The sequence below is a fragment of the Fundulus heteroclitus genome, chromosome 22 (assembly GCF_011125445.2).
Source record: "Fundulus heteroclitus isolate FHET01 chromosome 22, MU-UCD_Fhet_4.1, whole genome shotgun sequence".
NCBI classification, from domain to species: Eukaryota; Metazoa; Chordata; class Actinopteri; order Cyprinodontiformes; family Fundulidae; genus Fundulus; species Fundulus heteroclitus.
The window spans coordinates 3,550,424-3,672,319 of record NC_046382.1 but is presented as its reverse complement, the minus strand read 5'-3'; the positions used below and the strand labels follow the sequence as shown (position 1 = coordinate 3,672,319).

Genomic DNA, 121,896 nt, shown 5'->3' with positions numbered 1-121,896 from the left:
CTGATTTACACAATTATACCTAAAAAGCATCAGAGATTTTTTTTTTTTTTTAAGTTGAAAACAAAACATAACTTCCTGGTTCCGTCGGACCCACAAACTTGTGTTAAACCTAAAGACTTATTGTTAAAACGCCGGATTAACTCGGGTCTTTCTCTGGAGGAAAACGGGTCGCAGCTCTTTTGGTTTTATGTGGTAAAAATTTATGTTTTTGAAAATTCCTCCCTTTTATCAGTGGCCTGTTGCCCCATGTGGCAGACAGAACCGGTACCGGTACCGGCCCTGTGTGGCAGACGGGAGCGTAACAGAACCGGTACCGGCCCTGTGTGGCAGACGGGAGCGTAACAGAACCGGTACCGGTCCTGTGTGGCAGACAGAGCCGGTACCGGCCCTGTCTGCCACACAGGACCGGTACCGGTTCCGGCCCTGTCGTGTTACTGATTCGCCGATGGCGGGAGAATCTGGTGACCTTCTGTCAGCAGAGAGGCGTTAGCGTGATCAGGGCGAAGCCAGAGCGTCTGACCCAACATTAATGGTGGATCAGTATAAAACCGGAAGATTTGACATCATCCAGTGTTATATAATAAAAAAGGAGCTGAGATCCGATTGTGGAGTGTTTCTGAGAAGGTGAAGTTGGAGCGGTCCAAAGTTCTGTGGTTTTCCCCGTCGTATTTCTGACTGCAGTCCTGAAATGATCCGAGTCTTAGCAGACGTCACAGGTTGACAACCCAGACGTTGTCCCCAGAGAGCCGGCCCCCCCTAAGAGGGCGGGGTGAGGGGGGGCAGGCCCTCGTCGCTGGGCGTGGCCGTGTCGTCGCTGGTCTCCAGGCTGTCCTTCAGGCTCACCGTGCTGTCTGAGGCCGGCGGCGTGGACTCGGACAGAGGGGGGGTCAGCTCAGACGGCGGAGGGACTACGTCTGCGGCCGGAGGCGGCTCCTGGGTACCGGCGGACACTTCAGGGGCAGCGGCGGTTCCTGCCGGAGGAGACGGGGCGGCGACCGGGGCGACGAGCGGGTCGGCTCTGCGGGGGCCGGACTTTGAGACGATGCCGTCGGTGAGGGACAGGGAGGACTTCTTGACCAAACGCCACTGCATGATGCTGGTGTCCTTCCCCCCCGTGGAGATCAGGTGGCTGTCGCTATACAGGAAGCTGACGTTGGTCACATGACTGCTGTGGGCACTGTACTTATGGCTGGGAGCCTGCGGGACACAAACGGGTCAACGGGAACACGTTCTGACATGGTTCTGGTGACAACAAAGCGGACCGGAACCCACCTTGAATCTGGAGCACGGGTAGGCGAACAGGTGAACCTTACAGAAGTCGTCAGCCAGCGCAATCACCTTCCTGTTGTGGGATCTCATCAGCGCGTTGATGTCGGTGCCGTCAGAACCTTCGGGCCAAACACCTGAGACACACCAGGTACCGTTAGAACCCTCAGAACCAGGGTGGGTAATCCAGGGTGGGTCAGTAAAAAGCTGCAGCCTTCTCTCTAACCCAGGGTCTCCTGTCCTGCAGCCTTTAGCTGCATATCTGCTGCACCATCAGCTCACTGCGGAGCCGCACTGCATGCTGGGAGCTAGTCTACCGTCTGGTTCAGGGGTGGAGGACAACTAGAAGCTGCAGGACACCAGACCTGAGACCACTGGTAAAGAGCCGAGGCACTGACCGAAGACGTGGTAGCCCAGGACGCAGGTGTAGGTGGCCCAGTCGATGTCCTTACACTCTGAGCGGTTCCGGATCAGCTGGCAGCCGTTCTGAATGTCCCCTGAAAGTACACGGCCGTTACCGTTGGGTACTTCAGCGGTACTGACCCAGTGTCACATTGTACGGCCGCCGCGGTACCGCTGTGGGCCTCACAGCACTCACAGTAGAGGATCTCGTAGTCTCCGGAGTTGGACATGATGAACTTGTTGTCAGGTGACCAGTCCAGGTGTGTGATGTAGCTGGAATGTCCCTGCAGAGAGACCATGGGAGAGACGAGCACACCTGGTCACCACGGAGCCGCCGTCTGGGTTATGACCCCCCCCCCCGCCCCCCCAGGGCTGTTAATCAAGCCATACACGTCTACGTTACATGAACGGACATGACAGAGGGAAGAATAATAATGTAAATAAATAAAAGGGGTTATCCCGTGACATTAAACAGGCAGAACTATTAAACTATTAAAAGCTCCAGCAGCGTGTAAAACATCCTCCACCCATACGGTGTCCCGGAGGAAAATGCCCAGAACATGGCAGGTGGTCCCAGCATGCACTGGGGTTACAGTAAGTCTCTGCAAGCCTTGCTTTAATGAGGCACTCTGCAGCAGAGCGCACAGGAAGGCAGAGAATCAGAGTTGAAGCCAATAAGGAGAAAAAAGATAACTTGCTGCAAAGATCTGAGGCCTGTTTCACCAAAGCTGACTTTAGACACGCAGGATAAGCTTCAATGTGTCCCGGCTTTGTCCACTCAACAGAACCCATCGCCAGGTCCAGCCAGGCGCAGTAACCCAGCTACATGTCCCCGGCTGTCCACCACAGTCCAGGAGGTCGATCCCAGAGTCACTGATGGAGGAGCTGCAGACCAAAGCAGCAGCATCTGCTGCTGAGGACGTGACGGTCATCAGCCTCCAGACAGGAAACTGCTGCTGTAATAAAGGAGACGCGTCTGTCTGGAGCTGCTGACCAGCCACATTAAAGCCATTATGGAAAAAATTAAGTCAGGCTGAATTCTGAACATTTAACCGGAGGACAACTCTAAAGAGGTTTGTGAGAAAAGGATTTTCACACTTTCAGAGACAGCCTCTCTGCAGGGTGTAATCAGTGCAAAAGCTTGCTCCCACAGGACAAACCCCCAGTCTTGCAGTTTTCCCCACGGTCACAGAGGATCTGCCTCTCAGCAGGGGTTCCCTGCTGCTGTAAAACCAAACCACTCCCCCACAGACAATGGGTCAGAGCACTCCTGACCAGACAGGCTTCCACTTCTGACCAGACTTGGAGACGACCAGTTCTCCAGGACAAAGCTACCAGCCGCCACCATTCCTTCCTCCCTGGGAGGACAGAGGGGCTGGCTTGAGAAAGCTAGCACCATGGGGATGGAGGCCTACAAAGCCCCCCAGCAGCACGGAGAGCGCTGCTAAACTCATCTGCCTGCTTCGATGGAGTGACCAGGGGAAAGAGGGGGATTGTTCTCCTCTGCGGAGTGGAGGACCTCCCTGGCATCGAGGGAAACTGACACCCAGCCTTCACCTTCTTCCTGCCTGGGCCATAGGAGGGGGGAGATGGATGCACCATTCAGCGCCTGGGAGAGATTCCTCGTCACCGGGGGAATATCACCGGGTAAATCAGAGTCTGCTGTCTTAACCTCAGCGTCAGGAGCAGGAGGAAGAAATCCTGCCACGCCAAAACCAGCTTTGTTTATTTTTCTCAGCCTTTACAGGGAAGCGAGCCCCAGAAGGAGCTGAAAAGTCGACAGGAGGACCCACTTTGTAAGCTGAGAGAAAGAGGAAGCTGACATAGAGACTGCGTGGACCGTCGGTGGAGGCCTTGCTTCCCGACCACATGCTGCCGCAGAGCTAAGCCACTAGCCGCTGCTGAACAGAACAACGGTTTCCCTTTCAGCGCTCCTTCCTTGGATGACCAAAGTGGACTGGACTCACGCGAGGCATCGACAGGTTGGGCAGAGGGACCCAAAGACAGAGGTTAAAATGGTTTATTGGGAAATGTTTTGTAAATCGTTACACATGGTTGCTTTAAAACAAAGGGCTAACGGAGGTAGCTCATGCTAGCCTTCGGTTTCATGGTATTGCTAATATTTGAGTGTGTTTTATGGTTATAACAAAGGTCATCTCCTCAAGGGTTTCATACATTGATAGGACATTAATGTTTACATTGTCCGTCCACTCATTATGACTAAAAATAAAGCTAAAGTCTTTAAAGTTAGTGCCGAAAACAAGCTAGCCAAAATGCTATTAGCTTCTGTTAACATCCGGTTCCAGACATTCAAAACAGAGCTTGTTTTAAAGCATAACGCTTGATCGTTTCGCTCTGCCATCATTTGATAGAGCTATGTGCCTTATTTCCACATTAATATTGAATATTAATGTCGATTTTAAGGCATTTTGGTAACTTTAAAGTAACTGATTTTAGCGACCGATCGCTGCAGCGCCCCCTAGCTTTCGGAGGTATCACTGCATCGATAAATTCAAGCGCTCCTAAGGTAATCATTTCACTGAGCAAATCATTCCTCAAAATGTTATTTCCTCAAATAATGTTTTGTGTAACTCAGGATTTGCATTGTGAATGGGTTGAAACACATGCCAAATGTTCTGAATTAGTCAAGCTAATTTAACCTCAATTCACATTCTTTAACTTTAAAGAACTTTGGTTCTTTAACTTAAACAAAATATTATTTCATCAAATAATGTTTTGTGTAACTCAGAATTCGCATTGTGAATGGGTTATAAACATGCCAAATGTTTTTCTAAATTAGTTAAGCTAATTTAACTCCATTCCATGCTTTTTGAATCAGATCTGCAGTGAACCAGGATTCACTGAATTTTTCTGCTTATGATCAACCACTTTTGTTTTGTCTATTGTTTGTTTTTGCATGTAAATAGTTCCTTAGCTTAGCTTCTTTTTAGCTTAATTTTGCTTAGTAGTTTCACTAGCCTAGTAGAGAGGATTTGTTTATTTGAAATATTGTGTTAATTCAGATAAACAGCATTACATAGTGATGTTCTCTGGATGTTCATTTTATTTCTGTTATTAAATTCTTGAACTTGAAAAGAAGTTGTCACTCCTTTATTCCATGTGTGAGCAGGTTTTGCTGTTAAAAGATCGCTAGTGCTCGAATTCATCCCTTTCAACTATTGTCTTAATATCAGCTTAACAGCTGATCATCACCAGACAATACTTAACAGACAGAGAGTTGTTTAATAAACATTAAATAACTTAAAACAGTGTATAATTCATCAACAGGACGGAACCGCTGATCCAAACGGGTCAGAGGACAGAACTTCTGGATAACGAGGAACTAATGGGGACAGACGGTAGCTGATCTGTTTGACAGCACAGAACCAAAGACATTTCTGCAAATAAACTGGATCAGCCTGTTTTGTAAAGCGTCTGGAGACAACATCTCAGGTGAACTCAGGCTCACCTGTTCATCCTTTGACCAATCAGAAGGCAGAAACAGAACACCTGACTCACCGTGCACTTCCCGTACCGGCTGTACTTCCGTCCTCGCTCCGACACGTTGTAGAGGTAAATAAAGTTATCGTGGGAGCCTACAGCCAGCATGCTGCCATCTGCCGATGAAACAGAGTGGAATGATGGGAAATGTAGTCCCAGACATTGCTAACAGGACTACAAACTCCACTCACCGACTGAGAAACGCATCACTGACAGCTGCTCGTTCCCGTCTGTGTGGATCCCCACCAGATCCGAGGTCTCAGCATCCAGAACAAACCACCTGGAAGGAAAGAAAGCAGGTTAGACCCTAAGGTTCTGGTCAGAACTCGGCCAGGTAGGTACCAGAACCAGGTAGGCACCAGAACCAGACAGCAGGAACGTGGTCACTGACTTTCCTGAGTGGGTTCCAATGACCACCACCGATCCACTGGGGTGAAACTCTGCACAGTGTCCGTGTTCCTGCAAGACCAACACAGCCGTCAGTGGACCAATCAACCGCTCTCTCACCTGTCACAAGCCCCGCCCCCTCACCTCCAGAGTACGGCTCCACTGCAGGCTGTGGTCCAGGGAGTTCCAGACGCAGACCAGCTGGTCCTGGGCGCACGTCAGGAACACTTCTCTGGATGGATGGGTGGCCAGTCCCCACAGCTCGTCCGTGTGTCCCTGAACGCACCACGACAGATCATCAACGCAAGGCAGAGACCCTGAACGCACCGCGACTGGTCCTCAATGCAACGCAGAGACCCTGAACGCACCGCGACTGGTCCTCAATGCAAGGCAGAGACCCTGAACGCACCGCGACTGGTCCTCAATGCAAGGCAGAGACCCTGAACGCACCGCAACAGATCCTCAATGCAAGGCAGAGACCATGAACGCACCGCGACTGGTCCTCAATGCAACGCAGAGACCCTGAACGCACCGCGACTGGTCCTCAATGCAAGGCAGAGACCCTGAACGCACCGCGACTGGTCCTCAATGCAACGCAAAGACCCTGAACGCACCGCGACAGATCATCAACGCAAGGCAGAGACCCTGAACGCACCGCGACTGGTCCTCAATGCAAGGCAGAGACCCTGAACGCACCGCAACAGATCATCAATGCAACGCAAAGACCCTGAACGCACCGCGACAGATCATCAATGCAACGCAGAGACCATGAACGCACCGCGACTGGTCCTCAATGCAAGGCAGAGACCATGAACGCACCGCGACTGGTCCTCAATGCAAGGCAGAGACCCTGAACTCACCACGACAGATCATCAATGCAACGCAGAGACCCTCACGTCCTCAATGCAAGGAGCCAGAGACCATAGACGCACGCGAATGCAATGCAAGGCAGAGACCCTGAACTCACCACGACAGATCATCAATGCAACGCAGAGACCCTAAACACACCACGACAGATCATCAATGCAACGCAGAGACCCTAAACTCACCACGACAGATCATCAATGCAACGCAGAGACCCTAAACACACCACGACAGATCATCAATGCAACGCAGAGACCCTGAACGCACCACGACAGATCATCAATGCAACGCAGAGACCCTGAACGCACCACGACAGATCATCAATGCAACTCAGAGACCCTGAACGCACCGCAACAGATCATCAATGCAACGCAGAGACCCTGAACGCACCGCAACAGATCATCAATGCAACGCAAAGACCCTGAACGCACCACGACAGATCATCAATGCAACGCAGAGACCCTAAACACACCACGACAGATCATCAATGCAACGCAGAGACCCTGAACGCACCACGACAGATCATCAATGCAACGCAGAGACCCTGAATGCATCGCGACAGATTCAGCGATTTAGTTAGAGTATATAACCTATACAGATAATTTTGTTGTGATCAGAAGTTCTCGTCCTGGCTGATGAAAAGCTCTATAGATCAGTTCCTCCTCCCGCGGTCCCCGCGCTGCCCAGGCAGATAGAAGCTATAAACTTATATTGTATTTATTACTACCAACAGAACCGAGAGGTGCCTGGCGAAAACAAACACGCTGGAAAAGGCGCTAAGGAGGCGTAACACCGTCGGTTGTGCGTCGTCCTCCTGTTTCTCCGGAGGAGGCAGCTTGACTAGGAAGCTCTTTGCGTCTGTCTGACCTGTGCTGTCTTCTTGCTGCCACCTGCTGGACCGGAGTGGTACTGCATTTTACCTCTTAACATAAACAGCCCCTAAAGTTTACCCCGCGAACCAAAGTGTGGGGCTTTTATTATGTTCTTCTGTCCATTGACGGTTCTGCTCAGATAAAAACCCAGAACACTGGAGTTGGTAGCAACTAAAATGTATTTTTCAAGGCTGAAGATCAAAGCAGACGGTGAGTTCTGCACCAATGAGAACTTCCATAAATGACACCGTCCTCACAGAACCACTGTAGACGTGGATTAGAGTTCTGCTGGGTCAGGACCAAACCTATGGTGGAGGTTCTGACTGGTCCACTGTCAGAACCGGCTAGTAACGGGGACCCAGACGGATCAGCGCAGGAACGTGTCGCCTCACCTGGACCTCCACCTGGAAGCCGTCGTTGAAGGTTCCCCTCAGGACGAAGTTGCGGGTCGTCCCGACCAGGAACTCCTCGCCTTTTCCCTCGGCCAGCGCCCTGATGTTCCCGTACTGATCCGGGACCTGCGGACAGAGGCGGTCATGTGACAGCGGTCAGCGGGCCGACGGGCGGTGGCTGTGGGCGGCGGCTGTGGGCGTGCGTGAGACCTCGATCTCTCGGTCCTGGTGCAGCTCGTGGTCCCACAGGACGACCCGGCGGTCCTTCCCGCCGCCGGTCAGCAGCGTGCCGCTCCTCATGTCGCACATGCAGAACACGCCTTTCTCGTGGGCCTCCATGGGTCTCGTGTCCGTCCTCATCTGAAAGGCTAGAGACAGAGCGGTGAATCGACACCGGACCCGTCTGATGGAGCAGCGGCTCAGAGAACCAGAACCAGAATCAGAACCAGAACCTGGGCCACCAGCTCAGCAAACACCTGAGCAGGTGTTCTCACACCGTCTTTACTAACATATGAATAACGATGAGAAACTATGACTGAGGATGTGGTGGAGCGGAGGAAGGAGCCGGGCTCCTCCATGGAGGGAGGAGTCTGAGAGCGTGGCAGGAGGCGCCAGCAGGAGGCGCCAGCAGGAGGCGCCAGCAGGAGGCGCCAGGGGAGGAGGATGCTTCAGACCCAGCGGCCATGGCTGAAACATGGGTGACCACCCCCCCAGAGCTCCGTGGTAGAGGAGTCCAGGTTCCTGCAGGAGCTAGGAGGAGCATCCTGACCCCACAGTTTGGTCCACACCGACCTCCACAGAGGAAACACTGGCTTCAGATCAGGAGTGTCTGATTCTCAGTGATAAACTGGACTTTGGTTCAGTTCTTCTGACGACGTTTGGACACCTGTCCAGGACTCTTCTACCCCGTTTACACGACCCTTTATTAACTGAGCCGAGACCGGTCCGAGCTCGGTAACCGAGATAACTCTGGAGTGTAAACGGTCAGCAGACTGAACCAATCCAGACACAACCGGACCGCGCTAACTGCAGCCCAGTTCCAGGTGTGGGCTCGGCCCGGTTGTTCTGGCCCAGTTATCTGATAATGAAGAGCGCATGTGCAGACCGTACGGTCAGCTGACATTAGCTTCCTTACCGTGCCACACGGTTTCCAGAGATGATTCTGCTTAGCAGTGTGATGAACCTCAGCGTCTGTCGTTGTTTCCTGCGTCTCTAAATCCTTATTGTAAAATAACTTGTATAGCGCTTTAACTGGTCTTGATGACCTCCAAAGCGCTTTACACTACAGTTCAGTCATTCATCCATTCACACCCTGACGGTGGTGAGCTATGTTAGCAGCCACAGCTGCCCTGGGGCAGACTGACAGAGGCCAGGCTGGCATAGACCGGCGCCACCGGGCGCTCTGACCACCGCCAGCAGGCAATGTGGGTGAAGGACACAATGACAGAGACAGTCAGAGCAGGGAATCGAACCGGCAACCCGCCAATTGCAAGATGAACTCCCTAACCTCTGCACCACCATCGCCCCGTTATTAGACGTTCGTTGTCTCATCCACTTCCCAAAGCAGACTCAGTCAAGTAAATCCACCAAAAGTTGCCGTCTTCGCCTGACCCTAATCCCAGAGAGCAGTAGTACCGCAGATCGCCACTAGGAGGCGAGGAAACCAAGGAACTGAGATAGGAAACCGTAACCGTAGTGATGTGTAAACGGTCGTCAGAATGAGGCTCGGCTTGGTTAACTGATCCAAACTCAGAGGGTAGTGGAAACGGGGCTAATGTCAGTTCTGGAGGTTCTGATCAACCTGCAGGTGGAGCGCTGCTGGTTCTGAGCACATGGAAGTCCATCCTCCCAGAACCAGTCCAGGTCAGAACCAGTGACCCACCATCTCTGTCCTGGTGGTTAGAAGCTGCTGCTTGGTGTGAGAGGAGGACTTGGTCTCCTGAACCATGATGAGATGCTGATGTAATCTCTCTGGAACGTGTTGGAGAACTTTGTTAAATGAATCAGAGGTGAATGTAACTCACAATGCAGCTGAATCGAGCCGAAGCCCGTACTGACACAGCAGCTAACACCGACCCCATCAGGGGCCTTTGACTAGGCCACTGGCCCGTTAGCTAACAGCTACAGCCCATCAGGGGCCTTTGACTAGGCCACTCGCCTGTTAGCTAACAGCTACAGCTCATCAGGGGCCTTTGACTAGGCCACTGGCCTGTTAGCTAACAGCTACAGCCCATCAGGGGCCTTTGACTAGGCCACTCGCCTGTTAGCTAACAGCTACAGCCCATCAGGGGCCTTTGACTAGGCCACTGGCCCGTTAGCTAACAGCTACAGCCCATCAGGGGCCTTTGACTAGGCCACTCGCCTGTTAGCTAACAGCTACAGCCCATCAGGGGCCTTTGACTAGGCCACTGGCCCGTTAGCTAACAGCTACAGCCCATCAGGGGCCTTTGACTAGGCCACTCGCCCGTTAGCTAACAGCTACAGCCCATCAGGGGCCTTTGACTAGGCCACTCACCCATCAGCTAACAGCTACAGCCCATCAGGGGCCTTTGACTAGGCCACTCGCCTGTTAGCTAACAGCTACAGCCCATCAGGGGCCTTTGACTAGGCCACTCACCCATCAGCTAACAGCTACAGCCCATCAGGGGCCTTTGACTAGGCTACTGGCCTGTTAGCTAACAGCTACAGCCCATCAGGGGCCTTTGTCTAGGCCACTCGCCTGTTAGCTAACAGCTACAGCCCATCAGGGGCCTTTGACTAGGCCACTCTACCGCTGACTGTGTTTTAAAGGTTTTCTTCCCTGCAATACTGCATACCGCCGCTCCCTTCCCCCCTGGAAGCAGCTTAACATCTGGCTGCAGTCCAGGGAAAACCTGCTGAGCCAGGACAGGGATGCACCCGCAGGCGGTGTTTTCCTCAGAACCCAACTGATCCTGGCTCAGCAGGAAATCATTAAAGGGGAGTGGCAGCCGAAGGCTTTGCAGGAACCTGTCCTCCAGGAGGAATGCGATCAACGGCTGCACGACTAAACACATCAACGACTCGGCTTTAAGTTTCCCAACTGTGTCGGCAGGTCCTCACCTTGAGGTCCCTTTCCAGAAGGCGCCTCGGCGGAGTTCCTGGTCCAGACCAGCAGCTGTCCTGCAGAGTCTCCGGTCACGATGTCTCCGTTGCTCCGGAAGGTCAGACACTGGATGAACTTTGGCCTGTCATGATTCTGACCACAGAAGAAGAAAAGGTCAGAGAGGGAGGCATGTTTGACCGCGTACCTCCTAGTTTTACGTTATGAGCTGCTGATCTACTCAGACCCGGCTGGGACTGGCCAGGAAGCAGTGACCTTAAAGGGGACACGCTTTAGAACACCGGGCTATTTCGGCTGGACTAAAACTGATCTAAGGTCTGTGACGGTTTCCAAACGTTCTCCTTTTGGATATCTGGGCTTCATGTTCCTCTCATCTGCATTGGCCCATTGGATCTTGGTTCTGTTTGTCTGGCCGTGTTCGCTGGCGTAAAAAGAACAGCAGACTGCGATCCAAAGGCTCGGGTTCAGGTTCTAAAGAAGTTTCCTTTCATGGGAATCCACTTCAGTGAGTGACAGAAATAAGAAGCAGATCGGATCACTGGTTCTGTTGGCTTGGTAAAATACGGAAGAACCGGGTGAAGCAGAGATTCCGATTCTCAACCAGAATCCCTTTATTGTTCCACAGGGACAGGATCCAGCAGACGAACTCACTGGTTTCAAAGAGAAGAATAAAAACTAAAGAAAACCTGGTTCTGTAAAGGAAACCTGGTTCTGTAAAGGAAACCTGGTTCTGTAAAGAAAACCTGGTTCTGTAAAAGGAAACCTGGTTCTGTAAAGGAAACCGGGTTCTGTAAAGGAAACCGGGTTCTGTAAAGAAAACCTGGTTCTGTAAAAGAAAACCTGGTTCTGTAAAAGAAAACCGGGTTCAGTAAAGGAAACCTGGTTCAGTAAAGAAAACCTGGTTCTGTAAAAGAAAACCTGGTTCTGTAAAAGAAAACCTGGTTTTGTAAAGGAAACCGGGTTCTGTAAAGAAAACCTGGTTCTGTAAAAGAAAACCGGGTTCAGTAAAAGAAAACCGGGTTCAGTAAAAGAAAACCGGGTTCAGTAAAAGAAAACCGGGTTCTGTAAAGAAAAACTGGTTCTGTAAAGGAAACCTGGTTCAGTAAAAGAACCGGGTTCTGTAAAAGAAAACCTGGTTCTGTAAAAGGAAACCTGGTTCTGTAAAAGAAAACCTGGTTCTGTAAAAGAAAACCGGGTTCTGTAAAAGAAAACCTGGTTCTATAAAAGAAAACCGGGTTCAGTAAAAGAAAACCGGGTTCAGTAAAAGAAAACCGGGTTCTGTAAAGAAAAACTGGTTCTGTAAAGGAAACCTGGTTCAGTAAAAGAACCGGGTTCTGTAAAAGAAAACCTGGTTCTGTAAAAGGAAACCTGGTTCTGTAAAAGAAAACCGGGTTCAGTAAAAGAAAACCGGGTTCAGTAAAAGAAAACCGGGTTCTGTAAAGAAAAACTGGTTCTGTAAAGGAAACCTGGTTCAGTAAAAGAAAACCGGGTTCTGTAAAGGAAACCTGGTTCTGTAAAAGAAAACCTGGTTCTGTAAAAGAAAACCGGGTTCTGTAAAGGAAACCTGGTTCTGTAAAGAAAAACTGGTTCTGTAAAGGAAACCTGGTTCAGTAAAAGAAAACCGGGTTCTGTAAAGGAAACCTGGTTCTGTAAAAGAAAATCTGGTTCTGTAAAGGAAACCTGGTTCTGTAAAAGAACCGGGTTCTGTAAAAGAAAACCTGGTTCTGTAAAGGAAACTGGGTTCTGTAAAAGAAAACCTGGTTCTGTAAAGGAAACCTGGTTCTGTAAAGGAAACCTGGTTCTGTAAAAGAAAACCTGGTTCTGTAGAGGAAAACCTGGTTCTGTAAAGGAAACTGGGTTCTGTAAAAGAAAACCTGGTTCTGTAAAGGAAACCTGGTTCTGTAAAGGAAACCGGGTTCTGTAAAAGAAAACCGGGTTCTGTAAAGGAAACCTGGTTCTGTAAAAGAAAACCTGGTTCTGTAAAGAAAACCGGGTTCTGTAAAGAAAACCTGGTTCTGTAAAAGAAAGCCGGGTTCTGTAAAGAAAACCGTGTTTTGTAAAGAAAACCTGGTTCTGTAAAAGAACCGGGCTTTTAAACGTCTCTTGTAGTGATGATTTGGTCCTCCTGGGTTTCTGTGACGGTTCTATGGAGGCTCTAGAACCGCCTCCATCATTTCTGCCAGCTAAGGCTTAGCTGAATAAAAAGTTCAATAGAATAATGGCATTCTGGCCCTGTTATATATATTACATCATTACATCCTCCCAACCAATCACAACGCAGACTCAGGAGCCAAGCTCCGCCCCCTTCATAGAGTCCAGAGAGCACACGTTCTTTTTTCTTTTTAAAAACTTGCAGTTGTGGTAAAAAGTTGAATAAAGGGTTGAGTTTGAATTCAGCGTGTGTGTCTGTATCTAAAAGTAGGTTGCTAAGCAACAGCATAAAATGGCCAGGGCTGCATTTAAAATAAACCTTTTAAATTTGTTGATGATTATCGATCAATACCATTTCTATTTTATCGACGTGTTTGTTATTCTAAATCATCCAGCCGTACTCCCAGCAGCTCCTAAGTTTCTAAGCCTGGAACAACCAGAGGTTCTGGTTCTGCTCGGTGCCGGGTTAGAGGTTCTGGTTCTGCTTGGTGCCGGATTAGAGGTTCTGGCCGTGCAGAACCACAGAGAAAGCACCGGCCCTCGCTTCAGAGCAGCAAGAACCTTCAGGACATGGTTCTGGAGCCGAGGAGCCAACAGGGGAACCGGCCAGAACCAGCTGTGGAGGAAATCTGATGAAGGACAGAGAAAAACCCACTGGTACCAGAACCGTTCTACTCACCCCAAAGAGTCCCTGTTTGCGCAGCAGCGAGCTCCCGTTCCAGGTCCAGAAGAAGATGTGGAACTTGCCACACGTGACGATGGTGTTTGGATCAGTGGGGTGGAACTCAACAGCCAGAACCACGTCAGTAGTGGTCTGTCAGGAGACACAGACAGCTTAGAACCCGTCAGAACCAGGAGCCCAGTGAGCAGAAGCTTTGAGGGCTCACCTTGATCTCCGCGACCTTTGACTTCTTGTGCCAGTCCCAAACCGTCAACATGTGATCGTTACAGTCGTCAATGACGCCCAGGTGCTGACCCGAGTCCTGCGAATCAGACGACCGGTCAGAAGGTTCTACTGGACCACGAGGTCCAAGATCAGAGACACTCACAGCTTTGGAGAACGCCAGAGATCCAACGCCCCGCTCAAAGGTTCCCAGACCGATGACCTGCAGGGTGGACAGGCTGACGCTGTCCCAGACCCGTACGTGAGGCTGCAGCGCCTGGAACGGACCACACAGAACCAGAACGTTACTGGGCACAAGCTCAGCACGTGACCCAACTGGACCCCACGGTCAGAACCCAGCAGCTGCTGCTGGATGTGGGGCCTTGACCGGACCCGTTAACATGGTTAACAGAACCTTTTCTATCATGGTGCTGACCCAAACCAGCAGAACCTAAGTTCCTCCTCCTCACACAGAGAACCGGACGTTCTGCTCACCCGGCCGTCTTTGTCCACTCCGGCGATCTGCCCGGTCGCAATTCGGATCTTATCCGGATGGATGGCCAGACTGCCGGACACAGAGATGATGTCACCGATACGAAGCAGCCAATAGGAGGGCAGGAAATGACCCGAGCGGTCCTCACCATTTGATGCAGTCGGTGTGTCCGAGGTAATGCCTCTGGGTGCGTTCCTCGTAGTTAAACAGAACCGCCACGGATGCAATGAAGTAAACGATCTCTCCGGTGGGAAGCAGGTAGACGTTGGCCCGGCAGTCCCTGCCGCGGTACCCGTACCTGGACCCAGTCAAGGAAACACCGGGGGTTCTGTCAGGCTCCTACACACGCTCCACTGGGCTTCCAACAAGGTTCTGCTGAGAGGTTCTGACCACATTCTGTCCAGGTTCTGCTCCTGGGTAGGGATGGGTACCTTCCACATCACAACCAATATGGTACCTGGGAACCGGTACCTGGGAACCGGTACTCAGCGGTACTTATTCTTGGTACTTTTGTGTGTTTAATAAATAATTAATAATGTAATAAATGTTAATTAGTTTAGTAATAAATGCTCAATATTTCTCTAGGGCTGGACGATAATTTAATAACAATATATATCGATCGATAGACGTGAGGCACGATAGGAAAAACAGGGTAGATAAAACTTTGACATAGAAACAGTTTTCCTTCCTTGCTTTCAGCCTATCATATTTGTTGATGCTACAGTCACTACTTCCTCTCGACCAATCGTAATGGAGGACCCAGGCACGCCGTCACTAAGCCCCGCCCCCTCAAACAACAACACAGAGCATGTGAATGTGTCGCAGCAAGGAGCGGCGGAGGAAACGGTCCCAAAACGGGGATTTACTAGTTCTCCAGTCTGACAGAAATAAACCAGTGATTTGTAATATTTGCAGGGAACCGGTAAAAACAAAGTCTGCTAACGTAACAAACTTGTTTCATCACGTAAGCCGTTTACACACGAAGCAGAGCGAGCTGTGCCGCCCCGCGCTGCTGCGGGGACATGCTGCTGTTGTCTGCAGATGAAAAACCTGCCTTCAAATAATTACTCGCCACTCTTGATCCTGATATAAAGTTTTTCTCTAACAGCGCTCCCTAAATGGTGCAACTAGTGCAGAGAATCAGTGAAAAATGAGCTGCAGTCTGTTCCCACGCCACGACCTCTGACCTCAGCCCTGCGTCAGCCTCTCAATTATATAACCTGAGAAGTAACTAGTGTACTATTCCCACCTAAATAGGCTAGTTTACTTATTTATTTGGTATATTTATTTTGGTCATTTTACTGGTCACTTTAGTTTATTCTTTGTCATTATTAATAACATAACTCAGGTCTCTTAAGTTATTTTTCTTTAACAAAATTCTGTTATGTTTAAAAAAGTTGGTTAAATAAAGATTTAATTGGAATTCTGTGTTGGTGTTCTTTATTAAAATTAAATCATTTAGCAATATCATAAAATGTCCAGGCAGAGCTGCACATAAAATATGGTTTTAAATATTTTCAATAATTATCGATATCGATCAATTTCCTTTTTTATATCAATAAGCTTCTTTTCTATATCGTCCAGCCCTATATCTGTCAATATAACATTTAATATATAAACCTGGTTTGATCTACAAATGAACTTATAATTTGTGAATTTTAATACTTTGAGTAAATCCACAACTTAAAACTAATTTTCACCTTAAGACCAGTCATCAGGGGTGAACCAGGTGATGTGATTGGTTGAAGCTGTGTGTGAATAAAATTCAGGGAATTGTTCTAGTGCAGCAGAGGAAAAAAAAGACTATTAAAAACGTTTGATTTTATCTGGCTTTGTAAATCAGGAGGGGAAAGATGTGATGTGAGAACGGAGCGGCTCTCCTCTCTGCTCTGACTGCAGGTGGTTTCAGGACGAGGCAGCAGCTGCCTGTGAGACGGCGCTCAGGGAAGCAGGCATTAGCTCACCGCAGCATCGCCCCAAGACAATACCTGCAGAACGTTTGGTCATCACAGCACTCGTCACTTTGTAAAAAAGGTCTGGATGGGTCTGAAAAGTCGTTAAATATAGGGAGAAACTGTCTATCTACAAGTAGTGGAGCCATGCTGGCCTTGCTGGACCAGCGGCTGCTGATGTCATTACGCTCTTCAACGTCGTTCCACACCCTCAGTGTCACAGCGATGCATTCAGGTAGGGAACCATGGTACCGTTTGATTCTACGTGAATCAGTAGCCGGTAGTACCGACAAGATTGGGTCGTACCCATAAAGGTACCGAACTCACGGGTGGTTCTATTCAGGGCCCGGTAGAGAACGGCTAGGAACCCAGTTTAGATCAGCTGATGAAGAAACAGGCCTTTGTGGACGTGCTGAGGATGGGTTCTTTAGAACGTGGCCATTTTAAAGGATACACCCATTCCAGCTTGAGTCGTTCTGGAGGAAGTTCTGTGCGAACGTCGTCGTAGTTCTCCACATCTGAAGGGATGAACATGGTGATTGGTCGACCACGCATGAACATCTTGATGGCGTTTCCCTCTGGAACAAACAGAACAAACATGCAGATGAAGCCCATTTCACCTTTAATTAGATCCTGCATCAGACGCCAGCAAATAACTTTTTATTTCAGAACTGCATGAATTAAACTATCAGAACAGAAGCTCATTAAAGACAGAAAACCCAAACTGAGACGTCAAAGCTTCTGATTTAAAGAACCAAAGATGGCGAGGAACGCACGTCCGTCACCAACTCTAGATCCAGAGCAGCTGAGAAGCAGACACACGTCTGGCAACGTGGCAGACAGGCACTGCAGAAAGGACTAATGCAAGTAAAACTCTCTTGAAATTAGGACATTTGTCCTTGATTTGAGAAGGTAAATAAGATGATCTGCCAATGGAAAGAGTATTTTTACCCCTAACATAAGATAATTAAAGATAATGGAGATCAATTGTTTCCATTTTAAATGGAAAATCTTATTCCATTGTTTGAACGCTCAAATCAAGGACAATACACTAATTGAAGAAAATAAAACCTAGTTCCCATTTTGCAGTGTGAGGGACAGGTGAGGATGGGGGCGCTGTGCATGTCTCCAGCTAGAACAGTCAGCTGTCCTAAAGGTCGTCTCAACATCCACCAACTCATGTGCAAGGCTCATCTCCTCCAAGGTCTCCTCGTCTACCACCAGTTTGACATTAACGGACCGAACCGCGGTTCGTTTAAATCGGCCAGCCTCAAGAGACGGCGGCCGTCTCACCATTGTCCTCTGTGAGACGTGGAAGGTGCTGTGAGAAATATGAACCACCACCTCAGCCCTTCGACTCAGACTGGAGGAGCTTTCTAAGACCGCCCCGGGACACGGCGCCTCCCGGGTCCTACCAAGCTTTCCTCCTGGTTCACATCGCTCTTTCCCTCTGTCTGCTACAGAAGGGAACATCCGCTGTCCTCTTAGTGGCCAGAACGGACCAACTTTTCCTCAAACTGGAACCAAAGCTGAGTACGGTCTGCTTTCTGGGCCACGATGAAGCAAGCTGCCACCACAGAAACAAGCTGCCACTACAGAAGCAAGCTGCCGCTACAGAAACAAGCTGCCGCTACAGAAGCAAGCTGCCGCTACAGAAACATGCTGCCGCTACAGAAACATGCTGCCACTACAGAAACATGCTGCCACTACAGAAGCAAGCTGCCGGTAAAAAAAACAAGCTGCCGCTACAGAAGCAAGCTGCCGCTACAGAAACAAGCTGCCACTACAGAAGCAAGCTGCCGCTACAGAAACATGCTGCCGCTACAGAAACATGCTGCCGCTACAGAAACATGCTGCCACTACAGAAGCAAGCAGCCGGTACAAAAACAAGCTGCCGCTACAGAAGCAAGCTGCCGCTACAGAAGCAAGCTGCCACTACAGAAGCAAGCTGCCGGTACAAAAAACAAGCTGCCACTACAGAAGCAAGCTGCCACTACAGAAACAAGCTGCCGGTACAAAAAACAAGCTGCCACTACAGAAGCAAGCTGCCGCTACAGAAACTAGCTGCCGCTACAGAAACTAGCTGCCGCTACAGAAACAAGCTGCCACTACAGAAACAAGCTGCCGGTACAAAAAACAAGCTGCCGCTACAGAAACAAGCTGCCGCTACAGAAACAAGCTGCCACTACAGAAACATGCTGCCACTACAGAAACATGCTGCCGCTACAGAAGCAAGCTGCCGCTACAGAAACAAGCTGCCACTACAGAAACAAGCTGCCACTACAGAAACATGCTGCCACTACAGAAGCAAGCTGCCACTACAGAAACATGCTGCCACTACAGAAACAAGCTGCCACTACAGAAACATGCTGCCACTACAGAAACAAGCTGCCTGGGATCTCTCAGCTTTTGCAGGTGAACCGTAAGGAGTCGCTTTCTCCTTTCCCAGAGCCCTTCCCAGGCGAGCACCGTTGCTGCGCCACATCCAGATGATGCAGAAACTCTGGAGTGGCCACAAAGGAGAGCAGCCCTTCTGGCTGCCAGCCAAGTCATCATCATCACTAGAAGTCACCCCACTAGGGCACATCAAGGTGTAACTCACCCCAACGTAAAGGCATAACCCCCAAAAAGTAAAAAAATGCCACCACAGTGGGTCGTTCCAAGACACAGCCAGTGTGGGGGGACTCAGGGCTGCAGTCAGGACAAGGGACCAGGGCGAGGTCTGGTAGTTTGGCTACAGATCTGTCTTTAAATCTGGAGGAAGTTTCACCCCCCCACATCACCAGAGGATGAGCTTCATCAGTCTGAGCCGCTGGCTGAAGGCCCTGACTCAGAGATGCCAGAAGACGGCGGAGGACCGGATAGGTTTCTGAGCGCTAACGTGATGTTAGCAACATCGTTTATTTAACACTGGGGGTGGGGGGGGTGTCAGTTACAGTTGTTAAACTGTAACTGATTACTTCATGATATAATATATAGTAAATATTTATACATATATCCGAATCCACACCTAATTTTAGCAAAAACATGGTCTGTGAGGCACACATTGAACAAGGTGAAGAAGTGAATCAAACTGTGTGGTAATCAGGGAATTTATTCAGAGAAACAAAAATGGACTAGATTAAAAACTATAATTACATTATATTCATATCTCCCTATCATCTGGAATCATCTGCAGCTTTGTGTTATACATTTGCAATGTGAAAATGGAGCAGATCTCCCCTCGGCTGCCTGTGCCTGTGAGACAGCGCTGAGGGAATAAGGCAGAAACTTACAGCAGCTACCTGTGCCTGTGAGACAGCGCTGAGGGGAGCAGGAAGTCATGCAGCTACCTGTGAGACAGCGCTGAGGGAATAAGGCAGGAACTCACAGCAGCTGCTTGTGCCTGTGAGACAGCACTGAGGGAATAAGGCAGGAACTCACAGCAGCTACCTGTGCCTGTGAGACAGCGCTGAGGGAATAAGGCAAAACTCACAGCAGCTACCTGTGCCTGTGAGACAGCGCTGAGGGAATAAGGCAGGAACTCACAGCAGCTACCTGTGCCTGTGAGACAGCGCTGAGGGAATAAGGCAGAACTCACAGCAGCTACCTGAGCCTGTGAGACAGCGCTGAGGTAACAAGGCAGGAACTCACAGCAGCTACCTGTGCCTGTGAGACAGCGCTGAGAGAATAAGACAGGAACTCACAGCAGCTACCTGTGCCTGTGAGACAGCGCTGAGGGAACAGGCGACATGAGTAGGTAACAATAGCCAGATTGGTAAAAAGCCAAAAACGGAGAGAAAAGTCAGTGGATTTGTTTCTGATCCCTTTTTTCTAAACGTAGCTGGAGGCATCAGAAATATTAGCCCCGTGAGACCATCCTGATCTCGCGAGCTTTCAAGGTTTCACTCGCAGATCAGTCTGGCTACCCTCCGTTAAAGAAAATTTGGAGCCGTTCACCAAACGAACGTCCAATCAGCGTTGGCTTGTGGTTGTGTTTTCGTCGTCGCTTGTAACAGAGCGACGACGAAGCATGTTGACGAGTACGTCATATGCTTCGTCGATCTGATTGGTTCATTTGGCCCGTCTATCACCAACATAGGCCAATCAGCTAACCAGTATTTTCACGGAAGGTTTCCAGATATGCGGAGCAAATCCATCTGGGGGAGTCAGGTTACAGAAAAGTGCCCAGATGGAGTTTCCTTCATTATTATGGAGTGGCCTCCACCACTGTGATAACATCTCATGATATTTAGAGTGATTTTAAAATGATTCTGTTTAGAATAAGTGTGCAAATCTACAGTATGCTATATCACCAGCTTTAAATTGGTTTAATATTTATTTTATTAATTCTGAAGGTGTGCCGTCTTTATTTTTGCTGTGGCGGAGCGCCACGATGTAGCGGAAACCACGGTTTTAACTTTAACTGCAGCGATGCGCGTTTGTGAAAATTAATAATTTAGTTATTGTTGAATACGTTAAAGAGAAACATGTTGATGCTCTCAGTCCTGGTTTTAGCTGCTCAGTGGTAACAGAAAAGAGGCGTGGCATCAGACAGAACAGAGACAGCAGGTGGATGAGTGAGGCAGACACAGAAAGAGACGTGATTGGTTCAGAAACAGGAAGTGTGAAAAGCTGCTAGCTGAACTTACCGGCCAGGCTGTTTTTCTCTCGGGTCGACATTTTGGCTGGTGTGAGACAGAGACACGGTCACTCAACAACAAGCACAACACCAACACATCAATATGGCCTCTGACACAAGCTAGGCAACCACAGTAATGTTTGGACAAGCCTCTGATTCCTATTGGCCGTCAGACATGAGGAGGACATGAGGAGGATGATGATGATGATGATGATGTGGAGACGAAGAGTATTTACCTTGGCTGACTACCGGATCTTTGTGTCTGAAAAAGAAGAAAACATTGATGATTCTCCTCGTAGCGGACGCTACGCCACACACGGCTGGGTTCACCAGACTCTACAGAAAAGTTGCTGCTTCTGTGGAGCTTCAGTAAATGTTAGCTAACGAGTTACGTACCTGAACAGGTAATATAAACATGGTGAACAGGTGATTTAAGCATCTTAAAGGTGACGCCTTTAAGATGCAACATCAAAGGTTTTCAGCATCAAAGGTTTTCAGAGGTGGTGAGGTCTAACTTGGCCTTTGGTCAGAAGCTGCACAGGTTCCAGAACCATCTGGGATCTCCACAGGTTCCAGAACCATCTGATCTCTACAGGTTCCAGAACCATCTGATCTCCACAGGTTCCAGAACCATCTGGGATCTCCACAGGTTCCAGAACCACCTGTGATCTCCACAGGTTCCAGAACCATCTGGGATCTCTACAGGTTCCAGAACCATCTGGGATCTCCACAGGTTCCAGAACCATCTGATCTCTACAGGTTCCAGAACCATCTGATCTCCACAGGTTCCAGAACCATCTGATCTCCACAGGTTCCAGAACCATCTGGGATCTCCACAGGTTCCAGAACCATCTGATCTCCACAGGTTCCAGAACCATCTGATCTCTACAGGTTCCAGAACCATCTGATCTGTACAGGTTCCAGAACCATCTGGGATCTCCACAGGTTCCAGAACCATCTGGGATCTCCACAGGTTCCAGAACCATCTGTGATCTCCACAGGTTCCAGAACCACCAGGGATCTCTACAGGTTCCAGAACCACCAGGGATCTCCACAGGTTCCAGAACCACCAGGGATCTCCACAGGTTCCAGAACCACCAGGGATCTCCACAGGTTCCAGAACCACCAGGGATCTCCACAGGTTCCAGAACCACCAGGGATCTCCACAGGTTCCAGAACCACCAGGGATCTCCACAGGTTCCAGAACCACCTGTGATCTCCACAGGTTCCAGAACCACCTGTGATCTCCACAGGTTCCAGAACCACCAGGGATCTCTACAGGTTCCAGAACCACCTGTGATCTCTACAGGTTCCAGAACCATCTGGGATCTCCACAGGTTCCAGAACCATCTGATCTCTACAGGTTCCAGAACCATCTGATCTCTACAGGTTCCAGAACCATCTGATCTCCACAGGTTCCAGAACCATCTGATCTCCACGGGTTCCAGAACCATCTGGGATCTCCACAGGTTCCAGAACCATCTGGGATCTCCACAGGTTCCAGAACCATCTGGGATCTCCACAGGTTCCAGAACCATCTGGGATCTCCACAGGTTCCAGAACCATCTGGGATCTCCACAGGTTCCAGAACCATCTGTGATCTCCACAGGTTCCAGAACCACCAGGGATCTCCACAGGTTCCAGAACCACCTGTGATCTCCACAGGTTCCAGAACCACCTGTGATCTCCACAGGTTCCAGAACCACCTGTGATCTCCACAGGTTCCAGAACCACCTGTGATCTCCACAGGTTCCAGAACCACCAGGGATCTCTACAGGTTCCAGAACCACCTGTGATCTCTACAGGTTCCAGAACCATCTGGGATCTCCACAGGTTCCAGAACCATCTGATCTCTACAGGTTCCAGAACCATCTGATCTCTACAGGTTCCAGAACCATCTGATCTCCACAGGTTCCAGAACCATCTGATCTCCACGGGTTCCAGAACCATCTGGGATCTCCACAGGTTCCAGAACCATCTGGGATCTCCACAGGTTCCAGAACCATCTGGGATCTCCACAGGTTCCAGAACCATCTGGGATCTCCACAGGTTCCAGAACCATCTGGGATCTCCACAGGTTCCAGAACCATCTGTGATCTCCACAGGTTCCAGAACCACCAGGGATCTCCACAGGTTCCAGAACCACCTGTGATCTCCACAGGTTCCAGAACCACCTGTGATCTCCACAGGTTCCAGAACCACCAGGGATCTCTACAGGTTCCAGAACCACCTGTGATCTCTACAGGTTCCAGAACCATCTGGGATCTCTACAGGTTCCAGAACCATCTGGGATCTCTACAGGTTCCAGAACCATCTGGGATCTCTACAGGTTCCAGAACCATCTGGGATCTCTACAGGTTCCAGAACCATCTGGGATCTCCACAGGTTCCAGAACCATCTGTGATCTCCACAGGTTCCAGAACCATCTGTGATCTCCACAGGTTCCAGAACCATCTGTGATCTCCACAGGTTCCAGAACCATCTGTGATCTCCACAGGTTCCAGAACCACCAGGGATCTCCACAGGTTCCAGAACCACCAGGGATCTCCACAGGTTCCAGAACCACCAGGGATCTCCACAGGTTCCAGAACCACCAGGGATCTCCACAGGTTCCAGAACCACCAGGGATCTCCACAGGTTCCAGAACCACCTGTGATCTCCACAGGTTCCAGAACCACCTGTGATCTCTACAGGTTCCAGAACCACCAGGGATCTCTACAGGTTCCAGAACCACCAGGGATCTCTACAGGTTCCAGAACCACCAGGGATCTCCACAGGTTCCAGAACCACCAGGGATCTCCACAGGTTCCAGAACCACCAGGGATCTCCACAGGTTCCAGAACCACCAGGGATCTCCACAGGTTCCAGAACCACCTGTGATCTCCACAGGTTCCAGAACCACCTGTGATCTCCACAGGTTCCAGAACCACCTGTGATCTCTACAGGTTCCAGAACCACCTGTGATCTCTACAGGTTCCAGAACCACCTGTGATCTCTACAGGTTCCAGAACCACCTGTGATCTCCACAGGTTCCAGAACCACCAGGGATCTCCACAGGTTCCAGAACCACCAGGGATCTCCACAGGTTCCAGAACCACCTGTGATCTCCACAGGTTCCAGAACCACCTGTGATCTCCACAGGTTCCAGAACCACCAGGGATCTCTACAGGTTCCAGAACCACCTGTGATCTCTACAGGTTCCAGAACCATCTGGGATCTCCACAGGTTCCAGAACCATCTGATCTCTACAGGTTCCAGAACCATCTGATCTCTACAGGTTCCAGAACCATCTGATCTGTACAGGTTCCAGAACCATCTGATCTCTACAGGTTCCAGAACCATCTGATCTGTACAGGTTCCAGAACCATCTGATCTGTACAGGTTCCAGAACCATCTGTGATCTCTACAGGTTCCAGAACCATCTGTGATCTCCACAGGTTCCAGAACCATCTGGGATCTCCACAGGTTCCAGAACCATCTGGGATCTCCACAGGTTCCAGAACCATCTGGGATCTCTACAGGTTCCAGAACCATCTGTGATCTCTACGGGTTCCAGAACCATCTGATCTCCACGGGTTCCAGAACCATCTGGGATCTCCACAGGTTCCAGAACCATCTGGGATCTCCACAGGTTCCAGAACCATCTGGGATCTCTACAGGTTCCAGAACCATCTGGGATCTCCACAGGTTCCAGAACCATCTGGGATCTCTACAGGTTCCAGAACCATCTGGGATCTCTACAGGTTCCAGAACCATCTGGGATCTCTACAGGTTCCAGAACCATCTGGGATCTCCACAGGTTCCAGAACCATCTGGGATCTCCACAGGTTCCAGAACCATCTGTGATCTCCACAGGTTCCAGAACCACCAGGGATCTCCACAGGTTCCAGAACCACCAGGGATCTCCACAGGTTCCAGAACCACCTGTGATCTCTACAGGTTCCAGAACCACCTGTGATCTCCACAGGTTCCAGAACCACCAGGGATCTCTACAGGTTCCAGAACCACCTGTGATCTCTACAGGTTCCAGAACCATCTGGGATCTCTACAGGTTCCAGAACCATCTGGGATCTCTACAGGTTCCAGAACCATCTGGGATCTCTACAGGTTCCAGAACCATCTGGGATCTCTACAGGTTCCAGAACCATCTGGGATCTCCACAGGTTCCAGAACCATCTGGGATCTCCACAGGTTCCAGAACCATCTGTGATCTCCACAGGTTCCAGAACCACCAGGGATCTCCACAGGTTCCAGAACCACCAGGGATCTCCACAGGTTCCAGAACCATCTGATCTCTACAGGTTCCAGAACCATCTGGGATCTCCACAGGTTCCAGAACCACCAGGGATCTCCACAGGTTCCAGAACCACCAGGGATCTCCAGAGTGGATGTCTACTCGTGTCAGCGTGTGGGGTACCTGTCGGCGTTCTTGCCCGCTTTAGCCAGCAGCTTGGAGGTGGAGGCCGCCTTCACCAGCTTGTTCCTGTTTTTCTCTGCAGAGTCCCAGGTGCTGCTCTGAGATCGCTCCATGCCTGCAGACCGCTTCACGCTGGGCCCCCTGAACAAACACAGCGCTGTGAGCAGGAGGCGGGAGGAGCAGGAGTCCCTGAGCTGTGTCTGGTCCAGTTTCTGCTCCGTTTGTTCTCTGCAACGCCAGACGTTACTCAGGCCTTTATTTTGAAAGGCAATCACAGGCTTTTACTCAGACACAGCCCAGAGACTTCCTGCCTCACAGAGACCAAAATCTACCATGAGACAAAGGCCAGAAACCAGACCAGGCTCCAGGAGGTCTGGTGGAGGAGCAGGAGGAGGCGCCACAGCAACAGAGTTAGAGGGAGGAGGACCCACAGGAGGAGTCGGCATAAGGAGGTCAGCAGGAGGACTTTTAGTAACTTTGAGACTGAAACAGCTTCAGGGAGGAAGAATCAAAGCAGGAGGAGGAGCCACAGCAACAGAGTTAGAGGGAGGAGGACCCACAGGAGGAGTCGGCATAAGGAGGTCAGCAGGAGGACTTTTAGTAACTTTGAGACTGAAACAGCTTCAGGGAGGAAGAATCAAAGCAGGAGGAGGAGCCACAGCAACAGAGTTAGAGGGAGGAGGACCCACAGGAGGAGTCGGCATAAGGAGGTCAGCAGGAGGACTTTTAGTAACTTTGAGACTGAAACAGCTTCAGGGAGGAAGAATCAAAGCAGGAGGAGGAGCCACAGCAACAGAGTTAGAGGGAGGAGGACCCAGGAGGTCCAAAGAGCTTCAAGGAGGTCTGAGGAGGCCAGAGCTGTCCTCACCGAAGGCGGAGCCTGTTGTCATGACAACTGTTGTCACGGCAACATCCCACTGGTAGTTAGTGGGTTAGATTAACTGAACTGGGTCAGTGGGTAGGTTAGTGGGTTAGATTAACTGAACTGGGTCAGTGGGTAGGTGGGTGGGTTAAATTAACTGAACTGGGTCAGTGGGTAGGTGGGTGGGTTAAATTAACTGAACTGGGTCAGTGGGTAGGTGGGTGGGTTAGATTAACTGAACTGGGTCAGTGGGTAGGTTGGTGGGTTAGATTAACTGAACTGGGTCAGTGGGTAGGTTAGTGGGTTAGATTAACTGAACTGGGTCAGTGGGTAGGTTAGTGGGTTAGATTAACTGAACTGGGTCAGTGGGTAGGTTAGTGGGTTAGATTAACTGAACTGGGTCAGTGGGTAGGTTAGTGGGTTAGATTAACTGAACTGGGTCAGTGGGTAGGTGGGTGGGTTAAATTAATTGAACTGGGTCAGTGGGTAGGTGGGTGGGTTAGATTAACTGAACTGGGTCAGTGGGTAGGTCAGTGGGTTAGATTAACTGAACTGGGTCAGTGGGTAGGTTAGTGGGTTAGATTAACTGAACTGGGTCAGCGGGTAGGTCGGTGGGTTTAATTAACTGAACTGGGTCAGCGGGTAGGTTAGTGGGTTAGATTAACTGAACTGCGTCAGCGGGTAGGTTAGTGGGTTATATTAACTGAACTGGGTCAGTGGGTAGGTTGGTGGGTTAAATTAACTGAACGGGGTCAGTGGGTAGCTTAGTGGGTTAGATTAACTGAACTGGGTCAGCGGGTAGGTTAGTGGGTTAGATTAACTGAACTGGGTCAGTGGGTAGGTTGGTGGGTTTAATTAACTGGACTGGGTCAGCGGGTAGGTTATTGGGATACTCAGCAGGTTAGATTAACTTAACTTGGTCAGGAGGTATGTTATTGGGATAGTTAGCAGGTTGGATTAACAAAATTGAATTAGCAGGGGAGTTAAGGGATTAGTTAGCAGATTGGAATAAATTAACTGGGTCAGAAGGCAGGTTGGTGGGTTAGTTAGCAGGTTGAATTAACATAATTTAAACTGAGTAAGATGATAGGTTAGTTAGTGGCTTGGACTAACCAAACTGGGCCCGTGGGTCACTTGGAATAACTGGATCAGCAGGTAGGTGAAGGGGTTAGTTAGCAGGTTAGAATAACTCATTAAGTCATGAACACAGTCTGAATAATTGACAAACAGATCAGAAGGTTTAAAGATCATTCCTCCCACTCTTCTCACACCTGATTGGTTGATGTCGCCTTCAGCCAATCAGGTGTGAGAAGAGCAGAAAAAGCCCTTAGGGGCGGGGCTAATAAAGTGATGTCAGAGCAGCGTCAGCAGGAAGCCAAGTCAGATGCAGCTGACAGATCATAAACTGGAACCTTTTAGGAAGAACGTGGCCTTTGCTGCCCTCAGAGGATGGGGTCGATCTCTGGGGGGACGGTACGGGGGACGAGTGATTGGGAGACGGCTCCTTTTGGGGAGGAGCTTCTTCATGCTCCTGGATCTCCTCCATGTGGGAGCGCTGAGTGCTAACCTCCTTCTTCTTCTCTGTGCCGCTGTGAACAGAACCAGGACCATGAAAGACCAAGAACACAGGATTCTGCTCAGAGTCTGCGATGGTTCTGATGTGGTGGTTTCACCCCGTCTACTCTGGATCTACAGCGGTCCAGCACCATCATTCTGCTCTATTCTATCCACCTATACGGTTCTGGTTGTGTATTTTTCTACCTGGATTATTGAGATGCAGCCACTTAATTTTTTATAAAGCGCCGATAACTCAACAAATATCAGAAGACACCTTAAAACAAAACAGACTTAGACAACTTTGTCATTTTGTATGCACAGAGTGCGTACCGAACGACATTTCGTTGCATACAGCTTGTAGATTGCAGTAAAAAGATGCAGATTAGACACAGAAAAAGATCAAATCATCTCCATCACACAGATTTAATGCCCAGGTCAGGTTCTGCTTATCCAACACTGCTCACGTCAAAATTGGCCTGAAGAAACCCAGCAGACTGGGCAGCACATTCGCAGCAATCCCTCATAAAGGTCATGCATGAAGCAACAGTGGAGAGGAAAACTCCCCTTTAACAGGAAGAAACATCCAGCAGAACCAGAACCAGAACCAGGCTCAGAGTGAACGACCCACTGTGGGTTAGGAAAGGCAGAGCAGCACTGACCCAGGAGTCCTTTCTATGTGAGTTAAAGGGTGATGGCAGCAGCAGCTCCCCAGTGGCTTCATCTAGAGAGAAACAGGTGAGTTCTGGGCCAGGGTGTCCTTTCTATGGGCTGAAGAGAACATGGATGCAGCATCTGATCCTTCACTCAATCCTCATGGAGACAGGAAATGTCAACCTGAGTCCTCCAACCTGGCAGCAATAGCTCAGCAATACACCGTTCTGTTTCTAACGTGGCTCTGGTCTGGTTCTACGTGGTTCTGAACTGGTTCCACTAAGGTTATCTCCCAGATTTACCACCTCTAAAGCTTCTGCTTCCCCCCTGACGGTCCTGGGTTTGATTCCCACTTGCCAGGCGTTTACCTCTTGGCGGCAGACGACACCGTCTCCTTCCTGGTGACGGAGGTGGAGTCTCTCTTGCGTGCAGGCGTGCCGCCGTTGGAGATGCAGGACGTGGAGTAGGCCTCGCGCATGGCGGCTCCGCCTGCAGGGGGCAGCAGAGGGCTGTTGCCTACGTCTGCGTAGGTGGCATGACAACGGGTCAACGAGCCTTACCCTTTCCTCCGTGCTGCTTCCTACTCGCCGCAGCGTCCTCGGACGCGGCCAGGCGGCGGAGCACGTCGGCGAGCGCGGCCTTCATCACCATCAGCTCGTCTTCCTGCTGCTGGACGCGCAGCTCCAGCGCCGAAAGCCGGTCGTTGACGTCCGACACGCTCGCCGCCGACATGCTGTCGTCTGCAGAGACACCAGGCCTCCGTTCAGGATACCAGGCCCGTCAGACGCCCCCCCCCGCGGCAACCCTCCCCACGGCAACCAGCCCCCCCCCCCCCACCACACGGCAACCACCCACCCAGCCCAACGGTGGACGGTCAACCTAAGCTGATCAATGAACACACACACCTGGCTTCTGATTGGTGGAGAGCTGCAGCAGGACCTGGCTTCTGATTGGTGGAGAGCTGCAGCAGAACCTGGCTTCTGATTGGTGGAGAGCTGCAGCAGGACCTGGCTTCTGATTGGTCCGGGTGTGAAACACCTGATCTGGTGTCTTTAACTGGAAAGTCTCAGAAAACTGAGCTTACCTTATTAAATCTTTAATAAAAACCTAAACTGGTCAGACCAGAGCGGATCACGACACACAGTCCAGCAGGACCAGATCAGAACCTACCGGTACCGGATCAGTCCACCAATAGAAGCCGTGTTTCCCGTCAGGGTCAGGAATCACTTCCTGCTTCTTTGTTCTGATGGCAGGGTTAGGGAACCCGGGACTCTGCAGGGAACCCTAATGGACCCGGTCCAATCAGGTTCTACCGGGACTCTGCAGGGAACCCTAATGGACCCGGTCCAATCAGGTTCTACCGGGACTCTGCAGGGAACCCTAATGGACCCGGTCCAATCAGGTTCTACCGGGACTCTGCAGGGAACCCTAATGGACCCGGTCCAGGCAGGTTCTACCGGGACTCTGCAGGGAACCCTAATGGACCCGGTCCAATCAGGTTCTACCGGGACTCTGCAGGGAACCCTAATGGACCCGGTCCAGGCAAGTTCTACCAGGACTCTGCAAGGAACCCTAATGGACCCGGTCCAATCAGGTTCTACCGGGACTCTGCAGGGAACCCTAATGGACCCGGTCCAGGCAAGTTCTACCAGGACTCTGCAAGGAACCCTAATGGACCCGGTCCAATCAGGTTCTACCGGGACTCTGCAGGGAACCCTAATGGACCCGGTCCAGGCAAGTTCTACCAGGACTCTGCAGGGAACCCTAATGGACCCGGTCCAATCAGGTTCTACCGGGACTCTGCAGGGAACCCTAATGGACCCCATCCAATCAGGTTCTACCGGGACTCTGCAGGGAACCCTAATGGACCCGGTCCAATCAGGTTCTACCGGGACTCTGCAGGGAACCCTAATGGACCCCATCCAATCAGGTTCTACCGGGACTCTGCAGGGAACCCGGTCCAATCAGGTTCTACCGGGACTCTGCAGGGAACCCGGTCCAGGCAGGTTCTACCGGGACTCTGCAGGGAACCCGGTCCAATGAGGTTCTACCGGGACTCTGCAGGGAACCCGGTCCAATGAGGTTCTACCGGGAGTCTGCAGGGAACCCGGTCCAATGAGGTTCTACCGGGACTCTGCAGGGAACCCGGTCCAATCAGGTTCTAGCGGGACCCTGCAGGGAACCCTAATGGACCCGGTCCAATCAGGTTCTACCGGGACTCTGCAGAGAACCCTAATGGACCCGGTCCAGGCAGGTTCTACCGGGACTCTGCAGGGAACCCTAATGGACCCGGTCCAGGCAGGTTCTACCGGGACTCTGCAGGGAACCCGGTCCAGGCAGGTTCTACCGGGACTCTGCAGGGAACCCGGTCCAATGAGGTTCTACCGGGAGTCTGCAGGGAACCCGGTCCAATGAGGTTCTACCGGGACTCTGCAGGGAACCCGGTCCAATCAGGTTCTAGCGGGACTCTGCACAGCGGCTGCGGGCAGAGGTGTTGGTTTTGTGGCTCTGCAGCGGCCAGAGGGGCGGTGCAGGCTCTTCCTGAAACAAACAGCAGTGACACGTGTAAAGCTGCCAGAGGCGCGTGCGGCCTTCACTTTCTACCGCTGCGCGCGCAGGTCCGGTCCGGTTCTGGAGGCGCGCGGGTCTCCTACTCACCCAAGCTGCCGGTGAATCCGTCCATTTTCCAGCAGAAACACGGGAGTCCGGGCCGAAGGCCTGCGGGAGGAGGAGCGCACACCGCGGGCCTCCGTCCGGGGCTTTCCACCGCGGAGGGGCAGAGGGGGGGAGCCTGCTGCGCTGAGCGCCGCGTCCGGCCGTCCCGGAGGCCGAGGATCCGCCGCTGGCCTGCGGGCTGGAGGGCGAGCCGCTCCGGGGGAGAGCAAAGCGAAGAGAAGCCTCGGAACCGCGACGCTGCTGCGCGTTTCCGACTCTGCCTGCTGTGGAGAGCCGAGGAGAGCCGAGACCAGCCGCACCGGGGAGGGGAGGAGCCGAGGAGAGCCGAGGAGAGCCGAGCGGGGAGGGGAGGAGCCGAGGAGAGCCGAGCGGGGAGGGGAGGAGGCGAGGAGAGCCGAGGAGAGCCGAGCGGGGAGGGGAGGAGCCGAGGAGAGCCGAGCGGGGAGGGGAGGAGCCGAGGAGAGCCGAGGAGAGCCGAGCGGGGAGGGGAGGAGACGAGGAGAGCCGAGGAGAGCCGAGCGGGGAGGGGAGGAGCCGAGGAGAGCCGAGCGGGGAGGGGAGGAGGGGAAGAGCCGAGGAGAGCCGAGACCAGCCGCACCGGGGAGGGGAGGAGCCGAGGAGAGCCGAGGAGAGCCGAGACCAGCCGCACCGGGGAGGGGAGGAGCCGAGGAGAGCCGAGCGGGGAGGGGAGGAGGCGAGGAGAGCCGAGGAGAGCCGAGCGGGGAGGGGAGGAGCCGAGGAGAGCCGAGGAGAGCCGAGCGGGGAGGAAGAAGAGCCCGCAGGGCCCTGCAGCGCCCCCCGGTGGTCACTGTTCATGTGGTCCACAGAACCGAGCAGACCTGCCGGTTAAAACTAAAGGTTTAAATGTTTTAAACTGCCGGTTAAAACTAAAGGTTTAAATGTTTTAAACTGCCGGTTAAAACTAAAGCATCTAATGGTTTAAAAGGTTTAAACTGCAGGTTAAAACTAAAGGTTTAAATGTTTTAAACTGCCGGTTAAAACTAAAGGTTTAAATGTTTTAAACTGCCGGTTAAAACTAAAGGTTTAAATGTTTTAAAATGCCGGTTAAAACTAAAGGTTTAAATGTTTTAAAATGCCGGTTAAAACTAAAGCATCTAATGGTTTAAAAGGTTTAAACTGCAGGTTAAAACTAAAGGTTAAAATGTTTTAAACTGTGGATTAAAACTAAATGTTTAAACTGCAGGTTAAAACTAAAGGTTTGAAAGGCATAAACTGCAGGTTATTCAAAGGTTTAGTTTAAACTGCGGGTTAAAACTAAAGGTTTAAATGGTTTAAAAGGTTTAAACTGCGGGTTAAAACTAAAGGTTTAAAAGGTTTAAACTGCGGGTTATTCAAAGGTTTAGTTTAAACTGTGGGTTAAAACTAAATGTTTAAAAGGTTTAAAAGGTTTAAACTGCCGGGTAAAACTAAAGGTTTAAATGTTTTAAACTGTAGGTTAAAACTAAAGTGTCTAAAGGTTTAAATTCTTTAAATGACAGATATACTTCAGTTTGTTCTAAAATCTGCTACCAGTAACTGATCACACTTACTGGAGTCTTGATCAATAAAACAATACGAGACTCGGTGAGAGGAAAAGTCATTTAATTACACTGAATATAAAAAAGGTAAAAATTCACTTTGTAAAAAAATCATTTCCTTAAAGTAAAGGTCCCAGCAGAGGCTGGATCAGTAATGATCAATCGTTTCTCCGGTCGCAGCACGAATATTCAAACCAAACTTTATTCGCACCGTCTTCCAGTGTCAATAAGGCTATTCACATTCATTTAAACAGGTCATGTGACCCGGATCAATTTACAGGACCTTCCACCTGCTGTCAGGATGCAGGAACCAGAACCGGCCCCTGACCCGATCCAGGATCGATCCAGAACCACAAAGTCCAAACCGGAACCAGTGAGATGGTTTCTGTATCCGGACACAGGTGGAGGAAGTAAGCCCATGTTTCTAAAGGCGTTGGGCGGGTCAGACATGATGATGATGATGATGATGATGATGATGATGACGGGCTCCCACAGGATCAATCTGAGCTGAAAGGCCTCTGAGGTGAAGCAGGAGTGAAGGCATTCAGGTGCACAGCAGTCCATCACTAACTAACAGGTTATTATAATTAACGTTCAGTCATTTTCAGTAACCATAGCAAACAGGCCACCAGAGGAAGATGATGAAGGCACATGGGACTGCAGAAACCTGGCCAGATACACCTGGTTTAGGCTCCGCCCCCGCAGGTGGAGGCCTCAGTGTTTGAACTTTTCAATGTCGGAGATCAGCGTTCGTGCCAGGTAGATCCCCACCATCTGACACCAGAGAGACAGAGACAGGTAAGGTCAGGTAAACTCTGGTAAGGTCAGGTATGGTCAGGTAAACTCAGGTATGGTCAGGTAAGCTCAGGTAAGGTCAGGTAAACTCAGGTAAGGTCAGGTAAACTCAGGTAAGCTCAGGTAAACTCTGGTAAGGTCAGGTAAACTCAAGTAAGCTCAGGTAAGGTCAGGTAAGCTCAGGTAAGGTCAGGTAAACTCAGGTAAGCTCATGTAAGCTCAGGTATGCTCAGGTAAGGTCAGGTATGGTCAGGTAAGCTCAGGTATGGTCAGGTAAACTCATGTAAGCTCAGGTATGGTCAGGTAAGCCCAGGTAAACTCAGGTATGGTCAGGTAAACTCAGGTATGGTCAGGTAAACTCAGGTATGGTCAGGTAAACTCAGGTAAGCTCAGGTAAACTCAGGTAAGCTCAGGTAAACTCAGGTAAGCTCAGGTAAACTCAGGTATGGTCAGGTCAGCTCAGGTATGGTCAGGTAAGCTCAGGTAAACTCAGGTATGGTCAGGTAAGCTCAGGTAAACTCATGTAAGCTCAGGTAAAGTCAGGTAAGCTCAGGTAAGCTCAGGTATGGTCAGGTAAACTCAGGTAAGGTCAGGTAAACTCAGGTAAGGTCATGTAAGCTCAGGTAAACTCATGTAAGCTCAGGTATGCTCAGGTAAACTCAGGTATGGTCAGGTATGGTCAGGTAAACTCAGGTAAGCTCTGGGTAAACTCAGGTAAACTCATGTAAGCTCAGGTAAACTCATGCAAGCTCGGGTAAACTCATGCAAGCTCAGGTAAACTCATGTAAGCTCAGGTAAGCTCATGTATGGTCAGGTAAGCTCAGGTATGGTCAGGTAAACTCAGGTAAGCTCAGGTATGGTCAGGTAAGGTCAGGTAAGCTCAGGTAAACTCATGTAAGCTCAGGTATGGTCAGGTAAGCTCAGGTAAACTCAGGTATGGTCAGGTAAGCTCAGGTATGGTCAGGTAAGCTCAGGTATGGTCAGGTATGGTCAGGTAAGCCCAGGTAAACTCAGGTATGGTCAGGTAAACTCAGGTATGGTCAGGTAAACTCAGGTATGGTCAGGTAAACTCAGGTAAGCTCAGGTAAACTCAGGTAAGCTCAGGTAAGCTCAGGTAAGCTCAGGTAAACTCAGGTAAGCTCAGGTCAGCTCAGGTATGGTCAGGTAAGCTCAGGTAAACTCAGGTATGGTCAGGTAAGCTCAGGTAAACTCATGTAAGCTCAGGTAAACTCAGGTAAGGTCAGGTAAGCTCAGGTAAGCTCAGGTATGGTCAGGTAAACTCAGGTAAGGTCAGGTAAGGTCATGTAAGCTCAGGTAAACTCATGTAAGCTCAGGTATGCTCAGGTAAACTCAGGTATGGTCAGGTATGGTCAGGTAAACTCAGGTAAGCTCTGGGTAAACTCAGGTAAACTCATGTAAGCTCAGGTAAACTCATGCAAGCTCAGGTAAACTCATGTAAGCTCAGGTAAACTCATGTAAGCTCAGGTAAGCTCATGTATGGTCAGGTAAGCTCAGGTATGGTCAGGTAAACTCAGGTAAGCTCAGGTATGGTCAGGTAAGGTCAGGTAAGCTCAGGTAAACTCATGTAAGCTCAGGTATGGTCAGGTAAGCTCAGGTAAACTCAGGTATGGTCAGGTAAGCTCAGGTATGGTCAGGTAAACTCATGTAAGCTCAGGTATGGTCAGGTAAGCTCAGGTATGGTCAGGTAAGCTCAGGTATGGTCAGGTATGGTCAGGTAAGCTCAGGTATGGTCAGGTAAGCTCAGGTAAGCTCAGGTAAACTCAGGTAAGGTCAGGTAAGATCAGGTAAGCTCAGGTAAGCTCAGGTAAACTCAGGTAAGGTCAGGTAAGCTCAGGTAAACTCAGGTAAGCTCAGGTAAGCTCATGTAAGCTCAGGTAAACTCAGGTAAGGTCAGGTAAGGTCAGGTAAGCTCAGGTATGGACAGGTAAACACAGGTATGGTCAGGTAAACTCAGGTAAGTTCGGGTAAACTCAGGGAAGGTCATGTGAAATCAGGTAAACGGCTGGATCAGAACCAGATACGGTCGCTTTAGCTCAGTCCAGATTAACAGGTAAATAGCACCTGTGAAAACTTTGTAAATCTAACGGTTCTGATCCAAACTGGACTCAAAATGCAGCTTTCATCTGGGATCCAACGGAAGATGGAAAGTTCTGAGTAGACCCGAAGTTCTGGAGCCCAGTAAGAGGCAGACAAGTCTAACGAGGAAAGTAATTAGCTTTACTCAGCTGCTCCGGTTCAGTAAACTCATGTAAGCTCAGGTAAACTCAGGTAAACTCATGTAAGCTCAGGTAAACTCATGTAAGCTCAGGTAAACTCATGTAAGCTCAGTAAACTCAGGTAAGCTCAGGTAAACTCAGGTAAACTCATGTAAGCTCAGGTAAACTCAGGTAAGGTCAGGTATGGTCAGGTAAACTCAGGTAAGATCATGTAAGCTCAGGTAAACTCATGTAAGCTCAGTAAACTCAGGTAAGATCAGGTAAACTCAGGTAAGCTCATGTACGCTCAGGTAAACTCAGGTAAACTCATGTAAGCTCAGGTAAACTCAGGTAAGGTCAGGTATGGTCAGGTAAACTCAGGTAAGATCATGTAAGCTCAGGTAAACTCATGTAAGCTCAGTAAACTCAGGTAAGATCAGGTAAACTCAGGTAAGCTCATGTACGCTCAGGTAAACTCATGTAAGCTCAGTAAACTCAGGTAAATGCAGGTAAGCTCAGGTAAGCTCAGGTATGGTCAGGTAAACTCAGGTATGGTCAGGTATGGTCAGGTAAGGTCAGGTAAACTCAGGTAAGCTCAGGTAAGGTCAGGTAAACTCAGGTAAGGTCAGGTAAACTCAGGTAAGCTCAGGTATGGTCAGGTAAACTCAGGTAAGCTCAGGTAAACTCAGGTAAGCTCAGGTAAACTCAGGTAAACTCAGGTATGGTCAGGTAAGCTCAGGTAAGGTCAGGTAAACTCATGTAAGCTCAGGTAAACTCAGGTATGCTCAGGTAAGGTCAGGTATGGTCAGGTATGGTCAGGTAAGCTCAGGTATGGTCAGGTAAACTCATGTAAGCTCAGGTATGGTCAGGTAAGCCCAGGTAAACTCAGGTATGGTCAGGTAAACTCAGGTATGGTCAGGTAAACTCAGGTATGGTCAGGTAAACTCAGGTAAGCTCAGGTAAACTCAGGTAAGCTCAGGTAAACTCAGGTATGGTCAGGTATGGTCAGGTCAGCTCAGGTATGGTCAGGTAAGCTCAGGTAAACTCAGGTATGGTCAGGTAAGGTCAGGTAAGGTCATGTAAGCTCAGGTAAACTCATGTAAGCTCAGGTATGCTCAGGTAAACTCAGGTATGGTCAGGTAAACTCAGGTATGGTCAGGTAAACTCAGGTAAGCTCTGGGTAAACTCAGGTAAACTCATGTAAGCTCAGGTAAACTCATGCAAGCTCGGGTAAACTCATGTAAGCTCAGGTAAACTCATGTAAGCTCAGGTAAGCTCATGTATGGTCAGGTAAGGTCAGGTAAGCTCAGGTAAACTCATGTAAGCTCAGGTATGGTCAGGTAAGCTCAGGTAAACTCAGGTATGGTCAGGTAAGCTCAGGTATGGTCAGGTATGGTCAGGTAAGCCCAGGTAAACTCAGGTATGGTCAGGTAAACTCAGGTATGGTCAGGTAAACTCAGGTATGGTCAGGTAAACTCAGGTAAGCTCAGGTAAACTCAGGTAAGCTCAGGTAAACTCAGGTAAGCTCAGGTAAACTCAGGTATGGTCAGGTATGGTCAGGTCAGCTCAGGTATGGTCAGGTAAGCTCAGGTAAACTCAGGTATGGTCAGGTAAGCTCAGGTAAACTCATGTAAGCTCAGGTAAACTCAGGTAAGGTCAGGTAAGGTCAGGTAAGCTCAGGTATGGTCAGGTAAACTCAGGTAAGGTCAGGTAAGGTCAGGTAAGGTCATGTAAGCTCAGGTAAACTCATGTAAGCTCAGGTATGCTCAGGTAAACTCAGGTATGGTCAGGTATGGTCAGGTAAACTCAGGTAAGCTCTGGGTAAACTCAGGTAAACTCATGTAAGCTCAGGTAAACTCATGCAAGCTCAGGTAAACTCATGTAAGCTCAGGTAAACTCATGTAAGCTCAGGTAAGCTCATGTATGGTCAGGTAAGCTCAGGTATGGTCAGGTAAACTCAGGTAAGCTCAGGTATGGTCAGGTAAGCTCAGGTAAACTCATGTAAGCTCAGGTATGGTCAGGTAAGCTCAGGTAAACTCAGGTATGGTCAGGTAAGCTCAGGTATGGTCAGGTAAGCTCAGGTATGGTCAGGTAAACTCATGTAAGCTCAGGTATGGTCAGGTAAGCTCAGGTATGGTCAGGTATGGTCAGGTAAGCTCAGGTATGGTCAGGTAAGCTCAGGTAAGCTCAGGTAAACTCAGGTAAGGTCAGGTAAGATCAGGTAAGCTCAGGTAAACTCAGGTAAACTCAGGTAAGGTCAGGTAAGATCAGGTATGGTCAGGTAAGCTCAGGTAAACTCAGGTAAACTCAGGTAAGCTCAGGTAAACTCAGGTAAGGTCAGGTAAGCTCAGGTAAGGTCAGGTAAGCTCAGGTAAGGTCAGGTAAGCTCAGGTAAGGTCAGGTAAACACAGGTATGGTCAGGTAAACTCAGGTAAGTTCGGGTAAACTCAGGGAAGGTCATGTGAAATCAGGTAAACGGCTGGATCAGAACCAGATACGGTCGCTTTAGCTCAGTCCAGATTAACAGGTAAATAGCACCTGTGAAAACTTTGTAAATCTAACGGTTCTGATCCAAACTGGACTCAAAATGCAGCTTTCATCTGGGATCCAACGGAAGATGGAAAGTTCTGAGTAGACCCGAAGTTCTGGAGCCCAGTAAGAGGCAGACAAGTCTAACGAGGAAAGTAATTAGCTTTACTCAGCTGCTCCGGTTCTGTTCTGTTACCTGAACCTCTGCGGTTCTGCCAGGGAGGTTCTGTTACCTGCAGCAGAGAGATGACGATGAACACGATGGCCACGGTGTACAGGTTTCTGGGTAACCAGTCCTCCAGCGCCGTGATGCAACCTTTCACGAAGATCTGTTGTTCCCACTCGCCCTGTTAAACACACAGAACCTTCAGAACCTCCACGGTCCAGCTGGAACAGAACCTTCAGAACCTCCACGGTCCAGCTGGAACAGAACCTTCAGAACCTCCACGGTCCAGCTGGAACAGAACCTTCAGAACCTCCACGGTCCAGCTGGAACACATAGAACCGTTCAGAACCTCCACGGTCCAGCTGGAACAGAACCTCCACGGTCCAGCTGGAACAGAACCTTCAGAACCTCCACGGTCCAGCTGGAACACACAGAACCGTTCAGAACCTCCACAGTCCAGCTGGGACACACAGAACCTTCAGAACCTCCACGGTCCAGCTGGAACAGAACCTTCAGAACCCCCACGGTCCAGCTGGAACACAGCCGTTCAGAACCTCCACGGTCCAGCTGGAACACAGAACCGTTCAGAACCTCCACGGTCCAGCTGGAACACACAGAACCTTCAGAACCACCACGGTCCAGCTGGAACACACAGAACCTTCAGAACCTCCACGGTCCAGCTGGAACAGAACCTTCAGAACCCCCACGGTCCAGCTGGAACACAGAGCCGTTCAGAACCTCCACAGTCCAGCTGGAACACAGAACCGTTCAGAACCTCCATGGTCCAGCTGGAACACAGAACCGTTCAGAACCTCCACGGTCCAGCTGGAACACAGAACCGTTCAGAACCTCCACGGTCCAGCTGGAACACACAGAACCTTCAGAACCACCACGGTCCAGCTGGAACACAGAACCTTCAGAACCTTCACGGTCCAGCTGGAACACAGAACCGTTCAGAACCTCCACGGTCCAGCTGGGACACACAGAACCTTCAGGGTCCAGCTGGGACACACAGAACCTTCAGAACCTCCACGGTCCAGCTGGAACACAGAACCTTCACGGTCCAGCTGGAACACAGAACCTTCAGAACCTCCACGGTCCAGCTGGAACACACAGAACCGTTCAGAACCTCCACGGTCCAGCTGGAACACAGAACCTTCAGAACCTCCACGGTCCAGCTGGAACACAGAACCTTCAGAACCTCCACGGTCCAGCTGGAACACAGAGCCGTTCAGAACCTCCACGGTCCAGCTGGAACACAGAACCTTCAGAACCTCCACAGTCCAGCTGGGACACACAGAACCTTCAGAACCTCCAGGGTCCAGCTGGAACACACAGAACCGTTCAGAACCTCCATGGTCCAGCTGGGACACACAGAACCGTTCAGAACCTCCACAGTCCAGCTGGGACACACAGAACCTTCAGAACCTCCAGGGTCCAGCTGGAACACACAGAACCGTTCAGAACCTCCATGGTCCAGCTGGGACACACAGAACCGTTCAGAACCTCCACAGTCCAGCTGGGACACACAGAACCTTCAGAACCTCCAGGGTCCAGCTGGAACACAGAACCCTCAGAACCTCCACGGTCCAGCTGGAACACACAGAACCTTCAGAACCTCCAGGGTCCAGCTGGAACACAGAACCTTCAGAACCTCCACGGTCCAGCTGGAACACAGAACCTCCACGGTCCAGCTGGAACACAGAACCTTCAGAACCTCCACGGTCCAGCTGGAACAGAACCTTCAGAACCCCCACGGTCCAGCTGGAACACAGCCGTTCAGAACCTCCACGGTCCAGCTGGAACACAGAACCTTCAGAACCTCCACGGTCCAGCTGGAACACACAGAACCTTCAGAACCCCCACGGTCCAGCTGGAACACAGAGCCGTTCAGAACCTCCACAGTCCAGCTGGAACACAGAACCGTTCAGAACCTCCATGGTCCAGCTGGAACACAGAACCGTTCAGAACCTCCACGGTCCAGCTGGAACACAGAACCGTTCAGAACCTCCACGGTCCAGCTGGAACACACAGAACCTTCAGAACCACCACGGTCCAGCTGGAACACAGAACCTTCAGAACCTTCACGGTCCAGCTGGAACACAGAACCGTTCAGAACCTCCACGGTCCAGCTGGGACACACAGAACCTTCAGGGTCCAGCTGGGACACACAGAACCTTCAGGGTCCAGCTGGGACACACAGAACCTTCAGAACCTCCACGGTCCAGCTGGAACACAGAACCTTCACGGTCCAGCTGGAACACAGAGCCTTCAGAACCTCCACGGTCCAGCTGGAACACACAGAACCGTTCAGAACCTCCACGGTCCAGCTGGAACACAGAACCTTCAGAAACTCCACGGTCCAGCTGGAACACAGAGCCGTTCAGAACCTCCACGGTCCAGCTGGAACACAGAACCTTCAGAACCTCCACGGTCCAGCTGGGACACACAGAACCGTTCAGAACCTCCACAGTCCAGCTGGAACACACAGAACCGTTCAGAACCTCCACGGTCCAGCTGGAACACAGAACCTTCACGGTCCAGCTGGAACACAGAACCTTCAGAACCTCCATGGTCCAGCTGGGACACACAGAACCTTCAGAACCTCCACGGTCCAGCTGGAACACAGAACCTTCAGAACCTCTACGGTCCAGCTGGAACACACAGAACCTTCAGAACCTCCATGGTCCAGCTGGGACACACAGAACCTCCAGGGTCCAGCTGGAACACAGAACCTTCAGAACCTCCAGGGTCCAGCTGGAACAGAACCTTCAGAACCTCCACGGTCCAGCTGGAACACACTGGAGGTGCTCTCAGCAGGAACCGAGCTCACCTTGGGTTTGGACCTCACATCGTAGCCACACTGAGTGTTCAGAACCGTGTCCTGAAAGAGCAAACCCAGAATGAGAGAAGTTCTGGTGACGGCGGATCAGCGCCGGGCAGGACAGAACTTACGGCCGGGTCCATGAGGCAGCAGGAGAAGGGAACGCCGCACTTCTCTCTGCTCTTGTTGGTTTCGTTACAGCTGAAGTAGACGTTCAGGTTCCAGTCGTCTGGTTCCTTCGCCCCGCAGCAGTGGTTCTGTTCAGGGAGAGCAGAACCCGGTCAGAACCAGGTTTTCACGCAGCAACAGGACAGCAAGGCGACTTTCTACCATCTTCTGCACGGAGTCGATCAGGTTCTGCAGGTCGATGTCGTCCCGGTACCCTTTGATGTTCTGCAGGAAGAAGTCGTTGATCCAGTCTCGGACCTGACTCTGGAACACCACGGCCAGAACCGCCACGGTCAGCTCCAAGAAGAAGATGAAGCCGATGACGCCTGAGAACTGGGCCAATCACAGCAGACACTTTGGATCAGAACCAACTCTGACAGCGCAGGGTGTAGATACAATCACATTAAAGGTAACGGGATCCGGTTCTGGTGAGAAAACCTCAGAATGTACAGAACTACAGAGAATACCGGGTCGGTGGGAGGTCCGGTCTGCAACAGAACCATCGGATCGACCCGTTTAAAGGCAACGTTAACACCTGGACGGTGAGAATCTCACACAGGGAGCAGTTCAGAGGTTCTGGAGAGATGAGATTGATCCTCATCCTGACCCCGGCAGCCGGGTCGCCCCGCAGAACCGCAGGGTCGCCCCGCAGAACCGCCCCGCAGAACCGCCCCGCAGAACCGCCCCGCAGAACCACCCCGCAGAACCGCCGGGTCGCCCCGCAGAACCGCCCTGCAGAACCGCCCTGCAGAACCGCCAGGTCGCCCTGCAGAACCGCCCCGCAGAACCGCCCCGCAGAACCACCCCGCAGAACCGCCGGGTCGCCCTGCAGAACCGCCCCGCAGAACCGCAGGGTCGCCCCGCAGAACCGCCCCCCAGAACTGCCGGGTCGCCCCGCAGAACCGCCCCGCAGAACCGCCGGGTCGCCCCGCAGAACCGCCCCGCAGAACCGCCGGGTCGCCCTGCAGAACCGCCGGGTCGCCCCGCAGAACCACCCCGCAGAACTGCCGGGTCGCCCTGCAGAACCGCCCCGCAGAACCGCCCCGCAGAACCGCCGGGTCGCCCCGCAGAACTGCCGGGTCGCCCCGCAGAACCACCCCGCAGAACCGCCCCGCAGAACTGCCGGGTCGCCCCGCAGAACCGCCCCGCAGAACCACCCCGCAGAACCGCCCCGCAGAACTGCCGGGTCGCCCTGCAGAACCACCCCGCAGAACTGCCGGGTCGCCCCGCAGAACCGCCCTGCAGAACCGCCCCGCAGAACCGCCGGGTCGGACATTTTAAACGATTGCTCAAAGGTTTGGAAATGAGATCTATGGTTTGTAACTGTTTTATGAAATTCTAATTTAGATGTTATTGTAAACTGTAATATAAACTGTAATATAAACTGTAATATAAACTGTAATGTAAACTGTGATGTAATCTTTTGCCGCCATCTTGGCCAGGACTGTTAAGGACAGATTGTTAATCTCAATGGGACTTTTCCTGGTTAAATAAAGGAATAATAATAAACTTGCTTGATTAACCTCTAGTGTGAAAATCGTTTTTCTTTTGTTTTTGACTTTTTTTGTGTGAGCAAATCCCCCCAGAACCAGAACCGTCAATCAATGTGGCAGAACCGGTCCGTTTCCCTGCCCGGCTCCCAGACAGTCAGAACCAGATGAAACATACAAACTTCAGCAGACAGATGTTCTCCCTCAGCGCTCCAACACAGCCAGCGAAGCCCAGAGTGAAGGTGACGCCACCGACCACCAGAACCAGCCAGACCGGGTCAAAACCGTGCAGCTTGGTCACCTGGGTCAGGTCCAACAGAACCCCCTGCAGGCAGGACAGATTAACGTTAGGTCCGTTCATTAGAAACAGATTCGGTTCTATGGGTCCGGCCCGCTCACCTTCTCGCTCCAGGCCCAGAACCCGATGCCGATGAAGGCAGCTCCTGCTAGCTGTAAAGGAACCAGAATCAGAACCAGAGAAGCACACTGATGGGAAGAAGGGTGGAGGTTCTAGAACCTGCAGCAGTGACTTTATGAAGAGGCCAGTGAGATGTTCTGTGGAAATGTGGCGAGGCTCACGGGCTGACCTTCACCTGGGGTTTAACAGGTTTGTTCTAGAAAGGGAAAGAAGACGGGCCCAGGGTCCAAAAGCCTCTCCCCATCAGAGGTGGGGAACCCAGCTCCAGGAAGGTTAGAACCCGGCCCGGTTCTCCTTCCTCCCATCCACCACCAGGTCCCTGCCTCTACTGTGGCGCTGGTGGAAGCTGATCTCTGGACCCACCTCTGGTCCTGTAGGCCCGTTTGTTGTGGTTCTGGTCCAGTAGGCCCGTTGTTGTGGTTCTGGTCCAGTAGGCCCGTTTGTTGTGGTTCTGGTCCAGTAGGCCCGTTATTGTGCAGTAAAAACCACCAAACAGAAACCACAGCAGGTTCTGGTAGCTCCTGAGCAGCTCCTTGATGCTCGGTCCTGACAGGAGGCCGACTGAGGGACCATCAGGACCTTTAGCATCTTTAGCCACAGTGAATGGAGGAGCTGCAGCGGTCCAGGAGGCCCGTTTGTTGTGGTTCTGGTCCAGGAGGTCACCACAAGACCACCGTGCTCCGGGTCAGCCATGACAGAACCACCTTAAACGTGTGGCCCTAGCATTCATTGGTGTACGAAAGCAGAGGTGGAAGATCGCAGCTCCAAGGTGTTCCAGAAGAGATGAACCTAGTAACCCTCACAGGTTCTGGTCCAGGCCAGCTGGTACGACCCAAAAGAACCCAGGTTACAGAGAATTCAGAGATGAGGCTGAATGCAGTTAAAACATAAATAAAAGACCCTAACCCTAAAGGAGCTACAACAAGGTCCAGTACGGTACCACCTGCATCTAACCCTTAATGAGCTACAACAAGGTCCAGTACGGTACCGCCTGCATCTAACCCACAATGAACAACAAGGTCCAGTACGGTACCGCCTGCATCTAACCCTTAATGAGCTACAACAAGGTCCAGTACGGTACCGCCTGCATCTAACCCTAAAGGAGCTACAACAAGGTCCAGTACGGTACTGCCTGCATCTAACCCTTAATGAGCTACAACAAGGTCCAGTACGGTACCGCCTGCATCTAAGCCTAAAGGAGCTACAACAAGGTCCAGTACGGTACCGCCTGCATCTAACCCTTAATGAGCTACAACAAGGTCCAGTACGGTACCGCCTGCATCTAACCCTTAATGAGCTACAACAAGGTCCAGTACGGTACCGCCTGCATCTAACCCTAAAGGAGCTACAACAAGGTCCAGTACGGTACCGCCTGCATCTAACCCACAATGAACAACAAGGTCCAGTACGGTACCGCCTGCATCTAACCCTTAATGAGCTACAACAAGGTCCAGTACGGTACCGCCTGCATCTAACCCTAAAGGAGCTACAACAAGGTCCAGTACGGTACCGCCTGCATCTAACCCTAAAGGAGCTACAACAAGGTCCAGTACGGTACCACCTGCATCTAACCCTTAATGAGCTACAACAAGGTCCAGTACGGTACCGCCTGCATCTAAGCCTAAAGGAGCTACAACAAGGTCCAGTACGGTACCGCCTGCATCTAACCCTTAATGAGCTACAACAAGGTCCAGTACGGTACCGCCTGCATCTAACCCTTAATGAGCTACAACAAGGTCCAGTACGGTACCGCCTGCATCTAACCCTAAAGGAGCTACAACAAGGTCCAGTACGGTACCGCCTGCATCTAACCCACAATGAACAACAAGGTCCAGTACGGTACCGCCTGCATCTAAGCCTAAAGGAGCTACAACAAGGTCCAGTACGGTACCGCCTGCATCTAACCCACAATGAACAACAAGGTCCAGTACGGTACCGCCTGAAGGAGCCTCTGCCTCCTGTTGAGCTCATGAGAAGCAGGTGATGTTCTGCTGGATGCGGGTCGGTCCAGAAAGGAGGACTGTTACATGTAAGGCAGCATGATGGGGAAGTGTTCTGGTTGGTTGCTCAACATCCTGCCACACTTCCTGTAGCCTGTAACCCTCATGGTGCCTCTGACATCACTTCCTGGGTTCTAACCCCACAGGAAGCAGAGCCGTACGCCGATTGCCAGAGAACATCCGGCTCTGGGGTCGGTTCTGTTAGCAGAAAGAGTCCAGACAGCAGCACCTGGGCAGCTTATTATTATTATTATTATTATTATTATTATTATATTCGGTGACTCACCCAGAAGATGATGTTGTAGCTGAACATCAGGTACTTGTAGCAGCAGCTGACCTCTCCATTCTCGTAGCGGTAGTAGTACATCTGCAACACACACTGGGTTAGCTGGCAGAACCAGGACAGCACCACCAGAACATGGAGAACCAGGACAGAACCACCAGAACATGGAGAACCAGGACAGAACCACCAGAACATGGAGAACCAGGACAGAACCACCAGAACACGGGGGTCAGCAGAGATCAGTTACAGTAGAGTTGTCCTGATAAAGTATGAAATCCCAGCAGCTCACACTGATAACATCTTCCCACCGTCAGGTTAAGAGTTCAGGTCCTTCCAGGACGTTTCTTCACGCCTCAGCTCATGACTATCACATCACCCCCACAGTAGTCTAATTTCTTCCTCCTCCTCCTCCTCCTCCTCCTCCTCCTCCGTCTCCTCGGCCTTCAGCGCTCTGGACCTCACGTCCTCCTGATCTTTGCAGCTCTCCATCTGTTTTTACAGCTTCAGACGCACCTCTTCAGATTTCTAACACCCATTTCCTGTTTCATTTTATTTTCACTGACTAGTTTTATCACCTGTTTTTCTGCCTTAACTGACTGTGTATTATTTCTCCCTTTGTAAAGCGACCGTCCTGAAATAAAATGAATTATTATTTTACTATTATTATATTCTGATGAGGCTGCGGTTTCCAAGGTTGAGGTTTCAGTCGACCAGACCAGTGACAGGCGTTCAGACGCTGATGCAGCCATTAGTGTCCGGACAGAGGAGGAGGAGAACGGCCCTGGAGGCTGTGCAGGAGGCCCTGGAGGCTGTGCAGGAGGCCCTGGAGGCCCCACGGTGTTTGCTGTGGGCCTCCTGGAGGGGCCCAGGGTCGGCTAGGTGACTGAGCAGCATGGCTGCAGCAGGTCAGGTTACGTCTGTGTTTGGATGTGTTTGTACAGAGCATTAAAAGTTACACCAGATGTCTATAAATAAAACAATGTCCTCATTTCAGATTAATACATTAATAGTTGCACTAGGAGAATCACTTTAGCGTCTAAAAACATTAGGCAAAGAATCTAAAACTAACTGAAAGAATTTAGTGTGCCTGATATAACAAATTTACCTATCGGTGATAAACTACATTGAATAATATCTCCCTTAACAGCCGTCCAGTCACTGAACTTTATGCTTTGTAGAGTTTTCTTCTTTCAGATTGCCGGTTCTGTGGATGTGAGGGAAATCTTTGTTCAGGAGGAGTCAGTGAAACAGCGCCCCCTGGAGTCACACAGACTGATTACCTTTGCTGCTTCATCAGCCATCCCTGTAATCCTCTCCACATGAGAAAGTCTATGAAGGCATTTCTGTCAACAGCAGTCTGTCTAAGCAGCCAGGCTTAGATCAGTTAGGCCTAGGCCTGAAAATACTAAATGAGAAAAACACTAAAACTGACTGAACCCAGTAGTTTCTGACCAGAGAAGGCAGCAGGAAGCTCCAGCCAGGCTTAGATCAGTTAGGCTTATACTAAATAAATAAATAAATAAATAAATAAATACTAAAACACTCATAAAGAAACTGACTGACTGAACCCAGGAGTTTCTGACCAGAGAAGGCAGCAGGAAGCTCCAGCCAGGCTTAGATCAGTTAGGCTTATACTAAAATAAATACTAAAACACTCATAAAGAAACTGATTGACTGAACCCAGTAGTTTGTGACCAGAGAAGGCAGCAAAATGCTCCAGCCAGGCTTAGATCAGTTAGGCTTATACTAAATAAATAAATAAATAAATAAATAAATACTAAAACACTCATAAAGAAACTGACTGAACCCAGTAATTTGTGACCAGAGAAGGCAGCAGGAAGCTCCAGCCAGGCTTAGATCAGTTAGGCTTATACTAAATAAATAAATAAATACTAAAACATAAAGAAACTGATTGACTGAACCCAGTAGTTTGTGACCAGAGAAGGCAGCAGGAAGCTCCAGCCAGGCTTAGATCAGTTAGGCTTATACTAAATAAATAAATAAATAAATAAATAAATAAATACTAAAACACTCATAAAGAAACTGACTGACTGAACCCAGTAGTTTCTGACCAGAGAAGGCAGCATGAAGCTCCAGGCCTGGTAGTCTGGTCTGGACCTCCCAGCTGCTCACAGAGAACCACCCTCATAACTGATGTTAACATGCTGCTGCTTTAGTAGAACCAGGCCTAACGCAGCCAGGAGATCTGGAACCCCTGATCCTCTGGGTTGTGTCGGCTGGCTCATCTGCTGAACCCAGAGCAACAGGAAACGCTCTGCTGATCCACTTCTGAACCTTTAATCATCCTCCTCACATCCCGGTTCTAGCGGGTTAGGAACCGAACCCGGAACCGAACATTAATTCCGCTGGCAGACTGAACGATACCACATTAAAGACCATTTTCATGTGAATCTACTAGTTTCGCTTCTGAGGAGTTTGGGAGAGAACCGGAAGTGGCTAATGCTAACGGCTAACAACCAGAGCTCCAAACCCCGGAAATAAAGACTAGAAACTAAGCGGTGACCGCTGCGATCAGAACCATGTGGTCTCACCTCTCGGCTGATCGATCCCAGCTGATCTATAACCAATAATCGCGGCTCTGCTGCTCCTACGGGTGTTTTCCTGCTCCTCGTTTCCGCTTTTTCTTCTTCTTCGGTTGTTTATCTGCAAACCAACCTTGGTTGCCTTTAGCGCCGCTACCAGGACGGCAGCATTGGTGGACCAGACCATAGACAGACGTAGACACGTCACTGGGCGGGTTCTTGCTATGCTGCGATGCGTCAGAGCGTCCGCCATCTTAAATGTGGCAAATCTGCAGTTACTCAGTCACTTAAACAGTATCAGAGGGACTTTAATCTCTGAATATACTTTGTATTCGTAGTATTTTTGTTTTTGTAGTATTACAGGTTTATTTTCGTATCCCTTTAGCTTCATTCTCCTGAATGTATTCTCCTAAAGAATAAAAATATTTAAAATAATCTAACCTGGCCCTATTACTCCAGGAGTGAAATAATTCTGCAAACTGTGATTATTCTGGAAATGTTCCCCCTTAATTCTCATAATATGATGTTTTTATCATTTCATTATCACTTTTATGTTTGTTTGTTTATTTTTACTTTATTGACCTAGGACTTTTTTCCCTCATATTATTAATTTTACCTCTTTAATACTCACCCAAAAAGTCTGTTCCTAAAGGTTCACATGTGACACGGTTTTATGAAATAATGAAGACCACAATGTTTAGATTTAATAAATTGATCCTTATATTCATAACACATACACACACAAATATATATATATATATATATATATATATATATATATATATATATATATATATATCGATATCTATAATATCTAGATAGATATAGATATAGAATAGAGAAGTATAATATATCTATATATATATAGTATATATATATGTATGCTATGATATATATTATACTATCTTATAATTATCTACTATTATGTCTATATATATATGATCTTATATTATAATCTTATATTCTATATATATATTTATATATAACTATAATATTGTGTGTGTGTGTGTGTGTTGATAGTGGAGGATCCAACCGATAGTTACATGAGACAAAAGAAATTGGATGTACCTGGTGTTCTGGGGATGAATGTGTTTAACCCTCTTTACCTGTATAGGCAATGCGGCTCTGACCTTTGGGAAGCACCGGTACTCAAGGAGGCGCCACAGGGATGGAGAAAAATGTTGAGATGCTGTCACATGATGGAAGCGATGGTCAACTCTCCCGGCCCTCATCAGGTCAGGGTGCAGGGTAAGAAACCTTTCTGTGTTCCAGCTGGTAGTCTCTGTCATGTACCAGTGACATGCCCACAGATGCCTTTACACCAACCAATTGATTTGGCTGTTGAACCCCTTGGTCCTGGGGGGGGGGGGGGGGGGGGGCAGTCTCCCAGAGGGATTGTTGGTTTCACCTGCTTTAGTGAAGGCAGAGAGGGGAGGTACTTTCATTCCTATTACTAATGTAGGAAACACCCGTAGCGTTGTGACGACTGTTCAAACTGCTACTCTGGTGACCGATGATCCTAAGATTCAGGTTTCAGTTGACTCTCATAGTTGTACAGCGTTTATTTCTAGTCGTGAAACTACTGTAGCTAACATAGACTTGGACTTGCCAGAGTTTGAAAATCTGCAGGCCAAAGAGAAACAGCAGGCGCAGGAATTGTTGTTGAAGCACAATAAAGTGTTTGCTAGAAATGAGCTGGATGTGGGTCGTACAAATTTAGTAACCCATGAGATCCCCTTATCGACGCATTCTCCCTTCTCAGTATGATTTGGTGCGCAATCATATTCAACAGCTACAAAGTCCTGTTATTAGGGAAAGTATGGAAGAATTTATCAATATGGAACTGAAGAGAACAGCTTGATCTTTTATTATTGTCAAGGTTGAATCCTGTTTGTCTTAATAACTGAAATCACTGCCCAAAGAATGATTAGTTCTAGAATGTTTCACTGAATCACAACAAGGTAAAGTAAGGCCAAAGGAACTTTAGTTAAACTACTCTTGGCTCTTATTCTGTTTCTGTGTTTTTCTAAAGGTCTGCTTATAAGACTTCCTAGAAATGGAAGAGCACACACACCATTTCACACACACACCCCTCCAACTAGGGAGGGAGGGCTTTTGGTCCAGAGCAGCGCCTGTACACAGTAAGATATCATGTTCCCATTTACGTCATACTGTATCCCTATAAAGGCTGAAAGTTACCCCATATTGTGGGGATTGTTGGGACTTCTGTGAAATGAAGATGATTGTAAGTCCAGAATAAACGAATCCCCCTGCTGGTCACTGAAGAGAGGCTGTGGTGTCTGGTCTCGTCTGTCTGTTTTTTAAGGTTAAATCCTCTCCCACATAATTGGCGTTGTCCATATGCTTCACCAATAGTTTTGGTGCAGAGGAAGGATGGAACGTTGCATATGTGTGTGGATTATAGACAATTAAACTAAAACCAGGAAGGATGCATTCCCTCTACCCAGAATTGATGAGTCTTTGGATGCTTTGGCGGGGGCACAATGGTTTACGACATTAGATTTGGCAAGTGGGTACAGTCAGGTGGAGATGGCTGAGGACAAAGAAAAAACGGCTTTTTGCTCTCCATTTGGGCTGTTTGAGTTTAATCGCATGCCTTTCAGCTTGTGTAACGCACCCAGTACTGTTTGGGGATTGCCGTTACCAGTCACTGCTGTTGTATTTAGATGATGTAATTGTCTTTTGATCATCAGTTGAACAACACCTGGACAGATTCGATCAGGTATTTTCCAGGTTGGAAGCCCAGGGCTTAAAGGTCAAGTTGTCAAAGTATAATTTTTTTCAGTAGAAAGTTAAATATTTGGGTGACGTAGTATCAGAAGAGGAGGTCTCTACCGACCCAGACAAGGTAGCAGCAGTACGTGACTGGAGGCAACCTAATAATCTGGCGGAACTTTCATTCGTTCATTTTTGGGGTTTGCCAGTTACTATGGGAGGTTTATTTGTGGTTTTTCAAACGTGGCTGCCCCTTTAAACCGCCTTGTTGCTAGGTTGCTTCCTCCTGGGAAAAAGGGCAAAACCCCTAAGAAGCCCTTGGGTGGCTTCTGGGATGAGGAGTGTGATCAGAGTTTTTGCAAGCTCAAAGCTGCATTAGTAACGGCTCCTGTTCTTGCTTACGCAGACTTCCAGAAGCCATTTGTTTTGGAGGTAGATGCTAGCCATGCGGGGTTGGGAGCGGTACTGTCTCAACATCATGGGGGCAAATTGCACCCTATAGCATTCGCTAGTCGCAGTCTGAAGCCCACCGAGCGGAACATGAAGAATTATAGCTCTATGAAGTTAGAGTTGGTTGGTCTTAAGTGGGCTGTTACAGAAAAGTTTTGAGTATCTATTGTGTAACAAATGCACAGTGCTCACGGATAAAAACCCACTAAGTCACCTGGCTACAGCAGAGCTTGGAGCAACAGAGCAGAGGTGGGTTTCTGAGCTGGCAGCCTTTGATTTGACTTTGAAATACCGTCCTGGACTTCAAAATGCTAATGCAGATGCATTGTCCCGTCAATATGTCTCACACAGAGAAGGAGAGGCTGGGCCTGGTTTAAAGGAGAGGTTTCCTGGAGTACAGGAGGAGATCAGCGTGTTACCCGGTCTTTCAAGCACTGACCTCTGTACATTGCAGCGCAAGGATCCTACCATTGATTGTTTTATGCAATTTTGGACCAGGGGTAGGAGGCCTGATGCTAGGGAGAGGAGTGGACTTGATAAAGCCACCCGGAATTTGGCTCAGCAGTGGAATCGGCCTAGGGAGCGAGAATGGATCCTTTGTCGCTGCACTTACGCCTCTGATGGGCGGACTGAGGTTGAACAGCTTGTGTTGCCTCAGTGTTTGCAGGACGGTGTCATCCGGTCACTTCATGATGACCACGCCCATCAGGGACTTTGCAGCTAATTCACTCATGATATTATTGGCCCAATATGTATTCAGATGTAGAAAAATGGTGCAGAAACTGTGAAAGGTGTGTGGTGTCAAAAGCGCTGCTGCCAAAAGTTAAAACTTATATGGACACAATTAAATATCTAGACCTAATGAGATTCTGGCAATAGATTTTACAGTTTTAGAGCCTGCTACAGATGGTAGAGAAAATGTCCTTGTGATGTCTGATGTCTTTTTAAAGTTTACGCAGACTGTTCCCACGAAAGATCAGCGTGCTAGCACTGTTGCAGAGGCACTGGTGAAGCTCTGGTTTCAACTGTTTGGCCCCCAAGCCGGATTCTTTCCGATCAATGACGACATTTTGAAAGTAAATTGGTTCAACAGCTCTGTAAATTGATGGTGTTGTAGGGCCCAGGTGACACTTCTGCTCTCCCCTGTAATGGGTGGGGGGAGTGGGAGGGGTGGGTTAGGGTAAGGGCTCGGTCGGGGCCACAGCGGTGGGGCGGGTCGCCTTGGGTCCCTGGGGCCAATGACCGGTTCCATTAAGACATTAAGACAACAATTCTTTTTGCCACGTTTGCAGACAGGACATTGTAAAATAAATAAATAAATAAACTGTCCAATGCTCTGCCCACTAGGCTACTCCCAAATGTCTTTGAATAAACTGGACCTTGGGTGAGAAAAATGGTAAATTTGTCCCTCTCAGCTGCCATATTCCCCAGATTGTTCAAGCATGCGGTTGTGGAACCAAAACATGGCCTTGATTAAACCAAAACTAAGAACTATAAGCTAATGCCCAAACTTCCCTTTTTGGCCAAAATTTCAGAAAAGGACGTGTCTAAGGTAACCAAACACCGTTTGAGAAACCTAGGAGTTGAATTTCATCCCTGGAGCATCACAAAAAACACAACAGTTTATTGTTCCGCCTGTATTTAAGGATTAAAGGTATACTATGCAACCGGGGTTGATTTTCCAGCGAGGCTCCCCCCAGAGGGCGAAAGTAAAAGTGCGCTGTCGTAAAGATGCTCAGCTGTTCTGGTTTCTCCATCAATCCAGGCGCGGTTGTTTTGAGCTTAGCAGACAGGCGAACGCAACGAAAAGTGGAAAAAACGGCAGTAAAAACAATGACTAACACAGTGAAGGTATGAACATCAAGCTTCCCGCAGCGCTATCTTGGCGAGGCGGCCGCCTCACCAAACTCACGCTACCGCCTCGCCAACATTCAAAAAAATAAAAATAAAAATAATAATAATAATAATAATAATAATAAAACTCGATATGCTTGCATGTTTATTTGACGTTAACACGCGGTTCTTTGTTGTTGCTTTCGCGCGTGCATATAGTGAATGGCAGGGCAAAAACACATGGAGTTCTCGCCGTAAAGCGAGACTTCTGTGTGTGCGGGCCGTGAGCTCCTGCAATTGCAAGTACGGTATTTCCCCCACAGACCCCCAGGGCGGCCGAGAAAACCTTTGTTTGACCTGAAATGACTCATTTAATCATCCAAAACGCTACGGAACACATTAATTAACAGAAAAATGTTGCATAGTATGCCTTTAAATACTTACGGAATAAACAAAACTTCTAAGGTTACTGAATAGAAATAAGTTGAATAGAATAAAATATATTTAATGCTAATAATCCTCACCATCAGCTGAGCTTTTAGCTTCTTGTCTTTTTCTATCATGTTACCATTTTTCTGTGAAGCCCTCCTGCTTTCTGTCGTCACATCCTGGCCTTCTGAGCCCATCAGTGTGTCGTGGTTGAGAAGCTGACTCTGCTCCGCCAGGCAGACCGGCTGAAGGAGCTATTTAGCTGACATCTTAAGGAACTTGTTGAGTGTTTATATTTAAATTTTGGAACCTCATCAAACTGTGCAAAAGTAATCCCACATCGGACTCCATTTGGACCACTTCATGTTGCGTCCACCATTACAGTTTTTTTCTTACTACTGCATTGTGAGACTACTTTATGGCTGCCATCCTCTGCTGGATGGCGGTCATACTACACCATTGTAAGAAGGTCTAAATGGACGTTATCAGTTAAAGGTAGATTCTGCAATTCTTCTCCTTTTTGAATAACCTGCATGCACCAGACCATCTTCCATGCTCTTCTGCTCCTCAGGAGTATTATGTGACAAAAATCCACTCTGATCTTATTGCTTTCTACTGAGGCCTTCCTCTTATTCTCATAAACATGAATGTGGTTGGCTTCTTGCTGCTGGTTGTGACTGTCAGCCTTGTTCAAAGTATACAGTGAGAGCAGTGGGGTTCCAATGAACGGCTAACCATTAAGCTAACTGCTAACCTAGCCACTAAGCTAACCGGATACATAAACACTAGAAGTTAATGTTTCCTGATGTGAGCGTAAACCAGGAAGGACAGGCTGAAGTTATGTGAGTCAGAATGATTGGCACTGATTTGACAGGGTCAGGGTTAGCCAATGAAGCCAAGTTGAAACGTGAGAACTGTTTCATCAGCACACAGACTAGCATAGCACCGTAGCCTGGTACTCCTGAAGCTGCAGCAGAGATTCAGTCCAGAACCTGAGCTATGAATGGATAACTGTGCATTAACCCTGCTGTTACCATGGAGACATCCAGCTGTTCTCTATCACCATGGTGACGGGGATGCAGGTTTCTAGGTCAGGCACAAACAGAACCTAACGGCTCGTTTTCAGATGGTTCCTCAACAGGCTGAGTAGAACATGACACAAAGCCAGCAGGCTGCAGGGTTCATTAACACAGATCCAGCCCAGAGAACCGAGAACCGAGAACCCGAGGAACCGCGGCGCCGTCAGCTCTGGTGTGATGTCACCATGACTCCTCGCCTCCATGGCAGCACAGCAGGCGCATTAGTGGCGTCTGTATCAAACCCATTTGGGTCATGCTGCCTGGAGTCTCACCTGGTTACCATGGCAACAGGCATCCAGAAACAGCATGACACCATGTGACCTGACGTTTGGTTTATTTAGTTCATTCAAAAATAGCTTTAAAATTCATACACAACAATGCACACACTCCCAAATCACTGCATGAATGCAGAGAAGAGTGAATTTATGATATCTGCCCCTTATCAATAACTACATCGTTCTGTTAATTCATCTTTTTTACAGCATTTACATCCATCTTTTCTGTATTTACATTTTACTATATTCAAACAGATTCAAAACATACCATCATACATCTTTTTTCTAATTTCATACTGTAGTTCTTATGTTTTTTTCCTGTCATCATCCTTCTTGACTTTTTAATTTCTGGATGAAGTCCATTCCACAAATCCACAAATTCATTCCTGTTACTGTGACGTTCCGCTGCAGGATTTTGGTTTTGTTCCTGTTTTTTTTCTTAATGTCTGTTCCTTTCAGATTATAGTGACTTTCTCTTTTTTCAACCCTTTCTTTGATGTTGACTGGCAATATTTACTACGAATAATCTACTAAATCATGAATTTTTAATAATTTGATCATCTCTGTGTCTTCTATTATTAATAGTTTTCAAAGCTCTTTTTTGGAATATGACGCGATATTGTGATGTAAAGTGAGCAACGTCAAGTGACTGAGAAAGAATTTTACTTTATGCAACAAAGCTACAGATTCAGTCATTTTTCTTTTTGGATAAAATATGCCAAAATTTTTTTCAATTGAATAAAAATAAAACTGAAGGAATAATTTCTGGACCAATAGAGGAGAGATCCAGAGTTAGCTCACAGCTTCAGCTGCTTCAGCTAGGAACCACTGGACCCGGTTCTGAAGTCCTCACTAAGACTAAGAACGTAGAGAACATGGGCCCGGTTCTGAAGTCCTCACTAAGACTAAGAACGTAGAGAACAGGACCCAGTTCTGAAGTCCTTCCACTAAGACTAAGAACGTAGAGAACATGGACCCGGTTCTGAAGTCCTCACTAAGACTAAGAACGTAGAGAACATGGACCCGGTTCTAAAGTCCTTCCACTAAGACTAAGAACATAGAGAACATGGACCCGGTTCTGAAGTCCTCACTGAGACTAAGAACGTAGAGAACATGGACCCGGTTCTGAAGTCCTCACTAAGACTAAGAACGTAGAGAACATGGACCCGGTTCTGAAGTCCTCACTAAGACTAAGAACGTAGAGAACATGGACCCGGTTCTGAAGTCCTTCCACTAAGACTAAGAACGTAGAGAACATGGACCCGGTTCTGAAGTCCTCACTAAGACTAAGAACGTAGAGAACATGGACCCGGTTCTGAAGTCCTCACTAAGACTAAGAACATAGAGAACATGGACCCGGTTCTGAAGTCCTCACTGAGACTAAGAACGTAGAGAACATGGACCCGGTTCTGAAGTCCTCACTAAGACTAAGAACGTAGAGAACATGGACCCGGTTCTGAAGTCCTCACTAAGACTAAGAACGTAGAGAACATGGACCCGGTTCTGAAGTCCTTCCACTAAGACTAAGAACATAGAGAACATGGACCCGGTTCTGAAGTCCTCACTAAGACTAAGAACGTAGAGAACATGGACCCGGTTCTGAAGTCCTCACTAAGACTAAGAACGTAGAGAACATGGACCCGGTTCTAAAGTCCTTCCACTAAGACTAAGAACATAGAGAACATGGACCCGGTTCTGAAGTCCTCACTAAGACTAAGAACATAGAGAACATGGACCCGGTTCTGAAGTCCTCACTAAGACTAAGAACATAGAGAACATGGACCCGGTTCTAAAGTCCTCACTAAGACTAAGAACGTAGAGAACATGGACCCGGTTCTGAAGTCCTTCCACTAAGACTAAGAACGTAGAGAACATGGACCCGGTTCTGAAGTCCTTCCACTAAGACTAAGAACGTAGAGAACATGGACCCGGTTCTGAAGTCCTTCCACTAAGACTAAGAACGTAGAGAACATGGACCCGGTTCTGAAGTCCTCACTAAGACTAAGAACGTAGAGAACATGGACCCGGTTCTGAAGTCCTCACTAGAACTAAGAACGTAGAGAACATGGACCCGGTTCTGAAGTCCTCACTAAGACTAAGAACGTAGAGAACATGGACCCGGTTCTGAAGTCCTCACTAAGACTAAGAACGTAGAGAACATGGACCCGGTTCTGAAGTCCTTCCACTAAGACTAAGAACGTAGAGAACATGGACCCGGTTCTGAAGTCCTCACTAAGACTAAGAACGTAGAGAACATGGACCCGGTTCTGAAGTCCTCACTAAGACTAAGAACGTAGAGAACATGGACCCGGTTCTGAAGTCCTTCCACCAAGACTAAGAACGTAGAGAACATGGACCCGGTTCTGAAGTCCTCACTAAGACTAAGAACGTAGAGAACATGGACCCGGTTCTAAAGTCCTCACTAAGACTAAGAACGTAGAGAACATGGACCCGGTTCTGAAGTCCTTCCACTAAGACTAAGAACGTAGAGAACATGGACCCGGTTCTGAAGTCCTTCCACTAAGACTAAGAACGTAGAGAACATGGACCCGGTTCTGAAGTCCTTCCACTAAGACTAAGAACGTAGAGAACATGGACCCGGTTCTGAAGTCCTCACTAAGACTAAGAACGTAGAGAACATGGACCCGGTTCTGAAGTCCTCACTAGAACTAAGAACGTAGAGAACATGGACCCGGTTCTGAAGTCCTCACTAAGACTAAGAACGTAGAGAACATGGACCCGGTTCTGAAGTCCTCACTAAGACTAAGAACGTAGAGAACATGGACCCGGTTCTGAAGTCCTTCCACTAAGACTAAGAACGTAGAGAACATGGACCCGGTTCTGAAGTCCTCACTAAGACTAAGAACGTAGAGAACATGGACCCGGTTCTGAAGTCCTCACTAAGACTAAGAACGTAGAGAACATGGACCCGGTTCTGAAGTCCTTCCACCAAGACTAAGAACGTAGAGAACAGGTCTTCTGGCTCCAGCCTGTTCTGCAGAACCAGAACCAGAACCAGAACCAGACATGGAGAAGCAGCATTTAGTTCCTATGCTCCACTGATCTGGAACAAACTTCCAGAAAACTGTAAAAGTGCTGAAAGTTCCTTTAAATCAAGATTAAGATACATTTGTTTAGGATTAACTATGCCTGTTCTAGTTAAACTGTTCTAGTGAAACATCATTAGTTCATTTTTTTAGTCCAACTGTTTTTAATGTTCTATTTTGTTTCTGTTTTATTTTCCTATATTCTAATCATGTAAAGCATTTTGCATTGTCTCTGTACTGAAATGTGTTATATAGATAAATTTGCCTTGCCTATAATTTAAACGTGATTTCCTGATGAATGAAAACTAGAATCGTTGTTTTTTTCTCAGTATTTCCTTCCCATCCATGTTTATAGCTGCTGTGACTTTAAGAGCAGCAGCGCTGAGGCAGCAGGATGGTAGAGACTGAGCGTGCTCAGTGGCGCCGTGCTCACTTCTCACTTGGTTTTCACACATGTGTGTTCTAAGGCTGCAGATCAGAATGAATGAGGAACAGTTCATCACCTCCTGCTGTGTGGCTTCATGCAGAAAATCTCTCCTTCCTCTCTCAAAAATCATTTCTGGACTTTTGTCCACAGAGGCGTCTGAACTTTTGGCATCTGAAGCTTCAGGAACTTTTGGTCCTGTGAAGCAGGAAGAACATTTGGTTCTTCATCATCACTCAAACTCGCTGCAGTCACCACTGACAGGAAGCTGAGAACCAGCCCAGTTTAAACTCAATGAACCCAGAAAACCCGGTTCTGCAGCTGAAGCTCTTCCTGCCTGTTCTGATGGGCCACAGCCGTCCATCTGGGTCCAGAGAAATCCTGAGAAAAGCTGCTTAAAACAGACGGGCTGGTTCTCTTCATGGTAGGTAGTGGTTGTGGTTCTGCTGGAGGTTCTCCTCCCTGTTAAAGGGGAGTTTTCCTCTCCACTGTCGCTTCATGCATGCTCAGTATGAGGGATTGCTGTAAAGCCATCAACAATGCAGACGACTGTCCACTGTGGCTCTACGCTCTTTCAGGAGGAGTGAATGCTGCTTGGAGAGACTTGATGCAACCTGCTGGGTTTCCTTAGAGAGGAAACTTTCTCACCAACCTGGAGGATCTGATGGAACCTGTTGGGTTGCAGAGGGATAGTAACAGCAGGTCAGGTTGGACTATAAGCTAAAACTAATACAGCATTTGGGTTTTTAACCTGGATTTAAAGGAACTCAGGGTTTGAGGATTAAAACAGTAAAACTAACACATTCAGAAAATAGAACATTAAACATGCTGCTCTGTAGCTTCTCATTATTTAACAGATTAAACTAAAAGCTTCTCCTGAAAGGACAGGTCATGGCTAAAAGGAAAACATAGATGAAAATGACCAGCAACCGGCTCTGAAACCGGCCTTGGAGTCACAGAATAAGCAGGAACAACATCTAACAAAGGAACGGTTCTCTAAACTTCTGGGCGTCAGAACCAGGGAACCTGCTCGGCGAGAACTCCTTTGAATCACCACTTTGAAGGAAACTTGGCCAAGTTACAAAAACTCGGAGGTGCAGAACCTCTGCAAAGACCATTATGCCCCCCCCCCCCCATAGATTAGAAAAGCACAGAATAATCCTCTATTCGTCCCTTTGTGGGGACGTTCCCAGCATGCAGCTGTTTGTCTTCTTAACAGACTTTTAAAATACATTTCCATAAAAATCCTGCATTAAGCTCTTAAAATAAAGCTACTGTCCTGATGTTTGTAAAGATAACTAGCTCCTTTGTTAGCATGGCTCACTTATTTAACAGTTTGACATTCTCAACTAAAAACTATTAAAGATTATAATAAAGCTTATATTATATTAAAGCTTATATTATGTATTAAAGATTATATTATATTAAAGCTTATATTATATATTAAAGCTTATATTATATTAAAGCTTATATTATATTAAAGCTTATATTATGTATTAAAGATTATATTAAAGCTTATATTATATATTAAAGCTTATAAATGCTAACAACCCAGAGTCCAGACCAGGAAGCAGAGCCGTAGTTTAACACACCTCTCTGCAGCTTCTGTACTGTTACCCACCCATTACCCTATTGAGACGGTGTCTTTCCCACGGCCAAAACTTAACAGATCAAAAACTGATCTAAAAGGAACAAATCATAAAAACCTAATAAAAATCAATATGGTTCACCTTGAACCTAAAAATAAAATAATAAAATGTGGTCTATTAAATATAAGGTCTCTCCCTCCAAAGACTTTGTTAGTTAATGAATTGATTTCTGATAATCAGATTGATTTGTTTTGTCTCACAGAAACCTGGCTACAAGAGGACTACGTTAGTATAAATGAGTCAACTCCCTCCAGTTATTCAAATTTCCACATTCCCAGATCTGTGGGAAGAGGAGGAGGAGTGGCAACTATCTTTCAGTCTGATTTATTAATTAGTCCCAGGCCAATTAATAACTACAGTTCTTTTGAACATTTAACCCTCAGTTTCCCTCATCCAAACTGCAAAGCAATAAAACCTCTTCTGTTTGTTGTTTTGTATCGTCCACCAGGCCCTTACACTCAGTTTTTGGATGAGTTGTCAGATTTCTTATCTGATTTGGTGTTAAATACTGATAAGGTTATTATAGTGGGGGATTTTAACATCTATGTTGACACAATGTGATAACCTTAGTGTAGCCTTTAAAACTATCCTAGATTCAATTGGTTTTGCTCAAAATGTGCATAAACCGACGCACTCTTGGCTCCATACTTTAGACCTTGTGCTGACATATGGCATTGATTGTGAAGAATTAACAGTATTTCCTCACAACCCTGTCCTGTATGATCATTTTTTAATAACATTTGAGTTTAATCTAACTGAATTCTCCACCCCCAAAAGAGGGTTCCATTATAGTAGATTTTTATCGGATAATGCTGTATCAAAACTTAAAGAGTCTGTCCCCTTCTTAATATCCTCAGTATTGCAGAAATGCCCTGCAGATAGCAGCAATGCTGTTTCTTCCAATTCACAAATAGATGTCTTTGTAAACGGTATGACTTCGTCATTGCATTCTGCATTAGATAATGTAGCTCCCTTGAAAAAGAAGGTGATTATTCACAGGAAGCTGGCTCCTTGGTTTAATTCAGAGCTGCGTTCCTTGAAGCACAATGTTAGGAAATTGGAGAGAAAATGGCGCTCTACACACCAAGAGGAATCCTACTTAATCTGGAAGAACAGTCTATTGTTGTATAACAAGACCCTCCGCAGAGTTAGAGCAGCATATTTTTCATCATTAATTGAGGAGAATAAGAATAATCCTAGATTTCTCTTTAGTACAGTTGCCAAACTTACTCAGAGCCACAGCTCTGTTGATCCATCCATTCCCTTAGCTCTCAGTAGTAATGATTTTATGGGATTCTTCATAAATAAAATTGATGCCATTAAAAATAAAATAATTGGCATCCTCCCAAACATGATTACCTCGTCCTCAGTAAGTGAGGCAGCATTGGAGGAATCTTTAGAATCTGCGCAGTGTTTGAACTGTTTAGAAGCAGTAGAGCTTTCTGAGCTATCTAAAATTTTAGCTTCATCTAAACCTTCTACCTGTATGTTAGACCCAATCCCAACCAAGTTGTTTAAGGACATATTCCCTTTGATCAGTGGCACTATTTTAGACATGATTAATCTATCCTTGGTAAATGGATATGTACCACAGGCTTTTAAAGTAGCTGTTACTAAACCTTTACTTAAGAAACCATCTCTTGATCAAGATGAGTTAGTAAATTACAGACCTATATCTAATCTTCTTTTCTTATCTAAAATTCTTGAGAAAGTAGTTGCTAATCAACTATGTGAACATTTACAAAGTAATGACCTACTTGAGGAGTTTCAGTCAGGCTTCAGAGCTCATCATAGCACTGAAGCAGCTCTGGTGAATGTCACTAATGATATTCTCATGGCCTCAGATAAAGGACTTGTGTCTATACTTGTCCTGTTAGATCTCAGTGCTGCGTTTGATACAGTTGATCACAATATTCTCCTACAAAGACTTGAACATACTGTAGGGATTAAGGGAAAAGCATTAGACTGGTTTAAATCTTATCTGTCAGACAGATTCCAGTTTGTTCATGTTAATAATAAATCTTCCTCAAACTCTAGGGTCACCTGTGGAGTACCACAGGGTTCAGTCCTTGGACCAATTCTATTTACTATATATATGCTTCCGATAGGCAAAATTATCAGACAGCATGGGATTAATTTCCACTGTTATGCTGATGATACTCAGCTATATTTATCCATAAATCCTGATGAATCCAATCAGTTACTTCGACTGCAGTCATGTCTTGATGACATCAAAAGCTGGATGACTTTTTCCTGCATCTAAATTCTGACAAGACAGAAGTTTTAATCTTTGGGCCAGAGTCCTCAAAAAATAAAGTTCTTAATCAATCAGTTAATCTGGATGGCATTAACTTGGCCTCTGGTAATAAAGTAAAAAATCTTGGTGTTATTTTTGACCAAGACATGTCATTTAAATCCCATATTAAACAGGTTTCCAGAGTTTCCTTTTTTCACCTCCGGAATATCGCCAGAATTAGAAACATTCTGTCCAGGAGTGATGCTGAAAAACTAGTCCATGCATTTGTTACTTCAAGGCTGGACTATTGTAATTCTTTACTATCAGGAAGTCCACAAAATGCAGTTCAAAGCCTTCAGCTGATCCAAAATGCTGCAGCAAGAGTTCTGATGAAAATCAACCAGAGGGATCATATTTCTCCTGTTCTAGCTTCCCTTCATTGGCTTCCTGTTAAATCAAGAATAGAATTTAAAATTCTCCTTCTAACGTATAAAGCCCTTAATAATCAAGCTCCATCATATATCAGAGCTCTGATTACCCCGTATGTTCCTAACAGAGCACTTCGCTCTCAGACTGCAGGTCTGCTGGTGGTTCCTAGAGTCTCTAAAAGTAGAATGGGAGGCAGATCCTTTAGCTATCAGGCTCCTCTCCTGTGGAACCAACTCCCAGTTTTGGTCCGTGAGGCAGACACCCTGTCTACTTTTAAAACTAGGCTTAAAACTTTTCTTTTTGACAAAAATTATAACTAGTGGCTCATGTTACTCTCAGCTACCATTATAGTTTTACTGCTATAGGCTTAGGTTACTGGAGTATATCAGGATCTAATTTTCTCACTATATTGAGTTCTACTGTTCTTCAATTATGCATTATGTGTTGTCATTTCTGCTTTAACTTTCTGTTCTCTCTCTTTTCTCTTCATAGTAGGTACACCTGGTCTGGCGTTCTGTTAACTGTGACATCATCCAGAGAAGACGGCTCACCCGCTACTACCATCTAATGTAGAACAGATTACTAGATCAATGTGTGCTTCTGTGCTTTTTTGTCTCTCTTGTTGTGTCTCTGTTCTGTCTTCTGTAACCCCAGTCGGTCGAGGCAGATGACCGTTCATACTGAGCCCGGTTCTGCCGGAGGTTTTTTTTCCCGTTAATGGGTGGTTTTTCTTCCCACTGTCGCTTCATGCTTGCTCAGTATGAGGGATTGCAGCAAAGCCATGTACAATGCAGACGACTGTCCCTGTGGCTCTACGCTTCCCCAGGAGTGAATGCTGCTTGTCGGGACTTTGATGCAATCAACTGGTTTCCTTATATAGGACATTTTTGACCAATCTGTATAATCTGACCCAATCTGTATAATATGATTGAACTTGACTTTGTAAAGTGCCTTGAGATGACATGTTTCATGATTTGGCGCTATATAAATAAAATTGAATTTAATTGAATTGAATATTATATTAAAGCTTATATTATATATTAAAGCTTATATTATATTAAAGCTTATATTATATTAAAGCTTATATTATGTATTAAAGATTATATTAAAGCTTATATTATATATTAAAGCTTATATTATATTAAAGCTTATATTATATTAAAGCTTATATTATATATTAAAGCTTATATTATATTAAAGATTATATTAAAGCTCCATGCTGGCAAACAGCAGCAGCTACTCCGCACCTACAGAGACAAACAGAACCTCATTTGGACTCAAAGTTCTGCTGAAATCTCATGATTAAAATAACATCAGGATCTAAAGACTTCTGGACATGAGCCTAAAATCATCATTAGTTCATATCCGTCATCTTCATGACTAAAGGAGGGATGAAGATGAACTTTGATGAGTAAACAGGAACTTTGCCTCCTCACAACCACTGTTCAGCGTTTTGCTCATGGATAAAGCTTCTACAAGTGTCCGTGTTAAAAATAAACCCTAAAACTCAGGCAGCAACCAGGGAGGAACCAGGGATGAATCAGGGAGGAACCAAGGAGGAATCAGGGAGGAACAAAGGAGGAATCAGGGAGGAACCAAGGAGGAACCTGTGAGGAACCAGGCAGCAACCAGGGAGGAACCTGTGAGGAACCTGGGAGGAACCTGGGAGGAACCAGGGAGGAACCAAGGAGGAACCTGTGAGGAACCAGGCAGCAACCAGGGAGGAACCTGTGAGGAACCTGGGAGGAACAGACACTTGCGCTCCATCAGAACCAGAACCTCACGCCATAAGAACAGTTTCTTCCTTCAGCTACCAGCCTGAAGAACAAGACCCAGAGCCGCCTGTGACCTTTGACCCTGTCTCTCTCCTCCATTCAGGACCTACAAGCTTCCCCATGGTAGCATCTCCAGACCTTCTGCGTTACATGAACACATCAGCTGCGTCTAAATTCTCAGACTGCGTTCTTTGAAGGACGCGTTTTAAGGCCAGTGACGTCACAGCGATGCGTGGAGGCTGTCCCATTTAGCAAAGATTCTGAGGATGCTTAAAATGCAGCCTTAGAATGCGTCCTCCTTTTCCCAGAATTCTGAAGATGCACCGCTACCATCCTCAGTGGCCTCGCCTGCCATAAGATTTCCCATGGTGCTTTGCACGCTTTTTAGTGAAAGTAGTGATTTAAGTCATTTAACTATTCAATTCAAATGACTAAAGTTACAAACATAAGCTTATATCAAGTCTTACAAATAATTATAACATTTTATATTTAAACAATATTAAGTCAATCTGCTGAAAAGCGTTTGTTTAATAACTGGTATATTATGTTCATTAGCAGAAAATAATAGCAGGTAAATGTTACCTCTCCACTGCGCTCCTCCAGCCTCAGAAAAAATCATCACCGGTTTTACTGCCGCCAAAGGCGTCTAAGCCGACTCTCCTCCTCCAATAACAAGTAAATAAAATCAATAAAAATTTCCATATCCATTTTTTTGTTGTCTGGTGCTGTTTTTCCCAGACGTGATGACGTCGTGTTGCAACCAGGAAGTGCTCCAAAGGCTAGACCGTCCCATTTACCAACGGCTGAGCATCCTCCCATGGCTGGGTCCTTAGAAGGCTGCAGCCGGCGAATTGAGACGCAGCTACAGTCTACCGTGTTTATAGCGGTAGAATCTGTATATATATCTGTTTTGTCTGCACCATCAACACCAAGTCAAAACCTGCTTGGCAATAAACTTGATTCTGATTCTGAACCAGGGAGGAACCAGGGTCCGCTTATTTGATGCTTCTTTTTTCCAAAATCACTTGTAAATTTCATGAGTCATGAGTTTCATGTTTCTGCCTGTATTTTCTGCAGTTTACGGAGCAATAACCGGTGATAACTGGTGAAAGCAGATTACATGGTGCAGATCACCATTTTAAGCAGACATTGGTTCTGAAGATGAGTTTTTAACACGCTGATAACGTTGCAGACACCCGACCCATAAACCGTACTTTAATGCTTATTAATTAGTTTTCTGTGTCTTTAACAAACTGAGGCTGAATCACAGCCAAATGAAATTACAGCGTCAGCACATGAAGCTGTGCTAAACAGTTCTCTATCAAGGCTATTAATCTCCTGGCCCACATGGAAGCAAAGTGTAAGACTCTGGAATTTAAAACCTGTTGCCAGACTGTAAAAAAATCAGTGTATGAACGTGGATATAAACAGAATGTGAAAATATAGAAATAAATGATTGTTGTTGGTGTGAAAGCTCAGAATTAGATGTCTGAGAGTGAAAACATTAACAACAAACCATATGACTTTATTGAAATGTAAAATAAGTCATTTATATATATATTTGTAATACCTATCTTTGTTTAAGAGGCAAAAAAATATTTCAGCATGATATATTTATTTATTTACACATTTGTTTATGCATTGCGTAAACTTCAGGGTATTATGATTAGTGATTTAGCCTTTATTGGCCAGAGTTTAACATTTCATGGCACCAAGATGTTTTCATTCCAATTCTGAAAAAGGCTGGAAAAATAAAAAATTGTTTTTGTACAAGCATGTTTTTATTAGTGTAATTTATTGCAAAATTGCATATTAAAATACCCAAATAGGCTTTTACACTTTCAGAAATAAAAGGATAAAACATGTAATTAATTTGCGATTAATCCTGAGTTAACTATTGAGATTATACAATCAAATTTTTTTAATCGCTTGACAGCCCTCACATATATATATATATATATATATATATACATACATACACATATCTATAATCTGCACTTAGATATAAACAAACCTATTTATTTATAGTACTTCAAAATCTATTTATGCACATCTATACCTAAAAACATCGATCAATCGCTCTCTTTTCTGCCAACCTCTGTAAATTAATCTAGATATAGATTAATTCCCTTATATAGGAAATTGTTGACCAATCTGTATAATCTGACCCAATCTGTATAATCTGACACAATCTGTATAATCTGATTGAATTTGACTTTGTAAAGTGCCTTGAGATGACATGTTTCTTGAATTGGTGCTATATAAATAAAATTAAATTGAATTGAATATATTTCTTTACAAGTATAAGCTCCATCTATATCTTTCTGCAAACCTGCGCCCAATGAGGTGGCGGTGGTTTCCATATCCTGCAACTGGTCTGCAGAACAAGATGGAGAACGCACAGCTGGTTCTGCTGATGTTCTGCTGGTTCTGCTGATGTTGTCACACTCCATTCGCCTCTTTTTCACCGGTCCAGAGCTACAGAACTGGGGCAAAAAGGTTTTAATTAATTACCTTAGTGCTAAAGTCACCTTTGGTATCTGGTAGTTGCAGATATCAAAGCCCCAGGCTGGTTGGTCCTTCCCTCAGACCAGGACCTTTTCCCCATGAAACTGAAGCCCCCGGATGGAAACACACGCTGGAATCTGAAAGCCTAGAGCGTTTCACATGTAAGGGAAAAGGATCACAGTCAGACCTGAAGGGGGCGCAATGGGGCACCTTTAATCTCTCCTGAAGGGGGCACAATGGGGCACCTTTAATCTCTCCTGAAGGGGGCACAATGGGGCACCTTTAATCTCTCCTGAAGGGGGCACAATGGGGCACCTATAATCTCTCCTGAAGGGGGCACAATGGGGCACCTTTAATCTCTCCTGAAGGGGGCACAATGGGGCACCTTTAATCTCTCCTGAAGGGGGCACAATGGGGCACCTTTAATCTCTCCTGAAGGGGGCACAATGGGGCACCTATAATCTCTCCTGAAGGGGGCACAATGGGGCACCTTTAATCTCTCCTGAAGGGGGCACAATGGGGCACCTTTAATCTCTCCTGAAGGGGGCACAATGGGGCACCTATAATCTCTCCTGAAGGGGGCGCTGCAATCTGTGTTTTTCCACCACATTTCTGCTTTCCTGAATCTCATCATCTCACAGAAAATAGCTACGTAGGTCAGTAACTTCCAGAACCGGTACCGGGTCATGCAGCTGGTAGCGGTACTGGTCCTGCAGCAGGACTGGACCCGTCAGTTGGCGAGTTCTTCTGACAGCCTGTGGTTGCAGCGGGTGGAGCGCACCTGCAGCTCGTGGTAACACTGGACGAAGCTGTGGTAGATGAAGGTGATGGGCAGCGCTAGAAGCACGATGCCGCTCACCACACACAGCCCGCCCAGAATCCTGCCCGCCACCGTCACCGGGTACATGTCCCCGTATCCCACCGTCGTCATGGAGATGACCACCCACCAGCAGGCTGCCGGGATGCTGGCGTAGTCCTGGTTTCCGGCTTCCAGGTCCAGACCGTGCTCCAGCAGCTGGGCCAAGGCGCTGAAGATCGCCATGGCCACGCAGATGAAGACGAGAAGCATGACCATCTCACGGTAGCAGCGGCGCAGCGTGAGGCCCAGCGTCTGGAGGCCCAGGAAGTGACGGGCCAGCTTTATCACCCAGAAGATCCGCATCATCCGCAGGACGCGCAGCATGACCCCGGCCCGCTGCAGCTGCGAGTTCTCGCCCGTCATCATCGTCACCGTAACAGAGACGTAGTAGGGCAGGATGGCCAGCAGGTCGATGATGTTCAGCGGACGGCGGACAAACTCACATTTATCCTGGGACACCAGGAAGCGGACCAGACACTCAGCGGTGAACCAACCGATGCAGACTGCCTCTATGGTCCTGGGGACAGCCAATCAGAGACAGGAGCAGACAGAAAAGACACCAATTTAGAGAGGACAGCCAATCAGTGACAAGAGCAGACAGAAAAGAGACCAGTCAGAGAGGACAGCCAATCAGAGACAAGAGCAGACAGAAAAGAGACCAATCAGAGGGGACAACCAACCAGAGACAAGAGCAGACAGAAAGGACACCAATCAGAAGAGACAACCAATCAGAGACAAGAGCAGACAGAAAAGAGACCAGTCAGAGAGGACAGCCAATCAGAGACAAGAGCAGACAGAAAAGACACCAATCAGAGAGGACAACCAATCAGAGACAAGAGCAGACAGAAAGGACACCAATCAGAGGAGACAACCAATCAGAGACAAGAGCAGACAGAAAAGAGACCAGTCAGAGAGGACAGCCAATCAGAGACAAGAGCAGACAGAAAAGACACCAATCAGAGAGGACAACCAATCAGAGACAGGAGCAGACAGAAAGGACACCAATCAGAGGAGACAACCAATCAGAGACAAGAGCAGACAGAAAAGAGACCAATCAGAGGAGACAACCAATCAGAGACAAGAGCAGACAGAAAAGAGACCAGTCAGAGAGGACAGCCAATCAGAGACAAGAGCAGACAGAAAAGACACCAATCAGAGAGGACAACCAATCAGAGACAAGAGCAGACAGAAAGGACACCAATCAGAGAGGACAACCAATCAGAGACAAGAGCAGACAGAAAATACACCAATCAGAGGAGACAACCAATCAGAGACAAGAGCAGACAGAAAAGAGACCAATCAGAGAGGACAGCCAATCAGAGACAAGAGCAGACAGAAAAGAGACCAGTCAGAGAGGACAGCCAATCAGAGACAAGAGCAGACAGAAAATACACCAATCAGAGAGGACAGCTAATCAGAGACAAGAGCAGACAGAAAGGACACCAATCAGAGAGGACAGCCAATCAGAGACAAGAGCAGACAGAAAAGACACCAATCAGAGAGGACAACCAATCAGAGACAAGAGCAGACAGAAAAGACACCAATTTAGAGAGGACAGCCAATCAGAGACAAGAGCAGACAAAAAAGACACCAATCAGAGGAGACAACCAATCAGAGACAAGAGCAGACAGAAAGGACACCAATCAGAGGGGACAGCCAATCAGAGACAAGAGCAGACAGAAAAGAGACCAGTCTGAGAGGACAGCCAATCAGAGACAAGAGCAGACAGAAAGGACACTAATCAGAGGGGACAGCCAATCAGAGACCATGGCAGACAGAAAAGACACCAATCAGAGAGGACAGCCAATCAGAGACAAGAGCAGACAGAAAAGACACCGATCAGAGAGGACAACCAATCAGAGACAAGAGCAGACAGAAAAGAGACCAATCAGAGAGGACAGCCAATCAGAGACAAGAGCAGACAGAAAAGACACCAATCAGAGAGGACAACCAATCAGAGACAAGAGCAGACAGAAAAGACACCAATCAGAGGGGACAGCCAATCAGAGAGAAAGACAAGAACCTAAGGGAACTAAAAGGGAACAAGTCAGGACCAGTCCAACATAAAGCGAACTATTAACAGAGGAGGCCAATCATGAAAATTCAATAAAAAACTTGATTTGTCCCAGAGGGACAATTTAAGGACCCAGTGAAGCAGCACAAGCAGAATCCCTAAAACCACAGATACCAGCGTGAGCAGAACACCAGGAAAATGTTCCTCCTGGGCATCCTGAGGTATTGCTGGTACCTCCTTAGAGGTATTGCTGATACCCCGTTAGAGGTATTGTTGATATCCCCTTAGAGGTATTGCTGATACCTCCTTAGGGGTATTGCTTATACCTCATTAGGGGTATTGCTGATACCTCCTTAGAGGTATTGCTTATACCTCATTAGGGATATTGCTTATACCTCATTAGGGGTATTGCTGATATCTCCTTAGAGGTATTGCTGATATCCCCTTAGAGGTATTGCTGATACCTCCTTAGGGGTATTGCTTATACCTCATTAGGGGTATTGCTGATACCTCTTTAGAGGTATTGCTTATACATCATTAGGGATATTGCTTATACCTCATTAGGGGTATTGCTGATACCTCCTTAGAGGTATTGCTGATACCTCCTTAGGGTATTGCTTATACCTCATTAGGGGTATTGCTGATACCTCCTTAGAGGTATTGCTGATATCCCCTTAGAGGTATTGCTTATACCTCATTAGGGGTATTGCTGATACCTCATTAGGGGTATTGCTGATACCTCCTTAGGGGTATTGCTTATACCTCATTAGGGGTATTGCTTATACCTCCTTAGGGGTATTGCTTATACCTCATTAGGGGTATTGCTTATACCTCCTTAGGGGTATTGCTTATACCTCCTATCGGTATTGCTGGTACCTCCTTAAGGGAATTGCTGGTCTCTCCTTAGGGGTATTGCTTGTACCTCCTTAGAGGTATTGTTGGTACCTCTTTAGAGGTATTGCTGATACCTCCTTAGGGGTATTGTTGGTACCTCTTTAGAGCTATTGCTGATACCTCTTTAGAGGTATTGCTGATACCTCCTTAGAGGTAGTGTTGGTACCTCTTTAGAGGTATTGCTGATACCTCCTTAGAGGTATTGTTGGTACCTCTTTAGAGGTATTGCTGATACCTCCTTAGAGGTATTGTTGGTACCTCCTTAAGGGTATTGCTGGTCCCTCCTTAGAGCTATTGCTGATACCTCCTAAGGAGCAGCTCTGTGCTGGAGGAGCAGTATTTGTCCTAGTGACGACCCTGAGGTGTCAGGTTTTATGTTTCTGTTGTTAGCGTTTCCTTGTCATTATGTTCCTAAAGTTCTTATTCTGTTTTTATTTTGACCATTTTGGTTTTGCCAAATCACTTCATTTCTCTGTGCTCATATGTTAGCAGTTTTTCCATGTGCATTTTCTTGCATTTACCTTTCTAGTTTATTCTTATGTTTCTTATATTTCGAGTTATTTCTGGTATGCTTTCTCCCTGGCCGTTTCTCGTATCAGTGTTTCTGCTCGGCTTTAGTCAGTCAGTCCTTTCTCCTCTGATTTCTCCTCAGCTCGTCTGGTTTACCTGCCACTCCTCACCCTGCCTACTTTTCTAAGTTCCCCACTGGATCATTCTGTAACTGCCTGTTCTCCATGCTGGTTCCATGTGCTATTGTACGTTTTTTACTCTGCTTCATTAAAATATACTTCATTTTGTACACCCATCAGAGCTCTGATTACCCCGTATGTTCCTAACAGAGCACTTCGCTCTCAGACTGCAGGTCTGCTGGTGGTTCCTAGAGTCTCTAAAAGTAGAATGGGAGGCAGATCCTTTAGCTATCAGGCTCCTCTCCTGTGGAACCAACTCCCAGTTTTGGTCCGTGAGGCAGACACCCCGTCTACTTTTAAGACTAATCTTAAAACTTTCCTTTGTGATAAAGCTTCTAGTCAGAGTGGCTCATGTTACCCTGAGCTACCTCTATAGTTATGCTGCTATAGGCTTAGGCTGCTGGAGGACATCAGGGTCTATTTCCCTCTCTCTATAGAGTTCTACTGTTTTGCATTGTATTGAAATGACTGTCGTCATTTCAGCTTTTAACTTTTTGTTCTCTCTCTTTTTTCTTCATAGAAGGTACACCTGGTCTGGTGTTCTGTTAGCTGTGACATCATCAGGGGAGGCAGATCATCCACTTTTACCATCTACCATAGAAAGTACTCCTGGGTCAATGTGAGCTTCTGAGCTTTCTGTGTCTCTGCTCTGTCTTCTCTCACATAGAAAGTACTCCTGGGTCAATGTGAGCTTCTGAGCTTTCTGTGTCTCTGCTCTGTCTTCTCTAACATAGAAAGTACTCCTGGGTCAATGTGAGCTTCTGTGCTTTCTGTGTCTCTGCTCTGTCTTCTCTAACATAGAAAGTACTCCTGGGTCAATGTGAGCTTCTGTGCTTTCTGTGTCTCTGCTCTGTCTTCTCTAACATAGAAAGTACTCCTGGGTCAATGTGAGCTTCTGTGCTTTCTGTGTCTCTGCTCTGTCTTCTCTAACATAGAAAGTACTCCTGGGTCAATGTGAGCTTCTGAGCTTTCTGTGTCTCTGCTCTGTCTTCTCTAACATAGAAAGTACTCCTGGGTCAATGTGAGCTTCTGTGCTTTCTGTGTCTCTGCTCTGTCTTCTCTAAGCCCCAGTGGGTGGAGGCAGATGAGCGTTCACACTGAGCCTGGTTCTGGTTCTGCTGGAGGTTCTCCTCCCTGTTAAAGGGGAGTTTTCCTCTCCACTGTCGCTTCATGCTTGCTCAGCTGCTTGTTTTGAAACATGTTTCTGTTTGGGTTTCTGAGCAGATAAAAGCTTGATGAATTCTGGATGTGCTCTGGTCACGCTAAAGCCTCGCTCTTTAGAACGTTTTACTCTCCTGTACACGGCCCACTCATGGTGCAGGTACTAGAGTTGCCTGCAGAGACGGACTGTTGCTTACAGTGATTCTCTGAGAATTTACTGAAGGTCCCCAGGCTCAGCAGTGAAACTGAGCGGTGGTGTGAGTTCATACGCTGCTCTAGTCCTACTTTTATGTGCAGAGCTGTGAACTGCTGATCCATCATGCAGGCTCTGCTTTGGCCTGAGAACGCCGTCAGTGGCGCTCTACCCTGTAAGTCTGACAAATGTAAAACTTACTCTGCTTTTATTTTTGAGTCCTTGCTGTGGACCTGCTGCCCAGTGGCTTTACTGTACTTTGAATGAATGAAAGAATGAATGCATGAATGAATGAATGAATGTGATCACCTCTGACCGTTATCTGTCGGTGGGGTACCCCTCAGTATTTCTGCTGAACGTGGGGGGGGGGGGGGCACCACGCTGGAGTCTGACCCCCAGGATGAGGTCTTTGTGCTGCTGATAAACACCTGTGTGAGCCCAGCAGGTCCAGGGCCGGCCTTACCTGTGCTGGTCCAGGCTCCCTGCGGCCTTCCAGTCCGGTAAGGTGCTGGCACACAGCATTCCGATGGAGATGGCCACAAAGAGGACGGACACAGAGGCCAGGACCTGGGCCAGCAGGGAGGAGGCGGGCTCCTCAAAGGTCCTCCTCAGCACCTCCAGCCAGCGGCTCCGGCGCTGCTCCAGGCCTCGCCGCTCCTCCTCGGGGAAGAAGTGGACGAAGCAGTCGGACAGGCGGTCGTCCAGGCGGCGCTGGCAGCAGGGCTGCAGGTCGGAGCTCTCCAGGCCCCAGTACAACATCTCGTTGTAGAAGGAGAGCTCACACATGTGTGGCAGGAAGCGCAGCTTGCCGTGCTGGACGTACAGCATGATGAAGCTGAAGGCCTCCGAGTGGCGGTCGAAGAAGAACTCGTTTCTCTCGCGGTCGTAGTCGTCGCAGAGCTCCAGCAGCTCCCGCTCTGAGCCGCAGCCGTGCAGCCGACTCAGGCGGCTGAGAGGAAGGCGCTTCATCAGCTCTGCTGGCAAGGAGAACCTGCGGCCCCCCACGTTCAGCGTGCAGAGCCGGCTGCCAAACTTCATCCTCGCTTTCAAAAAGAAGCTGCTTCAGGTGGTCTTCCCTCTGGAGCGATGGGATCTGCTCCAGAATCTGACAAAGATCTCTGCTGGGGGCGTCCCGGCTTCCTGAGAACCCTCAGCAGGTCCAGATCTGAGTCTGGCTAACCAGGAGCTGTGACCTCCTGAGAAGTTACGCTGACAGAGTCTTCAGGAGAACCAGATGTTCCACCTCTGGACTGCAGGAACATCTAGGCTGATTCTGCTGCGTTCCTCTGCTGTGTTGGATCTGAGAGCGAAGAGCAGCTGCAGACCCTCCTCCTCTTCCTCCTCCTCTCTGAGAAGAGGAAGATCAGCAGAACCTGAATGCTGAAAGCCGTCACGGAGCTCCTCTGTGATCCTGCGTCTCCATCGATCCTCAGCTGGTCGTCTGCTTCATGCCAGCTTCAGTCAACATCAGAGGCACACATGAAAAATAATTCATGATGCTGTTCATGCAGAGCAGACTATGTGGGAAGAGCGCCCCCTGCTGGCCCGCTCACGCTGCAGCCAGGTCCTCAGATCTGCTCAGAACCACAACATGAAGTCAGCAGAACCGGTTCCGACTGTACAGAACAGGACCATGAAGTTCTTCTGAGGAGCAGCAGAGATCTTTAGGGGCAATATTTGATCATGTCTATCCAGAAAAGGTTCTTTAGGAGAAATTTGTTGATCTCAAAGTGAGTGGTGTGGTCTGGACCCGCTCAGTTCCAGGGTAAATCTGTTGTCTGGCTGGATCAGGGTTCCACCTGGTTCTGGTAAACATGAAGCAACACTAGTTTAGTTTAACATTCTCTACGCTTCTATCTTCTGTTTTCATGTTTCAGGACTGTTGGTTTAAGGCGAGGCTGCTTTAGGTCCACTCACAGCCACCTCATGGCTTCTGCTGCTCCACCTCTAACTTGGTCTTTAATTGCTTGAGAAACTTTACTCTTCCTTCAGACTGTGGCATTGCTCAGATCACACGGTCCACATCCTGCATCTGTCTCTGTCCTGCAGCAATTTTCTGAAAACAGCAAACAGGCAGCAGGACTTTCTGCTCTTTCTGAAAACGTTTCAACACCCAGGAGTCTCAGTCAGGCCCAGCCACCATCAAACGCTGCCATCTGCCTGTTAAAGCAATTATTACAGACAAAGACGCAAAATGCTTCTATTTAACAAAAGCCTTATGATATATATATATATATATATATATATATATATATATATATATATATATATATATATATATATATATATATATAATGTACACTGGCTATGTGGGCTCCATCCAGGGGCGTAGCTATGGGTGGGCCTGGTGGACTGAGGCCCCCCCACTGTGTTTCAGAGGGGGGGCCTCAGTAGTTGTGAGGTGGTTTTTATTTAAAAAGCATTTTTCTAGGTGTTGTTGTTGTCATGATGTCAGCCAGAGGGCATTTTCCTCTTAGGGCGCTCAGAGAAACAGAAGAGCAGCTGATCCTGCTTCAGTCTGATTGGTCCTCTAAGAGGGGGCGGGGCCTGACATCATCATAGAGCCTCATCAATGCCCTCAGCTTTCAGGCGCTACAGGAAGTGATGTCAGAGGCCTAGGCAGAGGAGGAAGTGGCTGCTCTGTGGTCACAGGAAGTGATGTCAGAGGCCTAGGCAGAGGAGGAAGTGGCTGCTCTGTGGTCACAGGAAGTGCACAAAGATGGAGGTGAAGATGCTGCTACTTCTGCTCGCTGCTCTGGGTAAGACTGAAGGTCTGGTTCTGTTCAGGGTAAAACTGCATATTTCAGGCTGGCTTCCTGTTTAGCTGTCAGCTTTCTCCGGGTCCTCTGGTGCGTGTTTGGTGGTTCTGGTTCTGTGTCAGAAACACAGAGACCCAGGAAGCTTCCTGGTTCTGAACAGAGAAACTGTGCAACAAGCTGTGGGAGGCTGATCATAAAGTGGCAGTCTACCCCGGTTCTTCAGGTTCTTGCTGGTTCTTTCATGTTTGTTGCTGGTGAATGATTTATTTTGTTGGACGTTCAAGAACCAGTAACAGGTCCAGATTCTCACCAGGAACCTGGGCTGAGGTCAGCTACAACATATCTGGTTCTGGTTCCTGCAGCACCAGAACCAAAAACCTTCACATTAGAGTTTGAGCATCACTTGAGGGTAAGATGTGAAGATGAGCAGAACCCAGAACCCTGACCAGCCACAAACATCTCTGGATCTGTCTGTGGTAGGGTTCTGGTTCTGTCCCTCAGGTGTAGCCCAGAAACATGACAATGCTTTCCAAAGCAGAACACGGGACAGCGCCCCCTACAGGCTGCAAAGCTACCAGGTGACTCAGGTGGTTCTGCTGGTTCTTGTCTTCCAGGAGCAGGTGCAGCAGCAGGAAGCTATCATGGCGTCTCTTTGCCAGGTTCTCCGTACAACATCAGCAGGAATGACCCCCGCCTCCAGCAGGTGGTCCTCGGCGCCGCCTACGCCTTCAACAACCAATCAAATGACGCCTTCCTGTTCAAACCCTCAGCCATCCACAGAGCGCAGCGGCAGGTACCCATCACTGGTAAACATCTTTGAACTGGGTCAGAACCTTCTGTGGGTCACACAGCTTCATCCATCCATCATCCATCATCCATCCATCATCCATCATCCATCCATCATCCATCCATCCATCCATCCTCCATCCATCCATCCACCATCCATCCATCATCCATCCACAGAGCGCAGCGGCAGGTACCCATCACTGGTAAACGTCTTTGAACTGGGTCAGAACCTTCTGTGGGTCACACAGGTACATCCATCATCCATCCATCCATCATCCATCCATCCATCCATCATCCATCCATCATCCATCCATCCATCCATCCTCCATCCATCCATCCTCCATCCATCATCCATCCATCCATCCACCATCCATCCATCATCCATCCATCATCCATCCATCATCCATCCATCCATCCTCCATCCATCATCCATCCATCCATCCACCATCCATCCATCATCCATCCATCCTCCATCCATCCATCCACCATCCATCCATCATCCATCCACAGAGCGCAGCGGCAGGTACCCATCACTGGTAAACGTCTTTGAACTGGGTCAGAACCTTCTGTGGGTCACACAGCTAGATCCATCCATCCATCATCCATCATCCATCCATCATCCATCCATCATCCATCCATCCATCCATCATCCATCCATCCATCCATCCATCCATCCTCCATCCATCCATCCACCATCCATCCATCATCCATCCACAGAGCGCAGCGGCAGGTACCCATCACTGGTAAACGTCTTTGAACTGGGTCAGAACCTTCTGTGGGTCACACAGGTACATCCATCATCCATCCATCCATCATCCATCCATCCATCCATCATCCATCCATCATCCATCCATCCATCCATCCTCCATCCATCCATCCACCATCCATCCATCATCCATCCACAGAGCGCAGCGGCAGGTACCCATCACTGTCTGGTGGTAAACCTCTTTGAACTGGGTCAGAACCTTCTGTGGGTCACACAGGTACATCCATCCATCCATCCATCCATCCATCTATTCATTTATTCATCCATCATCCATCCATCCATCATCCATCCATCCATCCATCATCCATCCATCATCCATCCATCCATCCATCCATCCATCCACCATCCATCCATCATCCATCCACAGAGCGCAGCGGCAGGTACCCATCACTGGTAAACGTCTTTGAACTGGGTCAGAACCTTCTGTGGGTCACACAGGTACATCCATCCATCCATCATCCATCCATCCATCCATCCATCATCCATCCATCCATCATCCATCCATCATCCATCCATCCATCCATCATCCATCCATCCATCCATCCACCATCCATCCATCATCCATCCACAGAGCGCAGCGGCAGGTACCCATCACTGGTAAACGTCTTTGAACTGGGTCAGAACCTTCTGTGGGTCACACAGGTACATCCATCCATCCACCATCCATCCATCCATCCATCCATCCTCCATCCATCCATCCATCATCCATCCACCATCCATCCATCCATCCATTTTCTGAACCGCTTAATCCCTCATGGGGTCGGGGGGGTTGCTGGTGCCTATCTCCAGCTCGGTCTGTTTCTCATAGACGTTCTGACAAATTAAATAGAACCTTCAGGTCCAGTCTTTCTGCTCTCTGATCGGCTAGAAAACAGGAAGTCCTCCAGCAGCACACTGACTCCATCCATTTACCCTTAATCACATCTCCTAGCTCCTAGTTCCTACCTCCTAGCTCCTATCTCCTGCTCCCTGACCTTTCCTGGGTCAGCAGAACTCCATCAGGGAGAAAAAGGAGCTTCAGCTGCTGAGCTGATTCCAGCTGATTAACTCTGACGTCATTAGTGACGGAACTACTAAAGCGCTCACACAAACCAGAAAAAAAATTATATATATATATATATATATATATATATATATATATATATATATATATATAAAAATCAGAGCGGTTTACTGTCCAGCTCTCTTTTAGTTTAAACTTGTGCCGTTGGGGAACCTATTGGATCTGCAGACAACAAAGGCCTCTGATCCACATGGATGACCATCTAGTCAAAGTTCATGTCACACCAAACTGTTTCAGGTCGTCAAGGGGATCCGATACGTCGTAGACTTCCAGATCTCCAGGACGGTCTGCCCCAAACGGAACCGGGTCAAGGATCTGTCAAAGTGTGACCTGCAGCCTCTGGGTCGTCTGCAGCAGGTGAGCGCCCAGAACCGCATGTGGACCTGATGGTGGTTCTGGCTCCTCCTTAAAGACCCGCTTTCTGCTCCATGTTCCAGACGCTGCAGTGCCACCTGGACCTCTGGCTGATTCCCTGGAAGCATCGCAGTGAAACCCTGGCGCTGGTCTGTAGACCCTGAGGGTCATGTGACCTGCCTCCATCATGGCGAGCAGAACACAGCGGACCATCAGAACATCTGATCTGGAAATGTTCTGTTGCTGGCTTCAGACCAGGATCTGTGTTCTAGCCAGAACCTCTGAGCTCACACCCAAATGTCAAAGTCCTCTTTAAGTTGTTTTGAGTCAATAAATATTTTTGTGATGGCAGAATTAAACCGCTTCCTTCATTTTCCAGTCAGGAAAGCAGAAACTAGCTGGTGAGCCTGCAGACGGCCAGAAGAACCCAACCAAAGCTGACGTGAACGATGGATCAGTAACCATGAAACCAGATCTGCAGCAGATCCAGAAACTCTGAGTGTTGCTAATTTCAGAGTTTGTGGAAATCCACTCAACTTTGTTCAGACTCCACCTCAGAGAAAGTTGGATTCTCATAAAAACTACTAGAATGAAAAACTTTTCACATCTTATCTCTTTAAAGGAACAATAGGCAAAGTTTCAATACTAATAATGATGTGAAGAACTAAAGGTAATATTTCAGATGGACTGTGGTTCAACGTCACACCACAGCTGTGTTGTTTTCGGTGTCTGGTTTACATACCCAGAGCGTACCTGTACGCACAGGTACGTACCATGAAAATTTTTTCATGGAAAATTTTGTGTTTTCCATGAAAAGTCACACTTCTTCACCACCATACGTTGTGAAATGAATAGAAAATAGAGTCAAGACATTGACAAGGTTAGAAATAATGGTTTGTATTTAAAATAAGATTTTTTTTACATCAAACTTTGCATTCGTCAAAGAATCCTCCATTTGCAGCCATTACAGCATTACAGGCCTTTGTTATTCTAGCTGTTAATTTGTTGAGGTAATCTGGAGAAATTGCTCCCCATGCTTCCAGAAGCAGCTCCCACAGGTGTGATTGGTTGGATGGGCTCTTCCTGCGTACCGTACGGTCAGCTGCTCCCACAGGTGTGATTGGTTGGATGGGCTCTTCCTGCGTACCGTATGGTCAGCTGCTCCCATAACAGCTCCATGGGTTCAGACCTGGTGACTGCGCTGGCCTCTCCATCACCCATAGAATACCAGCTGCCTGCTTCTGCATAATCTGGAGGTGTGTTCAGGGTCCTTGTCCTGCTGTAGGATGAAATTGGCTCCAATCCAGCATTGTCCACTGGGTACGGCATGGCGTTGCAAAATGGACTGATAGCCTTCCTTTTACTCTGGACAAATCTGCCACCTTAGCAGCACCAAAGCAACCCCAGACCATCACACTACCTCCACCATGCTTAACAGACGGCGTCAGGCATTCTTCCAGCATCTTTTCATTTGTTCTGCATCTCACAAGCGTTCTTCTTTGTGATCCAAACACCTCAAACATGGATTCATCCGTCCACAACACTTTTTTCTTCCTCTGTCCAATGTCTGTGTTCTTTTGCCCATCTTAATCTTTTTATTTTATTGGCCAGTTTCAGATATGGCTTTTTCTTTGCCACTCTGCCCTGAAGCCCAGAATCCTGCAGCCGCCTCTTCACTGTAGATGTTGACGCTGGTGTTTTGTGGGTAATATTTAATGAAGATGCCAGCTGGGGACCTGTGAGGCGTCTGTTTCTCAAACTAGAGACTCTAATGAACTTATCTTCTTGCTCAGTTGTGCAACACAGCCTCCCATTTCTTTTTCTACTCTGGTTAGAGCCTGTTTGTGCTGTCCTCTGAAGGGAGTAGTACACACCGTTGTAGGAAATCATGGAATAGCCTTCATTTCTAAGAACAAGAATAGACTGTCGAGTTTCAGATGAAAGTTCTCTTTTTCTGGCCATTTTCAGCGTTTAATTAACCCCACAAATGTGATGGTCCAGAAACTCAATCTGCTCAAAGGAAGGTCAGTTTTGTAGCTTCTGTAACGAGCTAAACTGTTTTCAGATGTGTGAACATGATTGAACAAGGGTTTTCTAATCACCAATTAGCCTTCTGAGCCAATGAGCAAACACATTGTACCATTAGAACTGTGGAGTGATAGTTGCTGGAAATGGGCCTCTATACACCTATGTAGATATTGCACCAAAAACCAGACATTTGCAGCTAGAATAGTCATTTACCACATTAGCAATGTATACAGTGTATTTCTTTAAAGTTAAGACTAGTTTAAAGTTATCTTCATTGAAAAGTACAGTGCTTTTCCTTCAAAAATAAGGACATTTCAATATGACCCCAAACTTTTGAACAGTAGTGTACGTGTACAGGTACGTACAGGTATGTGTAGGTACGTGTACAGGTACGTACAGGTATGTGTAGGTACGTGTACAGGTACGTACAGGTACGCAGACTTGAGCAGGTGCCACTTAGGGCTCAGCCCCTCCCCACCCTGAAATACTATCAGCGCAGTGATGGAGCAACATGGCGGACAGAACCCCAGCAGATCAACATGTTCTCTTGCTAACAGTGTATAAAGTTATGTGTTCTTCACTTGAAGTGTTCCCCTGAAAGGTAAGCCTGTTTTGCTGTTTTTTATAAACATGTGCATAGAAGGCGACAGGAGGGCAGGGTGGCAGCCAGGGAGAGGCTGCAGCGTACCATATGTCTTGTTTTGGTCTTTGGCGGAGCAGATTTTGGCTGATCCGCTCCGCCTCTCTGCCTGCTCGGACGCATTTTTCTCTGCTCCCTGCTTGCTTGCATTTTCCTGCCTTTTACTTTTTATCTCCTTTTTATCTCTTTGCCAAAACCACGGAAAGTTGGATTTAGTTATTTTTATTTATTTTATTTTTATTTATTTTTGATTTTGATTTTGCAAAGATGCCTACCTTCACCACAGTGGACCTTGACACGCTTCTACAAAAGATCGCTGTTATAGAACAGAAGATATGCCGACTCGAACTGAATTATGATGTAAACGGCGCGTATGGAAATGAAACAACCCTGCCTGCGACTCCAAACGGGGACCACCAGCCCAGCAACTCTCTGAACAAACAGATCCCTGAGGAAAACGAGAATCCCTGGATCACTCTGGGTGCAAGACCAAAGGATCAACGAACCCCCCACCTAGACAAATAAAACTGGCCGAGACTACAGAGAGATGTCCCAGGACAAGGGAAACAACAGCGGACTGTTCCCACAACAAATGATAGGAGTAAACCTGCTGGAAATGCTGGAATTCCTTTACGAAACAGATTCGCTCCAAAATGTGACCCAGGAGAATCATGACAACACTCAGAGGTACGTCAACGACTTTCGCTCTAATACATCAGAGAAAAGACATGCCACGGGGCCAGGGACCCTGATTTTATGCAGTGGGTCTGTATGTGGGATTAAACATTTCTGTAACAAGAAAAACACAGAGGTGTTAATTTATAACGATTCGAACTATGGCCTGGTGTCTGATTTATTAGACATCCTTCCAAGGATCTTGAAAGAGCGCCCGACCTTGGAAAAACTCATAATACAAGTTGAAGCCCTGGGCGACGTCACCCGGATAAGAAAATCAGAAGTATTGAAAGAGGATTACATTTGTCTGCTAAATCTAGCTGATGGCCTTAATGTCAAGATGTTTCTCAGTGGCCCTCATGCGCCCGTTACTTGTGGAGATGAGATTTTTTTCCAGAATTCTGATGCTAAACAAATGGCTGGAAAAAACATGCAAACAGACAACTGTAACGTTCATAGACAACTTTAACATCTTTTGGGAGAGGAGACATCTGTTCAACAGAGATGGCTTCTCTCTAAATAGGTCAGGTGCAAAACGACTGATTTCAAACATCTTCTATTCTGTGAACCATACACCATCAGCTTTGTCCCAAAACAAAGAACATCCAGTGCCTAAACAAAAGATAAGCCCAGTGCAGCCTGAACAAGCCAAGATAAAGATGGCCAGAAAGATGACACAGAAAGAGGCTACATCAGAATTACAGGAGGATTCATCCCAGATCTCAGCAGGACAAAGAGAGGACCAAGATCCTCCATCATCACGAACACCGATCCAGACTACACCCCCCTCGCCTTCCTCTCCACAAAGCCCAGAGGTTCCTTTTCTGGATTTCTCTCATAACATGAACAAAGTATTTAAGATCGGTCTACAGTTGACATCCTCTCCACATATTAATTCTGAAAACCGCAGTTCTGTGACTAAATCAGCATCTTCCAAAGGACGCAGAGGTCCAGATCCTCCTCCTCCTCTACATATCACAGAACATGCCTGTCCTGAGGACCTTCGGATAACTTCCTTGTGATATTCAGCGGGCCCTGGCAGTACGTTTATAAGTCAAGGCCGCTTCCATCATAAGCCTGGGCCTCCTGACGGAGAACATGGAATATCTGTTATGATACGTGGGAGAAATAAGAAAAGCCAAAGGAAAACAGACAGGAATAATCAGTCGTACTTAAAAGTCATAAACTGTCAGATGCAACCTGCCACAGAGACACCATCAACCACCAAGTCATATAAACTGGGTTTACTAAATATAAGATCTCTGTCAGGAAAATCCCTTTTAATTAATGACTTCATTATGGACAATAATCTTGATGTAATGTTTTTAACAGAAACATGGCTGCATGAATTTAGTGAAGCAGCTATACTGATGGAGTCAACACGTCCAAACTACAATTTTCTTTGTGAGAGCAGACAGCAAAGGAAAGGTGGAGGAGTAGCAACATTGTTTAATGATTCACTAAAGTGTAAAAAGGTGTTTTTAGGAAAATTTGACTCTTTTGAACATTTGGCTCTCCAGGTAAAGAGCCCGGTTCGAACTATGTTTCTGAATGTTTACAGGCCTCCTAAGTCCACATCAAACTTTTTTAATGATTTTAGTGACCTCCTGTCTGTGATATGTGTTGATTATGACTGTTTAATTATTGTGGGAGACTTCAACTTTCACGGTGACAACCCTGATGACAGAAGTGCTAAAGAACTGTGTGACACACTTAGAAACTTTGGTTTAAGTCAACATGTTAAACAGCCAACACACAAACAGGGACATATTTTAGACTTAATCATCACTAAAGGTCTAAACATTTCACAGGTCAATGTAACTGATGTTGCCTTATCTGATCACTTTTCTGTTACCTTTGAAAGCATAATTACCAGTGACTCATTTAGCCAAAGGGACATCGTAAGAAAACGCACCTTTAAGGACAATGCCGCGGAAACTTTTATTCAAGCTTACTCTGATACTTCAACCTTGGGCTGCAACTCAGTAGATGAGCTAGTAGATAACTTTCAGTCTAAAGTCTCAGACATCATTGACTGCATTGCTCCAGTTAAAGTGAAGGTTTTTTCCGGGAAGAAAAAATCTCCTTGGAGAAATGCTCCAGCAGTTAGAGGTGAAAAAAGGGAGTGTGGAAAAGCTGAACGCAGGTGGAGAAAGAACAGACTGCAGGTTCACTATGACATCTATAAAGAGAGACTTTACAGATATAACTTACAAATGAAAAATGCAAGAGAATCTTTCTTCTCTGAGATCATTAAGAAAAACATTAATAATGCTCGTGTCTTATTTTCCACAGTCGACAGGTTAACAAATCCTCCTGTGTCCGTGACTTCTGAACTCTACCAGGGCCTGCAATGAATTTGCTAACTTCTTTACTGAAAAAATCCTAAAAATTAGAGGATCAGTTTGTACTACCATATCAAAACCAGAACCAATGCTTTATTCAGCTGGAACTATTTCTTACAAAATGTCCCATTTCAGTGAAATAAACCACAAAAGCTTAGAGCAGATCATTCAGCAGCTAAGTTCCTCCTCCTGCTGCCTTGATGTTCTCCCCACAGCGTTCTTTAAGAACGTTCTGCCTGTCATAGCAGCTGATTTGACTCAGATAATAAACACGTCCCTTCTGTCAGGAGTTTTCCTCCAGTCCCTAAAAACAGCAATTATCAAACCACTGCTGAAAAAGAACAATTTAGACAAACTTCTCCTCCAGAACTTCAGGTCCATCTCAAACCTCCCCTTTATCAGTAAGATTATTGAAAAAGCTGAGTTTCAACAATTAAACACCTTCTTAACAACGACCAGCCGCTTTGATGTTTTCCAGTCAGGTTTCCTCACCACAGTACAGAGACCGCCCTGATCAAGGTGTTTAATGACATCCATATAAATACAGACTGTGGAAGAACCTCAGTGCTGGTTCTGTTGGACCTCAGTGCAGCATTTGATACTGTTGATCACTCCATTCTGTTAGAATGCCTGGAGAACTGGGTCGGCCTCTCTGCTACAGCTATCCACTGGTTTAAATCCTACTTAAAGGACAGGGAATTTTTTGTATCAGTAGGTAACTTTACATCAGAGATGACAAAAATCACATGTGGGGTTCCCCAAGGGTCCATCCTGGGTCCCCTCCTGTTCAATATCTACATGCTCCCTCTAGCTCAGATCATAAAAAACAATAACATCAGCTACCATAACTATGCAGACGACACACAGCTCTACATCACCATGTCACCAGGTGACTATAAACCAGTTCAAGCACTGAGTAAATGCCTAGAAGAAATCAATACGTGGATGTGCCAAAACTTTCTCCAATTGAATAAAAACAAAACAGAAGTAATAATATTTGGACCAATAGAGGAAAGGTCAAAAGTTAGCACACAGCTTCAGTCGCTTCAGCTAAAAACCACCAATCAGGCCTGAAATCTGGGAGTAGTAATGGACTCAGACCTGAACCTTCAAAAGCATCTAAAGACAATTACAAGGTCGGCTTTCTATCACCTGAGGAACATTTCCAGGATTAAAGGACTAATGACTCAGAAGGATCTGGAAAAACTAATCCATGCGTTTATATTTAGTAGAATTGATCACTGCAACGGTGTTTTCACAGGTCTGCCTAAAAAGTGGGTCAGACAGCTGCAGCTGATCCAGAACGCTGCTGCACGCGTCCTCACTAAGACTAAGAAAGTAGAGCACATAACCCCAGTTCTAAAGTCCTTACACTGGCTCCCTGTATCTCAGAGAATAGACTTTAAAATACTTCTGTTAGTCTATAAATCCCTAAATGGCTTAGCACCTAAATCCATCACATACTTGTTATCAGGGCATCAACCCTCCAGACCACTCAGGTCTTCTGGCTCCAGCCTGCTCTGCAGAACCAGAACTAGAACCAGACATGGAGAAGCAGCATTTAGTTCCTATGCTCCACTTATCTGGAACAAACTTCCAGAAAATTGTAAAGGTGCGGAAAGCCTGAGTTCCTTTAAATCAAGATTAAAAACACATTTGTTTAGGATTGCCTTCAACTGTTCTAGTTAACTGAATCACCACTTCTTTGTTCTAATTTCTATCTACATTTTATCCCTACTTGCTTTTATTCTGTTTTAATTTGCTATATTTTAATCATGTAAAGCACTTTGCATTGTCCCTGTACTGAATTGTGCTGTATAAATAAATTTGCCTTGCCTTACAGACTGACAGGCTGACAGGAAGGGGGTGGAAGGGGGGGAGAGACATGTGGCAAAGAACGGGTCGGAGTCAAACCCGGGTCGACCGCGTCGAGGACTAAGGCCTCTGTACCTGGGTCGCACTACCACCTACGCCACCCCTGTGTTTCCCCTGAGGGCCCCACAGTACCTGTTGTGACCCCTACAGTGTCCTCTAAAGGTGATTAACCTCCTTTCTTTCTGATGAAAGTCAATGTCAGAGGGAGCATTTGTCCATCCAGGGCTCCATCCGTGAACCCTTAGTAGATTCTACCTCCTAGCTCCTAGTTCCTACCTCCTAGTTCCTACCTCCTAGTTCCTATCTCCTGCTCCCTGACCTTTCCTGGGTCAGCAGAACTCCATCAGGGAGGAAAGGAGCTTCAGCTGCTGAGATCATTCCAGACTTTAACTCTGACATCATTAGAGACGGAAACATGGAGGATGGAGTCAGAGACGTGGAGGATGGAGTCAGAGACATGGAGGATGGAGTTAGAAACACGGAGGACGGAGTCAGAGACATGGAGGATGGAGTCAGAGACACGGAGGATGGAGTCAGAAACACGGATGATGTAGTCAGAGACACGGAGGATGGAGTCAGAGACACGGAGGATGGAGTCAGAGACACGGAGGATGGAGTCAGAGACATGGAGGATGGAGTCAGAGACGTGGAGGATGGAGTCAGAGACATGGAGGATGGAGTCAGAGACACGGAGGATGGAGTCAGAGACACGGAGGATGGAGTCAGAGACGTGGAGGATGGAGTCAGAAACGTGGAGGATGGAGTCAGAGACATGGAGGATGGAGTCAGAAACATGGAGGATGGAGTCAGAGACATGGAGGATGGAGTCAGAGACATGGAGGATGGAGTCAGAGACATGGAGGATGGAGTCAGAAACACAGAGGACGAAGTCAGAAACACAGAGGACGGAGTCAGAAACACAGAGGACGGAGTCAGAGACGCGGAGGACGGAGTCAGAGACGCGGAGGACGGAGTCAGAGACGCGGAGGACGGAGTCAGAGACGCGGAGGACGGAGTCAGAAACACGGAGGACGGAGTCAGAGACGCGGAGGACGGAGTCAGAGACGCGGAGGACGGAGTCAGAGACACGGATGATGGAGTCAGAGACACGGAGGATGGAGTCAGAAACATGGAGGATGGAGTCAGAGAGTCAGAGGCATGGAGGATGGAGTCAGAAACATGGAGGATGGAGTCAGAGACATGGAGGATGGAGTCAGAGACACGGAGGATGGAGTCATAAACATGGATGATGGAGTCAGAGACACGGAGGATGGAGTCAGAGACACGGAGGATGGAGTCAGAAACATGGAGGATGGAGTCAGAGACATGGAGGATGGAGTCAGAGACATGGAGGATGGAGTCAGAGACATGGAGGATGGAGTCAGAGACATGGAGGATGGAGTCATAAACATGGAGGATGGAGTCATAAACATGGATGATGGAGTCAGAGACACGGAGGATGGAGTCAGAGACACGGAGGATGGAGTCAGAAACATGGAGGATGGAGTCAGAGACATGGAGGATGGAGTCAGAGACATGGAGGATGGAGTCAGAGACACGGAGGATGGAGTCAGAGACACGGAGGATGGAGTCAGAGACACGGAGGATGGAGTCAGAAACATGGAGGATGGAGTCAGAGACATGGAGGATGGAGTCAGAGACATGGAGGATGGAGTCAGAGACATGGAGGATGGAGTCAGAAACACGGAGGATGGAGTCAGAAACATGGAGGATGGAGTCAGAGACATGGAGTCAGAAACATGGAGGATGGAGTCAGAGACACGGAGGATGGAGTCAGAGACATGGAGGATGGAGTCAGAGACACTGAACTGAACCTTTCTAACGGTCCAAACGACATCCTTCCTGTAATGTTTCAGAAGGGTTGCCCTGCCTTCAGCCGTGTTTTGTAGAGATTATTGTAGACAATCACTTTGTGATCAACTTGGATCCTACTCAGCTTAATAACTTCAGGCCTATCTCCAAACATGATCTCTTTGATAATTTTCAGTCTAGATTTCACAAACTTTAATCCACAAAAACTGCCTTACTTAAAGTTTCTAGAGAAATTCTGATGTCGGCTGACTGGAGCTTCCACAGTGATGGTTCTCCTGGATCTTACATCCGCCCCTCAGGTTTGGCTCTGAAGAGGTTTAACTCCTCCCTCTCTGGTGTTCTTCCATGCAGGGTACCTCAGGGCTCCTTCTTGGAGTCTTTTCTCCTTTTATGTAATTCCCCCTTGGTCAGACAATCAGGCAGGAACTTGTGCTCATCACTTCTATGCTGATGATATTCAGCTCTATTGCTCCTGAAAGCCAACTAAATATTTGAAGTTGTCCTGCTTGATAAACTGTGTTAATATTAAACAGTGGCTCTGTGAAAACTACTGGCAGGTAAACTCTGAAACGACAGAAACACTCATGGACCTGAGAACTAAATCCTGATGTCAACCAGTTTCTGGGGGGGTTGTCCTCCGCTGTCAAACCTTGGCATCACTCGATTCTCTTAAGGTTCTGGAGTGCTTTTCTCATGGATAATATTCACCTGAGAAATATCTCTGCGCTTTGAACATTGGAGTCAAAAGCTAAGTTAGAGGATTATTTAGGCATTTGTTTTATTGTTATTGACTGTTATAACAGCTTTTCATGTGTTAAAATGTGTTGACAGTCTGCAGTCTGTTCAGAGTGTAGCTGTAAAGGTTTTAAGCAACAAAACAAAGAGACGTCACATTACCACAGTTTCAATCTCTACATTTGGTTACCTCTACGTTTAAAATCCAAGTCTTTACAGTTACAACTGTGTGTGGTCCAGTGAGGAAAAGCAGAAAACATCCGTTGATAGTGATGAGATTCATATTATAGTCATATATTATAGTATATAAAGTATTTATTTATAGTATTGTTAAAGTATTTACTTACATTTGGGGTTTGTCTTTCCAGAGTGGCAAATTTCCAGAAAAAGTGAAATTAGTTAAGGTAATTCCACTATTTAAAAATGGTGACAGTTATAGACTGAACTCAAAGCTTCCCTCGTTTTCTAAAGTGATTAAAAAAGTATTTGATTTGTTTTATTAAAAAGAATAAAAAAAGTGTTCTGTGAGAGTCAGTATGGATTTCTATCAAATCAACATCCCTTCAATTACATGAAGAAATTACAGCTCCAATAGAAAAATATGCAGCAGAATGTTTATTGATTTAAGAAAAGCCTTTGATGCCACTGACCACACGGTATTTGTTTCTAAATGACTGGATTATGGGCGGGTCCCACCACAGGGGACGGAGTTTTAACCTGTTTGATGTGAGGATGTTGAACGGTTGCTGTTTTAGCTCTTTTTTGTTTTTATGGTTTTATTATGAAGCACTTCCTGTGAAAGGTGGTGCATAAATAAAGTTTAATTCTTCACCGAAGCAACATCAGAGGTCTGAAGCTGATCGGACCCAGATTATGATCCAAAGGTTTGTGTCAAGATAAAGGAGAAACTGAGCATGTTTCCTGATGGTTCCACGGTTCCCTCATGGTTCCACCATCAGAACATGCAGATGGAGCCTCAAAGGAGGAGCGGTCCAAACTTCACAGGCCTTCTGCCACCAGGGGGCGCCAGAAGAAGATGAAACTGAGCTTCCTCAGTCAGAGCCATCAGAAACCTTCTGACCCTCAGAGCAGCAGGAGAACATCTGCTGGGCTCACAGGAGCTGAGTAACAGGAACTTTAAAGGAACATTCAACCCGTTTTAAAACGCGATTTAACAGCAAACGTCACAGAACATCAGAACCAAACTGAAAAAATTACTTTTCCTGCTGGTTCGCCCGTAGAGTTAAACCAGTCGGTACCAACATGACCCACAGAACACCAACACAGCTTTCTCCTGTTTTATTGGAACAGCTGGCTGCTTTAAAGCTCCGCCCCTCTGCTCTGATTGGTCGGTCTGAGGCTGGCAGAGGTTTGGTGCAGAGCGACATGCAGGTTAGTTAGCTGGTTAGCTGGTTAGCGCTCGCTGACCTCAGGCTGAAAGCAACCAGCGGCTGTTTGGATGGTTGAACAAACCAGAACCTCAGAGTCCGTCTCTCAGAACCAACGGTTGTCCTGAAGACGTTCTGGTTCCTTCAGTCAAAACGTGAAGCAGCTCTGACAGGAACAGCTGATAACCTTCCAGTGCCTGGATGTGGACTCAGCAGACACTAAAAGTCACTTTCAGTTCTGACCCGGATCCGAAGGGAAGGAAATTACGGCTCAGCGAGAGTTCTCTAAGGGATGAGGAGAACCTGCAGGGTGGAACTCAGGTAACGAGCCCTGGAGCTCCTGCAGACGGACGTGAGAGGACCTCGTCTCAAACTCTACGCAGGTCCAACACGGCGATGTACGGAGAGCGGAAGGAGCCGATGTACAAGTTCCCATCATGCTCGTGGGCCTCGCTGACGTAGGCGGCCACCAGGCCGGCCGGGTCGTGGAAGCTGCGCGTGCAGACGCCTCCGTCGTGGAGCTCTGCCACCAAACTGTAGCGAGGAACGAACTTCATCAGCACCTCCTGACTGAAGAGCTGCAGAGAAGGAGGGAGGAGAACCACGGTGAGAAGAAGGGAGGTCCACCTGGTCAGAGAGCAGAAAGGCTTCCTGCATGTTAATCACAGAACATCTCTAGTACATAGGAAACCTGATCTAGAACACCAGGACTGAGAGCAGATGGAGCGAGCAGAGCAGAAACATGGAGGACCTTCCACATATGGAGCAGGTCACTGAGGGTTGGAGAAACTCCAGGGTCTCCTGGGTCTGACGTTCCTCAGTGCTGAGATGACCTGAGCCTGCAGGTCCAATTAAAGGGTTCTAGCTCTGGAGTCTGCTGTATAGAACCTGAATCTCTGAGCCTGTCTGAGTCCAGGAGAACTCCATCAGTTCTGCCGTCCACCAGCTGATCATCATCAGAACATCTCAGCATCAAGAGGAAATGTTTCAGCCCGAGTCGTTCCAACATCTCCTGAAACGCCTAGAACATCTGAGCCTAAGAGCTTCTGCAGATGTTCTCCCCTCGCCCTGCGGCGGTGAGCCTCATGCAGGTTCTGAGCGGGGTTAGGCTGCAGAACGAGCGGAGTGACGGAACCGAGCAAGCGAACAAAAGGACGGAAGCGAGAACGAGCGGAGGGACGGAACCGGGAAAGAGCGGAGGGACGGAAGCGAGAACGAGCGGAGGGACAGAACCGAGAACGAGCGGAGGGACGGAAACGAGAACGAGCGGAGGGACGGTACCGAAAACGAGCGGAGGGACGGAAACGAGAACGAGCGGAGGGACGGAACCGAGAACGAGCAGAGGGACAGAACCGAGCAAGCGAACAAACGACGGAACTGAGAGGGAGAGGAGGGACTTGTTATGCCACCACGCCATGGGTAAATTGTGTGTATTTTGAACAATATGTGGAAAGAGTAAATGAAAAAAGGACCAAAAGGTGTTTCACATTCACAGCCACCAAGGATCCGCCTTCACGGCACGGTGCCAGCTGTGAACCCAGACCACTCCCCACAGACAACGGTCAGACCACTCCCCACAGACAACGGTCAGACCACTCTCCACAGACAACTGTCAGACCGCTCCCCCCAGACAATGGTCAGACCGCTCCCCCCAGACAACGGTCAGACCGCTCCCCCCAGACAATGGTCAGACCGCTCCCCCCAGACAACGGTCAGACCGCTCCCCCCAGACAACTGTCAGACCGCTCCCCCCAGACAATGGTCAGACCGCTCCCCCCAGACAACGGTCAGACCACTCCCCCCAGACAACGGTCAGACCACTCCCCCCAGACAATGGTCAGACCACTCCCCACAGACAATGGTCAGACCACTCCCCACAGACAACGGTCAGACCACTCCCCACAGACAACGGTCAGACCACTCCCCCCAGACAACGGTCAGACCACTCCCCACAGACAACGGTCAGACCACTCCCCACAGACAACTGTCAGACCACTCCCCACAGACAACTGTCAGACCGCTCCTCACAGACAACAGTCAGACCACTCCCCTTAGACAACTGTCAGACCACTCCCCACAGACAACGGTCAGACCACTCCCCCCAGACAATGGTCAGACCACTCCCCACAGACAATGGTCAGACCGCTCCTCACAGACAATGGTCAGACCGCTCCCCACAGACAATGGTCAGACCGCTCCCCACAGACAACTGTCAGACCGCTCCTCACAGACAATGGTCAGACCACTCCCCACAGACAACTGTCAGACCACTCCCCCCAGACAATGGTCAGACCACTCCCCACAGACAATGGTCAGACCGCTCCCCCCAGACAACGGTCAGACCGCTCCTCACAGACAATGGTCAGACCGCTCCCCACAGACAACGGTCAGACCGCTCCCCCCAGACAACGGTCAGACCGCTCCCCACAGACAACGGTCAGACCACTCCCCACAGACAACGGTCAGACCACTCCCCACAGACAACGGTCAGACCACTCCCCACAGACAACGGTCAGACCACTCCCCACAGACAACGGTCAGGCCACTCCCCCCAGACAACGGTCAGACCACTCCCCACAGACAACGGTCAGACCACTCCCCACAGACAACGGTCAGACCACTCCCCACAGACAACGGTCAGAGCACTCCTGGCAGACAATGGTCAGAGCACTCCTGGCAGACAATGGTCAGACCACTCCCCCCAGACAACGGTCAGACCACTCCCCCCAGACAATGGTCAGACCACTCCCCCCAGACAACGGTCAGACCACTCCCCACAGACAACGGTCAGACCACTCCCCACAGACAACGGTCAGACCACTCCCCACAGACAACGGTCAGACCACTCCCCCCAGACAACGGTCAGACCACTCCCCCCAGACAACGGTCAGACCACTCCCCACAGACAACGGTCAGACCACTCCCCACAGACAATGGTCAGAGCACTCCTGGCAGACAATGGTCAGACCACTCCCCCCAGACAACGGTCAGACCACTCCCCCCAGACAATGGTCAGACCACTCCCCCCAGACAACGGTCAGACCACTCCCCACAGACAACGGTCAGACCACTCCCCACAGACAACGGTCAGACCACTCCCCCCAGACAACGGTCAGACCACTCCCCCCAGACAACGGTCAGACCACTCCCCACAGACAACGGTCAGACCACTCCCCACAGACAACGGTCAGAGCACTCCTGGCAGACAATGGTCAGAGCACTCCTGGCAGAGACCCAGTCTACCCCTGCAAGCTACATGGAACAGCAGTGTTCACCACTTCTTCCCTGGAGCCCTTGAGGAGAGGTGGGACCAGACCAGACCAGACCGGACCAGCACCATGGGGCCTCCCAGGGCCTGAAAGACGCACAAGCTGGCACAGGGGAGAAATCCCTCTTTGTCAGGGGGACATGACCGGAAGAATCAGAGTTATGTCTGCTGTCTGAACTTCAGCGTCAGGCGCAGGAGGAAAGAATCCCTCCGTGCCAAAAACAGCTTAGTTTATTTCTCCTCAGCTGTTAGAGGAACGCTGAGTTGAGACGGCGCAGATCGGCCTCCTTTACCCACTTCCCACGCTGACAGCAAGAGGTGCTGGAAACTTAACTGCAACCGAGTCAGAGAACGCTGCAGAGCCTCGGACCAGGCCTCCCCCCCCCCGACCCCAGCTAGCTCATAGCTGCATGGCCGCATGTCTGCTGCTGAGAGAAACAACGGTTTCTCTTCAATGCTCCTGATGGATGGCCAAAGTGGACAGAACTCACACGAGGCACCGACAGGTCTAGCAGGATGGAGGCAGGGAGAGTAAATAGTTCATCTGGAAATGTTTAAGTAACGCCTTTACATGGTGTTTAAACACAAAGAGCTAACGGTGCAAGCTCATTGCTAGCATTCAGTATCATGTCATTGCAGAGGTGATCCGAGTGTGTTTTTATAGTTATAACAAGCATCATCTCCACAGATGTTTCTTACATTGATGGGATATTAATGTTTATGTTATCCGGCCCACTCATTATGACTAAAAATAAAGCTAAAGTCTTTAAAGTTAGTGCCGAAAAGCCGCTAGCCAAAATGCTATTTAGCCACTGATAACTTCCGGTTCCGGTTATTTAAACAAAAGCCCGTTTAAAGCATAAAGCTTGTTTGCTTCGCTCCGCCGTTGTTCGATAGAGCTATGAGCCTTATTCCCAGATTATTATTGAATTTTAATGTTGATTTAAGGCATTTTGTTTAACTTTAGGAGTAACCGAGTTTAGTGACGCCATCGCTACAGTAACCCCAGCTGATGATCCCGTTACCTTGAAAATGAACTTCTTGACCCAGGGTCTCTGGGACAGGAAGTCCAGCATGGAGAAGCCGGGGTTGGGTCTCACTGCGGACATGGTGACCCAGTAGCCTCCAGAGGAGCTGGGACGGACGTTGTCAGGGAAACCCGGCAGGTTGTCCACGAACGTGTCCATGCCTCCTTTGTTGAGCCCGGCGACATGAACTCTGGACCAGAAACAGAACCATCATCAGAACTCTGGGTCAGAAACAGAACCGTCATCAGAACTCTGGGTCAGAAACAGAACCGTCATCAGAACTCTGGACCAGAAACAGAACCATTATCAGAACTCTGGGTCAGAAACAGAACCGTCATCAGAACTCTGGGTCAGAAACAGAACCATCATCAGAACTCTGGGTCAGAAACAGAACCGTCATCAGAACTCTGGACCAGAAACAGAACCGTCATCAGAACTCTGGGTCAGAAAAAGAACAGTCATCAGAACTCTGGGTCAGAAACAGAACAGTCATCAGAACTCTGGGTCAGAAACAGAACCGTCATCAGAACTCTGGGTCAGAAAAAGAACAGTCATCAGAACTCTGGACCAGAAACAGAACCATCATCAGAACTCTGGGTCAGAAACAGAACAGTCATCAGAACTCTGGGTCAGAAACAGAACCGTCATCAGAACTCTGGGTCAGAAAAAGAACAGTCATCAGAACTCTGGGTCAGAAACAGAACAGTCATCAGAACTTTTGGACAAAAACAGAACCATCATCAGAACTTTGGGTCAGAAACAGAACCATTATCAGAACCCTGGGTCAGAAACAGAACCGTCATCAGAACTCTGGACCAGAAAAAGAACCATCATCAGAACTTTGGACCAGAAACAGAACCATCATCAAAACTCTGGGTCAGAAACAGAACAGTCATCAGAACTCTGGGTCAGAAACAGAACCATCATCAGAACTCTGGACCAGAAAAAGAACCATCATCAGAACTTTGGACCAGAAACAGAACCATCATCAGAACTCTGGGTCAGAAACAGAACAGTCATCAGAACTCTGGGTCAGAAACAGAACCGTCATCAGAACTCTGGGTCAGAAACAGAACCATTATCAGAACCCTGGGTCAGAAACAGAACCGTCATCAGAACTTTGGACCAGAAACAGAACCATCATCAGAACTCTGGGTCAGAAACAGAACAGTCATCAGAACTTTGGACCAGAAACAGAACCGTCATCAGAACTCTGGGTCAGAAAAAGAACAGTCATCAGAACTCTGGGTCAGAAACAGAACCGTCATCAGAACTCTGGGTCAGAAAAAGAACCGTCATCAGAATTCTGGGTCAGAAACAGAACCATCATCAGAACTCTGGGTCAGAAACAGAACCATCATCAGAACTCTGGACCAGAAAAAGAACCATCATCAGAACTTTGGACCAGAAACAGAACCATCATCAGAACTCTGGGTCAGAAACAGAACAGTCATCAGAACTCTGGGTCAGAAACAGAACCATCATCAGAACTCTGGGTCAGAAACAGAACCATCATCAGAACTCTGGGTCAGAAACAGAACAGTCATCAGAACTCTGGACCAGAAACAGAACAGTCATCAGAACTCTGGACCAGAAACAGAACCATCATCAGAACTCTGGGTCAGAAACAGAACAGTCATCAGAACTTTGGACCAGAAACAGAACAGTCATCAGAACTCTGGGTCAGAAACAGAACCATCATCAGAACTCTGGGTCAGAAACAGAACCATCATCAGAACTCTGGACCAGAAACAGAACCATCATCAGAACTCTGGACCAGAAACAGAACCATCATCAGAACTCTGGGTCAGAAACATAACCGTCATCAGAACTTTGGGTCAGAAACAGAACCGTCATCAGAACTCTGGGTCAGAAACATAACCGTCATCAGAACTTTGGGTCAGAAACATAACCGTCATCAGAACTTTGGGTCAGAAACAGAACCGTCATCAGAACTCTGGGTCAGAAACAGAACCATCATCAGAACTCTGGACCAGAAACAGAACCATCATCAGAACTCTGGGTCAGAAACATAACCGTCATCAGAACTTTGGGTCAGAAACAGAACCGTCATCAGAACTCTGGGTCAGAAACATAACCGTCATCAGAACTTTGGGTCAGAAACAGAACCGTCATCAGAACTTTGGGTCAGAAACAGAACCGTCATCAGAACTCTGGGTCAGAAACAGAACCATCATCAGAACTCTGGGTCAGAAACAGAACCATCATCAGAACTCTGGACCAGAAACAGAACCATCATCACAACTCTGGGTCAGAAACAGAACCATCATCACAACTCTGGACCAGAAAAAGAACCATCATCAGAACTTTGGACCAGAAACAGAACCATCATCAGAACTCTGGGTCAGAAACAGAACAGTCATCAGAACTCTGGGTCAGAAACAGAACCATCATCAGAACTCTGGGTCAGAAACAGAACCATCATCAGAACTCTGGGTCAGAAACAGAACCATCATCAGAACTCTGGACCAGAAACAGAACAGTCATCAGAACTCTGGACCAGAAACAGAACAGTCATCAGAACTTTGGACCAGAAACAGAACAGTCATCAGAACTCTGGGTCAGAAACAGAACCATCATCAGAACTCTGGGTCAGAAACAGAACCATCATCAGAACTCTGGACCAGAAACAGAACCATCATCAGAACTCTGGGTCAGAAACATAACCGTCATCAGAACTTTGGGTCAGAAACAGAACCGTCATCAGAACTCTGGGTCAGAAACATAACCGTCATCAGAACTTTGGGTCAGAAACAGAACCGTCATCAGAACTCTGGGTCAGAAACATAACCGTCATCAGAACTTTGGGTCAGAAACAGAACCGTCATCAGAACTCTGGGTCAGAAACAGAACCATCATCAGAACTCTGGACCAGAAACAGAACCGTCATCAGAACTCTGGACCAGAAACAGAACTGTCATCAGAACTCTGGGTCAGAAACAGAACCGTCATCAGAACTTTGGGACAGAAACAGAACCATCATCAGAACTCTGGAGCTGAAACAGCTCAAACCCTCAAAGGAACACAGAAAGCACAGCAGACCTCAGCAGCAGAACAAGTCCTGCTGGATCTCCATCCAGCAGAACAAGTCCTGCTGGATCTCCATCCAGACGTGGACCAGCTAATGTGTCGGTGGACCTGATGCTGCGGCCCGGTCCAGTCTGCCGAGATGCTGCAGCAGAACCCAACATGGTCCTCGGTATTAATTGGGCCTCCAGCTTCTCGTGTGCGGGCCTGACGCCGGCTCCTCATGAGATGATGGATGGTGTTCTGAAGATTGTCCTGCAGATCCTGACCATCACTGAGCTCCTGCTGGGTCTGAGGTCCAGCCTGGTGCCGTCAGATGGACCCAAACACCGGGTCCCAGAGATGTTCTGATGGATTTGGGCCCATCATCCTCCAGGAACCGCCTGGAGACTACAGACAGTGGCATCCTCGGTACCAGGAGAAGCCCAGGACCCACTGGACCAGCAAAGGGTCCAACAGCGGTTCTGAGGACCTCATCCTGGTACCTAACGGCAGTCAGGGTACCATCGTCTATCCAGTTTGGGTCTGTGTCCCTCCATGGAGACACCTCCCCTCACCGACCCATCCTCCAGAACCATGCTGCTGCAGCAGAACCTTCTCTACAGCTTCTCCAGAACCTTTCAGGTCTGTCACATCAGCTCAGAGGGAAAGGCTGGCTACGGCTCGTATCGATACTGGACCGCGGGTCGCCACACGGTACCGGTACTGACCCGGGTCTGGTTAAGAGTCCTTTAATTGTTCTGAACAGCGTAACAAACAAGTACCTGCGGATCCGGGCCATGGTGGTCTCTGCCACTAGAACCGACTCCTCATCGGGCAGCAGCTGGATGCCGTTGGGGAACCTGAGGTTCTCCATGATGACGGTCAGCTCCTTGGTCTCTGTGTCGTACTCCAACACCCTGAGACGACAAACACAGCAGGCTTTTATTCTGAAAAACCAGCCTGGGACCTCCGTGACACTACAGACGGAACCGTGCGGTGGACCCTACCGTCCATCAGCGGTGGCCTCCATGATGAGGTGCAGGTAGTCTCTGCGCTGCCACCTGCTGCTGGAGTCTGTGAAGTACACCTTCCTGCCGTCCTGCGTCACCGTCAGGTCGTTGATGAAAGACAGCTTCCTGCCGGAGACCACCTGACCACCTGACACCAGCCGGGTCGCCTCACCTGCAGAGAGAAGGTTGGTCAACTTCAGAGGAAGGCAGCAGGTCAGAGGAGCCGTGGCCAAACAGAGCTCACCTGTGGTAGGGTTGACCTCAAACACGCCCAGGTAGGCGTCTGCTACAAACAGAGTCCCGTTGGGTCCCACTCTGATCCCCAGAGGCCTCCCACAGGTGGGCTCATCTTCTCTGGAGCCTACAGGAGGCCGAGAACCCAGCGACAAGCTTCAGTTGACTTCCAGCCAATCAGAGCCCTCTTTAGAACCTCGGTGACATCACAACAGCTGTGAGGTCATTAGTGAAGGTTGCTGTGAGGATATACGATCAACCTGAGGTTCTCACCTACTAATATAAAGCGTCTTGGTCACCAAGAGGCTTTGAACCCAACCAACCAGATCTCCTAGCTCCTGCTCCAGCTGCTAACTCCTAGCTCCTGTTCCTAACACCTGTTCCTAGCTCCTGTTACTTGCTCCTGTTCCTGACTCCTATCTCCTGTTCCTAACTCCTAACACCTGTTCCTAGCTCCTGTTACTTGCTCCTGTTCCTGACTCCTATCTCCTGTTCCTAGGTCCTGTTTCTAACTCCTAGCCCCTGTTACTTGCTCCTAGCTCCTGCTCCTAGCTCCTGTTCCTAACTCCTAGCTCCTGTTCCTAACTCCTAGCTCCTGTTCCTAACTCCTAGCTCCTGTTCCTAACTCCTGTTCCTTGCTCCTAGCTCCTGTTCCTAACTCCTAGCTCCTGTTCCTAACTCCTAGCTCCTGTTCCTAACTCCTAGCTCCTGTTACTTGCTCTTAGCTCCTGTTCCTTGCTCCTGTTCCTTGCTCCTAGCTCCTGTTCCTAACTCCTGTTCCTAGCTCCTAGCTCTTGCTCCTAGCTCCTGTTACTTGCTCCTAGCTCCTGTTACTTGCTCCTAGCTCCTGTTACTTGCTCCTAGCTCCTGTTCCTAACTCCTAGCTCCTGTTCCTAACTCCTAGCTCCTGTTCCTAACTCCTAGCTCCTGTTCCTAACTCCTAGCTCCTGTTCCTAACTCCTAGCTCCTGTTCCTAACTCCTGTTCCTTGCTCCTAGCTCCTGTTCCTAACTCCTAGCTCCTGTTCCTAACTCCTAGCTCCTGTTCCTAACTCCTAGCTCCTGTTACTTGCTCTTAGCTCCTGTTCCTTGCTCCTGTTCCTTGCTCCTAGCTCCTGTTCCTAACTCCTGTTCCTAGCTCTTAGCTCCTGTTCCTTGCTCCTGTTCCTTGCTCCTAGCTCCTGTTCCTTGCTCCTAGCTCCTGTTCCTTGCTCCTAGCTCCTGTTCCTTGCTCCTAGCTCCTGTTCCTAGCTTCTAGCTCCTGTTCCTAACTCCTAACTCCTGCTCCAGCTCCTACGGATGTTTTAGTTTCTGTGAGGTGGCTGTGCTGATTAAGGATCAGGATTGTGAGATACCTTAAGACATCTTAGCACCAGAAAGGGATGTCATGAGGTCCCTAGGCTAAAGTAGCTATATGAAGCATCCAGGCTCCTTTCCTACCTCCTGACTGACTGACTGTGCTATTGAGACACTCTGACCATGGAGACTGCTGATGCACTTCCTCTCTGAATAAAGCAGTACTTCTCGAATAGTGAGGCGCCCCCCACTATTAATCCTCCGTCAAATAACTCTCATATCACTCATGCATTGACTCTTTCAGTATTTTCTGCCTCTAACTCACCTTTTCTGCAGCAGCAGCGTTGTTTCTTTGTTAATTATGGTTTAATATTCTCCGTCTGCCTTTCTGGGCATGAATGAATGGATAAAACACCTGACCGCATGATATGTGTCCGTTTTCCTAGATACATGTGGACTGGGCCAAGGCTACTGAACCAAGAAAAGCGTTTTTACCACATGGCGGCCTGCCGAGGGTCGTCACCGTAACGATCCGTCGTCCAATTAACTTCAGGAGTTTCCCGTCAGCCGTTCCAGTAAAGAAGACGTCTGCAGAAAGAGAAACAGACTCAGGTGAGACCCTGTTCTGGGTCTCTGAACTCTGGAACCTCAGGATCCAGACCCAGAGCCGCTGATGAGGGTGATGTGGATGGTGAGGATGATGAGGGTGGTGAGGATGGTGAGGATGAGAGTGGTGAGGGTGATGAGGATGGTGAGGATGAGGGTGGTGAGGGTGATGAGGATGGTGAGGATGATGAGGATGGTGAGGATGATGAGGATGGTGAGGATGATGAGGATGGTGAGGGTGATGAGAATGGGGAGGGTGATGAGGATGGGGAGGGTGATGAGGATGGTGAGGATGAGAGTGGTGAGGGTGATGAGGATGGTGAGGATGAGGGTGGTGAGGGTGATGAGGATGGTGAGGATGATGAGGATGGTGAGGATGAGGGTGGTGAGGGTGATGAGAATGGGGAGGGTGATGAGGATGGGGAGGGTGATGAGGATGGTGAGGATGAGAGTGGTGAGGGTGATGAGAATGGTGAGGATGAGGATGATGACTCAGGGTGGTGAGGGTGATGAGGATGGTGAGGGCGGTGAGGATGATGAGGATGATGAGGGTGGTGAGGATGGTGAGGGTGGTGAGGATGGTGAGGGTGATGAAGATGGCGAGGATGATGAGGATGTTGAGGATGGTGAGGGTGGTGAGGATGATGAGGATGGTGAGCATGGTGAGGATGGTGAGGATGAGGGTGGTGAGGATGATGAGGATGAGGATGGTGAGGGTGGTGAGCATGGTGAGTATGGTGAGGATGAGGGTGGTGAGGGTGATGAGGATGAGGATGGTGAGGGTGGTGAGGATGATGAGGATGGTGAGGATGAGGATGGTGAGGGTGATGAGGGTGGTGAGGATGATGAGGGTGGTGAGGATGAGGGTGGTGAGGATGAGGGTGGTGAGGATGAGGGTGGTGAGGGTGGTGAAGATGATGGTGAGGATGAGGGTGGTGAGGGTTGTGAGGATGGAGATGCTGACTGACCCCCCATGTTGGCTATGGACTCTGGTCCAAGGATCTGGTCCTCGTAGAGTCTCTGGGCCTCTCGCAGCTTCAGGTTTGGTTCCCAGCAGCCCTTCATCAATGGCGGCTCCTTCAGACTGCAGAGGCAGGAACAACCAGCAGGGGGCAGCAGAGGTCACCAGGTCAGGAAAACAAGAGATGAAGACAGATTTCAGGTTTTACAGGAAAAAAGAAACTTCAAAGATTTTAGAAAACTCAGCTGGAAAAGGAAAACTTTAGAGGAAAAAACTAAACAACATTAAAGCTCTAGCAGCTAAACCTCGCTAGCACACAGTCTTCATCTCTGCTGTGTCCTGTGATGGACTGGAGGGGCTGGTCCAAGGCAGTCCTGCCCTGGTCCAGCTCCCCCGGTCCTGACAGATCCATCCATCCGTCTTCTGTCACGCTTATCCCTCATGGGGTCATGAGGGGTGCTGGTGCCCATCTCCAGCATTCAATGGGCGAGAAGCGGAGTGTCCTGACAGATAAGTGAGTATAATGCTGCAGCCCAAACGCCTTTTGAGCTTCAGAGAAGCGTCTGATGCCTTAACCTGGACGCTTGTCCAACGAGGTCTAGAACGAGGAAAGACATTTTCATGGCTGGTTCTGGACATCTGGCTGGAGAACAGCACAGAGCAGGCGTCTGAACGTGTTCTAGGTTCTCTAGAGTTTAATTCAGAGTGCTTCAGGTGAAGACGTCTGATCTGTGATCAGATCTGGGTTCATGTTTTCCATCAAACCTGAGTCCTCTCAGGAAGAACAGAACCTGATTCATTAACTTTAAGTGAATCGGATCAGGGAGTCAGGACCAACATCAGCTCTCTGACCAACCAGCAGGTGTTCTGACGGTCTCCAGACATCCGTTCAGCTAAAACGTGTCCAGAACGAGGAGACCTGCAGGAGAACCCGGTTCTGACTGACCAACCAGACCAGGGTTGACCTGCAGATCCATCAGAACATGGTTGGTTAGAACAGGAACACGTCTACACGTCAGAGACAGAACCTCTGTGTTGAGCGCAGGTCTTCAGGCAGGAAGCAGGAACCAGGGTGGAGCAGCAGAAGACTCCTGGGAGAACACCCGAGTGTGAGTGGAGCTCACCTGAAGACCTCCGGGTGGATGGGCGACTCCAGGATGAGGATGATGACGAGCAGAGGAAGAAGCAGGAAGCCCCCCAGGGACAGCAGGGTCACCTGGAACACCTTCCCACTGTAGGTGCTGACAGGTGAGACAGACGGGTGAAGCAGACAGGTGAGAGAAACAGGTAGAAAGTGACAGAATTAGAGTTACAGGTGTGAGGAGTCCCTCAGGGACGGGTTCTCATGTCCTCTTTTCATGCTAAAACCTGCAGGATAAATGCTGCTGAAGATCTGACACCAGAGAAGAAGTCCCACCACAGATCTTCGCCAGGAGGCTTCTCCTCCAGTTCTGCTCCTGTTCTCAGCATCAGAACCAGCTTCCTAACAGCCTGCGCCTTCAGTCTCCAGTTCTCCTCAGCATCAGAACAGGTTCTACCAAGCCTCCTAACACTTGGTCTCCAGCAGCGGAGAACCTTTGGTGTTTTCTCCGGATAATGGTGTTAAACACTGACAAGGTTATTATAGTGGGTGATTTTCACATCCATGTTGACACTGAATGTGATAACCTTATTGTAGCCTTTAAAACTATCCTAGATTCAATTGGTTTTGCTCAAAATGTGCATAAACCGACACACTCTTGGCTTCATACTTTAGACCTTGTTCTGACATATGGCATTGATTGTGAAGAATTAACAGTATTTCCTCACAACCCTGTCCTGTCTGATCATTTTTTAATAACCTTTGAGTTTAATCTAACTGAGTTCTCCACCCCCAAAAGAGGGTTCCATTATAGTAGATCTTTATCGGACAATGCTGCATCAAACTTTAAAGAGTCTGTCCCCCTTTTAATATCCTCAGTATCACAGAAATGCCCTGCAGATAGCATCAATGTTGTTTCTTCCCATTCACAAATAGATGTCTTTGTTAACGGTGTGACTTCGTCATTGCGTTCTGCATTAGACAATGTAGCTCCCTTGAAAAAGAAGGTGATTATTCACAGGAAGCTGGCTCCTTGGTTTAATTCAGAGCTGCGTTCCTTGAAGCACAATGTTAGGAAATTGGAGAGAAAATGGCGCTCTACACACCAAGATGAATCCTACTTAATCTGGAGGGACAGTCTATTGTTGTATAACAAGACCCTTCGCAGAGTTAGAGCAGCATATTTTTCATCATTAATTGAAGAGAATAAAAATAATCCTAGATTTCTCTTTAGTACAGTTGCCAAACTTACCCAGAGCCACAGCTCTGTTGATCCATCCATTCCCTTAGCTCTTAGCAGTAATGATTTTATGGGATTCTTCATAAATAAAATTGATTCCATTAAAAATAAAGTAATTGGCATCCTCCCAAACATGATTACCTCGTCCTCAGTAAGTGAGGCAGCGTTGGAGGAATCTTTAGAACCTGCGCAGTATTTAAACTGTTTAGAAGCAGTAGAGCTTCTGAGCTATCTAAAATTTTAGCTTCATCTAAACCTTCTACCTGTATGTTAGACCCAATCCCAACCAAGTTGTTTAAGCAGGTATTCCCTCTGATCAGTGGTCCTATTTTAGACATGATTAATCTATCCTTGGTAAATGGATATGTACCACAGGCTTTTAAAGTAGCTGTTATTAAACCTTTACTTAAGAAACCATCTCTTGATCAAGATGAGTTAGTAAACTACAGACCTATATCTAATCTTCTTTTCTTATCTAAAATTCTTGAGAAAGTAGTTGCTAATCAACTATGTGAACATTTACAAAGTAATGACCTACTTGAGGAGTTTCATTCAAGCTTCAGAGCTCATCATAGCACTGAAACAGCTCTGGTGAAGGTCACCAATGATATTCTCATGGCCTCAGATAATGGACTTGTGTCTATACTTGTCCTGTTAGATCTCAGTGCTGCGTTTGATACAGTTGATCACAATATTCTCCTAAAAAGACTTGAACATACTGTAGGGATTAAAGGTATACTATGCAACTGGGGTTGATTTTCCAGCGAGGCTCCCCCCAGACGGTGAAAGTAAAAGTGCACTGTCGTAAAGAAGCTCAGCTGTTCTGGTTTCTCCGGTTCTTTGTTGTTGCTTTCGCGCGTGCATATAGTGAATGGCAGGGCAAAAACACATGGAGTTCTCGCCGTAAAGCAAGACCGACTCTCGCGGTCTTGCTTTAGCCTGTGGGAGCTTTTGTGCTTTTTTGTCTCTGCTCTGTCTTCTCTACCATAGAAAGTACTCCTGGGTCAATGTGAGCTTCTGAGCTTTCTGTGTCTCTGCTCTGTCTTCTCTAACATAGAAAGTACTCCTGGGTCAATGTGAGCTTCTGTGCTTTCTGTGTCTCTGCTCTGTCTTCTCTAAGCCCCAGTGGGTGGAGGCAGATGAGCGTTCACACTGAGCCTGGTTCTGGTTCTGCTGGAGGTTCTCCTCCCTGTTAAAGGGGAGTTTTCCTCTCCACTGTCGCTTCATGCATGCTCAGTATGAGGGATTGCTGCAAAGCCATCAACAATGCAGACGACTGTCCCTGTGGCTCTACGGTTCTCCAGGAGTGAATGCTGCTTGTCGGGACTTTGAAGCAACCTGCTGGTTCCCTTATATAGGAACTTTTTTGACCAATCTGTATAATATGATTGATTTGACTTTGTAAAAAGCCTCAAGATGACATGTTTCATTAATTGGCGCTATATAAATAAAATTTAATTGAATTCAGGAACCCATCGGGGAACCGGCCCATGATGGGAGCTTCTGGCCCGGTTCTACTCTAATTCTAGGTAGAAACGACCCAAACTCAGCAGATTCTAGACTGCGGCCATTTTCAGCGGGTTCACCTTTAACCTGCTTCCACCTGATTGGCTGCCCACACCTCCACCTCTAGCTGCCCGCACACCGGTTCTGACCCGGTCCAGCTGGTTCTGCTCTGAACCCATGGGGCTATGCAGACACTGCTTACTGGGAGGAACGGAACCAGAACCTTGACCTGGCTGAAGCCAGCGGCTCTGAGCCGGACCTGCATGTCCAGGTGTGTCTCACCTGGATCCTTTGTGTCTCCGCTCCGGAAGCTCCTCCGTGATCACCTGAGCGCGGTGCAGCCGCCGGAAGCGGACACCTGCGGTCTCGTTCATGTTCGGCGGGCCCGGTGAGGAGGTTCGGTGTCGGTGAGAGGAGATGGACCGGTTCTGGACGTGTAGCTCAGCTGCTTCTTCTTCTGCAGCTGCTGCTGTTTCTTCTTCTTTAAAATCTTTGGCGGTTGGCAAACAACAGATTGATGCATTTCCGCCATCTACTGGTATGGAGTGTGGACCGGAATGACTCTCAGGAATTAAATTCTATTATACAAGTTATTTTTAGATAGCAAAATATTATCCTGTAAATGTTACTATCTGAATAACTTCTGAATAATTCAAATAAATCTAATTTAACCTTTAGTTTACTTAAATTTTGAATGAATTGCTGTCTCTCCTGCTCATATTTATTACAGTACAACATGACGTGTTTAACTGTTTCATCTACCCCACAATATTCACATTTACTGTTCCTATGTTTGCCTAAACAGAGTACTATTTAAGCCAGTATGCCCAAATCTCAATCGAGAAATAATTGTTTCTTCTCTCTTCTTGTTCTTCCTGTTCTTCTCATTTCTCCAGTTTTCTTTTGAATTTTACAAAACCAACATCCTTTTTTTCCTTTCTCCCATTCCTTTTGCCATTTATCCGTCATTTTCTGTTTAATTAACATTTTAACTTCAGGACTACTAAAATTAATAATTAAATCTACAAATAAATGTCTAACAGCTTCTTTTGCTGCCTTATCTACCTGTTCATTTTCTTTAACTCCATAATGTGCTGGTATCCATACAAAATGTATTATTAAACCCATCATATTTATTCTATATAGTGTCTGCTGAATTTCTATTAAAATATCTGGCCTGCTTTCTGAGTGATTATACTGCAAACTAATTAAGGATGAACTACAATCTGAACATATGACTGATCTTAGTGGCTTAACCTCTTCAACCCATTGAATAGCTAATAATATTGCAATCATTTCTCCTGTATAAACTTTAAGTCCATCACTTATTCGTTTCCTAATTTTAACATTAAATTCTGGTACGATAAAGGCTACTCCTATTTGATTTGTTATATTTTTAGAAGCATCTGTATAAATGTTTACATAACTATAATATTTATTATAGCCAATTCCTAGTTATAGCTTTCTTACTGGCTACCAACATGAGCCTGAAAATATATTTGTCCTCTGAGGTTGTCAGCTTTCAGTCCCCCTTCCCATGTATAAAGTGTCGAATGTTAGAGGAAGTTTCACTTTCAGGATTTTCTCCATACATTTCTTCAAGTCCTGCCAGTATGTATCAATACTAACACAACCCCAAAATATATGAAAGTGATTGGCTCTTTCTTCTCCACAGCCTCTCCAACATCTAGTGTCTTTGTATTTCTTTTGCGCTGGAAAAAAGAAATACCTTATAATGCACTTCCAGCCAGATTCTCTTCACGAGGGAACATGATGTTTTCCAATGTTGCCTAAATATCTCCTCCCATGTCTCCACCGTCCACCTCCCTCCCGTCTCTTTTTCCCATCGTTCTTTTATATATAATGTGTTTCTTCCTTTCAGGTTCTCCACTCCTGAATATAATTTTGATATTACTTTTTTGCCCAAATTTAATTTGTTTGCTCTGATAAACATCTGAATGAGAGTGAATATAGGTCAGTGGTGGGCAACTTTGTCACTTGGAGTGAGCTGAACCATCTGCAGCTCAACGTGACAAAGTCTAAGGAGCTAATAGTGGATCTGAGGAGGACAAAAACACCTGTGACCCCTGTTTCCATCCAGGGGGTCCCTGTAGACACTGTGGAGGAGTATAAGTACCTGGGAGTGTACTTTAACAATAAGCTGGACTGGACTAGAAACACAGAGGCGGTCTACAAAAAGGGTCAAAGCCGACTCTTCTTCCTGAGGAGGCTGAGGTCCTTTAACATCTGTGGGACAATGCTGAGGATGTTTTATGAGTCTGTTGGTGCCGGCACCTTCTTCTTTGCTGTCACATGCTGGGGCAGTGGGCTGTGGACTGCCGACAACAACAGACTGAACAAAGTGATCAGGAGGGGGGGGGATGGGGGGGCTGGACACAGAGAGGAGGATGCTGTCCAGGCTCCAGTCCATCTTAGACAACGTCTCACACCCTCTCCATGACACACTGACCCAGCAGAGCAGCTCCTTCAGCAGAAGGCTCCTCTTACCCAGATGCACCACAGAGCGCCACAGGAAATCATTCCTGCCTGTGGCCATCAGTTCCTACAACGCCTCCCTCAGTGATTCTAACACCCCCCCTCTGTAACTGACATTTATTTGCACTGTTCTTTTTTGCACAAGTCACTATCACTTTAGTTGGATTTATAGTTATACATTTGTATATATATATATATATATATATATATATATATATATATATATATATATATATATATATATATATATATATGTACCATTATCAGTAAAGGAGGCAGAGGAATATCTAAACATCTGATACAGAAAGCAGGAGATAAGGGGAGACTTAGACAGAGACGAAGAAGCGGAGGAGAGAGAAAGGGGGGAAGCCATTGTGGAGCTAAAGCTAGGCTAGGCTAAAGCTAGGCTAGGCTAAAGCTAGGCTAACGCCCTCTTAACACGGCAAAAAAGCAAACAGTGTGAAACACGAGGAGTTCCCAAGCGCGGTGTGCAGCAACAGAGAATGTTTTAAAATGCTTATGTGTTAGAAACAGATGTTACAGCAAAGAGATCAAAGATAAAAGTGAGAGAATCTGGAGCAACAGACCGTCGTTCACACCGTGAAAACACGAAGTGACACTAAGACTAAGAACGTAGAGAACATGGACCCGGTTCTGAAGTCCTTCCACTAAGACTAAGAACGTAGAGAACATGGACCCGGTTCTGAAGTCCTTCCACTAAGACTAAGAACGTAGAGAACATGGACCCGGTTCTGAAGTCCACACTAAGACTAAGAACGTAGAGAACATGGACCCGGTTCTGAAGTCCTTCCACTAAGACTAAGAACGTAGAGAACATGGACCCGGTTCTGAAGTCCTCACTGAGACTAAGAACGTAGAGAACATGGACCCGGTTCTGAAGTCCTCACTAAGACTAAGAACGTAGAGAACATGGACCCGGTTCTGAAGTCCTTCCATGGCTCCCTGGATCTCAGAGAATAGACTTTAAAATCCTTCTGTTAGTCTATAAATCCCTGAATGGCTTTACATAGAAAACTCCAAGGACTTTGCAAACAAAGTCAAACAGAACACCTCTGATGTCATCACCCTCAGCACGGGCTCCCCTCAGGGCTGCGTCCTGAGCCCCCTGCTGTTCACCCTGATGACTGACGACTGCGTCCCCAGGTTCACCACCAATCACATCGTGAAGTTTGCAGACGACACAACGGTGGTGGGCCTGATCAGAGACGACAACGACCAGGACTACAGAGAGGAGGTGGAGCAGCTGGTGGACTGGTGCAGAGACAACAGCCTGATCCTGAACGTGGAGAAGACGAAGGAGATCATCGTCGACTTCAGGAAGAACCAACCTCACCACGCTCCACTGCTCATCAACAACTCAGCTGTGGAGGTGGTCAGCAGCACCAAGTTCCTGGGGGTGCACATCACGGAGAACCTCAGCTGGTCTGAGAACACCACCTCACTGGTGAAGAGGGCACAGAAGCGACTGTACTTCCTGCGGAGGATGAGGAGAGCCCACCTGCCCCCGCCCATCCTCACGACCTTCTACAGAAGCACCATAGAGAGCATTCTGACCAGCTGTCTCTCTGTGTGGTGTGGAGGCTGCAGTGCCTCCGACTGGAAGAACGTGAGGAGAGTGGTGAGGACAGCAGAAGGGATCATCGGGGCTCCTCTTCCCTCCATTAAGGACATTTCATCTCAGCGCTGTGTGTCTCGAGCCCGTAACATCATCAGGGACCCCTCACCCCCCCCACCATGGACTGTTCTCCCTGCTGCCCTCTGGGAAGAGGTTCCACAGCATCCGCTGCAGGTCCACCAGGTTCTGCAGAAGCTTTTTCCCTGCTGCCATCAGACTGTTGAACTGCTGAAGTATAAAAGTGTACCACACTAGATTTGCTGATTTGCACATTTGCACATTGTATCGTATCCTGCAAAATTGATGCTGCACCTTAACCGGAAACGTACTGCAAAACTGTGTACAATGCAACTGTCTACTTTTAAATCACTGCTGCACCCTACTGCATATTTGTCTACATTTGGTTTACATTGTTTACATTTCAACTGCCTACTTAAATCACTGCTGCACCCTACTGCATATTTGTCTGCATATTTGTCTACATTTGTTTTACATTGTTTACATTTCAACTGCCTACTGTTCACTGCTGCACTTTAACCGGAAGTAAATTGAAATTTATCCTGTAAGGGACTGCGATTGATCACTGCACTTTATCCTGTACTGTAATTCACTGCAAGGTATCCTGTAGAGTTACTGCAATATTTCTGAGCTGTGTGAAAACGAAATTTCGTTCTGTATGCACTCTGTGTATACAAAATGACAATAAAGAAAGTCTAAGTCTAAGACTAAGTCATCTAAACCCACCCACACAGACCAATATCTTCTTTTTGACTCACACCACCCACTGGAGCACAAACTTTCTGTCATCAGAACCTTACAACACCGGGCCCAGCATGTCCTACTAAAACTGAAGGGAAGCACAAGGAACAGAAACACATCAGAGATGCCCTCCAAACCTGTGGGTACCCTAACTGGGCGTTTGTCAAATCAGCAAGAAAATCCAAAAGACCCGCTGCAGAATATAATGGTGAGAAGAATAAACGCAAAAACATCGTCATCCCATATGTTGCTGGAGTCTCTGAAAAACTCATGAGGATTTTCTCCAAACACAAAATCCCAGAACATTTCAAACCAAACAGGACCCTCAGACAGAGGCTGGTGCATCCTGAGGACAAAACCCCCAAACCTAAGATGAGCGGAGTGGTGTCTGCAGTTCAGTGCAGTGAGGAATGTTCTGATCTTTATATTGGAGAAACCAAACAACCTCTCCACAGACGCATGGCTCAACACAGGAGAGCTACCTCCTCAGGACAAGACTCTGCTGTCCACCTACACCTTAAGGACAAAGGACACTCTGTGAGGACCAACATGTCCACATTTTGGACAGAGAAGACAGATGGTTTGAAAGAGGCGTGAAGGAAGCCATCTACATTAATGATGAGAAAGAAACTTTGAACCTTGAAGCTTCCAGGAAGTCCACTGCTGCTGCCCCGCCCTCCTACCTGTCCCACCTCCAGCCCAGCAGAGGCTCCGCCTCCTTCCAGGTAGCAGCTCACCTGTGTCTCAGTGGTTCAGATCTTGTTCTTCAGCACTTTGGACCGTTTGAACAAACTGTAAGTTTGTCTCTGTTTCCTACCAGAACTTTGTCTTGAGGAACTTTCCTGTTTGTTTCTGCTCTGATGTCTGGAGAACATGTTCACTTCTGATTTCAGCACAAAGTTTCATCTCTGCTGTCTGAAGACTAATCTACAGGATTATTAGATTATTGATGATCTGGAACCAAACAACATGATGAACATCTGATGTTCAGATGTGATGTTTAGATGAGCAGAACTCTGTCGACCCAATCAGAGCTTCACGGCTCCAGATGATCCGTCTAAAATCTAAATATCTAGGATCTTAAAGACAGGAACGTCCTTCATGTTGAGGTAATCCACCTTTTAGCCTCCAACCAGAAACTCTGGACTCTGAGAAAACATGTGATCTAAAGGTTCTGCTGCTGTTCTGCTAAAGTTACAAAGGTCCACTTGAAACCTGAACCGTCTCTTTAGAGGTTCTGCAGCTCCTTAAACTTTGTGGATCGTCTTAAAATGTGTTTCTGTCTCTTTAAGAACGATGGTTGCTTTGATAAATTCAGATCGACTGAAGCAGAACTTCTGAGGTTCTGGTTCTGACATTTCTCCAGCCTGTTTTTTATGGCAGCTGTAAAATATCTGCTGTTCAGAGAGCAGATTGAAGAACAGCTGAAGACCTGAAGGTGGGTCCAATCAGACCAGGAAATGTTAACAGCTTTAAAGTTTGTATAATCAATATTTTAGATTTGAATCCATTAAAAGTCAGATAATCCAACATTTTAACATTGGATCTAATAAGTCTATCAATAAATCAATAATATTTCCAGTAATGAGACTTAAAGGTTGATTTTTAATGTCTGTCTGCGTTTGACCCATGAGGGACAATTACTAGTTAGTATTTTATTTCCTAAATGAAGAGTCTGAGGAGTTTAAGAACTTGTTGGGAACATTGCGTTCCTTAAATTCATGTTTCAAACTAAAGTTTCATTAAAATTCTTGTCCTTACTGTTAGAGCCCTGCATGGTGTAACTCCTCTCAGCTGATCCAGCTCCATAGTCCCACAGTCTGAGGTCACTGGGCCAATCATTGTTAGTGGTCCCACTCATTTATTTTAAAACTAAAGGGGATCGCTGATTCCAGGCAGTGGCTCTGAGGCTGTGGAACGTTTTGCCTCTTTCTTTACGTTGTTAGAACTCTGTTGCTTCTTTTAAAAAGCAACTAAAGACGGTTCTATTCAAGCAGGCTTTAATTAGACATGTGGGTTTTACGGTTTGGTTTGTATGTTTTCCATTTTGTTTTATAATGCTGTTTAAGTATTGCTGTATACTGGTTTTTTTTTTTTTGTATTTTACTGTGAAGCACTTTGGGATTTTTATCTGAGAAAGTTGCTATATAAATACATTTTCCTTACTAACCTAAACAAAGATCTTTGTTCTTGAAACACAGAGAATCACAGAGAATCTGGAGCTCAAACTGGTTCTGATCCAGTTAATATTAATGGTTCTGGTCCAGTTTCAGGTCCAAGGCTCTGATGTCCTTCTTAAACTGTGTCACCAGCTGAGATCTTCTGATGGTTTGATTTCTGCATAAAAACTAAAAGAAGTGAGTTTGCTTTTTAACGCTGTTAGTGACACAGGAAGGGACCAGCATGGAGAAATGGACCTGGAGAGGCCTGCTGCTTCACACTGAACTACTAGTGGGTCGGTTCTGAAGCAGAGGCTGAGGCAGGGTCTGCTCTACAGATCCACATGTTCTGGTCCTCCTTCTAGCAGAACTCCCAGAACCTGTTGATCCAAAGTTCTGAACTTCAGCTCCAGCTGATGAAGCAGAGGAGTCGTGTCAACAGGAAGTAGTTCCCTTTTCTTGGTGCTGAGAGATCTTGCTGATGCTTTGGACCCAACGGTACCAGTCATGTGGACCATGGAGCTGCTGTTTATTAACACAGAACCAACGGTACCAGTCATGTGGACCATGGAGCTGCTGTTTATTAACACAGAACCAACGGTACCAGTCATGTGGACCATGGAGCTGCTGTTTATTAACACAGAACCAACGGTACCAGTCATGTGGACCATGGAGCTGCTGTTTATTAACACAGAACCAACGGTACCAGTCATGTGGACCATGGAGCTGCTGTTTATTAACACAGAACCAACGGTACCAGTCATGTGGACCATGGAGCTGCTGTTTATTAACACAGAACCAACGGTACCAGTCATGTGGACCATGGAGCTGCTGTTTATTAACACAGAACCAACGGTACCAGTCATGTGGACCATGGAGCTGCTGTTTATTAACACAGAAGCATCATCAGCTTTGGCACTGAGTTTAATCTCCTGTTAGAAAAACTGTGATATTACTGAGTTCTGATCATTTTAATGAGCAGAGAGAGAAACTGTGGCTAAAATCGATGATTCTGGAGGAACCGGTTCTCCTGGCAGAAGGTTTCAGCTTATTTTAAACCCAGAAGTTCTTCCAGGAGTCCGGGACGCTGCTCTAGAACTATCTGGATAAAACTTCCTGATTAAATTCTAAAAGTTTGGACCAGAAGCCAAGAAATGAAGCAGTTCATCTAGAAGTGAATGTTGACCAGTGATGAATGGCTGAATGTAGAAATGAGGGAACAGCAGCAGAACCACTTAGTTCACTGTACTGGATCATAGCTACTAGAACCTGCTGTGGTTCTGGATGTTTGGACCTTTAACAAAGGCTGACAGAAGTCCATCTACCATCTGTGGTAAACCCTGATTTTCATCCTCATGTGCAGCCAGTTTCTAGTCTGAACATCAGAGACGGATCCAGGTCCAATCATCTGGTTCCACTTTATCTCTGTTGGACTTTGGGACTAAAAGCTGCTGACGCTTCAGAACCCAGTGCAGTGAAATAAACCATTTACTGCTCTTCCTATCTGATCCACTCTGGTTACTGTGACCTTTATGATCCTGCATCAGGTGTCCTACTTTCTCAACCTCGTGCTGTTTTTCTTCTGATGCTTACAGGTCCAATAAAGCCAAACGTCACTGTGGGTCCAGTTTGGTAAATGTGAGCAAATCCTCTCCTTCAGTACAAGCAGCTGATGTTTTGTCTTTATAGGGAAGTGTGTCAGGTCAGAATCCACCTGGTTCTAACAACCAATCAGTTTGCTGCTGACTCGACAGATTACAGCTCCTTAAATCACTAAGGCAGTCCAACGGTCAAAGGTCTGATTTATTAATAGTCACAATAAAACCAGTAAAAGTGGGTCTGAGTCCTCTAGAGTTTAGCCAAGCCAGTGAACCAAATATTCCACTAAACAAACAGGAATAAATCAATAAATAAAAACACCTGAACATATCAGATGTGTCAACATAAAGAAAAAACAATAAATGTTTTTCAGAGATCTGAATGTTTCTAGGTCTGAGTGGAGCAAATATGGAGATCTAAGCTTTTCTAGATATTTACAGCAAGAATCAAACTCTGGTCGGCCATTAAAGTCAGACCCAAACGTTTCCTGCTGCTTCCTGTGAGCCCTTTCAAAATAAAATTACATCAATGTTAAAATGTGTGTGATTGAGTCAGATTATTAAATAGTTCATCCTTGATGCAGCAGATAATCCACCTGTAGAGTCTGATAATTGTGAAATAAAATAGCTGCTGATGTTCAGTCAGAGTGGATCAGTGTCTGTGGATGAAATGTTGCTCCATGGCTCCATCTAGTGGACTGATAGTAGAAGTACAGCAGCTGATGGCAGCTTCCTCTGCCTCTCACTGCTGTCTGACTGCATTCAGCTGATATGAAGCAGAGAAGAAGAGCCAATCAGAGGAGGAGCAGCTGATCTTTTTCCAGCACTAAGGATGTAAAGGATGATCAGAGTTGATGATCAGATGAATGATGTGTGTTTCCTCTGCAGGTGAAGGTAGAAAGTGTGTGTGAGCTGATGTGGATGTGAATTCAGCAGCATGGATCAGCCTGAGGACAGAGAGGAGGGAGTCCCTCCCTCTAAAAGCACTCTGTGTGGGGAAGCTGAGAGCCAGAGCCACGCTCAGAGGTGAGATCAGCATCTCTAAGTGTCCAGAGCCCTTTTCACACAGCGTTCTCACTATATCAGGCCAGAAGAGACCAAGTGGTCCTGAAGCTGCTGCTGGTCCTCTTTGCTGCTTCATCCAGACTGAACACAGCAGCTCAGCTCAGTTAAACAGGTCCAGAATGTGGGCTGGTATGAAAGCAGAACCTCACAGAATGTGTTTTGATCTTAATGTTTCTGTTAGCATCCATCAGAGACTGAAACCAGAACCAGAACCAGAACCCAGCTGTGTGTCCTTTAAGAGCAACAGGTCAAAGGATCTTCCTTTTACCTTCAAATCTCCTGGACCTGCATCCTCAGAGAGGTGAGCTGTATCTAACTGCTGTAACTGTAGAAACTGAGTCAGTCTGAAATGTTTTTATTCCAACATGTGTTTAAGGTGAGCTCAGCTCTTTTCCCACATTTCTATGTTCATATGTGAAGCGGTGTGTGTTGGATGTTCTCCAGAACCACAGCAGTGAAAGTGGAAAGAATGGATGTTGGTGGAGGCGTCCTGGATGCTGCTACATCATGTTTAACAGCTCTGATCTGTTTGCTTTTGTTCCTCATTGATTAGTCGCCATCATTAAACACTTTTCTCTGCTTAAAGTCAAAGATTTAGTTTGGACTGGAGCTCACTCTGATTGGTTCTCTGTGGTTCTGTAGAACATGGTTTTATTCCTGTTCACTAGTAAAAATCCCTGAACCTAAAACTTCATTATGATACAAAAATATAATTATCATTATTTTTCCTACATATTGATGTAAGTAGTATTTAAATTAGTTAAATTAATACATTTGGAAAAAATCAACCATTTATTCCATTTGGAGTTCAGTGAATTACTTTGAAGATGAACGTTTCCCTGAAAATGTTATTGTTGAACCTTCCCTTAAAACAAATAATAAATGATTTATTCAAACCTTGGCAAAATAAACACAAATAAATTAATCCATTTAATTTCCTTTAACATTCTGGTTAAAAATCTCTAAACTGGACATAAAGGAAGGAGGCGTGCCGACCAGGACAGCCCCACAGGGTCCAGAGCCTCCATCTTCTCAGGATGAATCTCCTTCATGCCTATGGCATTGACAACAGGAAGCGTTTTAACTCCTTCACTGACCACAGAGAAACTGATGGACTCACTTTCCTCCAAGGACTAGGACTCTGCCTCCTCCATGGAAGACATGGTGACCACATGGAGGAGATCCTTGGAGCGCTCCTTCCATCACCCAACAAAATCCTAACTCCAGGTCTGCAGTCCCCCCAAACCAGACAAAGCCGGGGACGGACTGTCCTGTCCCTTTTGGACTCATCAGTTTTCAGAACCTCTTCAAGGAAAACTGGAAGTTTTTGAGTTTCCCTACAGCCACCAGAATGAACTCTGGGTAATCCTAAAGAAGGTCCAGCCCCTCTGCAGGAGTTTGTTTCCAGAACATGAGCTGTCCATGGAGTCCAAACATCCAGCTGGTACCAGTGGACCTCCTACACCAGTTCTGGTTCCTGACCCACCAGTGAGATGAACCTCCAGGTCCCTGGATCCAGGTCATTATCCCAGGAATTATAACTCCCAGGTCCCCGTTCTCCCCTGTTACCCAGCTCCTATAGAACCCAACCTCCCTGCAGATGGAGGCCCACACAGAGAGGGTTCTGTAGCTTCTTGGAATTGGGTCACTCCAAGCTCAAGAAGTCAAGGCATCGACCATTAGACTCCAACTTCTGAACCCCTCCTGACCCCGACCCTGCAGGCCTGGCTCCAGGGAGGTGTCGGATAGCTCTTTGTCTGATCCTCTCCTTAGATCAACATGCCATGGAGACCAACCAGCTCAGAACATCATGGTCCCAGCATCTCAGGAACCAACAGAACTCTCCACCACGTTGAGGTGGGAATTCTGCTAGAAGAGTCTGGATGTGAGAAACTCACCGACTTCCAACACATTTCCTGCATTTTCCCCCAGCTGACCTCTGGACTCATGGAAGAAACAGCCACCTAGCTGCAGTCTGGATCAGTCAGACTGAGGCGGTTCTGGAAACCAGAACACATCAAGGACCATAGATACTGGGGAGACCAGGAGATGATTAGTGGAAGAACGTCTGCTTCTCATCAGAAATGATATTCCATCCAACATCATGGAGCCTAATATAGTTTTAGGCTGTAGCTACCAGAGCAGCTTTGGTTCACATCAGTTTATTTCTAAAGCTCTGATTCACAACAGATGTTGTCTATAGATACTTTACAAAACATCCAGTTTAGACACAGAAATTTACATTCAGTCCAGTTTCATCATTTAGATTCAAGTTAAATTTAATCCTAGATAGAAAACAATGTAGTCAGGTTCAGCTTTGAATTTCTATTGTGTGAATAAATGAAGCTGACAACTCATCACAAGATGATTTTAGTCAGTGAATCTGCTTAAAATGGAGAAAACTGTCAGTTCTGACTGGTGGGCATCCAGCTGCTTCACTTCCATTATTGATCAGGTATCTAGAACAACCTCTATTCTGGACTCAGCAGTGGATCAGCTTTGGTTCCACCTCAGTATGTTACAAACACAACACCAAGACTTAATGAAGCTCCATCAGAACCTCCTTGATGGTCTGAGTGAAAAGGACTCAGGATTCTCCTCCATGTCAGAGGACTAACATCACCAAACTGTCCTATCAGTCATTTCTAACCATCAGGATGGTCTCAGAAACAGTAATTTCTGCTCTTTAGACCAGGCTGGACATTATTCAGGAGGATCAATGATCAGGAACATGGTGGAGGATTGGATCGGTTCTGATGGAACCAGTTAGAACATCAAGTTAATGATCTGTCTGCTTCTGTTGTTTCACAGCTCTTTATCATATAATCAGACATGTTTTAAAAAGTAATTAAAACTCTACAAATGTGTTAAAATACATTTTCTTTTGACAGGATTGTTGAGAGACTGATAGGTAAACATCAACCAGAACCAGAACCAGAACCCAGCTGTGTGTCCTTTAAGAGCGACAGGTCAAAGGTTCTTCCTTTTACCTTCAAATCTCCTGGACCTGCATCCTCAGAGAGGTGAGCTGTATCTAACTGCTATAACTGTGGAAACTGAGTCAGTCTGAAATGTTTTTATTCCAACATGTGTTTAAGGTGAGCTCAGCTCTTTTTCCCACATTTCTATGTTCATATGTGAAGCGGTGTGTGTTGGATGTTCTCCAGAACCACAGCAGTGAAAGTGGAAAGAATGGATGTTGGTGGAGGCGTCCTGGATGCTGCTACATCATGTTTAACAGCTCTGATCTGTTTGCTTTTGTTCCTCATTGATTAGTCGCTATCATTACACACTTTTCTCTGCTTAAAGTCAGAGATTTAGTTTGGGCTGGAGCTCACTCTGATTGGTTCTGTTCCATGTTAATGAGCTAACTGGACTGTTTAGTCCCTCTCCCATATTCATAGTGATTGAATCAAATCCAACATGGAACCAACTGGACTTTCTTTCTTTCTTCCTGAACCGTTTCCTCGTCGTATCTGAAGGTCTTCCTTAGTTTTAGTGACTGAGGAGTTTCAGTTCTTCTCAGCTGGAGCTGGAACAATCACTGGATAAGAACCAGAGACTTGGTGTGTTCCCTCACAGGAGTTTAGAGCTGCAGCTGTTCTTCAGCTCTTAAATATCTCAATGGATTTATTACATTTCAGTTGAGCTTCAGACAAGTTAGCAGAACTGCAGCAACTCATTAAAATGGGTCCAGAAATGCTCTGGTCTAAACGCTTCTCTAGATTTTTCTTCAACATTTTTATTGTTACATTGGGAAACTAATAAAATCCTGATTTCACTGCAAGGAATCATGTTGTGATATTTTAGCCAATCACCAGCCCTAGTATGGACCGGTCTCCTCAGTCGGGGTCTGAGGTTCTGGAAATGACCCGTTACATTTCTTTAAGAGCCAAGAACAGAAACCCAGTTCCTCCCAGTGAGCTCTCAGATGTTCCAGTTCTAGCTGCAGACAGAGGTTTGATCCGTTATCTCCAGAAATCAGCTGCCCTGTTCTGATGAAAACACCTTCATGTCTTCATGTCTGGAGTGCTGATGCTGATCAGGAGGTTTTGCTGCTCCCTGGCTCCATGTCAGACTAACAGTGGATCACATTTCCACGACCCACTGGGAAATACCTGGTAGAACCTGTCTGACCCATCAAGACTTGGTTCCTGTGTGCGTTGTGAGAGCAGTTTAGCAGGGAAGGAAAGCTTCATCCTGTGGTTGGTGGAACCAAGCTGAGCTGAAGTGGACTGCTGTGCAATTATACACTGTTTAAAGTTATTGAATGTTTAATAAATAAATCTGTCTGTTAGGTATTATCTGGTGGATATCAGCTGTTAAGCTGATATGAAGACAATGGTTGACAGGGATGAATTTGAGCACTAGCTATCTTTTAACAGCAAACCCTGCACACTAGGCTAGTGAAACTTAATTAAAACTACTAAGCAAAATGAAGATAAAAAGAAGCTAAGGAACTATTTACATGCAAAGAACACAAAAGACAAAACAAAGTGGTGATCATCATCAGAATAATTCAGTGAATCCTGGTTGACTGCAGATCTGAGTTAGAGAACATGGAATGGAGTTAAATTAGCTTAACTAATTTAGAAAACATTTGGCATGTGTTTCAACCCATTCACAATGCAAATCCCGAGTTACACAAAACATTATTTGACGAAATAACATTTTAAAGAATGATTTGCTCAGTAAAATCATTTCCTTTAGGAGCGCTTGTTTTTACCAATGAGATTATACCTCCAGGAGGTAGGGGTCGCTGTAGCGATGGGGTCACTAAAATCGGCTAATCTAAAGTTATACAAACGTCTTTAAATCAACCATAATATTCAATATTAATGCAGGAATAACACTCGGATCGAAACAAACAAGCCTTAGTCTTTAAATGACCATATTTGAATAACCGGAAATCGGAAATTGCCAGAAGCTAAGTAGCATTTTGGCTAGGGGATTTTCGGCACTAACTTTAAAGACTTTAGCTTTATTTTAGTCATAATGAGTAGGCCGGATATATATGAACATTAATATCTCTGACGGGGCAGCGCGGTCCCACACACACACACACACACATTCGTGTAAGACCTACGGAGTGAGGACCGAGTGAAAGGACTCACAAAGTGAGGACCGGTAGTTCTGAGCTACTTAGAAAGATAACAGTTTTATTTTCTGTCACTAGGTGTCACAGACACACAATACACCACTTCAGATTTTGCAAAAGAATTAAATTACCAAAAAAAAATTTTACCATCAGTGTGAGGAGCGAGGAATTCAACCAACTTTTTTGACATTTTAAGTAATTAAGAAGTAAATGTACTTAAGATTTGAAAACAAACATGTTTATTACGTTTTACTGATTAATGCACTGAAGAATAATCCAATGCTGTACTAAAAATGAAAGCTTGAGGTTGTGTGGCTCTGATTTATTACCCCCTGATAAATTAACAATTTTAACAAAATAATCCATTGTACTTTGAATAATGTTTATTTTAGAAACGAAGCATTTTTTGTGGACATTAGCAGAGCCTAACAACTGTTGTTCCTAATCTGCAGCATGAATTCCTCTTGCACATTGCAGAATGCACATGCATGACTGTGATTGGATAATAGCTTGAAGGGCCATCTGCAGGTTGTGAATGTTGTAAAGTTCAGGGTCAGGGAGGGGTCACTCAGTGGTTGCTGGCTCAGACTTAAGCCTGAGATGTTTTCTGTAAAAACAGGTATGACTTTGCAGTCACTTTTATTCTAGGGGCATATTGTTTAGGATTCCTTTTTAGTTTTTCTGTATGATTATTTTTAATTTAGTTGTCATTGGTATAAACATATTTTTGTTTATATACAATAAACATGCTGTACTGCCCTAAAAAGCTCAATTTCATTAATTTATAGAAAAAGGTTAGTGTCATAATTTTAACCGAGGCTGTCATATCTTTCATCATAACAGCAATTCCTCTTTACACATTTTTTAAACGGCAAAGAAATCTACTGTCCAAAATGTTAAAACTCAGGAATCCAAAATTAAAATTATTACTTTACAGGAAGAAAACAAGATACACTATGATTTCTTAAATATCTGCCCATAATAAGCATTAATTGGTCCCCAAGGTCATTTGATATAGGGCTTAAAGTGATACCAGCAAGATCTTTGAACGGAGTCATGATGGAAAATCCGCCATTTCGTGAAACACTTGTTTTGCCGTCCTGCTGCAGGTGGGAGAAGTTTTTGCAGGAATGCATGGTACCATTTGTAGGGAAATGGTACCATTTGTAGGGGAAGGCTTTCTGTTAGGCATATGTTGAAAGCAAATACTCTCTTTCGTCAAAAGCTTAAAAGCTAACTTTTTCTGGGGCCGAGTGGAGGGCAGCAAGCGAACAATTGGAGCATGCACAGAAGGTTGAAAACGGGTTCTCTCAATGTCCGAGAGAGACATTTGCCATCTAGCCTCTGAACCTGCTAGGACCGGGTTGGAGGCCAAAAAAGGCCCACCCATAGCGTCACCAACTTATGGAAAGTGGATTTAAATAATTTTTTGGTCAAAAGTTCAGTTTTGGTTCAGATTTGGTGAGGCTTTGTGACTGAAGGAGGCCAATCTTACTGCTGACCTTTTGTGACCTTTGAGGTTTTTCCCCATTTTGAGGCACTTTTCAGTGGAGGATTTTGATAACTCTCACAGTGTAGCACCTCCTGGCAATGCAGGAACACAACCCCGTTAGCGGCTTAGGACAGTCATGTTTCTAAACCTAAGTAGCTGTAGGAAGGTTCCTGTGCTCCAATGATGCACCAGAAATGGGAGTGTGTTTGACTCGGCTGCTAGGGCTAGGAAGATCCGATCTGGAATGTGTGTGTTACAGTTTTTAAGAGCCAATTAAAACAAGACCTCCATTTTCTCCATAACCTGTTGGCAAGTGCCAGAACTCAACCCTACCATGACGACTGAGGCCTTTGAGGCTTTCTATTAGGCATAGGCTGGAAGCAAATACTCTCTTTTTTCAAAAGGTTAA

The 121,896-nt window shown here is 47.2% G+C and overlaps 5 protein-coding genes and 3 long non-coding RNA genes across 64 annotated transcripts; 4 read left to right on the top strand and 4 right to left on the bottom strand.

Moving 5' to 3' along the window:
• Nucleotides 1-703: 703 nt before the first annotated feature.
• On the bottom strand, nucleotides 704-31,343 carry LOC105922277 (echinoderm microtubule-associated protein-like 4). Of its 3 annotated transcripts, XM_036125950.1 has the most exons (24): nucleotides 31,012-31,343; nucleotides 28,914-29,093; nucleotides 28,722-28,842; nucleotides 27,558-27,734; nucleotides 25,284-25,424; nucleotides 21,103-21,128; nucleotides 20,877-20,912; nucleotides 16,700-16,823; nucleotides 14,442-14,591; nucleotides 14,296-14,365; nucleotides 13,967-14,077; nucleotides 13,805-13,900; nucleotides 13,597-13,731; nucleotides 10,766-10,901; nucleotides 7,895-8,052; nucleotides 7,685-7,810; nucleotides 5,701-5,832; nucleotides 5,561-5,628; nucleotides 5,361-5,449; nucleotides 5,188-5,285; nucleotides 1,865-1,952; nucleotides 1,665-1,763; nucleotides 1,273-1,403; nucleotides 704-1,197 (listed from the first exon to the last, which is right to left on the bottom strand). In XM_036125950.1, exons 1-24 carry the CDS (start codon nucleotides 31,034-31,036, stop codon nucleotides 757-759), a joined length of 2,958 nt encoding a protein of 985 aa, XP_035981843.1. In that variant the 5' UTR covers nucleotides 31,037-31,343; the 3' UTR covers nucleotides 704-756. The 3 variants fall into 3 exon arrangements, with proteins under 3 accessions (XP_035981843.1, XP_035981844.1, XP_035981845.1); XM_036125951.1 differs by lacking the exon at nucleotides 20,877-20,912; XM_036125952.1 differs by lacking the exon at nucleotides 27,558-27,734 and having other exon boundaries at nucleotides 757-1,197.
• An 826-nt stretch (nucleotides 31,344-32,169) lies between these two features.
• Nucleotides 32,170-35,115, top strand: LOC118557053. The gene is made up of 5 exons (XR_004927549.1): nucleotides 32,170-32,319; nucleotides 32,355-33,395; nucleotides 33,486-33,725; nucleotides 34,237-34,416; nucleotides 34,928-35,115. It is a non-coding gene; the product is annotated as an uncharacterized LOC118557053 (long non-coding RNA).
• On the bottom strand, nucleotides 32,615-48,149 carry tspan14 (tetraspanin 14). Of its 50 annotated transcripts, XM_036125958.1 has the most exons (21): nucleotides 48,009-48,149; nucleotides 45,460-45,540; nucleotides 43,155-43,205; nucleotides 42,934-43,080; nucleotides 41,428-41,598; nucleotides 41,229-41,354; nucleotides 41,043-41,157; nucleotides 40,944-40,981; nucleotides 40,552-40,804; nucleotides 40,480-40,515; nucleotides 40,383-40,421; nucleotides 40,272-40,310; nucleotides 40,060-40,124; nucleotides 39,854-39,990; nucleotides 39,586-39,808; nucleotides 39,355-39,538; nucleotides 39,076-39,262; nucleotides 38,828-38,931; nucleotides 38,550-38,720; nucleotides 38,341-38,481; nucleotides 32,615-33,341 (listed from the first exon to the last, which is right to left on the bottom strand). In XM_036125958.1, the coding sequence occupies exons 2-21, from the start codon at nucleotides 45,538-45,540 to the stop codon at nucleotides 33,298-33,300; spliced, it is 2,352 nt and encodes a 783-aa protein (XP_035981851.1). In that variant the 5' UTR covers nucleotides 48,009-48,149; the 3' UTR covers nucleotides 32,615-33,297. The 50 variants fall into 50 exon arrangements, with proteins under 50 accessions (XP_035981851.1, XP_035981883.1, XP_035981888.1 ...); XM_036125990.1 differs by having other exon boundaries at nucleotides 39,076-39,233; nucleotides 39,328-39,402; nucleotides 39,702-39,740; ... (1 more) ...; nucleotides 39,982-40,124; nucleotides 40,235-40,421; XM_036125995.1 differs by lacking the exon at nucleotides 39,355-39,538 and adding an exon at nucleotides 39,292-39,327 and having other exon boundaries at nucleotides 39,076-39,151; nucleotides 39,770-39,845; nucleotides 39,883-40,015; nucleotides 40,050-40,124; nucleotides 40,235-40,421.
• LOC118557054 lies at nucleotides 44,044-44,843 on the top strand. 4 transcript variants are annotated; one of them, XR_004927553.1, is made up of 2 exons: nucleotides 44,044-44,099; nucleotides 44,241-44,843. It is a non-coding gene; the product is annotated as an uncharacterized LOC118557054 (long non-coding RNA). The 4 variants fall into 4 exon arrangements; XR_004927550.1 differs by having other exon boundaries at nucleotides 44,053-44,099; nucleotides 44,193-44,843; XR_004927552.1 differs by having other exon boundaries at nucleotides 44,083-44,147.
• Nucleotides 48,150-49,022: 873 nt separating the features above from the next.
• LOC105923651 (cystatin-F) lies at nucleotides 49,023-78,766 on the top strand. Of its 2 annotated transcripts, none has more exons than XM_036126009.1 (4): nucleotides 49,023-49,247; nucleotides 76,053-76,231; nucleotides 78,291-78,410; nucleotides 78,491-78,766. In XM_036126009.1, the coding sequence occupies exons 1-4, from the start codon at nucleotides 49,043-49,045 to the stop codon at nucleotides 78,569-78,571; spliced, it is 585 nt and encodes a 194-aa protein (XP_035981902.1). In that variant the 5' UTR covers nucleotides 49,023-49,042; the 3' UTR covers nucleotides 78,572-78,766. The 2 variants fall into 2 exon arrangements, with proteins under 2 accessions (XP_035981902.1, XP_021170604.2); XM_021314929.2 differs by lacking the exon at nucleotides 49,023-49,247 and adding an exon at nucleotides 75,275-75,438.
• Nucleotides 66,637-74,842, bottom strand: LOC105924680 (potassium voltage-gated channel subfamily G member 3-like). 2 transcript variants are annotated; one of them, XR_004927548.1, is made up of 3 exons: nucleotides 73,143-74,842; nucleotides 67,115-68,245; nucleotides 66,637-67,079 (listed from the first exon to the last, which is right to left on the bottom strand). XR_004927548.1 is itself a non-coding variant. In XM_036126008.1 (2 exons), exons 1-2 carry the CDS (start codon nucleotides 73,715-73,717, stop codon nucleotides 67,600-67,602), a joined length of 1,221 nt encoding a protein of 406 aa, XP_035981901.1. In that variant the 5' UTR covers nucleotides 73,718-74,842; the 3' UTR covers nucleotides 66,637-67,599. The 2 variants fall into 2 exon arrangements, 1 of the variants encoding a protein (XP_035981901.1); XM_036126008.1 differs by having other exon boundaries at nucleotides 66,637-68,245.
• An 11,055-nt stretch (nucleotides 78,767-89,821) lies between the features above and the next one.
• On the bottom strand, nucleotides 89,822-105,673 carry LOC105923650 (adipocyte plasma membrane associated protein). Its single transcript, XM_036126391.1, has 9 exons — nucleotides 105,467-105,673; nucleotides 102,482-102,598; nucleotides 101,365-101,480; nucleotides 100,286-100,378; nucleotides 98,507-98,623; nucleotides 98,260-98,434; nucleotides 98,035-98,169; nucleotides 94,220-94,412; nucleotides 89,822-90,504 (listed from the first exon to the last, which is right to left on the bottom strand). The coding sequence occupies exons 1-9, from the start codon at nucleotides 105,556-105,558 to the stop codon at nucleotides 90,295-90,297; spliced, it is 1,248 nt and encodes a 415-aa protein (XP_035982284.1). The 5' UTR covers nucleotides 105,559-105,673; the 3' UTR covers nucleotides 89,822-90,294.
• Nucleotides 105,674-114,835: 9,162 nt separating this feature from the next.
• Nucleotides 114,836-117,970, top strand: LOC118557223. The gene is made up of 3 exons (XR_004927719.1): nucleotides 114,836-114,858; nucleotides 115,079-115,198; nucleotides 117,789-117,970. It is a non-coding gene; the product is annotated as an uncharacterized LOC118557223 (long non-coding RNA).
• Nucleotides 117,971-121,896: the final 3,926 nt, after the last annotated feature.

Coding starts and splice junctions, on each gene's coding strand:
- LOC105922277 (XM_036125950.1), bottom strand. CDS start 31,036: ATGGACGGATTCACCGGCAGCTTGG. Junction 20,913..21,102: donor AGATCCGGTAGTCAGCCAAG/GTAAATACTCTT, acceptor GTCTCACACCAG/CCAAAATGTCGACCCGAGAG. Junction 14,592..16,699: donor CGACTCAAGCTGGAATGGGT/GTATCCTTTAAA, acceptor GACTGGGTCCAG/GTACGGGTACCGCGGCAGGG.
- tspan14 (XM_036125953.1), bottom strand. CDS start 45,540: ATGTACTACTACCGCTACGAGAATGGAGAGGTCAGCTGCTGCTACAAG. Junction 41,599..42,933: donor ACATCTGTCTGCTGAAGTTT/GTATGTTTCATC, acceptor TGATTGGCCCAG/TTCTCAGGCGTCATCGGCTT. Junction 38,932..39,075: donor GACCGTGGAGGTTCTGAACG/GTTCTGTGTTCC, acceptor GAGGTTCTGAAG/GTTCTGTGTGTTCCAGCTGG.
- LOC105923651 (XM_036126009.1), top strand. CDS start 49,043: ATGAGACAAAAGAAATTGGATGTACCTGGTGTTCTGGGGATGAATGTG. Junction 49,248..76,052: donor TCATCAGGTCAGGGTGCAGG/GTAAGAAACCTT, acceptor CTTGTCTTCCAG/GAGCAGGTGCAGCAGCAGGA. Junction 76,232..78,290: donor TCCACAGAGCGCAGCGGCAG/GTACCCATCACT, acceptor AAACTGTTTCAG/GTCGTCAAGGGGATCCGATA.
- LOC105924680 (XM_036126008.1), bottom strand. CDS start 73,717: ATGAAGTTTGGCAGCCGGCTCTGCACGCTGAACGTGGGGGGCCGCAGG. Junction 68,246..73,142: donor GGGAGCCTGGACCAGCACAG/GTAAGGCCGGCC, acceptor GGCTGTCCCCAG/GACCATAGAGGCAGTCTGCA.
- LOC105923650 (XM_036126391.1), bottom strand. CDS start 105,558: ATGAACGAGACCGCAGGTGTCCGCTTCCGGCGGCTGCACCGCGCTCAG. Junction 98,435..98,506: donor TGAGGTCAACCCTACCACAG/GTGAGCTCTGTT, acceptor TTCTCTCTGCAG/GTGAGGCGACCCGGCTGGTG. Junction 90,505..94,219: donor TCAAGAAGTTCATTTTCAAG/GTAACGGGATCA, acceptor CCTTCTCTGCAG/CTCTTCAGTCAGGAGGTGCT.